We start from the raw sequence: 144,179 nt of genomic DNA, 5'->3' as shown, positions 1-144,179 counted from the left end.
CAAAAATTTGAGACCACCCAGGAGAACTCCAACACCAACCTGGGACCATAACCTTGTCTTGGAGAAACTCACTCTACCTTCTTTTGAGCCAGCTGCTACTGCAGACTTAAAATTTCTTTCTTGGAAAACAGCTTTCCATTTAGCAATCACTTCAACTACAAGGGTATCTGAACTACAGGTCATTATGGCAGTGGAGCCTTTTATCATCTTTCATGTGGGACAGAATGTCCCTCAGAACCAGTCCATTCCTCATGCCCAAGGTGGTATCCAGTGTGGCTCTTAATCAGGCCATTCATTTGCCAACCTTCTTTCCCAATCCACAGAATAAAGGGGAATGGATACTGCATTCCTTAGATGTGCACAGACAACTTAGATTCCACTTGGACAGGACTAAACCTCAAAGGAAATCTGAACTGCTGGTGGCATTTACTGCAGGGGCAGAGGGGAAGGCTGTTTCAAAGCAATCCATTTCTAAATGGATAAGCCATTGCATTCATTTCTGATAAAAGCACCATGGAAAACCTATCCCCCAGGGGATCAGACCTCACTCCACCAAGGCTGCATCTACCTCTACAGCCTTTCTCAGAGGCGTCCCTACCATGGACATCCTAGAAGCTGCTACCTGGAGTTCTGTATATACTGTCACCAAGCATCATCATTTGCCAATTTTCTCTAAATCCAGAGCTGGCTTTGCCACTGCAGTTTTGCAGGGCCTTATAGCTGGTCCTAATGCTATCTAATTTCCTCCTCCCATCCTTAGCTTTGGGAAACTACCCAAATGTGATGACTGCATCAGTGAAACACCAAGAACATAGTACAGTTGTGTACACTTACCATAAATGTAGATGTTTGAGTTTATTCACTGCTGCACCTGGTTACCCTCCCTCCAGCCCACTGACTTCTATTGAGTATACCTCTATTCTTGTTTGCTATGCTTAAAGCTTTGTGGTGTATTTTTTTTTTGGAGGTGTAACCTTGTATATAATTGCTTCCAATTATGGGGACACCTGACATCTGGGGCAAGAAAAACTGATGTAATGGCGTTGGCTGCATGCTTTATATCCCTGACTACCTGATGTCATGGAAGATGAGACTGCAACCGATGACACAGGACCCAAGACTTTGATAATCAGGCCAACTGAGGGCTACTGCAAGCAGATAACCCTAATGTGATGACTGCAACAGTGAACACACTCGAACATCTACATTTATGGTAAGTGTACACAACTGTACTTTTTTCAGCCTTAATGTGGGTTTCAGGGGCATTGGTAAGTGGAAAGTTTGTGTAGTCACTCAGCATGTTTTTGGAAGGCGGGAAGAAACTGGGGGAGTGCCTGGAGATTACCCATATAAAACATACAGGCACAAATGTTAAATAACATTGGATATGCATTGTATATGTTTTTTTCATCCATTTGATCCCATTGAGACAAAATTTGTGTATGCATTCAAGTCTGTGTGTATACAGTAAATATTTGTGTAACTTGTATTTTGGATGCAGAGTACTTCCAGTTACATATGCTACAGCAAGTTGGAAACATTAGGCAGAGGAACTTTTTTACATAATATGTAAAACAAAGCAAATAGAAATACAAAACACTTTAACAGAACTTGTTCTGTATGTGCAGTAATGCCTTCCAGGGTAAGTGTCATGGTAAATGCCTTTCCTGAGGTGATAAAGCCCGACATACCCTTGGGTGAGCGTTAATTGCCTATTAATGCCCACCCTGTCTAGCATTATTGTTTGTGCATTGTAAAGAATGTGAAAGCATTTACTATTGATTGAATTTGTACCTTTTTAAAAATCACTTACTTTTAACAAGGTATTTACTTTTACTTTTGTTTAACTTGTAACTTTTTGCACCCATTCTTATTCCCTTCATCACTTTTATGGTTTCTACCCTAGTGACACACATCTATCACCAGGTCTACCTTCCCTTCCATCTCTCTGGACCTATTCAAGTATAGATTGAAACCAGCATGGAAATTTAAGGCAACCCTTGGGCATTTTGCCATCTGACATCAGTAGGTTTTTATTTTTGCATTTATGACCTGTGTGTCAAACTAATCTACATCTATGGTCATGTCCAAAGGATGGGCACACAATGGGGATACGTGATGCACCTCCCCGCCTCCAGAGAAGCTTGGCCAAAACCACCACCCTCTCTCTCCCATTGGACCACACTCCCTACCATGAAGTCCCCAGCCTGAACCAGGGATAATCACAGGGACTGCCCCCATGCCTCTTCATTCTCCCCCCTCCTTGATGGGGGGATCTACCCATCTGCCGGACATGTGCTTTATAACTTTATTTTTCCAGAAAATGCTGTGTGGTAGACAAGGATGTGTGTAAGCTGCTTAGCGGTATTACTTTTTCATGGTTCAGAGGAGTTATTCAAGAGGTCTGAGAAGTTTAAATGTAGGGCATCCACCCCCAGCTTTCTGCAGTAGTCTGGTCTTTAGACAGTAACTATCCATGCCCACTCCTCCCTCTCCAACACTGTTCCCAGCAATGTCTCTGCTTGACTAAAGGCCTCCTTCAGAGCCTACAGCCATTTTGAGGTCAGCTGTCAGTTTTTGGAATTTCCTTTGCCAAGACAGAGGGAAACTTCCCAGAGGAGTATGGTGACCTTTCAGAGTGAGGAGGAAGCATTGGGCTACTACTTGAGTATGACAGAAATACACCATCTTTGTCACCTACTGAGGCAGTCTCATTTGAAGATGTTTTTAGTAGAGTAAAACTCTTCAGCTGGGAAGCCAGAGAGATATCAAATGCCCAGAAAAGGTATTTCAGCCTGTGGGGTCTGGATGCTCTTGAATATGTGGCAATTCTTTCAGTCTTGGAAGCTGCAGAGGATGTATGCGTTGCAGGATCTCTGGCCAGAACATATGGATGGGTCATCGTGTTTCACTGTTGCAGTCATTACTCTTGGGTTATCCTGCTGGCAGGCTACCCTCAGTCGGCCAGAATTCCAAAGTCTAGGTCCGGCGTCTGTTGCTGTCGCCTCTTCCCTGACGTCAGTGCGGCAGTGATATAAAAGATGCAGCAGATGCCATTTTCTTCAGTCTTTCTTGCCACATTGTGCCCGAAGCAAAAGCAGTTCGCAAGTGCCAGTCGGCTGACTCCTGAGATATTCAAATCCGAATTTCAGAACTGAAGTTCTTCATTAAAGCTAAGTACCCCGTTGGGGAAACTTTTTTCTTGCTCCAGACTGATGTCAGAAAATCTTAACAGTTGTATTTCTTGTGGGAAGCAAATACCTCATAAGGATTTTTACTCTTACTGTATTCGTTGCCTAGGCCCTGATCACAACGTTGCTAGCTGTCGGTTATGTGCTAGATTTAACCAACACACTATTTAGAGTCTGTTCGATTTTGCATTTCATTACTTTGGCCGAAGATTTAATTATATAATGCCATCGGACCAGCTGACAACCAGAGTTTACAAAAAATGCAAGGACAACGAAAAGGATAAACATCCGAGGTCCAAAACCGACTGAGACCTCTGCTAGGCCAGTCGCCGGTTATCAGTGAGGCACTTTCGCAATCCCTGGTGCCCGCTACCTCAGAGCCACAGGCCACTTCCGACTCCCACGTGGAGCTGACTGGGCCTCTGGATACTCAAGCTATTGGACACTCAGAAATCATTCCCTCAGATGGGTCTGGAGCTGCTGAGCAGGCATCTGCTTCTGAGGGTGTCTTCAGACCTACCCAACTATATATTAAGCCATCTTCAGCTTCAAAGACTAAAGCAGCTCTAAAGAGACAAACAAGTACAGCATTCTCCTGCTCAGACTTCCATGCCTAAAAAACAGATGCTCAAAATGGCCGAAGACTTAATTACTTTGATCAGGGACTCCCATCCCCCTGCTGATAAGAGGCCTAGGCAAGAGACAGAGTATGATTCTTCTGATCAGGTTTCTATTTCATCCGATTCCTCTTTTGAGCAGGATTACTCCATGCTTCCCTATGAGGATTCTGATGCTGAATAATCCATTCCTTCAGCCTCTCCTCCTGAGGATTATTCTTTTGAGGAAACCCTGTATACCATGAGGGAGCATTTCCACTGGGAGAGCCAAGATTATTCTGAATCTAAGAAAAGGCTCAGGGACTTTCTGCTACTTCCTCAGCACAGACCCCTTGCTATTCCACCTGTTCTAGACATTGTAGATGTATTTTCAGAGTCCGGCCTGTCCCCTGACTCTTTACCCTTTGCACCTGCTAAGCCAGACAGATACTACAGGGTCCCGGATTCTCATACATTTCTATATAAAAACCCCGCTGCTGACCCAGAAACTAAATCTCAGGGTCCCAAAGGGGTCAAAGCTTCCACTGAAAAAAAACCCTGTCCCCTTTGATAGGGATTCTAGGGCTCTAGACAAATGGAGGGGGGGGGGGTCTACACTTCTGCTACCCTGGCTGTAAGGGCTTTAAATTGTCAGTTTCATATGCTTAAATATCAGCAATATTTAATGTCACTGCTTAAACAGAAATTGTTGACAAATACTGAATGTTCAGTACAGGCATACCAGAGGCAGATCTCCACCCCAAGGCTCATACAGGCCTAAACAATGGGATGCTCCTACCCCCAAAAGTGGAGAAGACAAATCACAGCCTTACAGGAAACAGTCCCAATGACTTTCCTCTACCATATCCAAGCACTTTTCTTTTGGCAGCCCCCTTAAGGGGAAAACTAACACTTTTTTCATCAAATTGGCAAATGGTTACCCAAGACAAATGGGTCCTGAACATAGTGTCCCAAGGCTACAGGTTCCACTTTCACACTCTACCAAGGTCAAAAGGTATGCCGGACCTGCCACACAATCAATGGGCAGAGGCACAAAAACAAATTACAGCCCTCATGGACATGAGGGCCATTCAGCAAGTACCACAACAAGAGCAGGGGCAAGGATTTTACTCCAGACTTTTCCTAGTACCCAGAAAGGACAAAACCTGGAGAGCAATACTGGACCAGTCTATACTAAATACTTTTCTGGAAGTTCCAAAATTCAAGATGTTGACTCTGCAGCAGCTACTGCCCATGCTGGGCAAGAAGGCTTGGCTCGTAACTTTGGACCTAAAGGAGGCATACCTGCATGTCCCGCTCGGACAATCTTGCAGAAGATGCCTCGGATTCATAGCTGGCTCAGTGCCTTACCAATTCACTGCACTGCCCTTTGGCTTATCTACTGTGCCCAGGGTCTTCACAAAATGCCTGGCACCAGTAATTGCGTTTTGCAGACAAAAAGGAATTCAAATATATCCCTACTTGGACGACTGCTTAATTCAAGCAGAGAACAAAGATATTCTTCTACAGCATCCGGCGGTTGTAAAAAGATTACTAATTGGCCTAGGGTACACAGTAAACAAAAATAAATCAAAATTAGTGCCCTCTCAAGAGATAATATTCCTGGGTGCAAGCTTAAATACAACTGCTCAGATGGCTTATCTCATGCCACACAAAAGCATCTGACTACTTCAAGAAATTGGCAACAAAAACCCACTTATCTGCAAGGAATCCTGCAGGCCTTGGGTTTCATGGCATCCTGCATTCTAGTAATTCCATATGCCACACTGCATATGAGGAAACTACAATGGTATCTAAAAAGTGTTTGGACTCAGCATTGCCACAGCCTGGAGACAGTAATTGCACTCATTCCCTGCCTGCAGCAGGAGTTTTGATGGTGGGCAAAAGTCTGTCACCACAACAAGGGTCTGCCATTCAGTCTACCCACAGCCAGACAGACACTGACAACGGATGCATCAGATTATGCCTGGGGGGGCCCATATGGCAGGAAAATGTATTCAGGGCACATGGCCTGCAAACCAGATGCATCTTCACATCAGTCAAAAAGAGATGCTAGCTGTTCAAAATGCTCTGACAACTTTCAAGGACCTGCTTCATCCAGGACAGTTACTGATAAAGACAGACAATACTATGGTCATGTGGTACATAAACAAGCAGGGAGGTACACATTCCTACCCCCTCTGCAGACAAGCAATGGCCTTATGGGACACAGCATTGGCTTTTCAAGTTCACCTGCAAGCACAATTCCTGCCAGGAAAAACAAATACTCTGGCAGACGAACTAAGCAGAAACACCATCGACCCCCACGAATGGAAACTTGATCCACAAGTCTTCAGCATGATAAGGAAATGGGGATGCCCAGACATAGATCTATTTGCCTCCCCTCACAACTGCCAATTGCAGAGATTTTGCACAAGGAATTATCACAAGCAAGCATGGAAAGTGGACGCCCTATCCTTCAGCTGGAAAAATCTAACAGTATATGCCTTTCCTCCACTGCCTCTCCTTCCCAGGGTACTCCTAAAGGTCAGACAAAAGAAGCCAAAAATGATACTGATTGCACCAGACTGGTCACGCCAGCACTGGTACCCAATCCTAAAGAGCTTGTCTCAAGGTCCAGCATGGATTTTGCCTCAAACTTCTCACTTGCTGACCCAACAAAACAATCCGATCCTGCTTAGTCAACTCAGGACCTAAATCTGCAGCATGGCAGATAATGTAGCCATTCAGAACACCCCTCTTTCAAAAGCTGTTTTGGATGTTATCCAGGAGGCCCAGTACCAGAAAATCTTATGCAGAGAAATGGAAGAGATTCTGTGCTTGGAACCAGCAAGGCATTGACACGTGTGTACCAAATATCCCTCAGATTTTACAATACCTAAATGAGATGCTGAACAAAGGCCTTTCTTTCTCATCAATTAAGATTCATGCTTCTGCCATTACAACCCATTACAATGTGAAACCACCTATCTTTTCTCATCCTTTAATAAGGCAGTACCTCACAGGGGCCAAGAACATTAGGCCTCCAAGGAGAGCACCAATTCCGGCCTGGGACCTCAATTATGTTTTGGAAAAACTCACACGGCCTCCTTTTGAGCCAGCATCAACAGCAGATATAAAATTCTTATCCTGGAAAACAGCTCTGCTCCTAGTAATAACCTCTGCAAGGCGAGTCTCGGAGTTACAAGCACTCATGGCTGTGGAACCTTTCCTCATTTTTTCATCCAGACAGGGTTTCTCCAAGGACAAACCCTACATTTATGCCTAAGGTGGTGTCCAGTGTGGCCCTCAACCAAACCATTCATTTGCCTACCTTTTATCCAAATCCACAGAACAAGGGTGAGAAAATTCTGCATTCTTTGGACATACACAGACAGCTACGCTTCTACTTGGACAGAACTAAAGCTTTCAGAAAGACTGAGCAACTTTTAGTGTCATATGCTGTGGGATCACAAGGAAAGGCCATCTCAAAACAGACAGTTTCTAAATGGATAGGCCATTGCATCCATTTCTGCTATTCTCAACATGGCAAATCAGTGCCTAAGGGCATTAGGCCTCATTTCACCAGAGCAGCAGCCACTTCAGCAGCCTTCCTCAGAGGAGTACCAACCAAAGCTATCTTAGAGTAAAGAGGTAAGTGGTAGTGCTTTGTGAAGGTGTACACTGAACTCCAGGTTGCAGCCTCTAAGTCCAGAGCAGGCTTTGCCACTGCAGTCCTGCAGGCCCTCATAGCCTCTCCTAATCCTATTTAGCCCAGCCTCCCATACTCAGCTTTGGGATTCAACCCAAGAGTAATGACTGCAACAGTGAAACACTATGAACATAGTACAGCTGTGTACCTACCATAAATGTAGATGTTCGAGTGTATTCACTGTTGCAGTCCAGGTTACCCACCATCCCCCTTTTCTTTGCTGGGTCTATCTGCACTTCTCTATCCTATGCAACCTATTTGGTGTATTTGCTTGTAGATGAAGGAAATGCTACTTTTTTGGATGCATTTTTATTGGCATATTTTTTCAGCCTACTAATTCGGGGGCACCTGACATCTGGGGCAAGAAAAACTGAAGAAAATTGCATCTGCTGCATCTTTTATACCCCTGGCGCACTGACGTCAGGGAAGAGGTGGCAGCAACCGACGCTGGACCTAGACTTTGGAATTCTGGCCGACTGAAGGTAGCCTGCCAGCAGGATAACCCAAGAGTAATGACTGCAACAGTGAATACACTCTAACATCTACATTTATGGTAGGTACACAACTGTACTTTCCCCCTTACCCATAAAATGTTTGGGCATTTATACTTGCTGTTTTGTAAATGACAGCCTCATTCAGTTAGTGCTGCAGTTCTACCGCTGTTTTAAATGTGGTGTTTCCTTCAACATCAGCAAGTCAAATCTCACCCCATTTATCTGATGATCCTTGGGTCTGTATTAAATTCCAGCAACCAGGGGAGGTTCCTCCTTCCATACGACTTTATTTTTTTATTTTGTATTTAACCAGAGAAGAACACTAATGCACACGGACTTTTTTCAGACTAGTTCTGGGAGCTTTATCTGGTTGTGACGTGCTGATATTCACACGGTAGGCAAATATAGGTGAAAAGCAGGGGCAGCCCGTGCTATTGGACTGCAGCCCCCTCAACTATAAAATAAAGAAAACGTAAAAAAAAGAAAATGAAAAGATAAAATTTAAAAAATAGCGGACTTTTGCGCATGCTCACTAGTCCGTACTGCTGCTGAGACCGTCTGGAGCATGCGCAGAGTGTCTCAGCAGCAGTCCTGTCTGGGAAACATGAAGAAAGGAGCTCCCAGAAGTCTATGCAGTTTTAAACTGCATAGACTGTCCTGGAACTCGCTGGGAAAACGCGTCGGGGTTGGACTGCGACATCAGCAGTCTGGAGTTTGCTGCAGTCTTGTCGGGGGAAGATCTCGTGACGGGCAGGGGTCTCATCGGGGGAAGATTTCGCGACGGGTGGGATCTGGATTTGCGCGGGTTTTCGTAGCTTAGAGATTTGGATTTATGGTGGTTTGCGGACAGGGATTTGGAGTGGTTTGATACAAGATCTACTACAGGTAAGTCTGTGGACGGATTTGGATGTATGGTTTGCTACAAGGTGTGTGTGTGTGTGTGTGTGTGTGTGTGTGTGTGTGTGTGTGTGTGTGTGTGTGAGAAAATGCCCTAGGTGCAATATACTGTTGGTTAGACTCATGGTGGTGTGGTAGGGAATACCTCAGGCTTGAACCCTGTACCTTGTATGCAGGTGTTAAAGACCTGAATTCCCTACCCACCACCATTTGTAAAGAAAAATTGCAGATTTTTGCCTCATATTTGATCTGATCTGTTCCTCATATCTGTGGTTTGTAAATGTTGCAATGCTTGATATTTGATGGTGCAGTGGTAGCATTGTTGCCTCACAGCTGCAGGTTCTCATGTTTGATTATTCTAAGTGTATTAATTCTGGTTTAAGCACTTGGGCTTTCAGGACAGTTATTTTACATTAAGAGGGTTCATGGTCTGCACTCTTGTGGGAGGAGAGGCTGGACTCTGCCCTTCTGAGCTGGGAATTTCTGGTTTAAGGCTTATAGTGCATGCATATCTGAACTGCTTCTTACTGAAGTTGGTGCGCCTTGTTTGCTGTGGCATAGACTGGATTCGGGCCTGCTGGATCTAGCTTTGTTTGTGTAACTTGAGCACTAATCCAGGCATTCTCTAAAGTATTCAATTGTATTTATTACTGCTTGGTAGTAACTTGATTAAAGTGTAGCTATCCTTCTAAGTCTTTTGGATTAAGCACTTGGGCTTCAGACCAGTTGTTTTACATTAGGAAGGTTTGTGGCATGCACTGTGGTGGCAGGACAGGTAGCTTTCATCCTTCTAAGTTGAGAACTGCTTATTGAGAGCCCAGTTTCTGTTGTTCTTAAAGTGCATTAGTTCTGGTTTAAGCACTTGGGCTTCAGGCCAGTTATTTTACATTAAGAAGGTTTGTGGTCTGCACTCTTGTGGGAGAAGAGGCTGGACTCTGCCCTTCTGAGCTGGGAATTTCTGGTTAAAGGTTTATAGTGCCTGAATATTTGAACTGTATCTTACTGAAATTGGTACACCTTGTTTGCTGTAGCATAGACTAGATCCAGGCCTGCTGAATCTAGCTTTGTTTATATGCTTGTTTGTTTGCTTGTTATTTCCCTGGAACGCTAAATCCACCTAATACGTGGCTTCTCAGCGCTTCTGTGGATCACTAGTGATATCTGCATTGCTTACTGTACTTATTTCCTTGTTTCACTTGAAAGTTACTGTTTGTCGTTTTTGCATTTAAGTTACCTGCAACACATTGCACTTAAGTTACCTGACACTTGCTCACTAAAGCAATTATATAAGTCAGCACTAAAAATTAAAAGCACTACACCCTCACTCCCCACTGGCCCTGGTTTTCAATTAAGGAATTCCCAATATTATTCTAGCATGTCAAAAGGTCAGTTGTCAATCTCCTCTCTGGTCCAGCTGGTGAATCTGGGAATCTTGAGGCAATGTTACAACTGCCTCATGTACACAGACAACCCTCTCCTCCCAACAAATTCCAACACATGAGAGATGCAACAATATAGCCAAACTGGAGGCTAAGCTCTCTCAACTCAGTACTGACATAACCAGTCAGGAGGAGAAGGAAACCACACTCACTACAATTCCAGTCTCGCATAGACCTACCACGACAGCAAACCAAACACATAATCACACAAAAACATACTCGGAGGCTCTAAATAAAGATCTGCTGAAGCAGCAGAGACCTCCAAAGCAGACACCCAAGCAGCCGCTACCCCAAAACAAAACATGTGCAACACATATCTCACAAAGCCAGTGTGCCAAACAGTCACAGCCCTTAAGACTAAACAACACACCTGATACACTTGTAATTGGTGACTCTATCGTCAGGCACATTGACGTCCCGCTCACCAGGCTGAACAAGGAGAGGGTCACGGTGAGCAGCCTGTCGGGTGCTAGGATCCGCCACATAACACAAGCACTCAGGTCACTCCAAGGCAAGTACAAATATGACTCAGTCATTGTCCATGCTGGTGTGAATGACCTGAGACGTACCTCCTGGACTACATGAAAAGAGACATAAAGGAGCTCTCTGAGCATGTAGCCCAGGCCGGTATGACCCTGACCTTGAGTAGCATCTTACCCTCACCAAGAATGATGCCGCAATATGAAGACAAGATGATCAATTTCAACAATTGGCTTAAGTACTGGTGCCATTCAAAGGGGATCCAATGCCTGTCAGCTTGGGATGATATGCTCGACAAGCCACGATGCTTCGCTAGGGACGGCTTGCACCTGTCACCCCTGGGCTTTCGGATATTGGCAAAGGCTCTTGCTACCCCCATAGTGCCTTTTTTAGGCAAGGCTCAAAAGACAAACCCACCTCCATAGGTATCACAAGGGATAAGAAACTGAGTAATGCTACTCAACGCCAGAAGTCTAAACCTCAAGATGCACTTTTCGAAACTCTCCTTAGCATGGAGAACATCGATATCTGTGCAGTAACAGAAACCTGGTTCAGGGCTACCGAGAGCACCCCAGCACTACCAGGTTATACCTCATACCATGCTTTTCAGCCCCAAAACTTGGACCGAACCACAAAGGAGGGGAGTATCGATATTCATCAAAGATACCCACACCTCCAGGTTGGTGGCAAAGCACGAAGCATCAGAGACTATCCATGTGCAACTAACAGTGGGTAAAACTGCCTTCCAGTTTATAGCCTGCTACAGACCACCCTCCCAAACCCAGGAGCCCCACTCGGCCTTCCTGAGAACACTGGAAAATATGAAGGTCTCTCCAAACACCATTATATTGGGCGACTTCAACTACCCAAACAGACTGGGAGCATTACTCTAGCTCCAACACCTTAGCCCAAAGGTTCCTAGAATTTATAAACTCAAATGCTATGGAACAACTTGTTACCACTCCCACAAGAGGGGAAAACATACTGGACCTGATCATCACCAACATGGGGACTCTATGCTCCAGACCAGAAGTGTATCCCTCACTGGTAAGATCAGACCATAAACTAATCTCACTGGATATTTACATCCCGACCCCACCCCCTGCCCAGAAAACCACAGTGAAAAACTTCTCTAAAGCAAATTTCACACTCCTCAAAACTGAGGTGGAATCCTTCAAAGCCCCCGGGCCTGTGGAAAATACGGCCCAGACTGCAGAATCTTTTATAAACGCATTCTATGAACACCTTCAGGAATGCACGGATAATGCAATCCCAAATAAAACCAAGACCCAATCCTCCAAAGGCAGACTTCCTGTCTGGTGGACCCCAGCCATAAACAAACTATACAACAGAAGGAGGAAGCTACTAAATGATAGAGCAAAATCCCAAAAAGGGAAGGCATCACTGATCAGTATTAGCAAAAAAACTACGGGGGCACACAAAATTGTCTAAGGCCAGCTTCGAGAGAAAAATTGCACAGGACACTAAGGATAATCACAAGGCTTTCTTTAGTTATGTTAGGAACCTGGGTGGTAATTCCCAGATATGCTCAGAATTAGTCCAAAATGACAAAAAATACACAGAACCCACAGGCATTGCCAACATCCTAGCTGACAGGTTCAGCGCAAACTCCCCCCCCCACCAAAAGGGCAAATATCTATCCCAGCAGAGTGCTGCCCCCCTGACATCTCAGATGCTCTGGTAAGAACCGCCCTCTCCAAAGCAAAAAACACAGCATCAATGGGACCAGATGGTGTCCTGGGCTGCGTCCTTCATAAACTCCAAGAAGAGCTAAACCCAAACATAAAACTACTGTTCAGTCTCAGCCTTACTACAGGATATGTGCCCAAAGAGTGGCGTACAGCAACAGTGGTCCCTCTCCATAAAGGTGGTGCCTCAACGGATCCTGGAAACTATCGCCCCATAAGCCTGACTAGCTTGGTCTGCAAAGCTATGGAAAGGATAATCATGGACCTCATAAATAAAGATATTGGGGACCTACAAACACTGGATCCTACCCAGTTCGGCTTTGTTAAGGGCAGATCCTGCCTCTTAAACCTGGTTGATTTCTTTGAAACGGTCACCAAGGCCATTGACGAGGGGAAGGTGGTCCACACAGCCTACCTGGACCTCGCAAAAGCCTTCGATACAATACCCCACTCGGGCATTATAGATAAGCTCACCAGCTTAAATATAAACCCCTATGTCACTAGATGGATTGCAAACTGGCTCAAGGACAGAACCCACATGGTTAGAATTGCTGGAGCCATGTCAAGACTCCAAACCAGTTACAAGTGGTGTCCCACAAGGCTCAGTCCTGGGACCTCTCTTGTTTGGTATATATTTCTCGGAGGTACAGGCCAACACGGAAGGACTGTGGCTGACCAAGTTCGCAGATGACTGCAAACTGGGTGCCATAATCGACTCTCCAGCCGAAACAAGCTTCCTCCAAAAGCCTCATAGAAACAGACAACTGGTGCCAGAGCCATGGCCTCAAGCTAAATGCCAAAAAGTGTATAGTCATCCCCTTTGGCAAAAACAAAGTGCCCACAAATTACCACATAGGTGGTAATCCATTAAGTACAGAAGAAGTAATTAGGGACCTGGGGGACCCAAGTTGATAACAATCTCTCATTTGACAACCACGTGGCCAAAGTGGTTAGAAAAACATTTTATATAGCCCACCTAATCATGAAGGGATTCACATCTAGATCAGGGGAGGTCATTGTGCCTCTTTACTCATCCCTCATCAGGCCCATAATTGAGTACAATGCCCCTTTTGGGATGTACCTTACCAGACACCTGCAGCAACTGGAAAGACCCCAAAAGTACCTCACCAAGAGGATCAAAGGGCTGAAACAGATGCCATATGCTGCCCGGTTAAAGAAACTCCAGCTCTACTCAGTGGCATACCGCCTGTTCAGAGGCGATCTGTGCCTGACATATAAAGCCATGTCCAACCCGAATTAATGGACATGCTGCACCTCAGAAAATCCAAATCCCATCGAGCCACGCTCGAGAGACTTGAACCTCAGCACTGAAATAAATAGGACATGCTGGAGGGACAGATTCATAACCCAGAGGCTCCCTTCACTCTGGAATAAAATCCCAGTCCAGGTTAGGCAGAGTCCCTCATTGACTCTCTTCAAGAGGAATCTTGATGAGTGGATGGGAGATCGTAGGTTTACCCCGGGTATCACTTCTGTGTCACTGTTAGACAGAGGCACAGTATACTAACCTCGAAAAAGGGCATAGGAAAATAAATTTAAAATGGGTGGCGAAAGCCAAACACATTCTGGCTAGGCTTATAAATGCCCTAGGGCAGATAGCCTAGTATGAACCTATGATTCTTGGCTGGGGTGCCTTCTTTGTGGGGTCTGTATCTTCTCCCTGTGCTTGTGTGGGTTTGCTTTTGTGTCCTCCCATCTTACGAAGACATGTCTGCATTATTTCTTCCTGGGCCTCTGCTGAAAATTGTTTTTTGTTAAAAATCAGACTGTCCTGATTAAGAAATGCTAAATAAAATTGACAGGCATTTGAATTTCAGACTTCAGGTTTCTGAATGTTTAATTCCTTACATATTTGATGGTGCAGTCATGCAGTGGCAGTATTGTTGCCTCACAGCTATAGGTTTTCTGGTTTGATTCTTGGCTGGGTGCCTTCTGTGTGGAGTCTGCATCTTATCCCTGTGTTTGTGTGGATTTGCTGTGGTGTCCTGCCATTTTACAAAGACGTGTCTACAGTATTTCTCCCTGGGCCTCTGCTGAAAATTGTTTTTGTTCCATCAGAAGTAAAATTGACAGGCATTTGAATTTCAGACTTCATATTCTTCAGAAAATACATAATAAAACAACTTTTATTCTAGCAATAAATATATAGTAACACAACCTTTTATTATAGCAATTTTCTAAGTTTATAAAATGACCATTTGAAATTTGTCCTTATTTTTAGGACTGTATTACCCTGTTATTGGCTTTGTCCAGGTTTTTTGTGCTAAGGTTGACAGCTATGGCAAGAACTGAATTCACTGAATATGTTTGAGGGCTGTATTCAGTCATTACTGGGTTTGTCCAGGTGTTTTGTGCCAAGAGGTTGACAGCTATGGTGAGAACTGAATACATTAAATGATAGCCATTTAAGTTTCAGTCTTCCTTTCTTTCACAAAGCAGCTGATTTGGCGTAGTGGTATGATGTTCTTCGTGTTTCACTGTTGCAGTCATAACTGTAGGGTGCTCCTGCCGGTAGGCAGCCCGAGGTCGGCCAGAATCCCAAAGTCTGGGTCCGGCGTCGGCTGTACAAGCTAGTACCCTGACGTCAGTACGCTCTGGTACATAGCCCTCAGCAGACGCCATCTTCTCCAGTCTTTCTTGCGGTGCGGTGGAAAGCAGCTCGCAAGTCGTTGGTTGGCGATTTTCGAACAGCGTATTTTGTTGTTGTCGGTCCGAAGTTCTTACTTCTCTTCTCAAAGCTAAGTACCCCATTGGGGAATCTTTTTCTTGTTCCTCCGATGTCAGAAAAAGTTAATAATTGTATAACGTGTGGGAAACAAATACCTCATAAAGATTTCCACTCTTACTGTCTACCTTGCTTAGGCCCTGACCACGACGTTTCTTGTTGTCGGTTCTGTGCCAGGTTCAACTCTCGTACTATCAAGCGCAGGTACGATTGGGCTCTAAATTATTTTGGCAGACGCTTCAATTATAGAATGTCGTTGGACACTACCGGAATTCAAAAGAAGCGCAAAGACAGGCCTCCGAGGTCCAAACAGGACTCGTTGCAGCTGGAGCCAGTGTCCGGTTTGGCTGTTGTCAGTGAGGCACTTTTGCAGCCCCTGTCGTCCGCCATTTCTGAACCGATGGCCGATACGGACTCCCATGGGGGGAGCCATCAAGGCCTACTATTTTAACTGCTGCAGGACCTTCGGACGTCGCTCCCTCAGATGGGTCCGGAACCGCTGTGCAGGTACCGGCTTCTGAGGGGGTTTTCAGGCCTACTCACATCACTATTTCAAAGGCAAAGACAAAGACTCCTGTTAAGTCTAAAGTTCCTGCTCAAGCTGCTTCTGAATCTACTCCCGGGACACAGAAGCAATTATTAAAGATGGCTGAAGATTTCCTTACAATGATTAGGGGATGTCCTTCAAGGATGCATCTGCAGTCTTTACAAATGGGTTGTCCTGTCGTCAGGCAGCCCTTCGGTCGGCCGGATTCCAAAGTCTGGGTCTGGCTTCGGCTGATGTCGCACTTCACCCGACGTCATAGCTGCAGTTTTTCGGGTATAAAGGCATCAGCCGACGCCATTTTCCTCAGTCTTTCTTGCCGCGTGGCGCCCGAAGCAGAAGCTGTTCGCAAGTGCCGGTCGGTCAGATCCAGAGATTACTACTACCGAATATTACTTCGAAGACTTCTAAAAAGCTAAGTACCCCGTTGGGGACTCTTTCTTGCCTCAGCCGATGTCAGAGAAAGTGAATAACTGTTTATCTTGTGGGAAACAAATACCTCATAAAGATTTCCACTCCTACTGCATACATTGTTTAGGCCCAGACCACGATGTAGCAGCTTGTCTAGCCTGTGCTTCTTTTAACCGACGGACGCTTAGACGTCGGTCGGAGTTTGCTGAACAGATTTACGGCTCTGATTTTGCCTATATTATGCCGTCGGATCCTCCGACAACGCAAATTACCAAAAAACGCAAAGAAAAGGACCGACACTCGCGGTCCGCGGTTTCGGCTGAAACCGCGATTAAGCAAACCGCGAGTGTCTCGGTTTCGGCCGAAACCGAGCAAGCGGTTCTTCCTTCAGCCGAAACCATGCCTTCTACCGAGGCCTCCTCTAACCTGGTAGAATCGGCTTCTGAAATCCAACCTTCTGTTGTGGTTTCTCAGGAATTATCAGACACTATTCCCCTGGATATTTCGACCCCTGCATGTGGAGCTGCTAGGCCTCCTGCAGCCATGTCTATTAAGGCCTTTGCCAGGGCTAAAGCAGCCAAAGCTTCAAAAACGGTGCCTGCCAAACCCCTCTCTCACAGGCCCAGCACCAGCTCCCATATGCTTTCTTTGGCTGAGGATCTCATTTCTTTAATTCGTGGATCCCAGCCTCATCCAGACAGGGCCTCTCTCCCTCCTCCAGAAAAGAGGCCTAGAGCAGAGCCCCCTGAGCCAGTATCCACAGATGATTCCTCTGATGACTCAGAACATACAGACCCTCCTGAGGCTCCTTATTCTCCTTACGAAGACTCTGATGCTGAAGAGTCCATCCCTTCAGCCTCTCCACCTGAGGAATTTTCCTTTGGGGAAACCTTGCATGCTATGAGGGAACAATTTCAGTGGCAGGGCCAAGATTTCTCAGACTCCAGAAAAAGGCTTAGAACCTTTCTACATTTGCCACAACATAGGCCTTTAGCTATACCTCCAGTTCTTTCTGTTGTAGATGATGCATTTAATGATGCTTGCACTGCTCCTGATTCATTTTCTCCGGCTCCTGCTAAGCCCGATAGGTTCTACAGGGTCCCGGACACTCATCACCATTTATACAAGGCTCCTTTTGCAGATCCAGAGACTATCTCCCAGGGTCCTAAAGCTGTAGCAGCTACTTCTACTAAAAACCCCCTCCCCTCTGAAAGGGAATCCAGGTCCTTAGAGAGAAGGGGTAAAAAAGTTTACACCTCGGCTACTTTGTCAGCTAGGGCTTTGAACTGCCAATTTCATATGATTCAATATCCAGAGTTTATGCTTGACCAGTTAACTAAAAAGCTGTCCTCTGAAGAATCTTTAGATAAGAAATATGTTCAAGAAATGGTGCATAACATACAGCAGGTTAGTAACCTTTCTTTAAAATGAGGCTATGATGCACTGGAGGCTTCCTTTAGATCAGACATGACTGGCACAGTTATCAGGAGACATGCATGGTTGAAAGAACAGGCATTACCAGACCATGTCAAATCAAAGCTTTTGGATGCACCCATGGACAAGGTCAATTTATTTGGTTCCCCTGCACAGCAGGTACTAAAAAAGATGGAAGAGAAGGCAAAATCTGTACAAACAGTGAAAGATTTCTTACAGGTTCAACCTCCAAGGTTTAGCAGGAACTGGCCCTCCAAGAATTGGTCCTTTCCGGACTCCTCTAAGACACAAAGAGGCAGGAATAGGCGTTCTAGAGGCAGAAACCAATCCAGGGGTGCCTACAGGGGACGCCAGTGGCAAGGTAACAACCAGCGAGGCACGGATACAGCCACCACCACTACAACAACTCAATCACAGTGACTTGGCGGTGGCACCGCCTACCAGGGAACAACTAGAAGCACCCTTAGGCGGAAAGCTAACCTTATTTTCAAAGAACTGGCATTGTATCACAAGGGAAAAATGGATTTTGCAAACTATAGACCAAGGTTACAGGTTCCATTTCCATACTCTACCAGGAAAGAGAGGAATGCCAAACCTACCACCTACTCAAAGGACAGAAGCTCTAAAGCAAATATCTCAACTATTAAGAACGAGAGCTGTGGAAAAGGTACCACCTATGGAGCAAGGAAAGGGATTTTACTCCAGACTCTTCCTGGTACCAAGAAAAGAAAACAAATGGAGGCCTATTCTAGACCTGTCTGCTTTAAACACATTCCTCTTTGTTCCAAAATTCAAAATGCTGACCCTACAGCAGCTTCTTCCCATGCTGGGCAAGGAGTCTTGGCTGGTAACTCTAGATCTCAAGGAGACATACCTGCACGTCCCCATACGACCAATTTGCAGAAGATACCTCAGATTTCTTGCAGGATCAGAGCATTATCAATTCTCAGCATTGCCCTTTGGCTTATCTACTGCTCCCAGAGTGTTCACGAAATGCCTGGCATCAGTAATTGCTCATTGCAGACTTCAGTGGATCCAAATTTATCCCTACCTGCACGACTGCCTCATACAAGCGGACAACAAAAGCAAGCTAACAGAAGACTTACAAAGAGTCATTTACCTGCTGCAAGCCCTGGGATATACAGTCAATATAAAAAAGTCAAGGCTGATTCCATCCCAAAGAATAACCTTTCTGGGTGCAGAACTGGACACATCAAAACAAATGGCATTCCTAACTGCAGAAAAGAAAGAGCAACTTCCTCTACTTCTTGGCATTAACAAAGCAGAACCATCTAACTGCAAGAAAAGTACTACAAGCCCTAGGCTTCATGGCATCCTGCATAATTCTGGTCCCTCATGCCAGACTGCATATGAGAAAGCTACAGTGGTACCTAAAGAATTTGTGGTCCCAACACAAGCACAGCCTAGAAACCAAAATTCCAATAATCCCATGCCTGAAGCAAGAGTTCCTATGGTGGGCTCAGGCCTGTCAATCAAACACAGGATTGCCCTTCTGCAACAGTCAGCCAAGCCAAACCATCACGACAGATGCCTCAGACCTCGGTTGGGGGGCACACATGCTGGGCAAGTGCATACAAGGCCTATGGGCTCAAGACCAGCTGCACCTGCACATAAATCTAAAGGAAATGCTGGCAGTAAAATTGGCAATCCAGTCATTCAGACCTTTTCTCCAAGAAGGTCAGTTGATGATAAGGACAGACAACACCACAGTTATGTGGTACATCAACAAACAGGGAGGCACACATTCATATCCTCTATGCCGGCTGGCACTGGACCTATGGAATGTGGCTCTGAGCTACAACATTCAGTTACAAGCAATTTTTGTACCGGGGAAGGAAAACATTCTAGCAGACATATTAAGCAGAACTACAACAGATGCCCACGAATGGATGCTGCATCCGGACATCTTCAAAGCCATCACAAGAGAATGGGGATTACCACAAATAGACTTGTTTGCATCCCCACTCAATCACCAACTAAAGAAATTCTGCACAAGGACGTACCACCCACTTGCTTGGAAGGTGGACTCCCTATCCTTCAGTTGGAAAAACCTGACAGCATACGCATTCCCACCACTTCCTTTGATGCACAAGGTGCTTCTGAAGATCAAAGAGGAATGTCTGAGGATCATTCTGATAGCTCCAGACTGGCCAAGACAACATTGGTACCCATTGCTGAGGAGCATGTCTCGGGAACAAATATGGGCACTACCCCTGATCCCATTACTGTTAACACAGAACAACTACAACATCCTGCATCCAAACCTGAAAACTCTGCAGCTAACTGCCTGGAACATTACATAAGAGCAATTAACCCAAATTTATCCCAAAAGGTTAAAGACATAATCCTGGAGGCTCGTAGACCTTCAACAAGAAAGAATTATGCAGCAAAATGGAAAAGATATCTCATTTGGAGTACTGCAAAGGGGAAAGATGTGACACTGATGAACATAGCCAACATCCTGGAGTACTTGGCAGAGCTCTTCCATACAGGCCTGTCCTATTCTTCCATCAAGATACATGCATCAGCTATTTCAGCAGAATACAGCTTGGATCCTCCTGTCTTCTCTCATCCTCTGCTCAGACAGTTTCTGAGAGGAATTAAAAATGTAAAACCTCCCAGGAAACCTCCATTGCCAGCATGGGATTTGAACTTTGTGCTAGAAAAATTGACACTTCCCCCTTTTGAACCAGCAGCAACAGCAGAATTACAATACTTATCCTGGAAGACTGCTTTCCTACTGGCAATAACTTCAGCAAGAAGGGTCTCTGAACTACAGGCATTAATGGCAGTGCACCCCTTCCTGATCTTCCATCAAGATAGAGTGTCCATGAGAACAAATCCTACATTTATGCCTAAGGTGGTATCCAGAGTCTCTTTAAATCAGGCTATCCACCTACCTACATTCTTCCCCAACCCACAGAACAGGGGAAAAAGACTCTTGCATACCTTGGATGTACATAGACAATTACGCTACTACCTGGACAGGACCAAATCCAATAGAAAAACTGACCAGCTTCTGGTAGCATATGCAACAGGAAAGGAAGGAAAACCAATTTCAAAACAGACAATCTCCAAATGGATAGGAAATTGCATTAGATTTTGTTACTCCTACCATGGAAAGAAAACTCCAGAGAACATCAGGCCTCACTCCACAAGGGCTACAGCCACTACCACAGCTTTCTTACGAGGAGTGGCTACCAAGGACATTATAGAGGCTGCTACTTGGACCTCCGTGCATACATTTGCCAAGCATTACAATTTACCTTTATACTCTAGATCCTGAGCAGGTTTTGCCACTGCTGTTTTGCAAGGGATCCTAACTACACCATAATCTCTACTCTTTTCCTCCTCCCCTAGTTTAGCTATGGTATTCTACCCATTTGTAAAGACTGCAGATGCATCCTTGAAGGACATAGTACAGTTTTGTACCTACCATAAATGTAGATGTCCGATAGGAATGCATCTGCAGTCAGGATTACCCACCCACCTTCCCCTCTGAGGTACTCCTAGGGTATTTGCCATCCTTCAGCTAGCTTGGGGGGAATCTATTATGGTGTATTTGTTTGTATATATGTACATACATGCTTATTTTATGTGTTTGCTCTCTACTATTTGGAAACTTTGGCATTTATCCAAATTTAGCCATCCAAGAGGGCACCTGGCATCTGGGGCAAGAAACACTGAGGAAAATGGCATCGGCTGATGCCTTTATACCCGAAAAACTGCAGCTATGACGTCGGGTGAAGTGCGACACCAGCCGAAGCCAGACCCAGACTTTGGAATCCGGCCGACCGAAGGGCTGCCTGATGACAGGACAACCCATTTGTAAAGACTGCAGATGCATTCCTATCGGACATCTACATTTATGGTAGGTACAAAACTGTACTTTCTCACCCCCCTCCTGAGAAAAGGCCTCGACAGGATGTTCCTCTGGATTCCTCTGACCAGGCTTCTGTATCTTCAGTCTCTTCCTCAGATCAGGACTATTCTTTTCCTCCTTATGAGGATTCGGATGCTGAGGACTCCTTACCCTCAGCCTCTCCGCCTGAAGATTTCTCTTTTGGGGAAACCTTGCATGAGATGAGGGAACATTTTCATTGGGAAGGACAGGAGTATTCTGCTTCCAAGAAGAGGCTTAGAGAATTTCTTCTTCTTCCTCAGCATAGGCCTTTAGCCATCCCTCCTGTTTTGGACATTGTAGATGATGCTTTTTCTGAGGCTAATTTGAATCCTGATTCCATGCCTCCTGCTCCTTCTAAGCCTGATAGATTTTATAGGGTTCCTGACTCTCATTTATTCTTATTTAAGAACCCTTCTGCGGATCCTGAAACTATTTCTCAGGGCTCTAAGGCTGCTAAGGTTGCTACTTCTAAAAATCCTATTCCCTCTGAGAAGGATTCTCGTGCTTTAGACAGGTGGGGAAAAAGGTATATACTTCTGCTACCCTGTCTGTAAGGGCTTTAAATTGCCAGTTTCATATGTTTAAGTATCAGCAATTTCTTTTGTCTGTTTTAAAGCAAAAGCTTGCTTCCCTTCCTGCATGTGCAGAGGATAAGGAACTTCAGGATGTCTTGCATGCTACTGAACAAGTGAACAAACATAGTTTACATTGTGGTTTTGATGCTTTGGATGCTTCTTGCAGGGCTGCAGCCTCTGGTACTGTTATCAGGAGACATGCCTGGCTTCGTAAACAAAGTTTACCTGAACAGGTTAAGGCTAAGTTATTAGATGCCCCTGTTCAACATGATGTTCTTTTTGGATCTAAGGCTGCGGAAGTTATTAAAAAGATGGAAGAAAAGGCAAAATCTATGCAGACTGTAAAAGATTTCTTGCAAGTTCAGCCTCCTAGATTTTCCAGGAATTGGCCCTCTAAAAATTGGTCCTTTCCCACGTCTGACAGGCCTCAAAGGGGAAGATATAGACGCTCCAGAGGTCGTGGTCAAGGTCAGGCCTCTTACAGATCTAGACAATGGACTGCTTCTTCACCTAGAAGGGGAGAAGACAGATCCCAATCTCAAAGAAAGCAAACTCAATGACTCTCTCGGTTGGGCTACAGGACCCCTTCACCTGGATGCCCCTTTCGGAGGAAAACTGTCTCTTTTTTACAGAAATTGGACTCATATTACCCAGGACAGATGGGTATTGGACGTGATTTTAAAAGGTTACAAATTCCACTTTCATACTTTGCCAAGGGCTCACGGTTGGCCAGATCTGCCAAAACATCAATGGTCAGAGGCCTTAAATCAAGTGGATGCTCTTCTGGCCATGAGAGCCATAGAGCCTGTTCCACTCTCGGAGATGGGAAAAGGTTTTTATTCAAGACTGTTTCTGGTTCCAAGAAAACAAAACTCATGGAGACCTATTCTGGACCTTTCTGTGTTAAACACCTTTTTGGAAATTCCAAAATTCAAGATGCTTACTCTGCAGCAACTAATTCCAATGCTCTCTCAGGACGCCTGGATGGTGACATTGGACTTAAAGGAAGCCTACTTACACATTCCCATCAGGCAGGAACGCAGGAAATTCCTCAGGTTCAAGGCAGGTTCAAGGCACTTTCAATTCTCTGTACTGCCCTTTGGTTTATCTACTGCGCCCAGAGTCTTTACCAAGTGCCTGGCACCAGTAGTGGCTTATTGCAGACTTCAGGGGATCCAGATTTACCCCTATTTGGACGACTGCCTTATTCAGGCAGACAGCAAAGATCTTCTACTTCAACATCTGGACTTTGTTCAACGTCTTCTCCTCCTACTGGGATTCTCAGTGAACACAAAAAAGTCACATTTGATCCCTTCTCAACAAATGGTATTCTTGGGAGCCCTCTTAAATACAACCTTACAAAGGGCCTTCCTCACTCCAGAAAAACAAACACAGCTGGCTTCTATTTTCAACACCTTGGCAACTCTATCTCAGCTCACTGCAAGGAAATTCCTGCAGACTCTGGGCTACATGGCTTCCTGCATTCTGTTGATTCCAAACGCAAGGCTTCATATGAGAAAGCTTCAATGGTATCTGAAAAGTGTATGGTCACAGCATTACCACGATCTGGATATTCTGATTCCTCTGATCCCCTGCCTCCAGAGGGAGTTCCTCTGGTGGTCCAGGGTATGTGCTTTAAACGAAGGAAAGCCTTTTTGTCTACCTCAACCTACTCAAATCCTAACCACGGACGCCTCGGATTATGCTTGGGGAGCACACTTTCTAGACAATTGCCAGCAGGGAACCTGGACAAAGGACCATCTTCACTGGCACATCAATCTAAAGGAAATGTTGGCAGTTCAAAATGCTCTTCTAGCCTTCAAGAACCTTTTGCAACCAGGGCCTCTGCTAATTCGCACAGACAACACCATGGTCATGTGGTACATCAACAAGCAGGGGGGGTTCTCATTCGTACCCTTTGCAGACTAGCTATGGCTTTATGGGACACAGCTCTAAATTTGAATCTACATCTCCAGGCTCAATTCATTCCAGGGGAACAGAATCTCTTAGCAGACAGCCTGAGCAGAAACATTTCAGATCCTCACGAATGGATGCTAGACACCAACTTATTCAACAGGATTACTGCAGTTTGGGGATGTCCCCAGATAGATCTGTTTGCATCCCATCTCAATCATCAGCTGCCTCGCTTTTGCACCAGGTCCTTCCACAAAACAGCTTGGAAAGTGGATGCCCTGTCCTTCAGCTGGAGAAGCCTTTCAGGATATGCCTTCCCTCCTCTTCCTCTACTACCTTGGGTATTACTGAAGATAAAACAGGACAAGCCCAAGTTCCTCATCTTGATTGCTCCAAATTGGCCTCGACAGTTTTGGTATCCAACTTTAAAGCACCTGTTCTTGGAGCCTCCTTGGATTCTCCCTCTGAACCCTTCTCTTCTGTCCCAGCATCAGGGTCAGTTACTACATTCCAATCTCAAGACCCTTTGCCTGGCAGCTTGGCTCTTCAAGGGAATTTGATTTCCTCTAGTCTTCCCAAACAAGTTTTGGATGTTCTTCTGGAAGCTAGACGGCCTAGCACTAGGAAATCCTATGCCTCTAAATGGAAGAGGTTTTGTATTTGGATGCAGGACCGAGGCTCGGATCCTCTGGTACTTGATCTCTCTTCTATTTTGCTTTACCATTCGGATCTTTTATCTAAAGGACTTTCCTTTTCTTCCATTAAGATTCATGCTTCTGCTATTTCTGCTCATTTCAATTCTGATCCTCCTGTTTTTTCTCATCCTTTGGTGAGACAATTCTTGAGAGGGGCTAAAAATTATGCCTCCCAGGACCCCTCCTGTTCCTGCCTGGGATCTTAATTATGTTTTAGAAAAACTTACTTTGCCTCCTTTTGAGCCTGCTGCATCTTCAGATATTAAGTTTTTATCTTGGAAGACTGTTCTTTTATTAGCATTGACTTCTGCCAGAAGGGTCTCAGAGTTGCAAGCGCTCATGGCTGTGGAACCATACCTTATTTTCCATCAGGACAGAGTATCCTTGAGGACCAATCCTACTTTCATGCCTAAGGTGATTTCGAAAGTGGCTTTAAATCGGACAATTCACCTTCCTACTTTCTTTCCTACTCCTCAAAATAAAGGGGAAAGGATTTTGCATTCATTGGATGTACACAGACAGTTACGATTTTACCTGGACAAGACTAAAGAGTTCAGAAAGTCTAATCAATTGTTTGTTTCTTTTGCCTCCAGTTCTCTTGGAAAACCTATTTCTAAACAAACTATTTCCAAATGGATTGCTTATGGAATCAGATTTTGTTGCACTCATCATGGGAAACAGTTTCCAGGTACCATTAGAAGTCATTCTACTAGAGCAGCTGCCACTTCTACAGCTTTCCTCAGAGGAGTTCCTACCAAGGATATCTTGGAAGCTGCCACTTGGAGTTCTGTGCATACTTTTTCCAAGCACTACAATCTCCCACTGTATTCTAAGACCAGGGCAGGCTTTGCCTCTGCTGTTTTGCAGGGTATTCTTGCCTCCCCTTCTTCTATCTAAAGCCTCCTCCCCTTTTTCACTACTTTGGGATTCCACCCTACAGTTATGACTGCAACAGTGAAACACAAAGAACATAGTACAGTTGTGTACACCTACCATAAATGTAGATGTTCGAGTGTCTTCACTGTTGCAGTCGGTGTTTCCCTCCCTCCTATCCCCTCTTTTTTTCTCTTTGTGGTGTATTTGTGTTTCCTTGTTGGATTCATTTTTGTTTTATTGGGGACTTCTGACATCTAGGGCAAGAAAGGCTGGAGAAGATGGCGTCGGCTGAGGGCTATGTACCAGAGCGTACTGACGTCAGGGTACTAGCTTGTACAGCCGACGCCGGACCCAGACTTTGGGATTCTGGCCGACCTCGGGCTGCCTGCCGGCAGGAGCACCCTACAGTTATGACTGCAACAGTGAAGACACTCGAACATCTACATTTATGGTAGGTGTACACAACTGTACTTTGTTCTGACTCTCTTGCACAGGGACCTTGGCAGTAAAATGTATGGTGGTAACACAGCATTTTATTCTAGCAGCTTTCCAAGATTATACAAGTAGTGTTTAATGCGTCCCTGTTTTTTTCCCTTTTGACCGACCCCAATAAATTTGGCTTTTTCCAGATTTCTTGTGCTGCAAAGTTGAGATGCAGTTGAGTATTGAGTAGATTTTACAAGGAGCTGAGAGCTGCAGGGGAAGAGAAGTTTGCTGATTATGCCAAGTCAGCTGACATTGCTAATAGCACAACAGGTTGTGTACTTGCTTTTGATGCAGAAGGTTATTGGTTCTACTCCCATAAGGGGTGAATGCTGCCGTATTGAAAGTTAAGATACTAACTATGAGCCTGTTATCAGTTTGCTGTCCATTTCCTATTGCAATATTACTAGCTTCTTTTTAATGTAATTTAGGCAATTTATTCCTCAGGGGCATCAGACACAATATAAAGGCGATTGCTAGCAGCAACCTCTTCATTACAGATTTATTTAACATGGAATTATTTAGATGACTTTTTACTACTTCAGAGATTGTGCATATTTACTGATAATAGTGGACTGTAGAAGTTTGAGTAGACTTTTATGATGGAAATGTTCTGAATTGGGCAGTTTTGTCATTGGTGCATGCATTTTGTTTCATTGTTTACTGGAAAAATGTTCAAAGCAATAGGAAGGTGTATCAAAGAGCACATGCATGTTTCATATGCAAGGGGCCTATGATTTGAAAACAGCCCAGAATTAATCTTTATCTGCCACGGGTAAAATGTATTTTCTTTGAATGTGGGTTTCAATGTTGTTTCAATGAATGTGAGTTTCGATGGCAGAGAAGTTTTAATGCCAAGTTTGTTTAGCAGATGTCTTAGTGTTTGTGCTGTAAAATGCAAAATAAAACTTTCAAATGAAGTTCAAATCATCATAGAAGTAAATCAGTATGCACATTAGTGTTTATGGTAAAAGGAGTGAAATAGCCAAGTAATGGATCATTGGAATGGCTGCAGGGGGAGGCTCCATTCGACCATGGTTTTGTGAGGGGGAAGGGTGGCAAACTTAGGCAGTCCCAGCTGAACCATACCTCCCAACTGTCCAGATTTTCAAAGAATGAATAGATTTTTTACTTCTTATTTTTGGTTTGTTCCTCATAAAATTTGTGGTTTTCTGGGAAATCATTTAGGAATTAAGTCACTAAATAATGACACACTGAGTTTCAGACTTCCTAACCTTCAGAAAAATGCATGCTAAAGTAAGACCTGTTCTGTCAACTGTCTCAGTTTATACAAGAGCAATTTTTAGTACTGTTTATATGTTCCCCCAATATATTTGACCTTGTCCAGATTTATTGCATTAACAGGTTGAGAGGTACATGCAAATTGCTTTATAGAATTAGGCATAGCCAAACCTCTCAACTGTCCCTGATTTTGGCTCAAAATATTGCTCTTCTCCTAATGATCCCTCCGTAAAATAGCAATTTTGGAAGAAAACGTGGAGGGTTTATAATTAAGAAATAACTGTAATAATCAGTTAGATTACTTTTATTTCAGAAATGCATGTAGATTCTTTTGTCAGCTGTTCAAGTTAGCAGTACTAATATTAAAGTGTCCTTTCTTTGACAGGTTCCCAGCTGTATTGTGTTGCTATTTTATATTTTTACATCACATTTTTGGTCCATTTTTCATAAAATTGTTTTTTTTTGTCAAATTGGTGACAAATCATTAAAGACTGAAGTTAGAAAATAATGACAGACATTTGAGTTTCAGATTTCATACCATTCAGAAAATTCATACTAATGCAGGACCTCTGTTATCTTTCTAAGTTTATAAGAGCAATATTTTAAAAAAATGCCCTTATTTTTGGGCCTTTGTCCCATTTGTTTGTGTGGCTTTGTCCAGATTTCTTGCTCTGAGGTTGAGAGGTATGACAAATGTGTCAGGGCCATCACAAGTCAGCCAGAGATATTTCAAACTGTGACATACTACTCCCCCATGTAGTGACTGTGGATGTGACAAAGCAAGGCAAGGAGTAGTTATGCAGTGTAAATGTGCAGAGTATCCCCCCATCCAAGGTAGACACAAGTACTAGAGTGGCTTTATATCTGTCCTTGATTTTTACAGAATGGTCTGGTTTCTGTCATATTTTTTGTACTGTTGATTTATGCTTATTACTCAAAGTGCCTGTTGCTCTGTGTTTAAGTAACAATACTTTAATGACCATCAGGTAAGCTTGGCTGAGATTGCAAGATGCAAGTAAGCTTTAATAAGCATACTGTTAAATAATTGCCAACATTGAAAGCCTTTTTGTTGCCATGTAGAGAATACTTAACTAGATAATGTATAAGCCTTGGGTATTAAAATGCATATGCCAGTATTTGTAATAAAGGACAGGATTACATTATTTTAAGTCTCATTACACTTGGAGACTTCCAGTCATCTCTGCAGGCTTTACCCGTAAACAGAATGCCAATCGTGTGGTCCATAACCTGTACAGTAATCCTTTTAAGCAATGTACCTTGAGCTTATTTCTTGTTTGCTTTTCATTTTTTACTTTGATCATGTTTTCCCCATGAAACAAGTAGATGTCAGGCAGCAGGTCTTTTTTTGGATAAGGAACATTTTTACAAGTGGGGGCATCAGAGATTTCTACTTTCAGCATGTTACTTGGTACTTTAATAAAGCTGAATATAAATTATAATTAGAACTGCAGTGCAAGAAGTGGTTTGAGTTGAGTGCTGCTCGTTTTTCTTATACTTGATTTTCACTGGCATTCCATTAATGTATTTAAAAAAAATAATTGATTTTTTTCATGCCTCACAACCTTTTTTGTTTCAATCTAGATATTAAGCTGTCATGCAGTCAATGCATTGAAATATTTTTATTCTTCTACGCCGCACCCCTTCCCATTGACCACACCCATTCAGCTGTCTCCTGCAGCCCCCCCTTTGATTTGAAGTCACCAGCCGCCACTGGTGAAAAGGTACTGTACTTTTGGTTACAGTAAGACATCACTGTACTTTTTGGTTACTGTAGGCAGCTTATTAACAGCTCATATCCTTAGTACTTTGTGCTAACTGCCATATGTATCCAGCAGATGTTTTGAGAAGCAGTGAGTTTTGGATGGTGCTGGAATTCATGGCTTCCATAATTCTTATGGTGTTCTTGACAAAATTGCACATTAAACTCCAGTGGCAGTTAGGAAGTGCTTGAAGCTGAGTTAGGAAGTGCTTGAAGCTGTCATTCATAGTCTGTGAAAATGCACTATATGCTGTCTTGAAGCAACTAGAATGGTCGTCCCCTTAGGTCAAGACATAACTAAGGAGTGCCCTTCACACTAGAATCCCACAGTTAGACCCCAGCCATAGATGCATTGGACCTAACTTGGGGAAAGATTTCAGACCCCAAAGTGCAAGGGGTTTGCAGTGCAACTCGAAGATGCAAGATCTTGATTATGGATGTGGATAGTAAACTTCAAGCAGTAAAAATGTTTTAGTTCCTCTCATTTTATATACAGCATAAGCTTATTTTTGTCGAGAAGAGAAGTTGTGACAGAGTTGAAGTAATTTATTTTAAGGAAGGAATGTGGAAGGGGAAACAGGGTGTGAGCTAAGTGTAATATGCTGATTCTTTCCATAGAATAAGATAGTAGGAGTACCTGATTTAAAGGGAGACTTTTGAACTTCTCTCATATATACATAACTCTAGCAGAAAGTTATAAATCAAAGTGGAATTGGAGATATGATGGGGAAGTTCAAGAAATGAGAACTGGGTTTTTGATTAGTTTTGTAAGAGTAATGGCCACCATGCAGAAAATTATATCCATAAGGTAGAAAGTAAAAACTGTGCCTACATAGGAATGGAGAAATGAGATTTTACGAAGAGGGATGACGGCAAGTAGGGGTATGGAATGGCATGAGGTCTGGAATTTACTGGAAGAAATTGGCAAAAGAACCAAAGTATTTGGAGCAAATAAGTTGGGATGAGGCCAAGCCGAAGGTTGGACTGCAGGCTGACAGTCTTCCTTAGCAGGGATTAAAAACAGACTATAGGCGAAGAGAAAGGGATAGAGAAGTACTAAGTGAAAGAACATCTCTTTTGTAGTTTGTTTTGCTTGAGACTAGATCAGTAGGTGCTCTTTAAAAAGGAGATAATTAGTAAAGCATATAAAATAATGCATGATGACTATAAATCAGTTTGAGGCTAGAAAAATTGTGAAGATTGCAAAGGTAATTTACAAAGGGATAGTGGGAGGATATATGCATGGCTCCCAAATGTTCAAAGTCCAAAAAGTTTGCAGTTTTTGCATAGAAGTGTGTGCTTGGGGTATAAAATACATATTCATATTTCAGAGAATCTTTTTTCTCATGTATACAGCAATTGCTGGAGGTGTGATGGGGAAAGAGAGCTATTGGGAACGTGTTTTTAGGAATGTAACTGTTTGGCAGATTGTAAAAAAAATCCTCAGTGCTTTTTCACAGATGTTGGTAGATCAAATACTTGTCACTAAGGAAATTATTCTTTTAGCTATGATTTAGGATCTGAATTGCCTAGCCATAATAGGGCCTTACAAAGTTTAATACTGTTGGCTATCTAAAAAAGCACTTGCTAGAAAATGAAAATGTAAACTTTACTAGTCAATATGTCAGTATTAGAAGTGGAAGCTAAATGAGAAAACCGTCAGCAAACTATTAAAACTTTTAACTTCCTTCTCAAAATGTCAACACCCAGCACTAGCAACTCAAGCATATTTTGAATCTCTCCTTAACCTCTGCAACATTACCCACTGCCTTAAGACACTTCAAAAAAAAAAAAGAAACTTAAGTATGGCAAAGACTATAGACCAACAGCAAGCTTTTGCCCTACAACAAAAATCTTTGAAAAAGTGATCCGCAAACAGCCTTTGTAGAGCTCAAATAAGAGTGGGCTCTTTACAGTTCAGTTTGTCCAAATGCTTACGTTTTTGTACATTGATGGGAGTGGGCCTAATTCCTTAGTTGGGAATAATTTGAATTCATGAAAATAGTATTGTTTCAGTCTTTAGTGTTAGCCAAAAGTGCTCTTCTCAGAACCCAAAATGTACCCAGAATTGCCGCATTCTGCAGTTCATACAGGATTACATGCATTCGTAACATACAAGTACAATTGTAAATTTTTTTGTTTTGTTGCTCTTACTGGTATTGGAACTGTCTGAGTATCTTTCACATTGCTCTTATTTCTGCTGATAATCCTGATATTTTAGTACTTTCTATCTGACTACATAAAACACTTATCAGCTGGTGTAGCAGTTTTAATAAAACTTGTCTTTTGGGATTGTCTTGTTTTCTTACATATATTTTCTGAAATGTCTGTGATGGTGATCCCATGTGATGTAAACTTTATTGTTTATAATACTTTGTGGTTCATGTTTCTTAGGCTTATTACCTACTTCTCTATTGTAGTATTTGCACAGTCTCCAATTCTCCATTGTAACAGTCTTACCACGTCATTGTGCCTTTCAGTGTACAGATCCGCACGATTGTAACTGTTTTCAGTTTTGTTTTACAGAACGTGCAAAAGTTTCAGTGGATTTTGTAAACCAATGTGTGTATAGCCCACTATCTTTGGCCACCATTATTAGCCTTTCATCTATTAGTATCTGGATTCTCCTCGCCGTGGCTGTCTCTGCATCAACGTTTGTTCCAGAATTTTTCTATACTTGCAACAGGTGGACTTTCAATTTTCATTCCTTCTCTTCCAAACATTTATTTCTTTTGTTTTTGGCAGTTTCAGTTGCGGTCTGATTTTTGTATACTTGTGATTTGATTCCATTCCTTTGTTTCAAAATGCTTCTGCTAAACTAAGCAAATGTGTCATCTTAGACTTCATGTTCTAGAACTTGCAGTATGTTTCTGTTTGAGGTCTAGTATGCATGCAGTCTCATGATTGCAGATCTATATATGTAGTCTATTAGGAGGCTCATACCCATCCTTCCTGAGCGAGGGAGATGTATACATTTTCTTGGTATGCACTTTTTTTTATATAACATTTGGTAAGCATGAAGCACTTTACATGTTTTCTTGTCCAACTGACAATACATTTTGGAGTCAAACCAAAGCTGTAAGTCAGGGCAGGAAGAGCAAATGTGTTTATAGGGTGGACTTTATTCATAGAAGTCAAGGCTGTTTGTAATATTGGCTTTAGTCTTCTGAGGTATTCTTTGCTATTTTTTTAAACAAGAAACATTATTAAATTATTTAATGACATAGGCAATCATACAGTTATATAACTGAAAGCAAACCATATTGATATAATTATACTTGCAAACCTTGTACATCACATTTATCTAGTTACTGTTAGTCATTGCCTAGCTCATTCAATCCCTCCTCTTTTTGAACTTTATCCTTCTGTCCATGTATTTTTCCCACAATTCCCATTTTTTCTTAATTTGATCTTACCCTTTTCTAAAGATCCCATTTCCAGTTTTCTCTCTTACAATATTCACTACTTTAGGAAACCAAAACGCAATTTAAGACCAAAAACCCAGTAAAATGAAACACAACCAAGGCAAAGCTTTAATTTCTTGTCTGGAACCTTGCCTTGGTTGTTTAGTTTTACTGGGTTTTTGTTTTTTTAATATTCACTATTATACAGTTGGTTTTAGACTTTATTTCCATTTTCTAGTAATTGACTTTTTGGCAGCCACCATAATTAGCAAGGCATTAGTATGGCTAGGCAATTCTGATTCCGTCATAGCTCAAAAAATCATTTCCTTAGTTATACCAATTTGCTTATCCAGTATTTCTGATAGAGTAGTCTGCAAGAAATTTTTAGTCTGCCAGCATATTACATTCCCAGAAAATGTTCCTAATTACCCATTTCTTCATTACACCGCCAATAGTTGCTATCTACCCAAGGAAAAATTCTTTGGAGTCGACTTGGGGTATAAAAATACCTATGTAAACACTTCCAAGCAAAGATCCTAAATCTTCTAGACTTTGTTGCATGTTTGGGAGAACTGCATATATCCCCCATTGTTTCTTTGAGTTACTTATCCATTCTCTCTAACCAATTCTTTCTAACCTCCTCTGATTTTTAGTTATCATGCAATATTTTATGCTCTAATTATTCCTTTTTAACAGCAGCTTTTGTTCTAGATTTTACTAAAACTGTACCTGTCTTTCACTTAGGATCTCCCTATTTCTGTGCCTATAATCTGATATCAATTCTTGATAAAGGAAGGCAATCTCTGGCCTGCAGTCCCAATAAATTCTTTGCCTCTTCCCATTCTGTTACATTTTCCTCTAATTATTTGCTCCCAATACCTTGGTTCTTTGGCCAGTTTTCTCCAATAAATTCCAGGCCCCTCTTGCGTATTGTCTGTACCCCTAATTGCAGTCAGAATATCCTTTCTCCATTCCCGTATTGGCTTAGTTCTTGGAGTACTTTCTGCTGCTTTATGAATGTATATATGGTTATATTCCTTAAGGATGTTCTTTGTGTTTCACTGTTGCAGTCATTACATTTGGGTAATCTGCTGGCAGGTTGCCCTCATTCGGTCTGAATTCCAAAGTCTTGGGTCCTGTATCGGTGCTGTCTTATCCCATGATGCACTGCTGGAATTACCTCAGATCTAGTTTGCCGCGGCACAGATCTCGGTGTTCCAGATAGCTTGGACCAATATTATTCGATAGATTCATCTGTTTGCAAGTTTAAAAACTTTTTTTCTTGACTTTCTTGTTAGGATAGTTTATACATATACATATACATATACATATATATATATATAATCTCTATAGTTTTAGACTTAGATTTAGTTTTTGATAAATGCCCTGTGTTGGCTTGTTTTTTCTATAGTGTTGGGCCTAGTAGTTGGCCTTGTATTTAACCACATTCTAGGAGTACTTTGCTAGATAATTTCTTGTTTTTCAATTGTTTAAAACTGTTTAAATTTATAATAGAGATGTCTGAGAAAGAGAAGCCACATCCCAAATCTGGCCTCAAAAAATGTCCGGATTGTGGGCAAAAAGTGTCAGTCACTGACTGGCATGTTCAGTGTGTTTATTGTCTGGGGCCATTACACTTCCAAGACTCTTGTAGCATCTGTCACTCCTTCTCTTCCAAGGTACTTTTAGAAAGGAGGAGGAAATTAGTGGATAGGGGGTTTACTTCAGCACCCTTTCTCGGAAGCACTGGGTGACCAGGATGGTGCTAGTAGATCCTCAGTCATCCAAGTCTTCAGGTGACTCGAAATCATCGAAAAAGGCTAAAAATAAATGGAGGGTGTAGGGTCATTGGTTCCACTGTCCTTGGAACTGAGTGTCCCTTCTGTTCGGAGCCAGCTCACAGCTTTGGAGCCGGTATCTCCTCTGCTCTAATCAGCACCCTCTGTGCACTCCTCGAAGTCTTCTGTCAGCCTCTCAGATCTGGATATGGACCGGTTGGTGCAGAATCTTTTACGGGCACCAGGCCTTGCCAAATTGTTGGCTCCAACGACTTCGTCGAAGCCAAAGACCATTAACCCAGACTTGACTACTCCTCTGCACCATACTGGACTTTAGGAGCAGAAGGAGTCTGACCTGATGGTTGTTGAGCCTGTGGCGCCGAGACCTGCGGTGTTATCGGTTCCATCTACTCAGACGTCCTCTGCTGTGACCGGGGACACTAGGAGCAGACACTCTCCTGTCAGGTCCGGAGAGGATAGTCGTACTGATTTGTCAGTGCCAACTCTTCCTCTCGGGGCTTTGTCTCAGATGAGCTTGGCTCCTATATCAGGCTTGGAGCCCATGGCCACGGTGCGGGAGGATCAGATGGTCCCTTTGGATCTGTTTACCCCTTCTCGTCAGAGCCATGGTGTGTTCGATGCATGAGGAGAGTCCGGTCTCCAAAGACATCAGCATCAGGTCTGGCTTCCTCCTCCCCTCAAGTGCCTGTGTCCGCTCCTGCTTCTACCGGTCCATACCTAGCATAGAGACCCTGAGCTTCAAGTAGCCCCACAGGGTGCCCCCTGCTCTTCTGAGACCTCCCCAGATCCCCCACTGAGGAGGTACCCAGGAAGAGACTGTGCAAGAGGAGGCACTTGGACTCCCCACAGGAGTCTGACATCTGACACTGACTTGGATGAGTCAGAAGGGTCCCCTCGATCCCCCTCTGAGGATATCTCCTTTGCAGAGATATTAGAGATCCTTAATCAGAGGGGTGGTTGGCAGTCCAAAACCTCTACTGAAGACGAGTCTGTGCTTTTGAAGGCTTTCTGGTCTCAACCTTCCACTTCTTGGGTGTCTCTGCCTTACGATGAGCTCATGGAGCTGATCTCTCGTAAGGCGTGGGAGTCTCCGGAGGCCATGGAACCTGTCCCTCGGAAGCCAAATAAGTTCATCTCTGCCCCAGTGGGCAAAGCTTTTTTGACTAAGGGAGTGCCTGTTGATGCCATGGTGGTGGCGGCAGCCACCAAAAAGGAAACATCTGAGACGTCCTCATCTATCCATTCTCCTAAGAGATTCTAGGATCATGGATAGATATGGGAAATGCATGTTTAGTTCCACAACCTTTTCCCTTCGATCACTGAACTATTTAACCCATTTTACAAGACTACGAAGAGATTTCCTGAAAGAGCTAGCTAGGAGATGCTCTCCAGGGTACGGTAGCTGCAGGGGTTGTTGACGAAGTTAACACACAGCTCGCTACCCTAAACTCTATTGTGAACTCGTCCATGCGTCTCATATCTTATGCAGCTGATGGTTCGCATAGAGCCACTAGTTCAGGCATTGCCCTGCATAGACAAGCCTGGATGCATCTCTGTTCCTTTGAGGAGCCTTTCAAGTCTTACTTTATCAACACCCCATTTGATGGCTAATCCCTGTTTGGGCCCAAGGTAAAGGAAGCTCTAACCAGGTGTGAGCAGAAAGGCAAGACTCTATCTGCTGTTGAGTCCATTTTTCTACCCCTACTCGGCCCTATCCCAAGGGCCCTAAGGGCAGAAAGATGTGGTTCCAAAAAGCACAGGGAGCCTTTCAGGACACATGGAGAAACCCCCTCTAGAGGCAGAGAAGGGGGTTATAATGGAAAACGCCGCCTGCATGGCAGAGGGGATTCGCAACAGCAGGGTGACAGAGGCCAGTTCTCTGGTCAGCCCTACCAGCACTCCTAAAAGGAGACCCGGCTGTCTGGCTCTGGAGGCAGTCGGGGGTCGCTTATCTTTGTACCCAGAAGCCTGGCTAAGCATAACGTCTGATACCTGGGTACAAAGCATAATTTCCAGAGGGTATTTCATACCATTCTCTTCCCCTCCTGTAAACAGAATCCCAGATGTTCCACCCAGTCTCAGGGAACAAGCGACTATAGAGGCCCGCAAGTTGCTAAAGAGTCATCCAGGCAGTCCCAGCAGACCAAATTGGATTCAGAACTTACTCAAGATTCTTTTTGGCTCCAAAGAAAACAGGGGACTGGAGACCTATCTTGGACCTCAGCAGACTCAACCAATTTGTAAAAAAAAGAGAAGTTCCGAATGGTCACACTTCAGGCCATTCTTCCCTTTCTAGGGAAAGGCGACTGGATGTGCTCCATCAATCTCAAGTACGCGTACTACCACATAAAGATGGACAGATGCTCCAGAGATCACCTGCATTTCTGGATGGGAACCAATCACTACCAGTTTCGAGCTCTGCCCTTTGGTCTCACTACAGCCCCCAGAGTATTCACCAAATGCATGGCAGTGGTCACGGCTCACCTGAGGCATCTAGGATTCCAGGTGTTTCCATATCTAGACGATTGGCTCCTCACCGCTATCACCAGGCATCAATTGATTCTGGCAATGCAATCTACTCTGACACTCTACCACCACCTAGGCATTACAGTTAACTTCGAAGTCTGCCTTGTCACCATTGCAGCATACTGTCTTTATAGGAGCAGAGTTAGATACCTCAACCACCACTCTACATCTTCCAGTCGAAAGGGTCTCACTTTGCCAACACGTCCACTCATTGATGTCAAAGAACAGAGCTACAGCCACAGAGGTCTTGAAGGTACTAGGTTTGATGGCAGCAGCAATTCTAGCCATTCCACTCGCAAGGATGCATATGCAAATTCTTCAATGGCTCCTGTTCGCTCAATGGTCTTACCAGAAATTGCCAATGAACCATATGATTCTCATCACAAATTCTTGCAAGAGAGACCTTTGGCGGTGGTTGACGTCTCTTCATGTCACAATAGGAAGACTCTTTGTGCCCCCCCCCCCCCAGTAGCCACTGTGACCACGGATGCTTCCCTGTTAGGGTGGGGTGGGAGGGCATTTTCAGAGAGACTGCCCAAGGCACATGGATGGATCAGGAATCACATCTGCATATCAATGTTCTGGAGTTGAGAGCAGTAATTCTGGCATTGCAGTACTTCCAGGACACTCTTCCTCTAGGGCCAATTGCAATTCAGACAGACATGTCAGTGGTCTGATACTTCAACAAACAGGGCGGAACCAAGTCTTATACCCTTTGTTGAGAAGCCCTCAGGGTATGGCAATGGGCTGTCATCCCAGCATTTTCTGTAGGCAATGCACATCCTGGGGAAATCCAACGTGATAGCGGACAAGCTGAGCAGGGTAATCCTGTTGCCTCATGAGTGGTGTCTCAACCAACACGTTGCGGGCATGATTTTCCACAAATGTGGCCAGCATTGCTGCGACCTCTTTGCCAGTCACGTCAATACCAAATGCAGAAGCTACTTTGCCCTAATACCACCTCCAGGACATCCCCCGAGAGACGCACTTGTACACGATTGGCCTCCGGGTCTCCTATATGCATTCCCACCAATTTCATTGATACCCAGGTTTTTACAGAAAGCAAAATCGCTGGGAAAGGACAGTTATCCTTATAGCCCCCCCCCCCCATTAGCCTTGACAGATTTGGTTCCCTTTTCACCATCTGGTGGAGGATCCATGGATCCTGGACCCAGTTTCAGACCTGACACACCTGTCAGGGGACCTCCATCCTTCATTGCAGTCTCTAAAGCTGACTGCTTGGCTGATCCACTTCCCCAAATAGCCAGGCTTCATTCACTCTCAGATGACACAAGACAAATTCTATTATCTTCTCATAAGCCATAAACCAGAAAACTATATCGCAGTAAGTGGAAAAGGTTCGACATTTGGGCCAGTATACAGAAAATTGACCCATTCTGAGCTCCTTTGTCGTCCCATTTTAGAGTTTTTGACAATGATTTTTAAGGAAGGAGCAGCAGCTGCCACAGTTCGGGTTCAGTTAGCTGCCATATCTAATTTCCACCTTGGATTCAATGGGTTAAATATTATGGGCCCATAAGTTATCTAAGGTTTTTCTCAAAGGTGTTTTTCACATGAGACCTCCTGTCAAAATCTCTTATTCTCCCTGGAATTTGAATTTTATGTCATCTGAAATAACCCCCCCCCCCCCCTTCGAACCTGAATCATCTTGTGATCTCACATTTTTGTCCTGGAAAACTATTTTTCTAGTGGTCATTACTTCTGCCCGCAGGGTGTCAGAACTTCAAGCATTATCTATCAGACCTTATATGATTTTCCATGCTGATAGAGTATCTCTCAGAACAAACCCTTCCTTTTGCCTAAAGTGTTTTCTGAGTCTAATATCAATCAGTTCATTGAGTTGCCAGTCTTTTTTCCCATCCATTCCAACAAATTAGAATACATGCTGCACAAACTTGACGTACACAGACAGCTCAGATTTTATTTTGATAGAACTAAGGATATTATAAAATCAGATCAACTTTGTATCCTTTTCGGGGGCCAGAAAAGGTAGACCAGTGGCTAAAATAACCCTTTCAAAATGGTTATCGGATTGTATCTCATTTGTTCATGCAAATGCTAACATACCTTTGCCACACACAGCAAAGGCTCATTCAACCAGAGCCGTTTCTACATCATCTGCCTTTCAAGCTAAATTGCCCCTTGATAACATTTGTGCTGCAGCCGCTTGGTCTAAGCCTCATACCTTTATCACTCCTTACAAAGTAGATGAGGCTTCCAGGGTCTTCTTTTGGTTCTACAGTCCTGAAAAATGTACTCCCGTGAGCCACCCAGGATTGCAGGTGGTAGGGACGCTACCCATCAGTGAGAATAAACGTCGAGATTTAGCAACTTCACAAAGAAGTTATGTACTCACCAAAATGTTCCATGTGAGTTGTTTATCTCACCTTTATTCTCACGTCACTCCCTCCATGCCCCTCCTGGCTGACAGTTGACCTAGAGTCTAGTATCATCCTGGTTGTTCAATACTTCCTTCTGGTGGAGTGCACCCCTTACAGGTGTATATATACATGCAGCAAACAAGATCGGAGATAATTCCAGCAGTGCATCATTGGATAAGAGGCTTGGTCTCGAGCTACTTGCAAACTTTGAGCTTTGCTATCGGCCATGTCGGAGCAGAGGATCGGCTCCGAACCCATCAGTGAGAATAAAGGCAAGATAAACAACTCACATGGAACTTTATGGTAAGTACACAACTTCTTTTTTTCTCTCTCTCGAGTCTTTTCCCACATATTTGTAGCTGCCACATCAGGACGATGGTTAATCTACAGTTCTAAGTACTTCATTTTATACTGTTGCCATAAATATGGGTATTGCTGAACCAATTTGCATGTGGGAATACAATTTACAGCTATTGCCTTTCTTTTAGCTTCATTGATTTTGTATCCTGAAAAAGATTTGAAACTGTCCCAAAACGTTTCACAGGACTGAAATATCCTGGTTTGGTTTTGTCAGATATGAAATATCTGCAAGTAGAGCCAACTTTTCATGACTACCATACTAACTCTATCCTTGAATTTCCGAGTCCCTTATCTTCACCAGTGGTTCTAAATATAATGCAAATAACTGAGGGGAAAGAGGACACCCCTGCCTGGTTCCTTTGCTCAAACAGATTAGAGAGGAACCCACCCACTTATTTTTGCCTCCGATCCAGCATATATTCTCATAATCAGCATTATAATTTTATAAGGGAGTACAAATGCTTCCATTGCTTGCTCATAAACTCCCACCTTACTCTATCAGATGCTTTCTCTGCATCAAGACCCACCAACAACAGTGGTATTTTCTTATAATCTTCCCTCTGGATCATCAGTGTTCTGTTAATGTTAGATGTGTGCTTCCCCTTCACAAAACCACATATATATCAATTTGGTGTCACCCTTTGCCATTCATTTAGACAAAAGTACTTTGAAGTCATGGTTTAGGATTGAAATAGGCCTGTGTGAAGCTGGATTTGATGGGTCTTTATCCCCTTTAGGTATTACAGCCACCACCTCTTTCTTCCAGGATGGTGCTTCTCTTCCTCTTAAAATACTGTTAACTTTCCAGATCTTTCAGTTTTTTTCTCTTCTAGCTTCAAAACTTCCATAGGAATACCATCTGTTCTTTGGGACTTTCTGTGGATTGGTATACATTACAATTTTTCTTATCTCTTACTATCCTGTTAGTAATTGAGCCTCATCTGCCTCCAATTCTTTAGCATTTCCATTTTACCTTATTTCTAACTAACCTTTGTTCTCATTTGTTGAATGAAATGTCAGCAATAAAATATTACCAAATACTTAACTCCCACTTGCTCAAGTTCTTTTATATCACATTCCTGTCATAGGTTAAAATTTCCGTAGTGTTGCAGCTTTCCTTTTATAAATGTTGCTTTTACACAGTTAATATTACTTGTATCATGTTTAGAAAGTTTTAAGTATTTGTAGTTTTGCTTTCAGAACATTTATTTGATGAAATAAACAGATCTTCTTCGTGTTTCACTGTTGCAGTCATTACATTCGGGTAATCTGCTGGCAGGTTGCCCTCGGTCGGCCTGATTAACAAAGTCTTGTTGCTGTCCCTTCTTCCATGACGTCAGGTCATCAGGGGTATAAAATAGCAGATGACGCCATTACATCAGTCTTTCTTGCCGTGCAGTGCCCAAAGCAGAAGCAGTTCACAAGTGCCGGTCGGCCGACTCCTGAAATTTTCATTTTCGAGTTTCAGAACCGAAGTTTTCAACTAAAAGCTAAGTACCCTGTTGGGGAAACTTTTTCTTGCTCCTTACCGATGTCAGTAAAGGTTAATAATTGTATTTGTGGGAAACAAATACCTCGTAAGGATTTCCATTTGTACTGTATTCCTTGCCTAGGCCCTGACCCCGATGTACCTTGCTGTCGTTTTTGTGCTTTATTTAATCAGCGCACTATCCGTCTGTACATTTTTGCTTCTAAATATTTCTGTTCTTGGTTTATCCAGGAATGACGTTTGTTAGCCATCCGACTACTGGAATACCGAAAAAACTCAGAGACAGGCCGTTGAGGTCAAAAACTGCTGATGACGCTTCTCCTAGGATAGTCGCCAGTTCGCCGGTACTCAGTGAGGCGCTTTCACAGCCCCTGATACTCGCTACGTCTGATGCAAAGGCCTCTACTGAGACCCATTCGGAGTCCGGTATGTCACGAGATGCTTCACCTATGGAAACCGTGGATATCTCTACCTTGGATGGGTCCAGAGCCACTGTGCAGGCACCAGCTTCCAAGGGTGTATTCAGGCCTACAGATTTGTGTATTAAACAGATACCACTTTCAATATTAAGGCCAAAATCAAAATGCCCAGACCACATGTTCAGGCCCCTATGCCTAAAAAACAAATGATCAAAATGGCTGAAGATTTAATTACTCTAATCAGGGGTAGTCAACCCCCCCCCCCTTCTAAGAGGCCTAGGGCTGAACTTGACTATGAATCTTCTGAACTGGACTCTGTTTCTTCTGACTCTTCTAATGAACAGAATTTGAACATTACCTACTTATGAGGACTCTACAGAGGATTCCATTCCTTCTTCTTCTCCCCCTGAGAATTTTTCTTTTGGGGAAACTTTACATACCTTAAGGGAGCATTTCCACTGGGAAAGTCAGGATTTTTCTGAATCCAAAAAGAGGCTTAGGGATTTCCTTCTTCCTCAGCATAGGCCTTTGGCTATACCTCCTGTACTAGACGTTTTCTCAGAGTCCAGTATGGCTCCTGATTCCCTGCCTCCGGCTCCTAGTAAGCCAGACAGATATTACAGGGTTCCTGACTCCCACAAATTCATAGGTTGGTACTAGGCTATCAGCCCTAGGGGCCTATGCAAGCCTAGCCATAACAATTCCCTGGATATTTCTTCCCACGATATTTACTTCTCTGGACCCCTGTCTAGCAGGGCGACTGATATGATCCCCGAGGTGAATTTCCTATCTCCCATCCAATCATCAAGGTTCCTTTTGAAGAGGGCCAATGAGGCGCTCTGCTTGATATGTATGGGCAGTCTATTCCAGAGTATGGGTCAGGAACCTATCCGTCCAGCATGTTTTGTTCATTGTGATGACAAGGTTTAGATCCCTGAAGCGTGTGGCTCTGAGGGATTGGGATTTCTTTAAGTGGAGCATGTCCAACAGCTCAGGGTTTGACATGGCCTTGTATCTTAAGCAGAGATCACCTCTGAGTAGACGATATGCCACAGAGTATAGCTGGAGTTTTTTTTAGATGGTCAGTGTATGGCATCTGCTTTAGGCCTGTGATTCTTTTAGTGAGGTATTTCTGTGACCTTTCCAGCTGTTGCAGATGCCTTGTGAGGTACATAACAAACGGGGCATTATACTCTATAATTGGTCTGAGGGATGAGTACAGTGGGGCAATGACCTCCTTTTTTCTGGATGAGAAGCCTTTCGTGATGGTGTACCACATAGAAGGATTTCCTGACTGTTGTGGCGATGTGGTTATTGAAAGTGAGACCACTGTCCACCTGTGTCCCTTATCACACTTTCAGTGTTTAGTGTCCTGCCACCCATGTGGTAATTCATGGGTACATGTTTTTTTCCAAAGGGGATAACTATACATTTCTTGGTATTAAGCTTGAGCCCATGGCTCTAGCACCAGACATCTGTTTCTGTAAGGCCCTTATGTAGAATAGCCACATCATTTGGGGATTCAGTAATGGCTCCCAGTTTGCAGTCATCTGCGAACTTTGTTAGCCAGAGTCCCTTAGTGTTGGCCTGTACTTCAGAGAAGTAGATGCCAAATAAGAGTGGTCCCAGGACTGAACCCTGAGGTACTCCACTTGTCTGGAGCTGGATTTGGAGTTGGCTACTTTTACAGTCTGGGTTCTGTCAGTAAGCCAGTTGGCAACCCATCGAGTGATGTAGGGATTTATGCCCAGCTTAGTAAGTTTATCTATAATTCCAGAGTGGGGGATGGTGTTGAAGGCCTTGGCGAGGTCCAGATAGGCTGTGTGGACCGCCTTACCCTCATCCACAGCTCTGGAGACTGATTTGAAGAAGGCAATCAGATTCAGGAGACAAGATCGGCCCTTCACAAACCCAAACTGGGTGGGGTCCAGTGTTTGAAGGTTGCCAATGTCTGTTTATAAGTTCCATGATAATGCATTCCATGCCCTTGCCGATCAGGCTTGTCAGACTGATGGGACGGTAGTTCCCAGGATCCAAGGCGGATCCTCCCTTGTGGAGTGGGATAACTGTAGCTGTGCACCACTTAGTGGGCACGAAGCCTGAGGTGAGGCTATGATTAAGCATGTCACTTAGGTGAGGTGCCAGTTCATTTTGTAGTTCATGTAGTACACAGCCTGGAATGTCATCTGGTCCCATGGATGCTGTATTCTTAGCTTTGGAGAGTTTGTTTCTACCTGTGTGGCCGTGATTATTGGAATTTGCAATCTTTTGGTATTGAGATGGGCCCTTTAGGGGGTAAGGGGGGGTGAAGTTGGCACTAAATCGATCTGCCAGGATATTGGCAATATCCTTGATCAGTATATTTAATGCCATTGTGTTGTAGCTCAGAGCAGATCTGAGCATTGCTATTTAGATTCTTGACATAACTATAGAATGCCTTGTGGTTGTCTTTGGAATCTTTGGCAATTTTATTTTCGTATCTAACTTTTGAGGATTTTATGAGGGATCTCAGCTTCTTACTGAGGCTGGTGAGGGAGTTTTTTGCATCCTGGGATTTTCCTCTGCAACAGTTTCTTCCTTCTGTTGTATAGTTTGTTTATAGCAGGGGACCCACCAGAATGGCTTACTTTTTTTGGAGAAGAGAATCATGGTTCTATTTGGGATGGCACGATTCAAGCACGAGTGGATGTTCTCGTGCAGTGCCTTAGTGTAGGATTCTGCAGTCAAACTTCCAGATCCCGTCTGCATGGGTGTTATGACATTTGTCACTTCTGACTTCAGTAGCATGAAGTTGGCTTTGGAGAAGTTTTTTAAGGTGGTTTCCTTACTGGGGGGGTGGGGGTGGGATGTGGATGTCGAGGGTGATTTGCTTGTGGTCAGACCTGACCAATGGGGTGACCACTGGTGTGGAGCATCTATCTCCCATGTTGGTAATGACCAGGTCTAGGATATTGGAGCCCTTGCTGGAACAATGGATTAGTTGATCCAAGGCATTGGAATTTATGAATTCCAAGAACCGTTGGGAAAAGAAGTTGATACCCGAGTAGTTTTCCCAGTTAATGGCAAGGTAGTTGAAATCACCCAGTATTAGGGTGTTTGGTTGTATCTTAATATTTTCCAGTATGTTTATAAAGGTGTAGTGAGAATCATGGGGCATGGTGGGGGGATCTGTAGCAAGCTACAATTTGGATTGCAGTCTTACCTAGTATTAATTGCACCTGGAGAATTTCAGATGCATTGTGTTGGGCAACTAGCCTGGAGGTGTGAATATGGACACTCCTCCACCTTTAATGTTTCAGTCTTGGTTTTGTGACCGAAAAGTGTGGTAAGAATTGTAGTCTGGTATTGCAGTGGTGCTCTCTGGAGCCTTGAACCAGGTCTCAGTTACTGCACAGATATCGATGTTCTCCATTTTTAGGAGTGCCTTGAGAGAGTGCATTTTGAGGTTTAGACTTCTAGCATTGAGTAGCATTACCTTCAGATTTTGCATGCTTATATCTGTTACAGTGGTGGTTTTATTCTTTGAACCTTGCCTAAAAAAGGCGCTATAGGGGTGGCAAGAGATTTAGCCAGTAACCTGAATCCCAGGGGTGATGGGTGCAGACCATCTCTTGCAAAGCATCGTGGTTTGTCGATCATGTCTTCCCAGGCAGACATACTGGATCCCCTTTTTAAAAACCTTACTGCTGACCCTGACACCATTTCTCAGGGTCCCAAGGGTGTAAAGGCTTCTACTGCTAAAAATCCTACTACTCCTGATAGAGATTCCAGGGCGCTGGATAGATGGAGTAAGAAGGTTTACACGTCTGCAACCTTGGTAATCAGGGCTTCAAACTGTCAGTTTCATATGCTTAAATATCAACAGCATGTCATAGGTTTACTTAAACAGAAAATTATGTTGATTTCTGACTGTGTGGAAAATAGAGTTGCATGAGTTATTGCATTCAGCTGAACAAGTTAGAAAACATACTTTGCAATGTGGTTTTGATTCCTTGGATGCCTCTTGCAGGGCTGCTGTAACTGGATCTGTGATAAGAAGGCATGCTTGGCTCAAGGAGCAAAATCTGCCTGACCATGTTAAAGCAAAATTGTTGGATGCTCCTTTGCAACAGGACAATTTGTGTGGTAATAAGACTGAAGAAATTTTGAAAAAGATGGAAGATAAAGCTAAATCTATGCAAACTGTGAAAGATTTCCTACAAGTGCAGCCACCCAGGTTCAGTAGGCAATGGCCTATTAAGAACTGGTCCTTTCCAGTACACACTAGAGTCACTCGGGTTAAACCCAGACATTTCAAAGGCTCCAGGTTTCAGTTGCAAAGAACTTATAGAACAAAGCAATGGGGTGCCTCCACCTCCAAATCTGGAAGTACCAAGGCACCTTCCTATGGTAAACAGTCTCAATGACTTTCCACTGCAATCACCAAGCACTTATCTTTTGGCCGCCACTTTGGGGGGAAAACTGGCACTTCATGCATGAAACTAGCAACTGATTACCCAGGACAAATGGGTTTTAAATATAGTATCCCAGGGATTCAGATTTCATTTCTACACGTTGTCAATCCCAAATGGATGGCCAGATCTGCCCCCAAATCTGTGAGCAGAGGCCCAGAAACAAGTTGTCCCTCATGAATATGGGGGCTATTCAACCAGTACCAGAAAAGGGACAAGGTTTTTATTCAAGACTTTTCCTGGTACCCAGAAAAGACAAATCATGGCATCCAATTCTGGACTTATGCAATACATTTCTGGACATTCCAAAATTCAAGATGCTGACTCTCCAACACTTACTACCTATGCTAGGCAAGGATGCCTGGTTGGTAACTCTTGACATAAAGGTGGCTTACCTGCATATCCCAATCAGGGAATCTTGCAGAAGATACCTCCGCTTCAAAGCAGGCTACTTGCATTATCAGTTCTCTGCACTGCCCTTTGGCTTATCTACTGTGCCCAGGGTATTTACAAAGTGCCTGGCTCCAGTAATTGCATTTTGCAGGCAAAGAAATACTCAAATGTATCCATACCTGGACTATTGTCTAATTCAGGCAGAAAACAAGGCCATTCTTCTAAAACATCTGGCATTTGTAAAAAGGGTTCTAACTTGTCTAGGGTACACCATAAACGAAAAGAAATCACAACTGGTACCCTCTCAAAAAATTACATTCCTGGGTGCAAGCTTGAATACAACTGCCCAGATGGCTTACCTTACGCCAGAACAGCAAATTCATTTGGTGACTTACTTCAAACAGGTGGCCACAAAAACCCTGCTATCTGCAAGACAAATACTGCAAGCCTTGGGGTTCATGGCCTCTTGCATTCTTCGAATTCTATATGCAAGGCTGCATATGAGGAAACTTCAGTGGTACTTAAAAAGTTTATGGAGTCAACATTTTCACAGCCTGGAAACAATTCCTATCATTATCTTGCCTGCAACTAGAGTTCCTGTGGCGGGCAGAGGCCTGCCACCAAAACAAGGGACTGCCATTCACACCACCCCCTGCTTACCCAAACCCTAACTACAGACGCATCAGACTATGCATGGGGGGCTCATCTGGCAGGGAAGTGCATTCAGGGCAAATTGAGCCCAAATCAAATGCACCTTCTTATCAATCAAAAAGAAATGCTAGCTGTACAGAATGCACTGACAGCTTTCAAGGACTACCTTCATCCAGGACAACTAATGGTAAAGATGGACAACACCACAGTTATGTGGTACATAAACGAGCAGGGGGGTACACATTCCTACCCCCTCTGCAGACTAGCCATGGCATTGTGGAACATGGCCTTGAGCTATCAAGTACAACTACAAACTCAATTCCTGCCAGGAAGGCTGAATATTTTGGCAGACTAAGCAGAAATCTCATGGACCCACATGAATGGAAACTGGAACTGTGGATTTTCAACATGTTGATACGCAAATGGGGAAGCCCAGACATGGATCTTTTTGTCTCACCCCAGACCTACCAGTTGGACAAATTTTGCACAAGAACTCCTCACAAAAAAGCCTGGAAAGTGGATGCTCTGTCCTTCAGCTGGGAAAACCTATCAGTCTATGGTTTTCCCCCTCTGCCTGTGCACTCCAAACTTCTATTAAATGTCAAACAGGACAAACCAAAAATTATTTTGATTGCTCCTCGCCAACACTGGTACCCACTCCTATGCAGCCTGTTACAAATTTCTCCATGGCATCTGCCTCAAACACCTTCCTTATTGTCTCAGCAGAACAACCAAATTCTGCACCCTCAGCTCCAAACATTGAATCTTGTAGCTTGGCTAATCACTTAAATTCCCCCTTAACATCCCTCAACAAACCTGTGATGGATGTCATTTTGGAGGCGAGAAGACCTAGTACAAGAAAATGTTATGTTTACAAATGGAAATGATTCTGTGCCTGGAATCGATCTCAAGGGATGAGCACAGCAGTGCCCAATTTACCTCAGATTTTGCGATACTTAACTGAGATGCTTCACAAGGGCCTGTCTTTCTTCAATAAAAATCCATGTCTCAGCCATTTCAGCTCATTACAACACAGAACCCCCCCCCCTTTTCTCATCCTGTGCTAAAGCAGTATCTCAGAGGGGCTCAAAAACTTGAGGCCTCCCAGGAGAGCTCCAACCCCTGCCTGGGACCTTAACTTTTGTATTGGAGAAACTCTCTCTACCTCCTTTCGAGCCAGCTGCTACTGCAGACTTAAAAATGTCTTTCCTGGAAAACAGCCTTTATTTTAGCAATCACTTCGGCTAGAAGGATTTCTGAATTCCAGTCCCTTATGGCAGTGGAGCCTTTCATCATCTTTCATGCGGACAGGGTGTCACTCAGGACCGATCCATCCTTCATGCCCAAAGGTGGTATCCAGTGTGGCTCTTAATCAGTCCATTCATTTGCCAACTTTCTTTCCCAATCCACAGAACAAGGGGGAGCGGGTTCTGCATTCATTGGATGTACACAGACAACTTTGATTTTACTTGGACAGGACTAAATCTCGAAGAAAATCTGAACAACTGCTGGTAGCATTTGCTGCAGGGTCAGAGGGAAAGGCTATTTCAAAGCAAACCATTTCCAAATGGATAAGCCATTGTATTAATTTCTGCTATAAACACCATGGAAAACCTATCCCCAGGGGATCAGATCCCATTCCACCAGGGCTGCATCTACTTCTTCAGCCTTTCTCAGGTGTTCCTACCAGGGATATTCTAGAAGCTGCTACCTTGAGTTCAGTTCATACTTTCACCAAGCACCATCATTTACCAATTTTCTCTAAATCCATAGCTGGCATTGCCACTGCTGTTTAGCAGGGCCTTATAGCCAGTCCTAATGCTGTATAAATCCATCCTCCCAACCATAGCTTTGGGAATCTACCCAAATGTAATGATTGCAACAGTAAAACATGAAGAACATAGTACAGTTGTGTACACTTACCATAAATGTAGATGTTCAAGTGTATTCATTTTTGCAGTCCTGGTTACCCTCCCTCCAGCCCTCTGTTTTTTTCTCTTACTATGCCTCTCCTTTCTTTTACTACACTTAAAAGCCTTTTTGGTGTATTTGCTTTTGTTTGGAGGTATATTTTTGTTTTAAATTATTTATATATTTTGCTCCCCATTTGGGGGGCACCTGACATCTGTGGCAAGAAAAACTGATGTAATGGCATCGGCTGCATGTTTTTATACCCTTGACGACCTGACGTCATGAAATAAGGGACAGCAACTGACGCAGGATGCAAGGCTTTGTTAATCAGGCCGACTGAGGGCTACCTGCCAGCAGATTACCCAAATGTAATGACTGCAACAGTGAATACACTCCATCTACATTTATGGTAAGTGTACACAACTGTACTTTTTAAATTCTCCTCAAAAAATAAATGACATGTCTTTAAACCAGGTTGGTTTCTGTGAGTTAAACTGTAACCATAGCCTAATCTATTAATAGTAAACTGTTCAATAGATTAAAGGCAAGACAAAGCAGCAACAGTAACCGAATCATTGTAGAATATCCCCTTTTTAATTTTTTCGTGGGATAACCGACCCTCTATTGTGGTATAGCTGCAATGTCATGCAATTGATCACTGTATTGTATCTGTAAGCATACCATTATCCATGAATTTAGGATACTGTTAAATCCTGTTTTGTTTTTAATCCATGCCATTGTTAGATTCTTTCCCTTTTTATAGCTCTGTGTTATGGCTTTAACAGTAAATGATTATTTGTGCAATATGCCATTTTTATTGCATTTTAAGTATTTATTTTTCTAGGTGGGTATAAGCAGTATGCATCAGTCCCATTATATAATTATAATTTTTGGAAGGCAGGTTGCTCTGAGGATGGCTTGCAGGTTCACTGTTGAGGAGTATCGTTTTCCTTATGTTATAGGTTGTCTGTTCAGGTTTGCATAGAGGTAATTCTTTAACCAAAAGTTGGGTATTGCATGTGGACCCAGGGTTTTCCATTTTAGGAGCTCTTAATTTTGACTCATTTTTTTTCTGACTGCTGTTTTATCTAATTTCATATTCTCTGCATTAGATCTCCCTAGTGTTTAAATTCTTCTCTCCATTTGGCATCTTTATGTTTAACAGACTTCACAAATATACGTATTCTTATATTGGTAGTGTTTCTATTCATTTTGCTTTGTTTCCCAATTTTCTGTAAAACCTTTTTAGATCAGTTAATTGCTTCTTTTGTACTATTCTAAGTGTTTCTGCTTTGTACTATTTTTAGTTTATTGTTGGAAATGGTGTACAAGTCCTCGCTTGTATTAATGCTTTTATCATATCTAGCTTTCTAATGATTTTTTGTTCTGTTCCCTTTTCTGTGTTCTAACACACACACCACAAGCAGGAGACTGATAAAAACGTAATAAAACAACAAAAAGGCTACCGAACAAGAATTTATTGCATAAAACCACTGTAGCACTTCGGCAAACAGCCTTCTAGGAGTAGTACAAAATAACCCTACATAGACACCTTACATAGTCACTGCTATTCAATTAATTATAGAATTAAATATTTCCAGTTTACCTCAAGAGTTTAAACCTAAAGGCAACAATGTATTAAATTTTAAAATATAGATTCTTTACATAAAAGTTCATCTTTTAAAACAGTTCTTCCCACGTCTTACACCTTTGTTCAAGAATACAACCCTGCAACAAAGAAAAATTGCTATCATGCTTATCCCTAAAATGCATGGCAATAGTGCTCTTTTAATGTCCCTGATATGTTGTAGTCTAGCTCTAAATTTTCTTACTTTCCCCTATGTAATATAGATCACAGGGACACCTTAGAGCATAAATGATGCCCTCAGGAACAGAAGAATATGTACCAATGGATGGGAGATCGCAGACCAATGGATGGGAGATCGCAGATATACCCCAGGGATTACCTCAGTGTCACTGCTCAACAGAGGCACAGCAAAATAATGGGTATAGTTCCCCATACTAAAGGGGTGGCGTAAGCCACAAAACTATGGGCTAGGCTTGTAAATGCCCTCGGGCAGATAGCCTAGTATGAACCTATGAACCTATGAACCCAAAGGGGAAACTCAAACATTTATTTTCCCAAAAGAAGTTACTATATTGTAATAAACTGCAATTATTGCAGGGAAAAGTACCTAATAGTAAGCGATTCCTGATAAATGATCTATGATCCTGATCTATTTATATTTTAAAATTTAATACATTGTTGCCTTTAGGTTTAAACTCTGAGGTGAATTGGAAATATTTAATTTATATAATTGTTTAATAGTAGTGACTATAAGGTGTCTGTGTGTGGTTATTTTGTACTACTCCTGGAAGTCTGTTTGCCAAAGTGCTAGAGTTTTTTTATGCTGTAAATTCTTGTCTGGTAGCCTTTTTGTTTTATCAGTTTTCTGCTTGTGGTGTTGGATTTTTCATGGCTACGGACCCTTTGTGTAATATTCCCCATATATTTTGGGAAGAGTCTGGTTTACCTCACAGTTCACAGAGGACTATGGACAATTATCTCACAAGGATCCAATGGCATTTCTTCAAATGGTGACAGTTTCAGTAATACAGGTGACATTCCTTTAAGAATTTTGGGAAAATATATGCGATTGTAGGATTGATAATCCTTTCATTGGTGGGACAGTCTGCCTCTATGTCTCTAAAAAAGTTCAAGATTTGTGTGACAATTTGGAGAAGGTATTAACTAGTGAAACAAAGTTCATCTCAATATATTAGGTCTGCAGTATTATTTAGACCTAGATAATCTTGCCTAGAGACTTGCGGGAGTTTGAGTCCCACAACAACTTTCATTGTAACTAAAGATGCTGATAATATTTTTTGAGATTGCTGGGTGGCAGCAGGTCATTGCTGTGCTATGGAATGGGTTTCCATTCTCATAGAGAGGGATACTATTGAGCAAAGTAAACTCAAAGAAGAAATCAAATGTACTTGTTCAGAATTGTCTCCCCAAATTTTCTGCAGTACGGCTGGAACACTTATTGGGGGAATTCAATGACAGAAAATCTTTGAATCTCAATTAATAGAAAAGTAGTATAAGATCAAACGTGATGTCTGCGATTATGAAAATAGGCAGACATTTTTGTGGAAGTCTAATCAGAAGAAAGAGAAACAGGACTTCCACAAACGTCAGAACGGAGGATGTTCTGTAGTCCTATCTTGCCTTCATTCTTACACTTGGGTTCGGAGCCAAACCTCTGCTCCGACTCTGCAGTTCTCTAGCTCAAAGTCTTCTGGTTGTCTCGTGGCTAGGAGGTATCCCATCATGCACCACTGACATATCCTAGATCTCGTTTGTCACTCGAGTTCAGAAGTGCTTATTGGCTGTGGCTAAGTGGAATATTTTTTTCTTATTACTCAATTTATACTGTTTAAAAAAGTTGTATTCAGCTTATTTAGTATTCGTTTATAGTCTGGTGTCTGTTGAAGACCTTGTGTGGCATTGTTTGCTGTGATGATCTTTGTGTTTCACTATTGCAGTCATCACTTTTGGATTATCTGCTTGCAGTAGCCCTCAGTCGGCCTGATTAACAAAGTATTGGGTCCTGCGTCAGTTGCTGTCCCTTCTTCCATGATTCAGGTCGTCGGGTATAAAACATGCAGCTGACACCATTACATCAGTTTTTCTTGCCGTGCGGTGCCAGATGCAGTTCGCAAGTGCCAGTCGGCCGACTCCTGAAATTTTCGTATTCGTGTTTCAGAACCGAAGTCTTCAACTAAAGCAAAGTACTCGGTTGGGGAAAATTTTTTTTCTTGCTCCTTACCGATGTCAGTAAAAGTTAATAATTGCATTACTTGTGGAAAGCAAATAGCTCAAATATTTTCATTTGTACTGTATTCCTTGCCTAGGCCCTGACCACAACGTACCGTGCTGTCGGTTTTGTGCTTTATTTAATCAGCGTACTATCCATCTGTATATTTCCGCCTCAAAATGTTTCGGTTCTCGGTTTAATTATCCAGAAATTTTGTCGGTTAGCCATACGACTACCAGGATTCCGAAAAAATGCAAGGATAAAGAAAGGCCACCGAGGTCAAAAACTCCTGATGACGCTTCTCCTAAGCCAGTCGCCAGTACTCAGTGAGGTGTTTTCATAACCCCTGATACCAGTTACTTCTGATTCGCAGGCCTCTGCTGAGACCCATTTAGAGTCCGGTATGCCACAAGATACTTCAACTGTGGAACCTGTGGATGTCTCTACCTTGGATGAGTCCGGAGCCGCTGTAAAGGCACTGGCTTCTGAGGATGTATTCAGGCCTACGGACTTGCATATTAAGCAGACGCCTCCTCCTTTTAGGCCTAAATCTCGAACCATGCGTAAAAAAACGATGCCCAGGCTGCATGTTCAGGCCTCTATGGCTTAAAAACAAATAAGAATGGCTGAAGATCTTATAACTCTAATCAGGGGAAGCCAGCCTCCCCCTTCTAAGAGACTTAGGACTGAAGTTGTTTATGAATCTTGTGACCAAGATTCTGATTTTTCTGATTGTGGAGGGGGTTGGCATAATGGTTAAGGTGTTCACCTTATAGACACAAGGTGCAGGGTTCAAGCCTCACATGGGGTAATTGGCTAGGCTTAAAAAATGCCCACAAGGGCAGTTAGCCTAGTACTAATCTATGAATCTGGATTTGCCCTAATCTACTTATGAGGATTCTGATGCAGATTACTCTCTTCCCTCTGCTTCCACTCCAGAGGATTTTTCTTTTGGTGAAACCTTGCATACTCTAAGGGAGCATTTCCACTGGGAAAGCCAGGATTTTTCTGATTCAAAAAAGAGGCTTAGGGATTTCTTACTCTTGCCTCAGCGTAGGCCTTTAGCTATTCCTCCAGTACTAGACATTGTTGGTTATGCTTTTTTGGAATCTAGTTTCACCCCTGATTTCTTGCCTCTTGCTCCCAGAAAGCCTGACAGATATTACAGGGTTCCTGATTCACACAAGTTCCTTTTTAAAAATCCTATTGCGGATCCAAGGACTATTTCACAGAGACCCAAGGGCATTAAGGTTTCTACTGCTTAAAATCCTACCCCTTCTGATAGACTCCAGGGCACTGGATAGGTGGGGTAAGAAGGTTTACACTTCCTGCAACCTTGGCCATTAGGGCTTTAAACTGCCAGTTTCATATGTTAAAGTATCAACAGCATGTTACTGGATTGCTTAAAGAGAAAATTATGTTGATTCCTGACTGTGCTGAAAATAATTACAGGATTTAATGCATTCTGCTGAACAGGTTGGAAAACATACTTTGCAATGTGGATTTCATTCTTTAGAGGCCTCTTGCAGGGCTGCTGTTACTGGTTCTGTGCTCAGAAGGCATGCTTGGCTTAAGGAGCAATCTTTACATGATCATGTTAAAGCTAAATTGTTGGAATCTCCCTTAAATCAGGACCGCCTGTTTGGCAACAAGGCTGAGGAAGTTCTTAAAAAGATGGAAGATAAAGCTAAATCTATGCAAATTGTTAAAAGATTTCTTACAAGTTCAGCCTCCTAGATTTAGTAGGCACTGGCCCTCTAAGAATTGATCCTTTCCAGCCTCTTCAAGGTGTTCTCAAGCCAAACCCAGACCTAGCAGAAACCCCAGGTTTCAGTCCCAGGGGACACGCAAGACTAAGCAGTGGTGGGGTTTCTGCACCCAAGTCAGGGAGTAGTAAGAGACCCCCCTATTTATTTATTTATATTTGTTGACCAGGAGTGTCCGACTGGACGTAGGTCCATTTTCAGTGGAGGCCTGAGGAGAAAAGCTCCACAGTTAAAATAAACAGACAGTTGCATTGGATTACATAGCCATTAACGGTTTAATTTTCCAGAAATGTCGTCGGTTAGCCATACGACTACCGGGATTCCAAAAAAATGCAAGGATAAAGACAGGCCACCGAGGTCAAAAACTGCCGACGACGCTTCTCCTAAGCCAGTCGCCAGTACTCAGTGGGGTGTAGGAGGTATCCCAAAACAGTCTCAATGACTTGCTTCTAAAACTTCCAAGCACTTCCCAACTGAATGCTCCTTAAGGCGGAAAGATTGGTCTGCAGGCCAAAAACTGGGAACTCATTTCCCAGGACAAATGGGTTTTAAATAGTGTCCCAAGGATACAGATTTCACTTCCACACCTTTCCAACACCAAGTGGGTGGCCAGATCTACCCCCAAATCAGTGGGCAGATGCCCCAAATCAAGTACTCTCTCTCTTAAGCATGGGGGGTATTCAATTGGTACCAGAAGAGGAAAAAGGACCAAGGGTTCTATTCGAGACTTTTCCTGGTACCCAGAAAAGGCAATACATGGCATCCTATCCTGGACCTTTCTACTCAATACCTTTCTGGTGATTCCAAAATTCAAGATGCTGACTCTTCACCAACTGCTTCCTATGCGAGGCAAAGATGCATGGTTGTCAACACTAAACTTAAAAGAAGCATACCTGCACATCCCTGTCAGGGAGTCTTGCAGAAAATACCTGTGCTTCAAAGCAGGCTACATGCACTATCAGTTTTCTGCACTGCACTTTGGCTTATCTACTGCACCCAGAGTATTCACAAAGTGCCTAGCTCCAGTCATTGTATTCTGCAGGCAAATAAATATTCAAATATACCCATATCTGGACTATTGTCTAATTCAGGCAAAAAGCCAGGACATACTTTTGGATCATCTGGCCTTTGTTTAAAGATTACTGACTTGTCTAGGGTACACCATAAATGAAAAGAAATCACAACTGGTACCCTGTCAACAAATTATATTCCTGGGAGCAAGCCTGAATACAACTTCCCAGATGGCTTTCCTCACGCCAGAGAAACGGATTCATTTGACAACCTACTTCAAACAAGTGGCCGCAAAAACCCAGTTATCTGCAAGGCAAATACTGCAAGCCTTGGGGTTCATGGCCTCCTGCATTTTTCTAATTCCATATGCAAGGCTGCATATGAGGAAATGGCAATGGTATCCCAAAAGCCTATGGTGTCAACATTCACAGGATCTAGAGGCAATAATTCCTATCATACCTTGCCTACGCCTAGGGTTCCTTTGGTGGGCAGAGGCCTGCCACCAAAACAGAGGACTACCATTCACACTACCCCCTGCCACCCAAACCTTAACAGACACATCAGGCTATGCATAGGGGGGGCCCACCTGGCAGGGAAGTGTATTCAGGGCAAATGGAACCCAAGTCAAATGCACCTGCGTATCAATCAAAAAGAAATGTTAGCTATACAGAATGCTCTGACAGCCTTCAAGGACAATTAATGATAGACAGACAAACACCACTGTTATGTGGTACGTAAATAAGCAGGGGGTACACATTCTTACCCCCTCTGCAGACTAGCCATGGCATTGTGGAACACAGCCCTGAGCTATCAGGTACATTTACATTCTCAATTCCTGCCAGGAAAACTAAATACACTGGCAGACGAACTAAGCAGAAATCTCATGGACCCACATGAATGGATACTGGAACCAAGCATTTTCAACATGTTGACAAGCAAATGGGGGAGCCCAGGTATAGACCTGTTTGCCTCCCCGAAAACTATCAGTTGGACAAATTCTGCACAAGGACTCCCCACAAACAAGCTTGAAAAGTGGATGGCTCTGTCCTTCGGCTGGAAAAACCTATCAGTTTATGCCTTTCCTCCTCTGCTCTCCAAAGTACTACTAAAGATCAAATAAGACAAACCAAGGATGATTTTAATTGCACCAGACTGGCTACGCTAACACTGGTACCCCCTGTTGCGCAGTGTGTCACTGTGGGCCCCATGGCACCTGCCTCAGACTCCTACTCTTTTTGTCTCAGCAGGAAAACCAAATTCTACATCCACAACTTCAAACACTGAATCTAGCAGCCTGGCTAATTACATAATTTTCCCTTTACCATCCCTCAGTAAACCAGTGATGGATATTTTAGAGGCAAGGAGGCCTAGTACCAGAAAGTCTTGCCCTGAAAAATGGAAAATATTCTGTGCCTGAAACCAGTCTCGAGGGATGAGCACAACAGTGCCCAGTTTACCTCTGATTTTACACTACTTAACTGAGATGCTTCATAAGGGCCTGTCTTTCTCCTCTATTAAAATTCATGCCTCAGCCATCTCAGCTCATTATAATACAGAACCCACCCCTCTTCTCTCATCCACTGCTTAAGCAGTTTCTCAGAGGGGCCAAAAATCTGCGACCACCCAGGAGAGCAACTCCAGCCTGGGACCTCAACTTTGTATTGGAAAAGCTCACCCTTCCTCCTTTCGAGCCAGTTGCCACTGTGGATTTAAAATTCCTTTCTTGGAAAACAGTTACCCTTCTTGCTGAAGTGATTGCTAAAAGGAAATCTGAATTACAAGCCCTCATGGCAGTGGAGCCTTTCATCATCTTTCATGTGGACAGGGTGTCCCTCAGGACCAATCCCTCCTCCATGCCCAAGGTGGTATCCAGTTTTGCCCTTAATTAGTCCATACATTTGCCAACCTTGTTTCCTAATTCACAGAACAAAGGGGAATAGATTCTGCACTCCTTAGGCATGCACAGACAACTTAGATTCTACTTGGACAGAACAAAGGAAATCTGATTAACTGCTGGTGGCATTTGCTGCAGGGTCAGAGGGGAAGGCTATTTCAAAGCAAACCATTTCCAAATGGATAGGCCATTGCATTCTTTTTTGCTACAAACACCATGGAAAACCTATCCCACTCTACCAGAGCTTCATCTACCTCTACAGCCTTTCTCAGAGGCGTCCCTACCAGAGACATCCTAGAAGTTGCTACCTGGAGTTCTGTACATACTTTCACCAAGCATTACCATCTGCCAATTTTCTCTAAATCCAGAGCTGGCTTTGCCACTGCAGTCTTGCAGGGCCTTTTAGCTGGTCCTAATTCTATTTAAATTCCTCCTCCCATCCTTAGCTTTGGGAATCTACTCAAAAGTGATGACTTCAACAGTGAAACACGAAGAACATAGTACAGTTGTGTACACTTACCATAAATGTAGATGTTCGAGTGTATTCACTGTTGCAGTCCTTGTTACCCTCCCTCCAGCCCCCTTCTTTTTTGCATATACCTCTATTTTCCTTTACTATCTTCAAAACGCTTTTTGGTGTATTAGCTTTTTTGTTGGAGGTATAACCTTGTATATTTATAGATTTAATTGTTTCCCATTAAGGGGGTGCCTGACATCTGGGGCAAGAAAAACTGATGTAATGGTTTGGCTGCATGTTTTATACCCCTGACGACCTGATGTCATGGAAGAAGGGACAGCAACTGATGCAGGAACCAAGACTTTGTTAATCAGGCTGACTGAGGGCTACTGCAAGCAGATAACCCAAAAATGCTGACTGCAACAATGAATACACTCTAACATCTACATTTATGGTAAGTGTACACAACTGTACTTTTCTGGTGTTCTTTATTGGATATTCTTCCGCAGGCCTGTTTTTTGTGTATCCCTGCTCTCGCTGTTGGTTTTGTTTTCTATTTAGGCTTTGCCTAATTGTTTTCTCTCTTCAAAGCTATATTTCACCAAGGGCTAGGCCAGTTTAAGTTAGAGGGCCTAGTCCTTGGTCTGTCCATGTTCTTTCCTTCCCAGGACTAGGCCCGCTTAAGTTAGAGGACCTAGTCCTCTGTCGTGTTTCTTCCTCTAGGACTAGGCCCATTTAAGTTAGAGGGCCTAGTCCTCTGTCTAACTTTGTTTCCTCAGGGCTAACCGTTTAATTTAGAGAGAGTTCCTGTTTCTGGCACTAGTAACTGTGACTTGATTTTTTTCTGTCTGTCTTAGATATCAGTTTTGGTTTCGTATATGTCTAAAGACTTGAAAGACCTCAAATCTTCTGTGTTTAAAAAATATACCAAGTGCGCCCAAAACATGTCCCTGACAGATGGGCATACTATTTGCGTAGACTGCATAGGTGCTATTCACCTTCAAGAGTCTTGCTCCTTTTGCCATTCTTTTAGCCCTTGAGTCCTTCAAGAGAGAAAGAACAAACTTGTATTGAAAGGTCTCTTAAAGCATTCTTTTGAGGAAGAATTGGCTTCTTCCTCCTCTAGTTCCAAGTCACCAAAGTTAAACCTACAAAAAGGTGGTCTCCCACTCTGTGTCCGCGGAACCACCGGAGAAATTTTCAAAATCGACTACTTCCTCTTCGGCTCCACTGGTTTCAGTGCCGACAGAGGTTATTGATGTGGAGCGATCAGTTTCAGTTCCAAAGATTACGGAGCCGATAACTGAATCTGTCTCCGAGCTGGTTAGCTGACCTTCATCTGATTTCTCCGACACTCAGATCGCCAATTTTTTACCGATCTAGGTCCCCCACTTTATCTTCTAGGTCCTCTAGGAGCCTTTCTGATGACATTGAGAGAGTGGTGTGCAGAGTCCTGGAGACATCGGCACTGGCAAATTTACTTTCGGCTCCATCGCCTACTGAGCCCCATACACCCTATCACCATTCCTCCAAGCCACTCCGTCCCTTCAGAGCCAGTGATGTCTGTGCCACCTGCTGTGGAAAGGTCAGTTCCAGCTACCTTGGTGGGTCTCTCGGTTCCGATATTCACTCTGACTCCTTCAATACCATCCGTGGGGTGTAGGGTCCTAAGCTCTCCGGTTGGGCCCGAGGGGGATGTTTAGACCTGAACTTCGTTCCGAGCTTAACTCTCGGTGCTTTGGCTCGGGTGAGTTTGGACCCCATGTCTGTCTTGGAGCCCATCTCCTTTGTACCGAGGACTACCTCTGCTCCTTCAGAACAAGGGGTGTCCTTGGTGCCAATGGGGTCGGCCGTTGAGCTGATCTGTCCAAGTCTTCAGTTCCAACTAGGGGCACTGACACTGTTCCCCCTAAAGTGCCGACCTCAGTCTCAGCACCTTTTCTCATCCAACATATCTGAGACTCGCAGCCTCAGGAACCCTCCATGAGTGGTCCCCAGTCTTTCGAGACCTCCCCAGAATATCCTTCTGAGGAGCCCCCTCAGAAGAAAATTTGTAAGAGGAAGCATGTTGACTCCCCCGATGAGTCTGTTACATCACACACTAACCTCGAGGAGTCAGAAGGGTCCCCCAAGTCATCATCTGATCTCTCTTTCGCAGATATCCTTGAGATCCTGAAACAGAGAGGTGGCTGGCCCACCACCTCCCCTTCTGATGAGGAGTCAATGTACCTGAAGGCTTTCAGTCTCAACCCTCTGCCTCTTGGGTATTTCCACCTTTTGACGAACTTTTGGTTCTAGTGAGTTGAAAGGTGTGGGAATCTCCTGATACTGTGGAACCAGTTCCTAGAAGACTAAAATTCTTAGCACCTCAGGACAAACATTTTCTCACCAAAGGCGTGCCAGTAGATGCCATGGTGGTGGCAGCAGCCACCAAAAAGGAACTTGCTGAAACCTCCTCCACCGTCCATCCACCAAACAATGAGTCTAGAATGATGGATAGGTACGGGAAGCGTGTCTTTTCTTCAGTGGCTTTTACACTCAGATCGCAGAACTACCTTTCTCATTTCACTAGGCTCTAGAGAGATGATCTGAAAGAGCTGGGAGATGCTCTTCAAGGTAACATATCTGAAGCAGTATCTGATGAGCTTAACGCACAGATGTGTACCTTAAATTCTATTAACTCCTCCATGCGGCTGATATCTTTTATATTAGAAGGCACTCCTGGATGCACTTGTGTAATTTTGCGGAGGCCTTTAAGTCTACATTTACCAATGCCCCCTTTGATGGATCCTTGTTGTTTGGACCAAAGGTAAAGGACACACTCACCAGGTGCGAACAGGAAAGGAAAACCCTGTCTGCATTGGGAGTCCGTTTTTCTGTTCCTTCTAGATCCTATCCCGAAGAGCAGATGGGCGGAAAGATGTGGTTCAAGAAGTCTCAGAGGTTTTTCCAGGACGCACAGGGTGATTCCTTCTCCAGAGGCAGAGGAGGAGGAAATAATGGCAGAAGTCACCCTAGAGGCAGGGGAAGCCTGCAGAATCAGGGAGACCGTGATTCCTTTTGTGGTCATCCCTACCAGCGCTCCTGAAAGGAGGCCTGACTGTGCATCTCTGGAGCCAGTTGGGGGACGTATATCTTTGTACCCAGAAGCCTGGCATGACATCACACAAGACAAGTGGGTGCAAAGGATAATTACCAGAGGCTACTGTAATTCCCTTCTTTCACTCCTCCTCGGACCAGAAGAATCCCAGATGTTCCACCCAATTACAGGGATTCAGCAACTGTAGAAATCCAAAAGTTGCTCAAAGAGTCATCCTACCCATCCCCGCAGATCAAGTAGGATTAGGGACTTATTCCAGATTCTTTTTGGTGCCCAAACAAACAGGGGATTTGAAACCCATTTTGGATCTCAGCAAGTTGAACAAATCAATAAAGAAGTCCAAGTTCCGAATGGTCACATTGCAGTCGATACTCCCACTGTTGGGGAAAGACGTTTGGATGTGCTCCATAGATCTCCAAGATGTGTACTACCACATCAAAATGGACAGAGCATCAAGGAGTCACGCATGTTCATTGTGTTTCACTGTTGCAGTCATTACATTTGGGGTAATCTGCTGGCAGGTTGCCCTGATCAACAAAGTCTTGGGTCCTGCGTCAGTTGCTGTTCCTTTTTCCATGATGTCAGGTCGTCAGGGGTATAAAACATGCAGCCAACGCCATTACATCAGTCTTTCTTGATGCTTGGTGCCCGAAGCAGAAGCAGTTCACAAGTGCCAGTCAGCCGACCTCTGAAATTTTCGTTTTCGAGTTTTAGAACCGAAGTCTTCAACTAAAAGCTAAGTACCCTGTTGGGGAAACAACTTCTTGCTCCTTACCGATGTCAGTAAAAGTTAATTGCATTACTTGTGGGAAGCAAATACCTCATAAAGATTTTAATTTGTACTGCATTCCTTGCCTAGGCCCTGATCATAACGTGCTGTCAGTTTTGTGCTAGATTTAATCAACGCACTATTAAACGTCTGTATATTTTTGCTTCTAAATATTTTGGCTCATGATTTAACTGTCCAGAAATCATGTCTGTTAGCAATCCGACTACCGGAATACCTAAAAAACGCAAAGAAAAAGACAGACCGTCGAGGTTCAAAACTGACGATGGCGCTTCTCCTAAGCCAGTCGCTAGTTCTCTGGTACTCAGTGAGGCACTTTCACAGCCCCTGATATCTGCTACTTTTGATTCACAGGCCTCTGCTGAGACCCATTTGGAGTCCAGTAAGCCGCAAAATGCTTTAAATATTGAACCCGCAGATGTCGCTACCTTAGATGGGTCCGGAGCCGCTGTGCAGGCACCGGCTTCTGAGGGTGTTTTCAGGCCTAAAGATTTGTATATTAAACCAACGCCATCTTCAAAACTAAGGTCAAAATCATCTTCTATGTCTAAAAACCTGATGCTTGGGCCACGTGTTCAGGCCCCTATGCCTAACAAACAAATGATCATGGCTGTAGATTTAATTACCTTGATCAGGGGCAGCCAACCCCCTCCTGCTAAGAGACCTAGGCAAGGCACTGACTGAATGTTCAGATCAGGATTCTATTTCTTCTGATTCTTCTACTGAACAGGATTTATCTATACCTACTTATGAGGACTCTGATGCAGAAGATGCCATCCCTTCTGCTTCTCCCCCTGAGAATTTCTCTTTTGGAGAAACTTTACATACTTTAAGGGAACATTTCCACTGGGAAAGTCAGGATTTTTCTGAATCTAAAGAGACTTAGGGATTTTCTTCTTCTTCCTCAGCATAGGCCTTTGGCTATACCTCCTGTTCTAGACATTGTTGATGTTTTTTCAGAATCCACTATGACTCCTGATTCTCTGCCTCCAGCTCCTAGTAAGCCAGACATATACTACAGGGTTCCTGACTCCCACAAATTCCTTTTCAAAAACCCTACTGCTGATTCTGAAACCATTTCTCAGGGTCCCAAGGGCGTTAAGGCCTCTACTGCTAAAAATCCTACCCCTTCAGATAGAGATTCCAGGGCACTGGACAGATGGGGTAAGAAGGTTTACACGTCTGCAACCTTGGCAATCCAGGCTTTAAACTGTCAATTTCATATGCTTAAATATCAACAGCATATCATGGGACTACTGAAACAGAAAATGATAATCTCTGACTGTGTGGAAAATAAAGATTTGCAGGATTTATTACATTCAGCTGAACAAGTTAGAAAACATACTTTGTAATGTGGTTTTGATTCCTTGGAAGCCTTTTGCAGGGCTGCTGTAACGATCTGTGCTAAGAAGGCATGCTTGGCTCAAAGAGCAAACTCTGCCTGACCATTTTAAAGCAAAATTGTTGGATACTCCTTTACAACAGGACCGTCTCTTTGGTAATAAGGCTGAAGAAGTGTTAAAGATGGAAGATAAAGCTAAATCTATGCAGACTGTGAAAGATTTCCTACAAGTGCAGCCTCCAAGATTTAGCAGGCACTGGCCTACTAAGAACTGGTCCTTTCCAGTTCCCTCGAGAGCCGCTCAAGTCAAATCCAGACATTCCAAAGGCTCCAGGTTTCAGTCGCAAGGAAGTTTTAGAACAAAACAATGGGGTGCCTCCACTTCCAAATCTGGAAACAACAAGGCACCTCCCTGTGGTAAACACTCTCAATGACTTTCCTCTACAATCACCAAGCACTTACCTTTTAGCCGCCCCTTTGGGGGGAAAACTGGCACTTCATGTACGAAACTGGCAACTTATTACCCTGGACAAATGGGTTTTAAATATAGTATCCCAGGGATACAGATTTCATTTCCACATGTTGCCAATCCCAAACAGATGGCCAGATCTGCCCCCAAATCACTGGGCAGAGGCCCAGAAACAAGTTCTGTCCCTCCCAGGAGAGCACCAACTCCTGCATGGGACCTCAATTTTGTATTGGAAAAACTCACTCTCCCTCCTTTTGAGCCAGCTGCTACTGCAGACCTAAAATTTCTCTCTTAGAAAACAGCTTTCCTTTTAGCAGTCACTTCAGCTAGAAGGATTTCAGAATTACAGGTTCTTTTGTCAGTGGAGCCTTTTTTTCATCCGGACAGAGTGGCTCTCCGGACCAAATCCATCTTTTATGCCTAAGGTGGTATCCAGTGTGGCTCTTAATCAGACCATTCATCTGCCAACTTTCTTTCCCAATCCATAGAACAAGGTTGAGCAGATTCTGCATTCATTGGATGTACACAGACAACTCAGATTCTACTTAAACAGGACAAAATATCTAAGAAAATATGAACAACTATTGGTGGCATTTGCTGCAGGGGCAGAGGGAAAGGCTATTTCAAAGCAGCCTATTTCCAAATGGATAAGCCATTGTATTTGTTTCTGCTGTATGCACCATGGTAAAAGCCATTGTATTTGTTTCTGCTGTATGCACCATGGTAAACCTATCCCCAAGAGGATCAGATCTCATTTCACCAGGGCTTCATCTACTTCTGCAGCCTTTCTTAGAGGGGTTCCTACCAGAGACATTCTAGAAGCTGATACCTGGAGCTCAGTTCATATGTTCACCAAACATTACCATTTACCTCTCTTCTCTAACTCCAGAGCTGGCTTTGCCACTGCTGTCCTGCAGGGCCTTATAGCTGCTCCTAATGCTGTATAAATCCATCCACCCTACCATAGCTTTGGGATTCTACCCAAATGTAATGACTGCAACAGTTACTCACAAAGAACATAGTACACTTGTGTACACTTACCATAAATGTAGATGTTCGAGTGTATTCACTGTTGCAGTCCTGGTTACCCACCCTCCAGCCCCCTGCTTTTCTCTTACTATACCTCTCCTTTCTTTTACTATGCTTAAAAGCCTTTTTGCTGCATGTTTTATACTCCTGATGACCTGACGTCATAGAAGAAGGGACAGCAACAGACGCAGGACCCAAGACTTTGTTAATCAGGCCGACTGAGGGCAACCTGCCAGCAGATTATCCCAAATGTAATGACTGCAACAGTGAATACACTCGAACATCTACATTTATGGTAAGTGTACACAACTGTACTTTCCGGCTGGGGGCCAGTCATTACCAATTTCGCACCCTGCCTTTGGTCTCACCACAGCCCCCAAGGTGTTCAAATGCATGGCAGTGGTAACGGCTCACTTGAAACGCCTTGAATTCCAAGTGTTTCCATACCTGGACGACTGGCTCCTGACTGCCACCATGAGGCATCTACTATTACAGGCCAGGGACGCCACCATTATGTCTTGCTTGCAGCTAGAAATTACAATAAACTGGCAAAAATCTGCATTGTCGCCCTCTCAGCATGTGAATTTCATTGGCGCAGAAATAAATAGAAAGAGTCCAGAATCTCAGGCAACAAATTTGGAGTCTACTTCCACAGCGAAAAGCAGAGACTGTCCTCAAATTGTTAGGGACGATGGCCTCCATGGTAACATTAGTCCCATTAGCCAGACTGCACATGAGGGTTCTGCAGTGGTTACTTTTCACCCAGTGGTCTCTGCAGCAACTACCTTTTTCTCACCCTATCCTGATAACTGAATCATGCAAACAGGATCTTCGCTGGTGGACCCAGTCCAGCCATCTGACCACAGGCAGGTCATTTGTTCCATCTCCCCCTGTCACCACAGTGACCGCGGATGCCTCCCAGATAGGGTGGCGGGTGCATTATCTAGGGTGAACAGTCCAAGGCATGTGGCAGGAACACTAGGCTCATTTGCATATCAATGTCCAGGAGATGAGAGCAGTGCTTCTGGTATTGCAAGCACTTCACAGCTTTCTTCCTCTAGGGGCGATTGTGATTCACTTGGACAATATGTCAGTGGTATGGTACATAAACAAGGAGGGACCAAATCTTACCCTCTATGCAGAGGAAGCCCTTCGAGTGTGGGAGTGGGCAGTGTCTTCCCAACATTTTCTGGTTGCAACGCACATTCCGGGAAAAAACAATGTGGTAGCCAACAGGCTTAGCAGGGAGATTCTTATGCCTCATGAGTGGTCTCTGAATCCACACATTGTGGAACAGATTTTTCACAGATGGGATCAGCCTTTCTGTGATCTCTTCGCCACCCCTCTAAATACCAAATGCAGAAATTACTTCACCCTGATCCCCCTGAAGGGGGAGACACCCAGAGATGCACTCATTCACAATTGGCCCTCGGGACTTCTCTATGCCTTCTCACCTTTTCCTCTGATATCAAAGGTCATTCAGAAAGCAAAATCCTTGGGAAGCAAGATGATCCTCATTGCTCTTTACTGGTCTTGTCAGATTTGGTTACCCTTCCTCAGGCTTCACCTAATGGACGAACCTTGGATTCTGGACCCAGTTCCAGATTTACTGATGCACATGTCAGGGGTGTTCCATCCCTCTCTCCACACCCTCAGTTTGACAGTGTGGCTGCTCCGATTCCATCCTTAGTCAGGCTTCATGATTTTTCTCCTGATGTTGTACATATTCTGACATCTTCTTACAAACCTTCAACTAGAAAGATTTACGCCAGTAAGTGGAAAAGGTTTTCCTTTTGGGCTCTCAATAGAAGCCTCGATCCTTATACAGCCCCCATCTCTGCGATTTTGGAGTTTCTTACACAACTGTTCCATCAAGGTTCAGCCACTACCACTATTAAAGTTCAGCTGGCAGCTATTTCTATCTTCCATTTAGCCAATGATCCTAACCTTATGACGCATAAATTGTGCAGAGCTTTTCTTAAGGAGACCACATTATTGAGGCCCCCCGTCATGGACCCTATGGCACCCTGGGATTTGAATTTTGTCCTTCAAAAACTTACTTTGCCTCCCTTTGAACCATCAGCAACTTACAATCTCAAATTCCTTTCATGGAACACCATATTTTTAGTGGCCATTACATCTGCAAGGAGGGCCTCAGAACTTCAAGCCGTCTCTATTAGGCCGCCTTATTTGTTATTTCACAGAGACGGTTTCTTTACAGACCAACCCTTCATTTGTTCCTAAGGTCTCTTCTCAGGCTAATATTAATCAATCCATTGAACTACCTGTCTTTTTCTCAAATTTTTCTAATAAGGCAGAGTACATATTTCACCAGCTTGACGTTCATAGACAACTGCAATTCTATCTTCATAGAACCAAGAGTTTCAGAAGGTCAGACCAATTGTTTATTTCCTTTTCAGATTCAAGAAAGGGTTTACCAGTCTCAAAACCTACTTTATCACACTGGATTTCAAGCTGCATTTCATTCATTTTATACGTCCAGTGGCAAAGATCTCTCTCTTAAGGTGAAAGCCCACTACCAGATCAGTTTCTACATCAGTGGCCTTCCAAGCAAAAATTCCCATGGATAACATTCGTGCAGCAGCAAAATGGGCTACACCTCGTACATTCATAACTCATTACAAGCTGGACGTGGCTTCCAGGAACAGATCTTCCTTTGGTTCCACAGTACTGAGAAGTATTTTCCTGTGAGCCCCCCAAGATAAAGGTGCTAGGGACTCTTTTCCAAGAGTAAGAATGAAGGCGAGATAGGACTACAGAACATAAAGAAGTTGTGTACTCACTATAACGTTCCATGTTTATAGTCTCTCGTCCTTCATTCTTACTATCCTACCCTCCTGCCCCCTCCTTTGAAGACCTGGGGGAATTTAAACAACAACGTTCTATACTTAAGACCTGTCTCCATGGTTTGTTCTTTTTTCTCTGTAGTTCTACTAGCAGCAAACAAGATCTGGGATATGTCAGTGGTGCATGATGGGATACCTCCTTGCCACAAGCCAACCAGAAGACTTTGAACTAGAGAATTGCCAAGTCGGAGCCGAGGTTTGGCTCCGAACCCAAGTGTAAGAATGAAGGACGATATGGACTAAAAACATGGAATGTTATGGTGAGTACATAACTTCTTTTTTTAATAGGCAACCACCAGTGTCGTTAGCATTGTCAGAATGTACTGGCTACACTACAGGGATATAGAGCGAGTCTGCATATCCCTCCCTGCCTCACACACAGCAGCCTGAATTACATGAACATCTGTTTCGGAGACAGGGAGGAGAACAAAACGACAACCAGAATCAAAAAAGAGGTTGGAATCATCCGGGACAATGCAACTACTCTTGTGAGGGATATGCCTGCTCACCATCCAAATGAGGTAGATGGAAGTAAAGTGACTTAAACTGCAATTGATGCGTCTAGTTGTATTGGATCATTTTGTTGTAAATTTGTCCAATTGTGAACTTTGGCTCAGTGTAATATTTTAAATTCAGGTTTAAAATTTGTGCGAACAATTGTTCCACTATTGTATATTTTAAAAGCGGAGATATTTGGTTTAATACGAAAACTGCATTTGAAATATTTTTTTAGCAATAAGTTTAATGGTGAGGTGAATGAATGTATATCAGAAGATGAAACTTTTGATCAAAGTTTTATTTCCTGTATTTCTGCGATTGTTAATTTAAATGTTTGTTGCTTATTAGATACTCTAGCAATTCAGGCTAAATTTTTTTTATTCCACCTTTTGTTAATGAAACTATTAAATAGTTTTCTGCTATGTTGAATTTTCAGGTTGAACAATAATGACTTTAAGATTAAGCATAGGACTGTTTATAATTTAAATCTGAATGGGATGCATTAATGCAGCTTAGTAAGAGGATATTGTAATAAAGCTCTCAGATAAAGGAAAATTGTGATATGCATCATACACAATATATTCGTATGTGTTATGAACATTTAGAAAATTAACTGGTTTATAAGAAGAGTAACATTGAGGCTTATTATGATGCAATGTCAAAGTATAAGTTAATGTTACAGAAAGATTACAGATTGGGCTATCTAACCAAGGAAGATATTGATAAGAAATTTAATGTGGAAAGCTGTAAAATTGCATCCTTTTATTGTTTGCCAAAAATACACGAGTTTTGATCCACCTGGTTGTCCTACTGATTCTGCCTGTAAGTAGTTTTTGAGTAGTAGTGTTTTTTGATACATAATTATTTGGTGCTGTTTTTAGTCAAGTTGAAGTCTTAGATTCTTTTGATTTTTTTTTAGGTAAACTAATTTAGTATGGGACAAGGATATGTATTTGGCTCACTATTGATGTTGAGTCTTTACACAAGTATTAGGCATGAATATGGTATTAGAGCTTTATATTTTTTGGGTGACCATCCTTTGTCCCATTATATTGTTGACCTTCATTTTTGTTAAATAATTTTCTGTTTCATAAGGTAATATACCATCAATTGCAGGGCACAGCAGTGTAGGCTTCATTTGACCCCATGTATGCTAATTTAATGATGACCCTTTTTGAGATAGAATATATAAGCATAAGTTTGTGTGATCATGTCATTAGTTATTAGATATATAGATTTAATTTTTGTATGTAAGGGTGGTAAAGATGAAATTGAAAGATTTTATATGGATTTGTAACAGAATGAATACGGTTTAAGTTTTGATGGTTTACAATATGGTAAACGGGTTATATTTTTAGATTTGGTTTTGAAAGGTTTAGATAATGGTGGAGTAAATACAGTTCATAGAAAATTTACAGATGGTAATCCGTATTTACATGGGGGTAGCTTTCATCCACGCCATCTTATAGAATCCTTATCTTATGGTGAATTTTTACGCCTTTATAGAATTTGTAATTGGACAGATTTTTTGGAGGAATCTGGTCAAACTTTTGATATGTTTATAGAGGATACGACTGAAATATAGTTGATAAACCTTTGCAAAGAGTAATTTCTCAACAGAATAAGGATATGTATCCCTGGGTATACAACACATTTTTACCGTAAGAAAAATCTGAGTGGTAAAGTATTTTGTATCAACATGTAATATTCTTAGTGATGAAATAAGTGCATTATTTAAGAACTGTTGGAAGTTCTTATTGAGAGACAGTAATTTAATGCATATTTTAGACTATTGTCCATCTATTTCCTATAGGCGTGGTAGAAATTAAAGACTCTTTAGTATCTAGTTTTTTGTTCCCCCTGAGGATGTAATTATCAGGAATCCCTTACTATTGGGTACTTTTCTCTGCAATAATTGCAATGTTTATTGCAATATAGTAACTTCTTTTGGGAAAATAAATGTTCGATTTTCCCCTGTGGGTACATATTCTTGTGTTACTGAGGGCATCATTTATGCTCTAAGGTGTCCTTGTTATCTATATTACATAGGGGAAAGTAGGAGAATTTAGAGCTAGACTACAAGAACATATCAGGGACATTAAAAAAAAAACTAAAAGTAGAGCATTATTGCCATGCATTTTGAGGATAAACATAATTTTTCTTCGTTGCAGCGTTGTATTCTTGAACAAATTTGTGTAAGACTTGGGGAGAATTGTTTTAAAAGACACTTATGTAAAGAATCTGTTTTATATTTTAAAATGTAATACATTGTTGCCTTTAGGTTTAAACTCTGAGGTGAATTGCAAATATTTAATTGTATAATTGATTGTTTAATAGTAGTGACTATATAAGGTGTCTATGTATGGTTATTTTGTACTACTGCTGGAAGGCTGTTTGGCGAAGCACTAGAGTGTTTTTTTATGCAATAAATTCTTGTCCAGTAGGCCTTTTGTTGTTTTAATACTTCTGATTTTAGTTGCTTTGTAATTTTCTCTCTTTGATGCTTTCATTGTTGCACTCTACTTGTTCCCTTCCTTTTCTTTGTTACTATACATCTTTGTAATAGTATCTTAGCTGTGCAGTAATACACCCTATTTATGTTTGTCACATGAATTTTTCTTAACAGTCCAAATTACTTTATCCTTTTTACCAGTCTTCAATCATCAAGTCTTATTTATTTATATAATCTATTTTTCATTTGTCTTATCGCTGTCAAACCAAGCAGATATTTTAGATAATTTTGTTCTCGACTGAGAAAATTTTTTTGCTGAAGGTTTCAGAACATTGTCCTGTGACATATCCATTCCACACGCATTATGCTTCATCTGTTGCTCCACCATGTGGAGATTCATTAGCCCATCATACCACAGCATTACCTGTGTTGCCACTGTTTCCTGCCCCTTCACTTGCTATGTAACCTCAACTAGATTTTCATGAGTCTTCTACTGGAGGCTCCAGAACATCACCTTATGGCATATTCTCTTCAGATGCATCCTGCTTCAACCACTGCTGCATCAGGTGGATCCACTGGTGCATCATGTTGCAACACTGCTTGCATCCAAGATTTAACAGTAAACCCTTCACTTCACAGCTGGTCTATCATTTCTGTTTCCATTTGTTCACTTTCTGCCCCTCTAATCTTTCTTTTTTGTGACAACCAACATGGTTTCAGAAATTCTTTTAGTATCATGACTGTCAGTTATACTGCAACGAACATCATTTTTCAGCAATATGAGCAATTTTAAGTTAACAGATGGCTTTTTGTAGACATGACAAGATCCTTCGAAACAGAATCACAAACTAATAATGTGCAAACTTGGATACAGTTTTAGCACCTAATTTGTAAATAACTCTCTCAACATAGGTGGTCACTAGGGTTTTGGACTGGGATCCCCTTTTATTTTCTCTCTACTATTAATCTACCCACGGACTTACCCCAACTAAAAATAATCATGTACAATGATCTTTTACAATCAGTTAACCAAACTGATGCCTTACAGGAAAAATTAAAGTCCATTCAATGTTATGTCAATGTAACATGCCCGTAATCAGTCCTCAAAAATAGTGTTCTAATCTTTAGTATTCATCGGAGACTCTTGGGGGGGGGGGGGCACTCACAATAACTGAGGTACTAGTTGTGACCACGCAAAAATATATGGGTCAAACTCTAGATCCGTCTCGCTCCCTTGCTTGCTCTCTAAATAGTCATATTGACACTTAACAAAACTCTTTCCCAACAGAATCTTTCTCACAACTTCTTACTCCCCATAGCCTGTACAGCTGTAGCTTGAAATGTTCTTATTCCAAAAGTAGATATTTCTCTCCCATTAGTAACACTGTATTCAAGCAATAATTTACACAAATTTTGAACAGCTATAAAAAAATGTAGATTTAACTTTACCAGACACTCATTTCTCCACTACCCACAGTTGGAGCACTTCATCTGGTTGCTTGCCACTTGAAAGAGCTTCCCCATTCCTTACCTCTCAGATTTACAAAATATTAGGCATGGGGCATTGTCATCCTGCTCTGAAATCAAACCTAGATATAAAGCAAAATTCATCAGTGCTGTCTGATAGAACCTTGCTAGTTGAGCAAACTGCAGAGGTAGGAAAGAGGGCAGGATCCTCGGTGCTACTGGTGTAAAATCTGAGCCGAGGCTCAACACACTTTGTTATGGGCTGCACTGAATTCATGAAAGTTACGATGTGATGCCCTGTCTCACCTTCATTCTTACTTGGTTGGGTTTGGATCTGATCTTCTGATCCATCTTTGCCTTTGTTTTCAAGTTAAAGGTCCTCTGCCAGCTCGTGGCTAACTCCCTATCCCAGCATGCACTTGAACCATCCCCAGATCTCGTTTGCCATTAAGCAGATTGAGCATTCTTCTGCTAGCTCTGGCTAAGTACAACTTTTTTTCGATAATTTTTAGTCACTAATCTTCAGATTACTATAGATTTATAGGTTCGTACTGTTACTTGTGGTGTAGGTTTTCATCTTTAGGCTGTTTTGTGATATTTGGCCGTCATTTTTCCCTAGGCCTTGTGCTTTTCTTTATTCCCTTTCTCAGCTTGTTTTTAAGTATAGTTGGTGTGTAATTGGTACAGTTCATTTAAATTACAGAACTGTACCAGTGCCCTTTAAGTTAGAGGGCTGTGTCCTTGGTTATTCTCTGTAGAGCTTGTCGTTTTTTCTGTGTTGTGGTGTCCTTAGTAGCTTGATCTGTTTGTTAGAGGGTTGAGCCAAAAAAAAAAAGTTAGTTTGGTCGGTGTTGTAAAGTTTCTCATTTCTCTTTGTTGTGTAGTTCTTAGTAGCCAAAAAAAGTCTGTATCCCTTTTTCTGTTTTTCATTTTAACTTAAGATGTCTGGTAAGGATTCCAAACCAATGGGATTTAAGAAGTGAGAGATGCAGCAAAAAGATGCCCCTCAGTGATAAACACACCCTTCGTGTTTATTGCCTCTGGGCCGTCAGTCTCCAGGAGTTATGCTCTGTCACTCCTTTAATCATGGAGCCCTCCTGGAGAGGAAAAATAAACTAATCTTAAAAGGCCTACTTAAAACCCCCTTCTTGGAGGCACTGGAAGAAGGTCCGGGTTCTTCTAGGTCAGATAAGTCCCCTTCTGCAAAGTATGACAAGTTAGACAAATCTTCAGAATCTGGAAAAAGACCTTCCTCCTCTCCGTCCTTGGATCAGACAGGGCTCCATCAGCACTGGCACCTTGTTCAATGCCACTGGAGTTTGATCTTAGGAGCCGGTTTCTCCTATTTTGAGATAGCCTGTATTACAAAGGGCTAAATCTCCCACTCCCTCGACCCAATCTTCTAGGAGTCTTTCTGATGATGTTGTGGATCGTGTGGTACAGAGGCTGTTAGAGACACCAGCGATTAGCCAAATTATTGTTGGATCCAACCTCCAGGGCTTTGGAGCTGACAAAGTCCACTTCCTCTGCTCCAAGTCCTCCTCTGATCCAACCACTGGCTTCAAAGTCAGAAGGTCTTGAGTTGGTACTAGTGGAAGTGTCTGATCCGAGACCCACCATGGGTTCCACGGATCCGACCATGGCTTGGGTGTCCTCAGCTCCATCTGAGCTGGAGGGGTCTAGGAGCTGACACTCTCCAGTTGAGTCCAGGGAGGTGAGTCTGATAGGACAGCTGTCAGATCTGACTTTACCTCAGCTCGGGTGAGTTTGGCATCTACCTCAGCCTCGAGTCCATTGTCTTTGGCTCTGGGGGACCTTCAGCTTCTTAGGATCTGCGGATATCCTCTGAACAGGGACAGAGAGGGGGCCTTTTGAGGTCATGTGGAGGGTGCTGTCTCCACAGATGGGTCCACAGTCCTCTTCAGATGTTCCTTTAGAGCATTGATGCCTGCCTCTTTACCCCTGCATCCACAGAGTTGCAGAGACTGTAGGCCTCAGGATGCCCCACAGAGTACGCCCACTCTTCCAAAATTTCCTTAGAATACCCTTCTGAAGTGGTCCCTCAGTAGAAAATGTGCAAGAGGAAGCACTTAAGACTCCCCAAAGGAGTTCATCACTTCTGATACAGACCTTGATGAGACAGAAGGGGGTCCCCACTGTCACTACCCAATGATGTTTCCTTTGGAGACGTTCTGGAAATGTTAAACTAGAGAGGTAGCTGGAAGTCCTCTAATCCTTGGGGGGCAGAGTCCATATACCTGAAGGCCTTTGGGTCTCCCCCTTTCACCTCTTGGGTGACTCCTCAATTTGATGAGTGCCTTGACCTGGTTTCTCAAAAGGCGTGGGAGTTCCCAGATTCTGTGGAGCCTACTCCTAGGAGGCCAAATAAATTTATTATATCCCTTCCTGACATATTTTTTGGTGAACGGAGTCCCAGTCGATGCCATGGTCGTGGTGGCAGTCACTAAGAAGGAACTCTCGGAGACATCTTCTGTCCATCCCCTGAACAAGGAATCCAGGACTATGGACAGGTATGGCAAGTGCATTTTTTCACAAAGCTTTGTCTTGTATTGCTGAACTATCTCACCCATTTTGAGACTGCAGAGGGATCTCTTGAAAAGAACTAGGAGATACCCTCCAAGGTTCAGTAGCTGAAAAAGTTGCCGACAAAGTAGCTTCTCGGCTTGCTACCTTAAACTCAGTTGTTAATGTGTCATGAGACTCGTCTCCTATGCAGCTGATGGAGCAAGTAGAGCAGCGGGTTCAGGAATTTCCTTAAGGAGCCATTCTTGAATGCACTTATGTGACTTTGCAGAACCCTTTAAGTCTTCCTTTAACGTCCTGTTTTTGATGGCTCATCTTTGTTCGGGCCTAAGGTGAAGGACACACTGTGACCAGGTGTGAACAGGAAGAAGACTGTCTGCCATAAGAATCCATTTTACCATGCCTAATAAAACTTATCTCAGAGGTAGTGGTAAGATGTGGTTCTGAAAATCACAGATCTTTTCAGGATACACGTGGTGAAAATTCTGTCAGAGGCAGAGGAGGAAGTAATAATGGAAGACACAAACTTCGTGGCAGAGGGGAATCCGCAAAATCAGGGTGACAGAGAATCCTTCTTTGGTAGGCCCTTTAAGCGCTCCTGAAAGGATGCCCAATTGTCCAGCTCTGGATGCAGATGGGGGTCACCTATCTTTGTACCCAGAAGCCTGGTGACAACTAACAAAAGACAGATGGGTACAAAGCATCATATCCAGAGGTTATGTCATTGCATTTTCCCTTCCCGCTCCAAAGATGAAAAAAGTTCCTGACATTCCACCCAGTCAGAAGAAACAGGCAACTCTAGAGATTAAAAAGATGTTAGATGAATCATCCAAGAAGTCCCCGCAGACCACGTAGGGTTCAGAACATACTCAAGATTCTTTTTAGTTCCAAAGAAAACAGGGGACTGGAGACCCATTCTGGATCTTGACATTCTAAACAAATCAGTAAAGAAGAGCAAGATGTTCTTCATGTTTCACTGTTGGTCATTACATTTGGGGTTATCTGCTTGCAGTAGCCCTCGGTCGGCCTGATTAACAAAGTCTTGGGTCCTGTGTTGGTTGCTGTCCCTTCTTCCATGATGTCAGGTCATCAGGGGTATAAAACATGCAGCCGACACCATTATATCAGTCTTTCTTGCCGTGCAGTGCCCGAAGCAGTAGTAGTTCACAAGTGCTGGTTGGCCGACTCCTGAAGTTTTCATTTTCGAGTTTCAGAACCAAAGTCTTCAACTAAAGCTAAGTACTCCGTTGGGGGAACTTTTTCTTGCTCCTTACCGATATCAGTAAAAGTTAATTGCATTACTTGTTTAAAGCAAATACCTCATAAAGATTTTAATTCTTACTGTATTCCTTGCCTAGGCCCTGACCACGACATACCTTGCTGTCAGTTTTGTGCTTTATTTAATCAGCGCACTATCCATCGTCTGTATATTTTTGCCTCTAAATATTTCGGTTCTCGGTTTAATTATCCAGAAATGTCATTGGTTAGCCATCCGACTACCAGGATTTTGAAAAAAATGCAAAGATAAAGACAGAGACAGGCCGCCGAGGTCCAAAACTGCCAACGACGCTTCTCCTAAGCCAGTCGCCAGTTCGCCGGTAGTCAGTGAGGCGCTTTTGCAGCCCCTGATGCCTGCTACTAGGGGCATCCTTGAAGCTGCTACCTGGAGTTATGTACATACTTTCACCTAGCATTATCATTTGCCAATTTTCTCTAAATCCAGATCTGGTTTTGCCACTGCAGTCTTGCAGGGCCTTATAGCTGGTCCTAATTCTATTTAAAGTCCTTCTCCCAACCTTAGCTTTGGGAATCTACCCAAATGTAATGACTGCAACAGTGAAACATGAAGAACATAGTACAGTTGTGAACATTTACCTTAAATGTAGATGTTTGAGTGTATTCACTGTTGCAGTCCTGGTTACCCTCCCTCCAGCCCCCTTTCTTCTTTTGGCTATACCTCTACTCTCACTATGCTCAAAAAGCTTTTTGGTTTATTTGCTTTTTTGTTGGAGGTATATCCTTGTATTATAATTTTAATTGCTTCCCATTAAGGGGGTACCTGACATCTGGGGCAAGAAAAACTGATGTACTGGTGTTGGCTGCATGTTTGATACCCCTGACGTCATGGAAGAAGAGACGGCAATGGACACAGGACCCGAGACTTTAATCAGGCCGACTGAGTGCTACTGCAAGCAGATAACCCCAAATGTAATGACTGCAATAGTGAATACACTCGAACATCTACATTTATGGTAAGTGTACACAACTGTACTTTCTGGATGGTGACACTGCAGTCGATACTCCTATTCCTGGGAAAAAATGATTGGATGTGCTCTATAGATCTCCAGGATGTATACTACCACATCAAAATGGACAGACGATCCAGGAGACACTTGTGCTTTCGACTGGGAACCAGTCACTACCAGTTTCGAGCTCTGCCCTTTGGCCTCACTTCAGCCCCCAGAGTATTCACCAAATGTATGGCAGTAGTAGCAGCTCACTTGAAACATTTAGAATTCCGGGTGTTTTCATACTTAGACGACTGGCTCTTAACCGCCACGACCAGGCATCTTCTAATCAAGGCCAGAAATACAACTTTGCAACTCATACTCCTGCCTAAGGATTACCACAAACTATGAAAAATCTGCCTTGCTGCCTTCTAAGCATGTGGTATTCTTAGGGGCAGAATTAGGCTCCACATAAATACTGGTGAGACTCCCACCAGAAAGGGTCCAATCTCTAAGGTACCAGGTGAGATATCTTTTGAGAAGAAAGCCCCTGCGAGGATAGTTCTCAAACTCTAGGGATCGTGGCAGCAGCAATAGTTTTTGTTCCTCTACATCTACATATGATGATTCTTCAGTGGTTGCTATCCACTCAGTGGTCAATGTAAGAACTACCAATGTCTCACAAGATAATCATAACAGAAACTTGCAAAAAGGATCTTCAGTGGTGGCTACACTTCATTCAGGTGACTCTAGAGCAACCGTTTGTTCAGTCTCAACCAGTGACCATGGGTGCCTCCAAGATTGGGTGGGGGGGCATTATCTGGGCAGGACAGTCCAAGGCACCTTGCATAGCCACAATCTCCACATGCACATCAATGTCCTAGAGATGAGAGCAGTGCTTTTAGCATTGCAAGCATTCGAGGACTCTCCCCCTGGGAACCATTGCAGTCCAGACGAACATGTCAGTCATATGGCATATAAGCAAACAAGGAGGGACCAGATCTTACCCCCTATGTCGAGAGGCCCTGAGAGTATGACAATGGGCAACCTCCTCCCAATGCTTTCTGATAGCAATGCACATCCCAGGAAAATCCAACATAATAGTGGACAGACTCAGCAGTTATTTATTCCTCACGTTTGGTCCCTGAAACAGACAGCAGCAGAAAAGATTTTCCAAAAATGGGGACAGCATTACTGCGATCTGTTTGCAACATCCATGAATACCAAGTGCAACAGTTACTTTGCCCTCATCCCCCCCGTGGGAGTCACCAAGGGATGCACTTGTACACGAGTGGCCCCTGGGTCTCTATGCCTTCCCCCCCTTCCACTAATTCCCAAAGCCCTTCACAAAACCAGTTGTTTGGGAAGGGACTTGATGCTCATTGCTCCATACTGGCCTTGCCAAATCTGGTTCCCCTTTCCTCTGTGGCTTCATCTTTGGGGGAGGATCCATGGGTTCTGGGCCCGGTTCCGGACCTTCTGACTTGTGCGTCAGGAACATTCCACCCATCCCTTCCGATCCTCAAACTGACAGCGTGGGTGCTCCAATTCCAGTGATAGTCAGGCTTCCAACCCTCTCCTCTCAGGTTAAACACGTTCTAATTTCCTCTCATAAGGCTTCAATGAGGTAGATTTACAAAAGAAAATGGAAAAGATTCTGTTCATGGGCTGCCTGTAACCATATTGACCCTTTTTCTGCTCCTATTAGTTTCATCCTAGACTTCCTAGATAAACTATTCAGTGAAGGTGCAGCTGCTATTAGGGCTCAGCTAGCAGTGATCTCAAACTTCCATTTGGGAGACAATGCCACCAATATAATGTCTCATAAGCTATATAAGGCTTTTCTTAAGGGTACTATTTTAAGACCACCTGTTAGGGGCCCTCCAGCACCTTGGGATGTAAATTTTGTTCTATCTTGTATAGTTTTTCCTCTCTTTGAACCAGCATCCTCTTGTGAATTAGTTTTTGACCTGAAAAACCATTTTCCTGGTGGGTATCACCTCTGCTAGAAGAGTGTCAGAGCTGCAAGCATTGTCCATAAAGCCCCCCATGTTTGCTTTTCCATAGAAACAGGGTGTCTTTGCGAACAAACCCCTCTTTTCTACTTAAAGTGGTTTCAGAAACAAATTTGAACCAATGTATTGTGTTATCAGTTTTCTTCCCAAATTATGAAAACAAAGCAAAGTATATGTTACATCAATTGGATGTACATAGTTAAGTTTTTACCTACACAGAACTGCAGAATTCTGAAATCTGATCAACTGTTTGTTTCCTTTTCAGATTCTAAGAAAGGACCCTCTGTCTAAAGTTATGCTTTCCAAATGGCTGTCTGATTGTATAGCCTTTGTTTACAAGTCTCAAAATAAAGAACTTCCAAAAAAAGTTAAGGCTCATTCTACAAGAGCCATTGCTGCTACTTCAGCCTTTCTGGCTAAGGTGCCTATTGACACTATTTGTGGTGCAGCAACATGGGCTGGCACCCATACCTTTATCACTCATTACAAAGTCGATTTGGCTTCCAAGGAGTAAGGTCTCCTTTGGATCCATGGTTCTGAGGAATATTCTCCCATGAATCAGGTTGCTAGGGATGTTGTCCCAACCAAGTAAGAATGAAGGAAAGATGGGACAACATCACATGAAGTTATGTACTCACCATAACGTTCCATGTGTGTTGTCCATCATTGCCTTCATTCTTGCATCCTACCCACCCTCCTTCCCCCCTTCCTTTTCTGTTACTCCTAGAAAACCAGGTCCAGTTAAATTGGATCCCCTTGACCTCTGCCCTTCTTCATCAGCTTCTGAGTCCTTCCTTGGGGTTAGGCAATACCATTATAAATTTAGGGCAAACAAGATCTGGGGATGATTCCAGTACATGCTGGGAATAGGGAGTTAGCCATGCGCTGGCAGAGGACCTTGAGCTTGAAGATAAAGGCCAAGATGTATCCAAGCCCAACCAAGTAAGAATGAAGATGAAGATGGATAGCACACATGGAAAGTTATAGTGAGTACATAGCTTCTTTTTTCAATCATGGTCAGCAATAATACAGTAACAAAGGGTGTCCTAACTGAAATCAGTGTGGCAATATTTATAATAAATGGGTTCATCACCCATGACATCTGACCAGGGTAACAAAGATTCATCTTCCCAGTGATTGTATGCCTGACATATGACCTCAACTCATGGGGTGTTTAGGCAGATGTACAAACAGAATTTCTTATGACTGTCTTGCCACTAGCCTGAACACAGATAATGTATTCCTCTGACAGCTATTTGGTTTTGGTCCCTTTACTTTGAATAAACAGATAAGTACCCAACTGGAGAACCATCCTTTGCTTTCCTAAAGTATTTTTGTTTACTTGTATTAGATGTCATCTAGGAGGGGTAAGTGCAAGTGCAACATGCACATTTCATAAAACGACTTGCATACCCAATGTCTTTTCTGCTTAGGAGTAGAACTTGTTCATTTTTGCCACTCATTTGTACCCAAGGTAGTGTGATCCCATTTGTCCTCTTTCAATACCTTGAGTCCACTTCCCCATACATACTGCTGCCACTTGAGAAATTAAAAAGATGTAGGCTGGAAACTGATGCTTTCTGACTCGGATATATTGCCGAGGTTTCAGAACTTGTGGAACGTCTGGTTCCTTCCCAGATGCCCTCTACTAAGACCCTGTCAGAGGAATCTTATAACTGAGGTGCCTGTGGATAAAACTGAGCCATGTATCATTAATTTGAATGGCCCAGAGGGTATTCCCCAGACACCAGTTAGGGAGGAGCTCCCAGATATTTGAACCACCACTTTGGTTCAGGCAGATGTCGCACATAAACTCCAAAAAACTTAAACATATTGTGATGTCACCACACTGGGCCAGTAATCAAGGAGCCTAAATCCTCACCACTGACAGTGGAGAGGGATGTTCACTTGGAATACAAATGAGTAAAAACAGTATTTCCAGATGCAGCTCTCTGCACAAAGTACAGTTTCCCTTAAGAGCACACAGGGAACACAGTCAGCCCAGGGTGTGGATTTCTTTATATCTGTCCCCCTCCATGGCCCCAATAAGGGCCCCAACTAGTACAGCTGTAGGATTACATCCTCAGTGAAGTGTCCAAGCCAAGTCCCCCAGCACCCTCTCTTTGAAACCAGTGCTTTGTATCGCTGTTCCAAATTGCTGACACACAACACACACACACACACACCTGGGAAAGGCTGGCACAGATTTATCCATTGTGCCCCCTTCTGCCCAGACTATAAAGTAGTTATCACTGCCACCAGACACTCCACAGTCAGTTACTCCAAGGCCCTTAAGAAAGGGTGTCCAATTGTACTGTGTAGTATTAATATTAATACAAATGGTGGTAGTTGACCAAGACCGCTAGGCCTGATGGAGTGACCTGCTCAGTGTCACCAAATAAATATAAGCTCTGTCAAAGGTTAAATGCTTTCTAAAAGGACCAGCCACAGTAAAAGTTTTAAATTTATTTAATAAAAGAACATGAAAACACTGAATATATATTTACAGTAAACCACAGAGTTTGAATCACAGGAAATGTTGAAAATAACTTTAGACAGACTCAAAGAAAAACAGTATTGAAACTAACCTTCACTATACTTTCCCGATTGAATCTAGGAGAATTACTGTTCCCTACTTAATAGAGCAAGGCAGATGTGGTGAAGGGTCCTCCTTGTTGTCAGGTCCAAGACAAGAGTACTCAGTACTGAGAGACTTCTCTTTGTAATATCTAAAATTTCCAAGATGGTTGGCAGAATGACCTCATCTGGTCACCTGACTCTAGGCTCTTACACTATTCCCCTTTGAAGCTTGAGACAGGATGTTAGCATAGATGTGATAAGATGCATATCTAAAGTTTTGCTAATGTTTATGGCAGTGCTTGGGACTTCCCCATTTTTGTACTGAGCTAATGAACGATGGCATCTTCCAGAGATGCAGTCTATGGTCATTCAGAACTGTAGAGAAGCACTTCCATGGCCCAATTAACAAAAATTTTCTTAAAATAAGAAGCTAGCTGTGTGTATAAACCCCTTCTATTCCAGTGTCCTTTGCTAACCTATATACATACAGTCTCACATGTATATTCCTTCTTTCCAGCTGGACCCACTGTTGATGCATTTTTTAACACTAGCAATTTTACAAATACATTTTGATTTTCAAATGCCATACACTTCCAATACATTTGTAACACAAGCATCTGTATAAATAAGTTTGATATTCAAAGAACATATTCTTTACAGAACTCCAGCTGGCAATGCTGGTACTAGCCCATATCACACGCACATAAAGGCCTGTACAAGCCCATTATGGCCTGGAGGCATCTTCTGAAGATGAGGAGGCTTCTGATGCAGATAATTCCTTGGCATATTCATCTGAAATCCACTACCCCAATCAGCTCCATTCAGAGGATGAAGAGACTTTCACCTGATTCTCCTTTGGAAGAAGCTCCTTTTGGAGAGAATATTAAACCTAATGAAACATTTTGAAGGGGAGTCTATGCAGATTACAGAGGTTCAGAAAAGATGCTACAACCGCTTGGAAATAGGCACTCCTTTCCATTTCCAGAGCCCTCCCTGTTCTTGAAGCCTTCTTGGGTGCCTTTCAAGCCACCTCTACTGCTCCTGACTCACAGCCTCATGCCCCCAAAAGACCAAACAGATTTTATAAAGTCCCTGATCTTAAATTCTTGTTTAAAAATGCTTTGCCAGACCCCTCTGCAGTATATGTCTCTCCTGCTAAACCGAAGCTACTACCCAATACCAATGCCCACCCTTCAGAGAAGGATAGTAGAGTTATGGATAGGAGAGGTAAAAAGGTTTATACCTCCTCTGCTTTGGCACCCACAGCTATAAGTTACTAAACACAAATGACCAAGTATTTGATATCCATCCTCAGTTCCTTACAAAATGCAGTAGTGGACCCACAAGTGACTGATTCTAAACAACAAGCGTCTTTACTTAATCAAGCTATACAAGTAGCCAGACACAGCACTAAATGTAGCTATGATGCTGCAGAAGTCTCATCTAGAGCTACTGTCACTGTTTTTTTCCTCTGCAGGTGTGCATGGTTACACAAGTAACCTATATCTGAGGACTGTAGATTCCCCTTTAGACAAAAACCTTCTATTTGGACCTCAAGCAGCTAGTATTTTCAAAACCCATCAAGAACAGGGAAAAACATGAAGGACTGCAGAGAGCTTATATTAACCTCTATACCCAGGTAACAGAGGCATTACCTAACAATACCCACCTATTTTGTTAGAGATCCTAGGCATAGCCAGCAACAGAAAGGTCCGGAGAAAGAGATCCCCCTTCTGGGAAGCCAACCTTTGGAGAAAAGTCTGACAATAAAATCTCGCATCCCCCCCACCCCCCATTTCCACTCTTAAAAAGGCTCACTCAGTCAATCTCCACCTGGGAAAAGATTGCCACAGACCAGTGGGTGCTTTTGATTATAAAAAAAGTGGTATGCTACATTTTGGATGGAAATCCTTTCTCTAAATGGCATGCCACGCCCTCTCCACAACCAGATGTACCTGCTTTCACCCATTTTATGGGAATTGCAGGTGCAAGGCACAATAGAACCAGTACCCCAGAAATTTATGGGGAAGGCTTTTCCTACACACTTTTCTTAATACCAAGGAAAAGGGCAATGGATACCCATATTTGATCTCTCGGTCTGTCTGCTGAACACTTTTCTGAAAATGATAACTTTCATAGATTAGATTAGTGCATAGATTAGTATTGGGCTAATGGCCCCTGTTGGCCATTTTAAGCCTAGCGAATTACCTCATGTGAGTATCATACCTTGAATCCTTTGTAAGGTAAACACCTTAACCATTATGCCAGCCTCCCACAAATGCTTTCTGTACACACACTGTATTCATTCATTATAACTCTGGCTTTTCTAGTATCTCTAGATCTGAAAGATGCCTGTATCCATATTCCAGTTTACCCCCACTTTTAGGAGATTCTTAGGTTTTATGTTGGGTCATTTCACTTTCAGTTTGCAGTGTTGTCTTTTGGGCTTTTAAGAGCCCCAAGAGTTTTCTCAGTGTCTGGCAGTAGTTATCTACTTCAAACACAGGGAGTTGATTTTTGTCTTATTTTAGGATGACTTGTTAATCCAAGCCTTTTCTCACGAGCTACCCATGCACCATCTCTTACTAATCCTCAACCTTCTGTCACAGTTGGGGTTCACTATCAACTATGAATTTCTTGCTGCAGCCAATGGAGAACTTTTTTTTTTTGCGTTGCAGACTGGACACTATGAAGATGCAGGCCTGTCTGCCTCAGGAAAAAAGTGCAGAACCTTGCAGATTACTTTCACAACCTGACTTCCTGTAGCCAGTGCTATGCAAGAGAAATACTAAGGGCCTTGCGATTCATGACAACAACTATTCCAATGCCCTCTTGCCAGACTGTATATGAGGAAAATCCAGTGGTACCTGAAAAGAGTTTGGTCCCAGCACTTGCCCGCTAGACACAGTAATCCTGCTATTACAATGTCTCTGGAGAGAGTCCTCATAGTGGAGGGACCTGGTGATGCTCAATCCAGGACTTCCCTTTACTTTACTACTTCCAGTTCAAGAAATGCATGCAGATGCCACAGATGAGGCAAGGAGAGCCTGGACAGGGGTGCACTGGGTTCAGGGCAGATGGCAACCAAAACTACTGAAGGGCATATCAGCATGAAGGAGATGAGGGCTGTCCTCCCAGTTCTTTAAGTCTTTTCCCATGGCTGGAGGCCAGGTCTCCTAAGAGTGTTCACAGACACCACCACCACAGATGTGTGGTACATAAGCAAAGAACTGGGTCTTGGCAACTGTGCAGATTATACAGGCTGCCTGGGAGATTGCCACCCAGAAAAGCATATCTTTAGTAGCAACATACATTCCCCTCACATGACAGTGTGTTGGTAGATGCACTAAGCAGAACCTTGGAGGAGCCTCGCAAACAGTCAACATACAGGGCTTCCTGGACAATTCTCTACTGTTTAGGGACACCTCTCTTAGACCTCTTTGCTTTAGAGACAAACAGCTCCCCCTGTTTTGCACCAAGGGCCCTTGCCCCTCGTCCTGGAGGATGGATGCTTTCAGTGGACAGGGAGATTACTCTGCACCTTTCCTCCTCTAACTCTCATCCCAAGGGTTCTTCTGAATGCTCAAAAAGAAAAGCCAAAATTCTTGCTAGTGATCTCCTCTGCCCAAGATGAGATTGTTTTCCTCAACTTTTCTGTTCTCTTTCATCTCTCCAGGGACAGCTATTACAAACTGCCACTAGAAGCAGATCTCATCATGCAGCAGCAGGAGTCACTCAGCCTGTCATCCCTGAACCTAACTCTGGATGGTAAGGTTTTAATTTCTTACAGGTGCCACTTCTCAAAGGACATAACAAGGGCTCTTCAAGAAGCCAGGATAACCACCACTCAAAAATGCTACATAGCCAAGTGGAAGAGATTTTCCTTTTGGTGCCACAGGATTTTACAGGACTCCAAAAAGTCACAAGAACCTTCCATACTAAAGTATCTGTGTGAGTTCATGCATACAGGTTTTGTCTGCTGTTCAAACAAAGCCCACCTACCAGCCATCTCTGTGTTCTACTCAATCTTCCTCTTATGTCCAAACCTGAGGTCAAGTTATTCCGTAAAGAGGTCCTGCATTTTAGACCACCAAGGAAGCCTGTACTTCCTCCTTGGGATCTCAATTTTGTTAGAAACTTACTTTTCCCTCCTTTTGAACTATCAGTATCAGCAAACCTCACATTCTGCACCTGGAAAACTATTCTATTTATGGCTGTTAATTCAGCTAGGGAGTCTTAGAACTTCAGGTTGTCATGGCCATCCTGCACTTTATTTTTTACAAGGAGAATGTAACCTAGCCAAACTTTCATTTATGCCTAAAGTAGTGAACAAACTGTCACTTTACCTACCTTCTTTCCCAATCCACAGAATTGGGTGGTGGGATTTCCTATACTCTAGACATTAACAGACAGTTAAGATTCTATCTGAACAAAACCAAATCCAGTATAAAATCTGACCAACTGTTTATCTCCTTTATACACTCAAAATTGAACTAACCAGTGTCTAAATAAACTATTGCAAACTGAATCTGTAAGGCCATCTCCTCTTGTTGTTGTCTACATGGTAAGTCCTTGTCCCCTCACCCTTCAAGGCATTCTACTATTGCAGTAACATCATCTGAGACCTTATGGGTGGATGCTAGGACCATACTAGAAGCTGCCACCTAGTGATTTGTAAACACCTTCACTAAACGCAACAGAATTGATGTATTCTCAATTTTTAGGGCTGCCTTCACAAGGTAAGTACTTTGGTCTCTTGGACAGTTCTGCGGCTCAATAATCAGTCAGCATTATTCCCTTCCAACCCTTGGAATCATCCATTCATTTTGAATACTGCAACAGTAATTTCAGTCAGGACATAGTTCAGTTGTGTAAGAACTTACCATAACAGCAGATGCCCTGCTGATCATACCATAACAGCAGATGCCCTGCTGATCATACCATAACAGCAGATGCCCTGCTGATCACTGTTGCAATATTCCTTCCCACCCTGTTGCCCTTGTACATTCTTTTTCTATAATCTCATGGCCACTCTCTATATCTTTTCTTTGTCCCTAAACTAGGGACGGGATCTTAGAACAAGAGTCCTCCATACTACATGCTTCGCCCCTCCTAGATGACCAGTCTGTCACTGTCAGGGGTTTTCAAGTTGTTGGCTTGGAGATGGTCTGAGGAATTACACTTGTATGTCCACCTTTATACCCCTATGCTTATGAGTTTAGGTCTCATATCCAATGTATGATCCTGGGAAGTTAAAGCTTTGGTACCCTGGTTGGACATTAGTGGTGATGACCCATTCATTATTAATACTGCAACAGTGATCTGTAGGACATATACTGTTATGGTTAGTTTTTACACAGCTGTACTCTATTGGAGGAGTTGCAATGGTTGTGGCAATTTCCAGAGTGGCTGACTGCCCAAAGGCATTAAGAATCAAGAGAACATATCAAAATTCAGTTATGACTCTACCGCCTCTGATCTTGGTAGAGAAGCGTTAAGGAATTCTACACCCATTTAGAAATGTGCATAGAGCCAGCAGTCCCCAGTCAGTCTCATTGATTCAAAAGTAAATTAGTGGTTCTGCACTGAAATAAACTCAGAAATGAAAGAAACTCCTTAAATTATGTAGCAGACCCAAAATCCCTGTTCTCAAGTGGGGGGTATGAAAAACATTATCCAGTCCACTAAAGGAGCACCTGAACTTAGCCTAACCTTTGTTGCGAAATTGTAGGTGTTAAAAGATGAAAAAAAAAAAATGCCCTACATTGCTCAAAGTTTATTCAAAATGATGTCTCATATTCTAATGTTCATAGGTATATACTAAGTAATGACTGCTGTGGTCTTAAGCCTGGCCATGCAACCCAAATGTATCCAGTGAGTTATTGAGCTTTAGAGATTATTTGAAAGGGATGCATGCTCATTAAGGCATGATTTAGGAGCTGCCTATGTCCATCAGAGATGTAGGTGTTAGACCAAGGTTGAATTTCCAGTTCCCCATCCACTGATCCAGGGTGAGCATGAATAGGGTTATAGAGGGACTCTGCTTCACGTGGATGGGAAGCCTTTTCCAGAAATAGTGGATTCTGTGAGATGCATACCTCTCCATCCAACATGTCCAGTTTAAGTTGCAAGCAAAATTTAAATCCTTTGATCTAGTAGTTCAGGTGTTATTCATTTTGCAGATATGCAAAATGTCCATAGACTGCGGTGGTGATGCTGTGGTAGCGTTGTCGCCTCACAGTAAGACGTCCTGTTCGATTCTCAGCTAAAGCGGCTTCTGTGTGGAGACGTGCGTGAATGGGTGTACCTTCGTTGAAGGTTGTGCGTCAGGGCTGGCAACTCGGTACGTAAAAATCTACTGCCAATCATTAGCGGACCGGAGTTCCGCTGTGGCGACCCCTAACTGGGAAAAGCCAAAAGATACAACAAAAAAGTGTGAGATCCAAGGATGCCTTTTATTCCAGGTATAAATCACATCTCAACAGTCTGTAGGAATATATATATATGTATATATGTATATATATATATATATATATATATATATATATATATATATATATAAATGTATGTGTGTAAATGTATATTGGGGGATATAGATATGTATGCGTGTGTATATATATCTCAAGGGGGGGTCTTTGAGACCATCTGCATAGGATATTGGGTTTATGTCCTGTATTCTTTTTGTGAGGAACCTCAGCCCCCTATTTATAAGCTGAGTGACAAGGAATGATTTTCTTACAACCTAAGACATGGTTGAAAGCCAGGTTATTACTATCTATATATCCCCAAATTCCTGACTACTATGTATTTTAGGGGTATTTTAACAAGGTATTTTACCCTAGGTGGCTGACTTTACAAAAGGTACTATATTATTATTATAATCATTTCTTGGTATTGAGTTGTAAGCTATGGCTTTGGCACCAGTCACTTGTCTGTGTAAGACCTTCTTGTAAGATGTTCGTGTCTTGGGGGTGGGCTTTCTATAATTACTCCTAGCTTACAGTCATCCACAAAATTGGTAGAAGAAAGGCCATTGACATTGGCCCTGACTTTTGAAAAATAGATGCCAGAAAGGAGCAGACCTATAACAGAGCCCTGGGGAACTCCACTGGTGAGATGCCTCTGTGGAAGTGGGATTTCCAGTCCTAAATTATTGGGTCCTGTCTATGAGCCAGCTGGCTATCCAGCAAGTTACAAAGGAGTTTATGCCTAATTCCATGAGTTTGTTTACAGTGCCTGTGTTGAGGGTGTTGTATCATAGGTTTGTATTAAGCTATTGACCACCAGGGTCTTTAAGCCTAGCTGTGCAGCTCAACCAAGCTTTGTCCTCAAGTACATTGGACTCCTATATGTTGGGGGGTATGTTAGTAAGGAGGTAGCTAAGGGCTGTGTGTGTGTGGGTGGGTGTGTTTGGGATTAGTTAACTTGCTTGTCAGCCTTTTTCCATCAGAGACATAGTCAGACTGGGGTTGAATTTATAATTTCTGTCAAGTGTTCAAGGTTTTGCTTGAAAAGGGCCTCGGATGAAATCCACTTCACGTGGATAGGGAGCCTGCTCAACATTGCGGGGATCTTTTGAGAGACATATCAGTCTCTCTGGCATGTTTTATTTATTTATGTTGCAGGGAAAGTTCAGGTCCATGGATCTAGTGTTCCTGGTGCTGTTTGTTTTGTGGATGTGCAGGAGGTCCATCACAGTGATGTCCAAGGATGACTAACTTGTACACCAGGCAAAGATCACCTCACAGTAACCTTTAGGAGACTGAGTAAAGAGAGAGTCTTAAGGCAATAATTGTAGAACACAATATTCATACCCTGGATTCTCCTGGGGAGAAACCTTTGAGGCAATTACAACTGTTGCTGGTGCCTGTTCAGATGTATGCCAAAGGGGACATTGTATTTGATGATGTGTCTGATAAGGGCTGAGTAGTGTGGTACTATAACTTCCTTAGACCTGGATGTCATACACTTGCTTATGAGTTGGGTGGCATGGAATGATTTTCTGTCTTGGCTACGGTTTGGTTGAAGGCCAAATTAGTGTTAGCATATGTTCCCAAATATTTAACAACTGTGTCAACTTTTAGGGATGTTGAATCAATGGAGTAATTAGCTTGGGTGGACAACTTCCCTTGGGGCACTTTAATGCATTTCTTCAGATTTAATTTTAATCTCTGGCACCAATCATTTATTTGTGTCAGACCGTGTTATAAGATGTTTGAAGGGGAGGGAAATCTTTGATAGCTCCCAGTATAGTCATCTGCAAACTTGGTGAAACAGAAGCCATCAACATTAACCTTAACATCTGAGAAGTAGATGCCAAAAAGGAGTGGGCCAGCGCAGAGCCCTGGGGTTCTGCACTGGTGGCTGATGATCTGCTGGAAGCTGTCATTCCAGTACTGACTTATTGTGTCTTATCTTTGAGCCAAACAGCAATCCAGCAAGTCATGTAGGGATTTATGCCTAGTTCTGACAGTTTAACAATACCTGAGTGGGACATTGTATCAAATGCCTTGGCCAGGTCAAGGTAGGCAGTGTGCACCTTTTTTCCTTCATCCATAGCCATGGTGACACACTTGAAGTCTACTGGGTTAAGTTCTGGTACAGTTTGCTTTTGGTAGGTATGGCAGCCTCAATGCAGCCATTTACATGTTTGTACAGGGATTCTGTGAACAAAATGCCTTAGCTAGGGCAAGGAGGCAGTAATCAGAATTTTGCCCTCATCCATTGACTTGGTGACCTTGTCAAAAAGTCCACCGGGTTCAGTAGGCATGACTTGCCATTGGCGAAACCAAATTAGGTCGGGTCCAGTGTCTGAAAGTTTAATAAATTAATCCAACTCTTCCAGTAACAAAGGACTACTGAACCTGTTGAGTCCCAATAGACATTGCCAATCTTCTTACAAAATTAATTCTGTGCCAACTTCACCACTGAGACTTCTTGCCAAAGCCCCAAGAAATCTGAATCACTTATTTCCCTGGTTGTCTGTAAAGATCATTTACAGAAAGAGCTGATCAAGTCCAAATATACTTCCTCTGTGGGATTTTATAATATACCTCGTTGCTTAATTGACAATGTTAAACATGCTCTTGCAGACACATTCCTTAAACTGTGTAACCTATGTTTAGCTACTGGTTTCATCCCTGATGATTGGTGTACTGCCATCATGATGCACCTTGATAGGAGTGGCCTTATAACCAGACACAGTAATTACAGATCTGTCAGACTTACAAGCCTCATCTGGAAAGCCATGGAATGTATAAGTGACCTCATAACTATGATATCAAGAATATTCAACTTGGTCCCCAATAGTTTGGCTTTGCAAAGGATAGATCTTGACTGCTAAATTTGGTAAACTTCTTCAAAAGGTTTACAGACGATGTAGACATTGGCCATGTGGTGCACATGGTGTGTCTTGACCTGGCAAAGGTCAACACCGTTCCCCATGCTGGCTTTTCAATCCTGTTTGGTAACATAGACAGCAAACTGACTGAAAGAACCCAATACAATGTGAGTTGCAGGCACCTCATCAGAAAACATGAAAGTGATCAAAAGTGTTCTTCAGGACTTTGTGCTGGGATCTCTCCTTTTTGACTTTATCAATGCTCCAAGTATTTGGCTATCAGGGTTTGCAGATGACTGCATCACTGGGGATCGTCCTCTGAGACACAAATGCTCCGCAATAATGTCTCTTTAGTAACCTCTTAGTGTACTCAAACTGGGCTTAAAATAAATGCTAAAATGTATAGTATCTTCACTTTTAGCAGACAACGAAAATGGTATTCCCCTCTTGGAGAAAGATGATATGGCCTGAGGGAGGGTTCTGGAAAGCTGCGATTGGAGGTAAGATTTGATGATCTTGAAATATGTATCAATTTTAAATCTAAACAATAATTGTTGTCAGGACCAGGGTCAAATCCAGTAATAGGTGACATAGCCAGCTGGCTGGGGGCTCCATAAAAGTAAAAAAAAAAAATAAAATCCCCAATTGCCCCCTTTCAGCTGCTGCTCTGATTATCCAGTTTAGATGCTGCTGTTTTGCCGAGCTCATAAATGTTAAAGGGAAAAAGTTTCATATTTCCTGAGAGAAGACTTATAGCTAAATAACAGTAAAAGTAAGAGTTTAAATAGAGAATTTTGAAACAGAACAGTACACGCGACAGTTGCTAATACAGGGTACTTGACCGTTTGTAGTTTGAAAAGTGGTTGAGGTGTTGAGGATTGGATTGCTACCAAACATCACTAAGATGTGGACATTTTTAAAGAGAGCAGCCTCACTAAGGAGGGGGCATCTCTAATGACAGGACATTTGAAACAGCACACCCTCGCTAATAGGTAGTGAAAACTCACTTTAAGTTGAATCACAGGGACATCACTAATGCCTGGCCATTTGAAACAGAGCAGTCACACTAATGAGGGGGACAGAAAAAACGCTTGAAGATGAATCATAGGAATGTCAGTGTTATATGATGCAGGTGTGTAATTTTCAACTATCCCTGATTTTTTTCCCATAAGACTTGCTGTCTGTTACTCACTAAATGATAAACATGATTTTCAGACTTCATACCCTTCAGAAAATGCCTGCTAACAACTTCAAGGATGAAAAAGCAATATTTAAAACCTATTGTTGATTTTGGCTGCTTGTCTCAGATTCTTGAGGTAAGAGATGGGGCTTGAATACATTGTATCGTATGGTTCTGACAGCAGTATAAATCATATGTGTATTTGTTCATTCGTTTGATCACAAGCAAACATCTGATTTGTAAGCAGTCATATGTGTACATATGAATATTTGGTTCCTGCATACATGAGTAGTTATAGTGTAAAGGAAGGACCTGATTTTGACAAGCAGGAGCATCATGGTATGAACCGTGTCCCTTAGGTGTGATTCTTGATTTCCTTGTTTTGTTGACTTACAACAGTGTGTTTATTATTTGACTATGAATAAACTGGACATAATTAAGTCTACACATTTAATGTAATATTTAAACTATGAATACATTTTAATGTAGCATTTTTTAGGCATGTGGGTGTGAAATGCACTGTGTTTGGGCTGCAGCAGTTTGGCACAGTGCAGATGAGTGAGTCATAAATTGTTAATGAGTTGCTTACATAGTATGGGGTTTGATTCCATACACCTTAATGTGCCTTCTGTGTGAAGTCCCTTCACCAGACAGTGCTCTTGCACTGCTCCTGAAAAGGGACACATGGTCCATTGGCTGTCCCAGCCTGTTAGCAAATGAGTTACTCATTTGTCTTTTGAATTCTTGCACCTATCACAGCTTCTGATTAGTGCTTCAGTACATGCTATTGAACTATGAATCCCAGCATGTCTGCAGTAGTTTAATGGTTTGCAACATGTATTTTCAGTTCGAGTGTCAAGTGAAGAGTAGTTTGTTACTCATGCTAAATCTGCTTTAAATGCAATAACTTTTTTTTGTTTGGTTTAGCAAATACCTGCCAAAATTTTTGCTATAAAATATGAAAAGTTTTAAATTAAATCCAAATATCTGTGATCAGTGTAAAAGTAAAAATGAAAACAGCATTCACATTGATAGGTTTGAATAGTGGTTTATGGTGCAGTATCTTTCACTTCCAGACACCCCACTCTGTTAGAAGGCCATGGTGATGAAACAAGTACAGAATTTTGCAGAAAAAAAGAGCAATCTAAGAGGTCTCAGCAGATTTGGAAGGGCTAAGCCTTTCCTCAAGGATCTTTTTGGTACAAAAAAAAACACATAAATGATCTCATGCTTATCATAGACTTGAGCATCCTAAACTAACTTGTTTTGAGAGAGATTGATTTTTTGCATTGTCATAGTGTTGTCAATCTTTCTCTATATATGTGAAGTAGACTGAGTATGCTTTTGGAACTCCAGGATAGTTGACTACACATGAAAGTGACCAAGAAGTTCAGGAGGCTTCCTTGTTTCAAGGAAGATTGTCCCATTTGTGCTCTCTCTCTCCAAGATGTTCATTAAGGATGTGGTAGTAGTTGCAGCACATCTCTGTCAGCAGTGTGCCAGAGTCTTTCCATACCTGGACAACTGAGTCCCTGTAACTACAATGATGGGAAATTTTATAGCCGTATGGGTGTACCTTCTGCTTCTATTCCAGTCCTTGGGAAATAGACTGAACACAGCATAATTTCATTTGGTACCAACTCAGTCAATCACATTCATCAGCTGCACCTTGAACATGCTGTCTTAGCTAACACTACTCCCATTAAATAGAATTCTTGTTCTTCAATGCACAGTACCTCAGATTCTTAGAAATAAAATGATTTTAGCAGCAACTTGTCTCCAGGCACTTGGACTCATGACATCATTGACATGCATGACCCTGAATGCCTGGTATCCACATGAAAGTGTTAAAGTGGATTTTAGAGTCCAGTAGAGCCTTGGACTCTGGACAAGATGGCAGAATAGTGCAGCAAAACTTAGGGGGGACAGACTAGAGATGGTTTGGGAAATGTGAGAAAAAGTCTTCAGCATACAGTGAGAGATGTCATTAGAATTAGTGATAGACTCCTGGCAGACAGATAAGAACTGAAAAAATGCTATGCCTTACACCAGTCATGTAAACTTCCCAGCACGTGCTTACTTACCTAATTGACTGCAGTTGCACACACCTCTAATTTTAGCTGAAGACTTAGCTATTCTTTGTTTGTAACTTGTAGTCTGTAAACAGTAGTAACTTTCTGCAAGAATTTGTAATAAGTCATGGCTGCAAGCCAGAATAAAGTTAAATGCAAAGTTGATGTAGAAAACAGGAAATTTCATGACTGCTGTCTTAAGTAAAAATGCCAGTCACCCGTACCTATTGTTAACTCGTAACAACTTACTATGTTTTGAGGTGGCCCCCGCAGATGCATTAAGGAATTCATGTGGTGGCCCTCCCCACAAAAAGGTTGTGCACCACTGCACTAGTGTGATAACAGGGCAATATTTATAATCTCAGCCTAGACACAACAGCAGGCAGCATTTTTCAGGACATACTAGATAAACCATGACACATGAATTGGTGTTGATAATGGGGAACCTGAATGCGCATATTGGAATGGACAGAACAAGATATGAGGACTTCATGGGTGGGACAACAGGTGTAAAGAAGGAGAACCATTTTATATTTCTGTCTGTGAAATGGAATGATGGTGACCAACACATGGTTCAGCAAGAGAAACCATCACAAGATTGCATACAAGTGTGGCCAACATGCAACTCGGGTAGACTTCCTCACAGTAAGGAAAGGACATTGAGTTACAATCAGATATTGCAAAATCATCATTAGGGAAAAAGTTGGCCAGCAGCATAAACCACTGGTGACCATGATTATCTGCAGGTAGTGGTCAGAAGGCAGTGAGATCAATAGAAACAATAGAAGTTGACTGGAGCAAAAGCACAAGAGTTAAGGTGAGATCTGACCACAGATCAGTCTTGCTAGAAGTAACTAACACAAGACCACCCCTTAGCAAGAACCAGATAAAAAACCTTCTCCAAGGCCAATTATAGCCTCATATGTGATGGTATAAATAGCTTCATAGTCCCTCCCTCAGTGATGGAACAGACACCTATACTGAGTTATACAACAATGTTTTATACAAGCACCCATACAATTGTATTGACTCTGCTGTACTTGACAGAACCAAGGCAAGATTTTCAAGGAAAAACAAACCTGCCTGGTGGACAACTGCTAAACAACAGGAGAAAGAAATGTCTAAGAGTAGGAAGGAACAGTCTCAAAACTGGAAACACTCCCTCCTCAACGTCAACAAGCAAGACCCCTAGTGAAATCCTCCAAAACTAACTAAGAATCGAGTTAGCTTCCCTAATTGAGGATACCCACAAATCATTCTTTAGTTACATCTGTAACCTCAAAGGTAAGGTCCAGATTTGAGCTGAACTTGTAGTTAATATATATAGAACCTGTGGATATAGCAAACCGGCTGGCTGACAGGTTCAGTGAAAACTTCACTCCCCTGTTCCCACCACATATACCCCAAAGCATCCCTACCACCTATCCCCTGCCTAGTATCTCCAAGGAGCAGGTCTTAAATGCCCTCTTCAAGGCCAAACACAGCTTCTCGGGGACCAGACAACATCCCAGACTGTGTTCTACATGGGTTAAAACACGAATTAGCATCACCATTGAGCATGCTTTTCAGTCACAGCCTAAGCACTGGCTTTGTACCAGCAGAATGGAAAACTGCTACTGCCATCCCTTTGCACAAAGGGGATGCATCCACAGATCCCAGGAACTATAGACGTATTAGCCTGACCAGTGTTATCTGCAAGGCCATGGAATGAATCATCATGGACCTTAGTAACAAAGATATAAGAAATCTCCAAATGTTTGACCCCACCCAGTTTGGCTTTGTCAAGGGGAGATCATGCCCGATAAACTTGGTAGACTACTTCGAGACAGTCACCAAAGCCCTAGCAAATCTATGCATACAGCCTACCTAGATTTAGCCAAGGCCTTTGACACAACCACCCCACTCAGGCATCATTGATAAACTCACCCAGCTTGGTATCGACCCATATATTGTCAGGTGGGCTGCAAACTGGTTCACTGATAGAACTCATACGGTCAAAATAGGGTACTCCACCAGCAGACCTGGGAATTGGTTCTGGGACCCCTACTGTTTAGTTTTAGCCTGTACTTTGGAGAAGTAGATTCCAAAGGGCTGTGGCTGACAAAGTTTGCTGATGACTGCAAACTGGGAGCAATCATTGAAACCCCTAGCAATGTCAACATCCTGCAAGGTCATCTCAGATTAATGACTGGTGCCAAAGTCATGGTCTTAAACTTAATGTAAAAAAATGCATCATCTTCCCCCTTCAGCAGGGGTGATGTGCCTGAAAACTACCACATCAACAGCATTATCCTAAGCACACAGTCAGTGGTGAGAGATCTGGGCGCACAGGTTGACAACAACCTTAACTTTGATCACCATGTCTCCACAGTGTTAAGAAGGTCATTTTATATTTCTTATCTCATAAGGGCATTGCCTCCAGAAAGAGGTTATAACCCCGCCCCCTGCACTCTTCCCTCATCAGGCTAATAATAAAGTACAATGCTTCCTTTGGTATGTTCCTTTCCAAACAGGTTCCTTAGAAAGAAAATTCAGGGTCTTCAAGATCTGTCTGATGTGGACAGACTGAAATCATTGTCACTTTAACCTGTGTTGTACAGACTGCTTAGAGGCGACCTGTGTCTTGCATATAGAGTAATCTCTGACCCAGCTTTAATGGAAATGTTGCACATTCACAAGGCACAGGGGTCACTTGCACAAAGGACCTTAACCTGGTAAGTGACATCAACAGAACTTGCTGGAGGGATGTATTTGTCTCACAGGGGTTGCACCACCTTTGGAACAAGCTTCCTATTCATGTTAAAGCCCACCGTTGACCCTATTTAAGTGCAATTTGGATGATTGGATGGGTAACCAGAAATTTACTCTGGTGGTTCCACCTGTGTCCCTCTTGGATAGGGATAATTAGGTGCTGAGTTTATTGTCTGCTTGAACCAGACACCCTTGGGAACACGGGTTGAACTTGGCTAGGCTTGTAAGGGCCCTGGGGCTGTTTTGCCTAGTAATCTCCTAAGATCCTTCATAAGCGATGCCAGCAAGAGTTTGCTTACCAGATGACAAGCCATTAAAGACCGATGGCAGGAGTGCTTCCACCTGTTTCTGAATGAAGAAAACCCTAAAGAAGCTCTGCTGTCTATGAAGAAAGAGGAAGAAGAGCACACAGTAGAAGTCAAAACAGCACTAAGGAAAAAAGTCAAGAAAAGCAGCAGGGTGTGCTGAATTCACATCAGACATGATCAATATTCTGGAACAGTTAGGGGAGAAATAGCACCAGAGATTACTTACACCAGTATGGATAGAAAGTTACACCTCAAATGACTAGATAATTAACATTGTAGTGCCACTGTCCAAGAACAGAGGGTACATTCACAACTGCGGGCAGCATAGAGGTACAGTAGAGTTGATTATCCAAACTAAGTGGGACCTAGGGTAGTTCGGATAATCAAACTGTTTGGATAATCAAACATACAATGAACTGGATAAAAAACTTCTAAAAGTTTTTGCATGCAGGGAATACTCTCTTCAACCATTCAGTGATTCCAGTGGACAATAAGGAATATTTTTCACACACGAATGGGCTACAAGCTCAAAAGTCACAATTGAATACATCTAATGTTTACACAGTCAGGCTTTATGATTTTTCCTACCCCAAACTTTGGAAGGCTGAGTTTGGATAATCGACTGTCTACTGTATCAGACTCCTGTCACACTGCATGGCAGTGTTGGAGAAGGTGATTTAGTAGAAAGTAAGATGGGAGATGAGCATTTCAGATCAGGATACAGAACAGTAGACACAGTGTTTGCAGTGAGACAGATAGTCAAGAAGAAGCTAGAGATGTGGAAAGAGTCCAACTGGGCATTCCTAGACTTGGAAAATGCCTATGATAAGGTCCCAAGACAACTAATTTGGGTGGTCCTGTGGTGGTCTGAAGTCCCAGAAACATCCATAGGAAAGTGTATTAAAAAGTATTTAAGTTATTTATGCTATTTTTGTCTGTCTGACTTTTTTTTTCTCTTTTTGATAGTTGACTTTCCTAATTGGAAAGCAAGTAGATAAAATATGCATATTTCCTAAAGAATAGGTTGATTAGCTGGGGAGAATAGGCATAGTTTCAGTTGGAGGTAGAGACACCGTTTGGAGTGTGGGTTCAAAATCTAGAATTTATACTTACATCTCTAAAATTTCTTATATGGTGTGCTTGTCTCAGGTAAGCCAAGATGTGCCCTCTACCTGAAATCAGAGACATGCAAGACGTAATATGAACTAGCATGTGATATCTGTTCCATTTGATGATGGTTACTACTTGATCATGGCTCAACACACTGAATGAGAAGACTAACAGCATCCTTTGTCTCTTTTTGTTTCCATCATGGGAAAACTTAACAGTAATTTATTTACCAATGCTTTTTCTAGGAGATATGTGCAAGCTGGTATGGGTGAGCAATACAAATATTAGCTGTAAGCATTAAAATATATAGAAGAGATTTAAAATGAGCACTTAAGAATTAATTGTACAATTGCTGTAAATCAAGATGTGCTTTTTATCACAGTATCCGTTTGCCTTGGTGCTTAAAGTTTGCATTTTAGTAATGTGAACTACTGCACTTGATCTTAGCCGGAGTACATGTGTAGCTTAGTGTGATGTTAAATACAATAGTTGCTGACATGTAATTGATGATTATAACCACACTTGTATAATTGAATTCTCTACTTAAAAGTGTTGCTTTCAGGTACATTTTTGAGTGTAAGCAAAATGCATTCTGTCCTTCATCTAACCTCCTCAGCCTTTCTTGCACCTTTTATTTCTGTTAAGGGGAAAAAGTAGGTCATCCTATTAAAAATGCATCAGAGCTGAAACTAAATATAGGTACAGATATGCAGTACAGATAAAAGATGTGGTTGTCCCTCGAAGGGAAGAACACTTTTTTCCTCAGCTGCCATTGCATCCCTGGAAGCATTTTTCTTCTTGACACAAATTCAATAATTCACAGGGTACAATGGATGCTGTTGTGAATCATGGCCCTTTAACAAGTTAGTGCTTCCGTCTTCTCCCTTTAGAAAAGAAGGACAAACATCAGTGTCAGCTTTTTGAAGAATAAAAATCAATCTATTAACATGTACATGACAGCTTGCTAGTACTGGGTCTAGAGACTTCATTCAGATAATAGTGACAGAATAGAATACCTTAACTCAATGCTGGAAATCAGTAATGTAATTCAAGTTATGAAAATAAAGTTGGAAAAAATGCAGTATTTGCTGAGGGGTACACAGCTGATCAGTAAAACTCCTATAAGCATTATGTCATTTGTGTGAGAAATGTGGGAAAGGGTTAGTGCTGTTTCAACTATTTTGTACTGGTCTTCATTACGTCAGCATCACCTATAAGAGAAGTTAATTAATAAAACATTGAATTTAAAACATGAATAACAGCAAGTGACCTTGACCTGGTTATATTTTATCTGTTGCTGGTGACCAGGAGATAGGTAAAACATCCTAATAAAGACCATAACTGAAGTACCAGGTATTATGAGGAAGTGCTAATAGTGTACTCATGGGATATCTGCTGGATCAGCAGAAAGTTAATGATTTGGAAACTGAAATTATGCCTCCCAAAGTACTTAACCTATAAGTTGGTAAATAACTGCCTATTGCATAGTAAATGAGGAGAGCCCAGTTACACTTTCTGAAATGTAATTGCAGTGGGGCAAACTTGTAGCCTTAACATGAGCATTTTTAGTATACTTTAAACCTAAAAATCAAGCCAAAAGTTGTTTTTCTTATTGATTCTCCTTAATTATCAGCATAGAAATGAATGCATATTAATTCAAGAACATTTAATGTAACCAATTAATTTATGGTGTAATCAAGAAACTTAACACATGACATATGGTAGCCATAGGAATATTGCATGTCTTGCCCACCAGTGATGTTTATTTCTAAGAAGGGACTGAAGTAACAATTGCTGCAGTGAGAACACATTTACCCAACATTGAAAAAGTACTGAGGTATTAATCAGTCAACACCAACATTTGTCATTTATTTGCACAGCCTTTTCAATTTTAATTGAATTGTGGCTATTTCCTGTTTGCATAACTTTTTTCAGGCATTTTGCCAATGATATCTGGTATTTTGGAAAGTCAAGAACACCACAGCACAGGAGAGGAAGAGACAAACACATGAATGATCCTTATTTACCTATTTGTTTGCTTCTTTTAACAGGGTAAGTGAACTATTCACAATTGCAGGACCATTTTAGTCATCATCTGGACCATTGGGCAAATGACAACCTTACATAGTAAATATAGAGTTGCAATCAGTTATGCATATAATGCAATATATAACCAAGGCATGCTATAGCTTACATAATGTAATATATAAATAGGGTTGGGTAGACTATAGTTAAAAGAGGCATAATATAAAGTATTGTACAGTAAGTGTTTTGTAAAAATAATAAAGCGGGGCTATTTTCATGGTACCATGGTAAATGTATATATTTATTTCCATTTGTTAACTGGGTTAAGTACACTGGTTCAAAGCTTCTTTTTAGGCATTACCTGGGAGTTAAACAACAGTACAAAGCATAAGGATAATAAACGTTAATGACAACAAATGTAAGTATAAAATTAAATATACAGTGACTGCCATAAAATTGATTTTAACAATACTGAAACATAGGGCAACGATATAGATTTTTACAGTAAACATTCAAGAATAAGAAGTTCTTTCAAAGATGAATATGTACTCACTATTCTATTAACACTTGCAAAAGATAGCACTATTTACAAATGTACATAGCAGTTTTGACAATTTTGTTTAGAAAAAAATATGTGAAAACCTATAGGTAATTCAATAATCGACCAGGGTCCTGAAAGTGTGCGCACACATTTTATTTAGATAAGCACTTTCCTACCCATGTCTTACAGTTTTCAAGGATCATTATCTCTCTTATTTTTCTGTAGGTGGTTTCTTTAAAGCTGGAACTGTTTTTGCGAAAGATTTTTTTTTTTTATGCAGTAACCAGGAAAAAAATCTGGTGATATGAAAAGTGGTACTGGCTAGTTTTCTAAGGGAGTATAAAATATGTAACTGGTTCTTTAGGGGAGGGTCATTTGTTTTAATTAATAAGCTTGATAACCATTTTGATGTTCAGCTGATGGATTTAAATGTGTGAATGTGAGTTTTTTTTTGTTTTCTGAGGTATGTTGGTGTTTTGTGCTGAGTAGTGTGATTTAAACATTTTATATCCTATTTTAGCAGAGTTATAACTTTCTGCACTTGAGATTTGATATGTGATCTCTAAGCCCTAGATATTTATTCCAAGTTACATTATTTAGCTTCAGTCTTTCAGAATCAGTTAACATGATAAGTGGTGATTTATAGAATTATTGTGGGGGTTCCTAAAAGCCCTACTGTCAATTCAGATATACTTTTATATAACTGTAGGTCTCAAAAGTTTCAAGCTGAAATATAGTTTGAGTGGCCGGTATTTTCAGAAATGGCCATTAAATAGCTGTACTTATGTTTAACTCCCAGGAATATTTTTAGTAAGTTGTGAAAAATCAAGTTTCTTGTTTGTATTTTGTATTTTTGAGATGAGGCATTCCAGGTGGTAGGGGCTATTTTACTAAATGCTTTCTTAGCTGCTGCTAGTGTGTAAACATGCCTTTGTAGTTGAAAGCCATCACAAGGTCTTAGATTGTAGATGTGTCTTATAAACAGTGTGTTCCTGAGTGATGGGCAATAGTTATAATTTAGTAGTCTGAACATTAAATTGCAAAGCAGTGGCTTAGCTAGGATATTTTCACAAACTTGCACCCCAACCCTTCAGTTCTTCGAGTGAAGAGCATTAAAAAAAGTGTTTGGGTTACTGTAGGAAACCAATCCACTTTCTGCAGTAATTCAACCAATTCACAACTTCATCTCTTACAGTGAAGAACCCCCCCCCCCCCAAAAAAATAAATAAATAAAAACAACTCCGGTGTCTTTCTATACTGGCATTTTGGTACAGAAAAAAATTTCAGAGCTAGCTTCTCGATCATGACTACTAACACTTTGCACCTGGGGCAATTGCTCCCTTCACCCCACCTGCTACGTTACTGTTGTCAAGCAAAAAGGTGGCTCTGACTTCAACAGGCAATCATTTATCTTGTTTATGTGATGACACAATGATGTTGTCTTTTATTAGTTATGCAGATAAACCTTAACATCTTATTTTTTTTGCAGTTTGTAGGAAACCTGTATTATGTGGTGACTGCAATGGTATAACTGGCAGAGCAGACAAAAGTGTAGGCAGCAGCATATGTAATGCAATTGCATGCCTTGCCTTCATTGTCAGTCATTGTGATATTTCACATGAAACTCAGTTGTTTCAGTACCTTACTAATTTGCAGTTCTATGAGCTGCTAAAGGAAATACGTTGGTCCAGTGTTAGGCCATGGTATTTATGATGGCTAATAAATGAAATTTCTGTGTTTTCTGAATCCTTAATTGATATCCAGTTAGCACTGTCAAGTGTTTCTGGGTCCCAAACATAAGTGTAGAGTTCTGAATATTTATGGAAACGTTACTGACCCAGTTCCACACTGTACTGAAGTCATTTTGTAGGGCTAGGTCTCATTGTGTAGAGGATGTGTGTGTCTTTATAAACTCAAAGGCATCTGTATATAGAATGTATTCTGAATTGAGAATATATTAACAAACAACGATAATAACAATGCCCCCTGTACTGATGCTTGTTGGTAATAAAAATCAGGTCAGAAAGAAAGGATTTTAAACCCCTGTGATACATCTATAAAAAATAGTATTGTTTAGGTTTTCTAGAAATAAGCTATGATCTTTATCTTTGGACTTTTGAGGCCTGTAAATATAGCTCCTGCTAAGTCATTTTTTTTTTCTATCTTGGCTGATTTGGTCTGTCTTGGATCTAAAATCATATTGCCCATCAGAAGGTATGTCATATTTTGTGATACAGTCCAGACTTTGCTCATAAACTACTACTGCAAGAACCATAACAAGTGTAAAGTCATTTGCATTGGGTCTATAATCAGTTGTGGACTTAAGGGGGGTGAGGAACTTTTGGTAGTGGTATAATAAATGCTTATACCAAGTGAGTGGGTATGATTTTGTGTAATAATTATATGTGTAAGGGGTCCTGATAAGATGGACTGACCAACACACAGTAATTTAGGTGAAGGTAGTGAAAATGTAGGTTATAGTTGTAATGTATATCACTAAATAACTTTCCATCAAAATGCTGTAAAGGACGATATTGATATTCTATATATTGATAAAGGGGCTCAGTGGTTGTAGCTGGGTCAGTACATACATACATACAAATATTTCATGCACGGGCATTAATGCCCTTCTAGCTTGCCAATATACCAAAACACTTGTTCCCATAATAAGTGTCCAGGCTGTTCTTATAAATATCTAAACTAGTGCTTGCTTTAATGTAATTTGGTGGTCTGTTCCATGCATCGGCTCCTCTCTCAGAGAACTAATTAGTACACTTCTCATTCCTATAGAATCTTCTACATAGGTTGTCTGATGACTCTCTAGTACTTTTTCTTAACCCCAAACATTCCCAGACCAGAGGTAGCTGTCTCTAAATGCCCTATGTAGGTTCATAGGTAGGTACTAGACTATTGGCCCCAGGGCCTATATAACCCTAGCCAAAAAATGTACCCTGGCTTTCGCCACCCAAGAAAATTATTTTCCTGTGCCCGTTGAGCAGAGCCACAGAAGTGATCCCAGGGGTGAATTTCCCATTTCCCATCCAATCATCAAGATTTTTCTTGAAGAGTGCTAATGAGGAGCTCTGTTTGACATATATAGGTAGTCTGTTCCAGAGTATGGGAAGTCTCTGGGACAGGAATTTATCCCTCCAGCATGTTCTGTTTATTGTGGTGACAAGGTTTAGGTCCCTAGAGTGTGTAGCTCAGAGGGATTGGGATTTCTTTAAGTGGAGCATGTCCAACAGCTCTGGGTTTGACATAGCTTTGTATGTTAGGCAGAGATTACCCCTGAGTAGGCGATATGCGATGGAGTAGAGCTGTAGTTTTTTGAGATGGTCTGCGTAGGGCAACTGTTTGAGGCCAGTAATCCTCTTGTGAGGTATTTCTGTGGTCTTTCCAGTTGTTGTAGATGTCTTGTGAGGTACATACCAAAAGGGGCGTTGTACTGTATAATGGGTCTAATGAGTGATGAGTAGAGGGAAACAATGACCTCTTTTTTTCTGGATGAGAATCCTTTTGTGATGAGATGAGCCATGTAGAAGGATTTCCTGACCACTGTGGCAATGTGATTATCAAAGGAGAGACTACTGTCCACCTGTGTCCCAAGGTCTCATCACATTTTTGGCATTAAGTAGACTACCAGCTATGTGGTAGTTCATGGGTACAGAGTTTTTACCAAAGGGGATGACAATACACTTTTTAGCATTGAGCTTCAGGCCATGGCTTTGACACCAGGTATCTGTCTCAGTGAGGCCCTTTTGTAGTTTGTCCACATCGTTAGGAGTTTTGATTATGGCTCCTAGTTTGCAGTCATCTGCAAACTTTGTTAGCCAAAGACCTTCTGTGTTAGCCTGCACTTCAGAGAAGTAGATACCAAACAGGAGAGGACCTAGGACTGAACCCTGTGGTACTCCACTTGTCACTAGTCTGAAGTCTATTTGGAATCTGCTACTTTCACAGTGTGGGTTCTGTCCATGAGCCAGTTGGCAACCCATCTTGTGACATAGGGATTTATACCTAGTTTAGTGAGCTTATCTATAATTCCAGAGTGGGGGATGGTGTCAAAAGCCTTGGCGAGATCCAAATAAGCTGTGTGAACCATTTTATCCTCATCTATGGCTTTGGTGACTGCTTCAAAGAAGTCAATCAGGTTTAGGAGACATGATCTGTCTTTTACAAATCCAAACTGGGTAGGGTCCAGAGTTTGGAGATTACCAATGTCTTTGTTTGAGTTCCACGATGATACATTCCATGGCCTTGCAGACCAGGCTCGTCAGGCTAATGGGGCGGTAGTTCCCGGGGTCCGTCGTGGCTCCCCCTTTGTGGAGTGGGATAACCGTTGTGGTGCACCATTCAGTGGGTACAAAGCCTGAGGTGAGGCTATGATTGAACATGGTACTTAGGTAGGGTGCCAGTTCATTCTGTAGTTCATGTAGAACGCAGCCTGGGATATTGTCAGGTCCCATGGATGCTGTGTTCTTGGCTTTGGAGAGTGCGTTTTTTTACCTGTGCAGCCATGATTATAGGAACTTTGCATTCTTCCGGTATAGAGATGGGCCCTCTAGGGGGTGAGAGGGGGGTAAAGTTAGCACTGAACCTATCTGCTAGGATGTTGGCAATATCAGTTGGTTCTGCATATTTAGTGCCATTGTGCTGTAACTCAGAGCAGATCTGAGTGTTCCCATTGAGATTCTTGACATAGCTATAGAATGGTTTGTGGTTGTCTTTAGACTCAGTGGCAATTTTGTTTTCGTAACTAGCTTTGGAGGATTTTATGAGGGATTTTGGCTTCTTACTGAGGTTGACCAACGTACCAAAAACACACGCGTGAGACTGTGGTGCACGGTCCTGAGTAAATGAACGATTAAACCAAACGGACCAGCACTCCAGCAGAAGAGATGTAGTATATAACTTTTATTAGGTAGCAAAAAAACTACCTAAACAAACTATTACATACAGACCGGTTTCGGCATAAAAAGCCTTTATCAATGTCAATATTTCTTTACTTAATATAAATCTGTTAACCAGCTTCCCATTTTGAGACCCCTTAAATACCTTATTCAAAATGGTATAGTCCAACCATTGGTTCATTCATCAAATGTGATTTAAAGGTACCATTGCACAGAAATAGAAGAATGTATAGAGAAACACACTTAAAGGAAAAATAAAAATAAAAACACCCATACTCTACAGTTATTATAATAATTCATCCACACTATCATCCATGCCAAACCATATGCTAATTTGATTTTTTGAGGCTAATACATATTGTTTCTTTTGATTGAAATACAAACCATTAATGATATGTATGTGCATTAACACATCATTATAAAATTATAGCCCAAAAATATCATCATGTACCTCATATTCATTTAACCCAGGTTTGAAAAATGCCCCCAGTTTGGTAATCCATTTGCTCTCCATATTGTTCAACTTGGTATGCCATCCCATTTTTAATTTTCTTGGTAATTGAATTTTGTCAATAATGACAAACTTAAAGCATGCTTCCTTATGCTGTTTAGTGTGTTTATATAGGGCACTTGTGACTCGTCTATTCCTAATGGCACTTAGGTGTTCACTAATCCTAATCCTTAAGGGTCGAGAAGTCTGTCCCACATAAAATGCCGAACAATGACAAAAGGCCAAATAAATGACCCAATCTGACCCACAATTTCCAAAGATGTTAATGTCATAAACCTTAGAGGTGTTTTTACTACTAAATTCTTTGGTTTTGTTAATATGCTGACAGGCCCCACAATGTCCACATGGATAACATCCCACTAGGGGCTCTCCAGAAAGTGTAGTCTGTATAACCGAGGGTGGGTTGAATCTCTTATAATGTGTCAGCTGTGATTGAATAGACCTCCCCCTCCTATACGAAAAGGCACATTTATCTGGGAGAACCCTATCAAAAATAGGGTTAGATTTTAAAATATCCCAGTGTGTGTTTATAATGTCCCTAAAGTGAGATGTATTGCTCCCATAGGTAGTTACCAGTTTGATTGGTTGTTGGTCCTTGTTACTATCATTTATCAATTGATGGTTATACTGCAATAATTCAGTTCTAGTTTTCTGTCCTGCTAGTTCAACAGTCCTATTAAGATGTTGCATATTATAACCCCTGACCCTAAATCTAGATTTCAAATCCTCCGTGTGTTTAAAATATTCACTTTCTGTTGAGCAAATCCTTTTAAGGCGCCAAAATTGTGATTTTGGGATATTTCTAATAATGTGGCGGGGATGAGAACTTTGGGCATGCAATAAAGTGTTATATTGAGGAAATTTCCTATGGATGGTTGTGCCCAAAGTATGATCAGGTAGTCTTTGCACCACTACATCCAAAAACACCATTTCCTGATACCCAATATTAACTGTAAAATGTATATCATAAGGATTATTAATGAGATATTCCACAAACTCAGATAACTCATCCTTCTCTCCCCGCCACACCAACCAGCAGTTGTCAAGAAATCTGCGCCAAATATCCAGTTTCTCCATATAGATGTTATTACCTGCATCATATATAAATTGTAATTCGAAAAAACCCATAAACAAATCTGCATATATGGGGGCAAAGGATGCCCCCATAGCTGTACCTTTGATTTGCCAGTATGGGCCCCCCTCAAAATAAAAGATGTTTTTTTGTAGGACCATTTCAGTTAGTCTAGTTAAAAAACCATTAAACTCCGGAGTGTATAAATTGGCCTTGTCCAACCAATAAGAGACTGCCTTAACCCCCGCTTTGTGGGGTATGCTGGTATATAGGGCTGAAACATCCATGGTACATAATAGCCAACCTTCCTCCAATTGTGATTCATTAACAATATTTAGAAATTCGGTAGTATCCTTAAGCCGTGATCTCACCTGACTCAGTAAAGGCTTAAGATGTTCAGTAAGAAAGGCTGATATTGGTTCCGTTAAAGACCCCCTACCCGAAACAATTGGGCGACCTGGAGGATTATTTAAATCTTTGTGTATTTTGGGGATCAAATATAAATATTGTGGCATGGGCTCCTTAACCTTCAACTGTCTAGCAGTTTGTAATGAAATTATGCCCCCCTCCACCACCTGATCCAGAAAAACATCAATTTCTGTTTTCAATTTGGTGGTCGGGTCAATGGCCATATGTATATAGAACTCTGATTTAGACAGTTGTTTACATGCTTCTTCCCTATATTTCAAATAATCCATCACAACAATGCCACCACCCTTGTCCGCCATACTAATGACAATGTCCTTATTGGCTTTCAATTGTGAAAGGGCAATTCTTTCATGTTGGGTAAGGTTACTATTAGTTGTTACAACCTGATTAGAAAAGTGTAGATCTTTCATAACACATTTCTTAAAAATCGCCACATGTTTGTCCACAGGAGGTACAAAATTAGATTTACCAAAACGGAAACCAATAGATCTTTGAGAGTCTGTTGAGTCTGAAAAAAAGGCTTTTAAATTAAGTGTTCTACAAAAATTATTAACATCCTCTGTTAATAAATGCTCAGGTACTGAAGATGTGGGTATAAAATTGAGCCCTTTATTTAACACTTTAAATTGTGCCTCCGTAAGTGCATATGAAGAGATGTTCAAAACATTGTTTACTGTGCTATCATTTGTTTCAAAAGCACCTGAAGGTTGGTCGGGCCTGTATTTGGTCTTATGTTTTCTTCCTGCCCTACGTTTATGGGGCCTAAAGGGATGGCCTGTTTCTTTTTCGCCACCGGGGACACTTGGCAAGAGGAAGTTTCAAAATCTGTTGTGGATGAATAATCATCATCCGTTGTAACACTATGTGTAGGTTCATTTCTCTTTAATATGGACCTAGGTCTCTTTCTACTCTTTTGTGTTTTATTAACTCCTTCATTGAACCTAACATTTTTTTGGGTAATAAATGGCCTACCCTTCCCATAATCGGTTACATCCCTTTGAAACTTGTTCATTTTCTTCTTCTTTAACTGCTCTTCCATGCTATTTAAATCCCTAGCTAAATCTGACAAGTAACGTGGGTAAAAATCTTCATTAGAAAAAGTTTCTGCTTCTAAACAAATGCCTTGTATATCTATAGTCATTGTTTCAATATTTCTTATATAATACTTGGAAAGACAGTCCACAAACAACATGGACGCTTGATGTTGGGCTGTAGCCCATTCCTCTGTTAGTTGGCTGTCAATATTAGCCACTAGTGGCTGTAACCTAATCCTAAGCCCCCTAGGTGTGATGTCTTTAACTTTGTATGCTTTTAACAGCTTTAAATGCCAAATATTACTCCTAAGAACTTTCATTTGTCTATTTAACCTAGTAAAAACAGACCCACATCTATCTTGAGTGTTAATATTAGCATTGTCCGACATGGAAACCTGACCATTGTCAAGCCCAAATGCCTCTAAATTATCCATATCAGCTGATAACCCCTTTAAAATATCATTTAGATCCATATTTAATCCTTCAAAATTAAACCTCCAACCAATTGGGATATTCCAATATTACCCTAAAAAGTTATTTGAAAACAATTTTTTATTTGAAAAAAACTTTTTATTATTATTGGAAAAACCCTGTATTGACCCTTATTATAATAAAACAATTTTGTATTCAACATTAATAGAACTGTTGTCCTTAAGCCAATTTTAATATACTAATTATTGGGACTTTTCAAAACCTGGTCCGGTCAAGTCTGTGTCCATCAGCACCAACTGAGGAAACCAAATTTACCACCAACCTTAACAAATCATCACACTTTGTTTGGAAAATTCACTCCAAAGGTGTATTATAGATGTAAATAAGAACCTTTACAATAAGTGGACCTGAACAACAAACCATAAATGTCTGTTTGTTGGTTCTTTGTTCTTTAATGATGTACATAAGTCACCGCAAGGGGATTTTAATGATCAATGACTTCCACCCCCTTACCATAAGTGCACTTATTGACTTATTGAACCAACTAATATATAAACAAAATCACATATATTCAGGCCACCGTAAGGCTCAAAAAATATATGTTTTGTAATACCCACAATGGGTTTCTCCTTACAGTTGAAATCCTTAGTACACCTGAAAAAAATGTGTATTTTTCGTTATATACACCTATTTTTGAATGAAAAATTTTCCAATATGAATTATTAACCAAAGCATGTTCTAAACATCTTGATGTCAATAACCCCAGCTCCTGTTGATGCCACAGGCCAGAATTCCCACTACCAAGGTCAAGTACACTAAACTTTTAAAGATTTTACTATGTTATACTACTGAACATTATTTTGAATAATCCCCTTATCCAATCAATATTATTTACTAGCCCTATGGACAAAAGTTATTTTTGAGCTTTAGGTAAGTTCCCCAAACTTATTTTAAATACCAATTAATGAGGACAAACTACAGCTACAAGATTGTAAATGAAATTAAACTACATAAATTCTTTAACCCAAGAACATGTAAGGTCCGAATATAAGTACAGGTCCAACCTTCATACATTCAAAGCAGATAAACTGTATTCAACATATATTGTTTTACCAAAAATACAAAACAATGACCATATGGGTTATTAAACATCACTTTGTCCCAATAACACCCTGATTTACAAAACACTTGTATTTAAATCAGACTTGGCTTTTCTATTACACCAGCCTAATATAAAATGACATTTAATCCCAAATGATAATCAAAATTGTATATTACCAGCCAGTAAGGGCTTATATATCATTTATTCACACCATAGTCCAAAGTTCTTATTGTCCAAAATGTCCCTTTAGACTTTTGCTGATTAAATATTTAAGCGGCCAATTATAACTGGTATGGCTCACAATGCAAAAGATCATAACAACCACATTGTTGCTAAGACCTAAATACCCGAAGAAGTCATTAGACAAACCTTTCTTACATGTATTAATGTCCCAACTTCATATATTGATATCCGAATAGTATGTTGTCATCTCACTAGCCACCAAAATTATCGCTTGCCCAATTGTTCAACACATTGTCCCATGAATCGACATCATAACTGCTTGAAACATATGCTTGCAAATTCCGCTTTATGAAGAGCGTTAGTACCCCTCAAGACCATGACTGATACATAAACTGTAATGGCCCAAACTGGATTTGTTATCCCAAAAGTTCTTAAACAGTCACTGTATATCCGAAACCATTTAAGTTGTAAATCCTGTAACTAAAAAACCGCCAAACTGCCAGTCATAGTAGATGGTTAAATAAACATCTGTTCCAAACGGTTAGCCCCAAATATCCATGGATTCCTAATGTAATCAAACACGCTAAAATTTAGAATGGCCCCATAATGCTGCAATAGTTAAACTGTTCAAGATCCAATTTATAAAAAGCAAACCTCGGATGAAGCGTGAACTGTGGTAGGCCCAAGACAAGTTCGTTGAACCAAAAGTTCCTCTACAATAGCAATATTCCCAAACCACTGCAATGGTAATTCTTAAGAGTGGACCAAAACGCCAACCTGCTGATACCCGTGGATGGACAATTGACCATCTTTTCCAAATTATAAGTCCAAAATGGTCGCCGATTCCTCCTGCCAAGCATCCCCAGCGTGAAAAAGCAGACAAACCAACGTACCAAAAACACGCGCGTGAGACTGTGGTGCACGGTCCTGAGTAAATGAACGATTAAACCAAACGGACCAGCACTCCAGCAGAAGAGATGTAGTATATTACTTTTATTAGGTAGCAAAAAAACTACCTAAACAAACTATTACATACAGACCAGTTTCGGCATAAAAAGCCTTTATCAATGTCAATATTTCTTTACTTAATATAAATCTGTTAACCAGCTTCCCATTTTGAGACCCCTTAAATACCTTATTCAAAATGGTATAGTCCAACCATTGGTTCATTCATCAAATGTGATTTTAAAGGCACCATTGCACAGAAATAGAAGAATGTATAGAGAAACACACTTAAAGGAAAAATAAAAATAAAAACACCCATACTCTACAGATATTATAATAATTCATCCACACTATCATCCATGCCAAACCATATGCTAATTTGATTTTTTGAGGCTAATACATATTGTTTCTTTTGATTGAAATACAAACCATTAATGATATGTATGTGTATTAACACATCATTATAAAATTATAAAATTATAGCCCAAAAATATCATGTACCTCATATTCATTTAACCCAGGTTTGAAAAATGCCCCCAGTTTGGTAATCCATTTGCTCTCCATATTGTTCAACTTGGTATGCCATCCCATTTTTAATTTTCTTGGTAATTGAATTTTGTCAATAATGACAAACTTAAAGCATGCTTCCTTATGCTGTTTAGTGTGTTTATATAGGGCACTTGTGACTCGTCTATTCCTGGATTGGATGTAGTGGTGCAAAGACTACCTGATCATACTTTGGGCACAACCATCCATAGGAAATTTCCTCAATATAACACTTTATTGCATGCCCAAAGTTCTCATCCCTGCCACATTATTAGAAATATCCCAAAATCACAATTTTGGTGCCTTAAAAGGATTTGCTCAACAGAAAGTGAATATTTTAAACACACGGAGGATTTGAAATCTAGATTTAGGGTCAGGGGTTATAATATGCAACATCTTAATAGGACTGTTGAACTAGCAGGACAGAAAACTAGAACTGAATTATTGCAGTATAACCATCAATTGATAAATGATAGTAACAAGGACCAACAACCAATCAGACTGGTAACTACCTATGGGAGCAATACATCTCACTTTAGGGACATTATAAACACACACTGGGATATTTTAAAATCTAACCCTATTTTTGATAGGGTTCTCCCAGATAAATGTGCCTTTTCGTATAGGAGGGGGAGGTCTATTCAATCACAGCTGACACATTATAAGAGATTCAACCCACCCTCGGTTATACAGACTACACTTTCTGTAGAGCCCCTAGTGGGATGTTATCCGTGTGGACATTGTGGGGCCTGTCAGCATATTAACAAAACCAAAGAATTTAGTAGTAAAAACACCTCTAAGGTTTATGACATTAACATCTTTGGAAATTGTGGGTCAGATTGGGTCATTTATTTGGCCTTTTGTCATTGTTCGACATTTTATGTGGGACAGACTTCTCGACCCTTAAGGATTAGGATTAGTGAACACCTAAGTGCCATTAGGAATAGACGAGTCACAAGTGCCCTATATAAACACACTAAACAGCATAAGGAAGCATGCTTTAAGTTTGTCATTATTGACAAAATTCAATTACCAAGAAAATTAAAAATGGGATGGCATACCAAGTTGAACAATATGGAGAGCAAATGGATTACCAAACTGGGGGCATTTTTTAAACCTGGGTTAAATGAATATGAGGTACATGATATTTTTGGGCTATAATTTTATAATGATGTGTTAATACACATACATATCATTAATGGTTTGTGTTTCAATCAAAAGAAACAATATGTATTAGCCTCAAAAAATCAAATTAGCATATGGTTTGGCATGGATGATAGTGTGGATGAATTATTATAATAACTGTAGAGTATGGGTGTTTTTATTTTTATTTTTCCTTTAAGTGTGTTTCTCTATACATTCTTCTATTTCTGTGCAATGGTGCCTTTAAATCACATTTGATGAATGAACCAATGGTTGGACTATACCATTTTGAATAAGGTATTTAAGGGGTCTCAAAATGGGAAGCTGGTTAACAGATTTATATTAAGTAAAGAAATATTGACATTGATAAAGGCTTTTTATGCCGAAACCGGTCTGTATGTAATAGTTTGTTTAGGTAGTTTTTTTGCTACCTAATAAAAGTTATATACTACATCTCTTCTGCTGGAGTGCTGGTCTGTTTGGTTTAATCGTTCTTACTGAGGTTGACCAGGGAGTTCCTCCAGTCATGGGATTTTACTCTTTTTTTGCAACAGTTTCTTTCTTCTGTTGCAGAGTTTGTTTATGGCAGAGGTCCACCAGATTGGCTTCCTTTTTTTGGAAGATAACATCTTGGTTCTATTAGGGATAGCATGATCCAGGCATTCGTGTAAGTGCTTATAAAGTGCATTTGTGTAGGATTCAGCAGTCATACCTCTATTGTCCATCTGCATGGGTGTCATGAAGTTTGCCACTGCTGTCTTAAGAAGTGTGAAGTTGGCTTTGGAGAAGTTTTTTACGATGGTTTCCCTAATTGGAGGTGGGGTTGGGATGTGGATGTCTAGGCTGATTAGCTTGTGGTCGGATCTGACCAACGAGGAATTGACCTCTGGTGTGGAACACCGGTTTCCCATGTTGGTAATGACCAGGTCTAGGATATTGCTGCCCTTGGTGGGGATATGAATAAGTTGATCCAAAGCGTTGGAATTTATGAATTCTAGAAAACGTTGAGCAAAAGAGTTGGTACATGAGTAGTTTTCCCAGTTAATGGTGGGGTAGTTGAAATCACCCATTATTAGGGTTGAATAAGATCTCTTCTTAGATATCTGTAAGAGACATTGTAAACGTTCGGGTATTTTAGTTTCTCATAATAACTTACATTTTCACATCCATGGATGCCCTTGGTATATTTCCGCTGTACTCTTTCCAGTTTACACATGCTTATTTTCTTATGTTTTCATATTGTTATTCCATACTCAAGTTGGGTCTAATGTAATTATCAAACAATGACTTTATCGTTTTTGATTTCCTAGACTTTATACATCTTTTTATACAGCTTATAGCTATCTATAACTGTCATTAACCAATTGGTTGATATGATCAGAAAAACTCATAGCTGATAGTTTTTGATGTATTTATCAGCATATTATTCTCCTGTGCCCAAATGGTCAATTTAGTCAAGTTATTTTGCAGACATGCCTTATCTGTAATGCATGTAATCAGTTCACCCAATTTCAGGTCATCTGCATATAAACAGTAGAACACCGCTGATGAAAATGTTAGGTCTGAAAGATACAGTCTAAACAAGTAAGGGCCTAGGACAGAGCCGTGTGGGACACCCTGACTGTAACCAAGGATTTCACCTGTCCAGTTGCTGTATGATATTTGCCATGTCCTATTTGTAAACCATGCAGCTAGCCATCTTATCAAGAGTACATCAATCCCTAGTTTAGCTGTTGTTATAGTGTTATAGAACATAGGTGACTTTGCTCACCATTGGTACATGGAATATGCGCACCCTCATGGACAGTTCCAAAACAGGCAGGCCTGAGAGATGGACAGTACTTGTCACAAGATAACTTGGCTGGTACAACATCCAGATAGCAGCCCTCAGCGAGACCAGGTTCGCAGATGAAGACCAGCTGACAGAAGTCAAAGCCGGTTATACCTTTTTCTGGAGTGGCCACAGCAGCAATGAACATCATGAAGCAGGAGTGGGTTTTGCCATTAGATCTAATTTGATCAGCAAGTTAGCCAGCCTCCCAAAAGGATTCAACGACCGACTCATGTCTCTGTGGCTCCCCCTCAAAGGAAAATGTCATGCCACCTTCATCAGTGCATATGACTCCACCATGATAAACACACAGAAGATCAAAGACATGTTTTATGAAGACTTGGAGCCCCTCACAGCAGCTGTACCCAAAGCAGACAAGCTTGTAATTTTAGGTGACTTTAATGCCAGAGTCAGTGCAGACTACCAGACATGGGAGGGAGTTATTGGGAGGAATGGAGTTGGCAAAAGCAGCAGCAATGGTCATCTATTTCTGAAGACCTGTGCAGCTCTTGACCTGTTGATCACAAACACAGTCTTCCACCTACCTAACCATAACAAAATGTCCTGGATGCACCCATGCAGCAAGCACTGACATCTCATTGATTACGTCATAGTAAGGAGAAGAGACGGGCAGGATGTTAGAGTGACTAAGGCCATGTGTGGTGCAGACTGCTGGACAGACCACAGATTCATCCTGTCAAATCTCAACATGCACATCCAGCCCAGGCGGCGCCTGCAGGGGAAAAAGACCAATAGGAGCTTGAATGTCAGCAAGTTAGAATGGCACTCTGTGTGCCAGAATCTCAGTGAGGACCTTGACAGTAAGCTTGACTAACTCAGCTTTGGCACCAATGGTGAAGAAGAGGACTGGGCAGCTTTTAGGGATGTGGTATACAATACTGCTCTTGCTCACTTTGACCTGAGCACACGCAAACCCCAGGACTGGATCGATGACAATGATGAAGACATTCAGAAGCTGCTGGATAAGAAGCATAAAGCCTTCAGATCCCTCCAGCAAGACACTACATCTGCCTCCAAGAAAGCAGCCTATAACTCCATCAAACGCAAGGCCTCAATGAAACGTGTTCCATCAAATGCCTTTTAAAATTAAAAGCTTTAGAAAGATAATTTCTTTATGTATACATATGCACTTTCTGAATATATATTGATATATTTTTAGCACTGTAATAAGCTTGATCTTTATAGTTTGTATTTTATTCATATTCATACAATGGTTATTGGGTATGTAACATTTTTTATAGGCTCTTATAGTAATTGACTCTGGTATATTTCTTTAAGCATCAATCAATTTGATTCATTAATTGATTTATCTTAATTAACATGCTTTTAAAATGATTGCATTCTGGGAGAAAGATGTCTGAAGAAGTACATGAATTTGTCTGTATGAAAGTGCTGACCAAAATAAATTTGTGTGGATTTTACCAGTATCGCCATTTTTTGGAGTTTAAAAGTTCAGAGAGATGCAAGACCCCTGGCTCAGCAGGAAGGCAGATGAGATCCACAAGTACACTGATAGCAACAACTTCAAGTGTTTCTACAATGCTCTGAAGACCACAGTCTTCTGGAACATCACCACTACTCAGTGCCGATGGGTCCACCATGCTCACTGACAAGAATGCCATCCTGGAAAGATGGGCTGAGCACTTCAACAATGTCCTGAACAGGCCTTCCTCCATCAATGCCAAAGTCTATTGCTATATGCCGCAAGTCACCAGTAACACCTCCCTGGCAGAACCTCCAGAGGAATCAGAAGTTAAGGAAGCAATTAAGCTTCTCTCCAATGGTAAAGCACCAGGCTCTGACTCCATCCCAGCCAAAATCTACAAGACAGGGGGACCAGTCTTGTTACAGAAGCTCACCAAGCTCTTCCAGACCATGTGGCAACAGGAAGATAGCCCTCAAGAGCTTAAGGATGCCTCCATCATACATCTCTATAAGAGAAAGGGAAACAGGCAGTCTTGTGACAAACACATAGGAATGTGTCTCCTGGTCATTGCCAGCAAAATCCTTGCCAGAATCCTCCTCAACTACCTTATTCAACACATGGAAGATGGACACCTGCCAGGGAGTCTGTGCACCTTTACAGAGGGCCGAGGGACAGTGGACATGATAGTTACAGCGTGTCAACCACAGGAGAAGTGCCAAGAACAAAACAGGGACCTTTATACAAAATTTGTGGACCTGACCAAAGCCTTTGACACTGTTAGTTGTGAGGGGCTATGGTGGATCATGGAAAAGTTTGTCTGCCCAGGCAAATTCATCAGTATGGTGCTCCAGTTCCATGATGGCATGCTAGCTTGAGTATTGGATGATGGACACTCCTCCGATGCCTTCCTAGTCACCAACAGAGTCAAGCAAGGCTGTGCAGTGGCACCTATGCTGTTCAGCATGATGTTCTTGGCCATGTTGTCAGATGGCTCCGGCGATGCCGAAAAAAACAGCATTAAGATCAGGCACAGGATTGATGGTAGGCTGTTCAAGCTGTGGAGGCTACAGCCAAGACAAAGAGTGAAGAGGATTTTGTGCATGATTTCCTGTTTGCAGATGACTGTGCACTCAGTGCTGTCTCAGAGACCCAGATGCAGCAAAGCATGAACCTCATCATCAGTACCAAAAGGACTGAGGTTTTGCATCAGCCCACACCACAGAAGATGTATGCAGAACCAACTATCACCACTGAAGGTGAGATCCTGAAGGCTTTTGACAAGTTCACATACCTCAGCAACACACACACTCCAGATTTGTGAACATTGGTGATGAGGCAGATACACGCATTGCCAAAGCAAGCTCTGCTTTTGGATGGCTGCAGGAGTCAGTCTGGGAGATGAGAGGCATCAAACTGTCCACAAAGCTGAAGGTGTACAAGGCAGTCGTACTGTCCACACTAATGTATGCCTGAGAGACATGGACTGTGTATGAGCATCATGCCAAAAAGCTGAATCGCTTTCATATGCACTGCTTAAGAAGGCTGCTGAAAATTACCTGGCAGGACAAAGTTCCAGATGCAGTTGTGCTCTTTCAATCTGGACTGCCAAGTATCTACACCCTGCTGAGGAGAGTCCAAGTCAGGTGGGCAGGCCACCTTGTACGTATGCCAGACACATGCCTCCCCAAGAGACTGTTCTATGGTGAACTTGCGGGAGTCAAATGGATACAAGGTGGGCAGAAAAAGCACTTCAAGAACATGCTGAAAGTCTCTCTGAAGAACTTTGGCATTGATCCAGACTCCTGGGAAACTCTAGTGTAAGACTGTCCCGGCTGGTGAAGCTGCATCAGCAAAGGAGCTACTTCCTATGAGCAGAGCAGGACTGCAGAGGCACAGAGGAAATGTGAGTTGTGTAAATCCCTAGCCAACTCTTTGCCAACCAACTCAACAGACCATTTCTCCCCGACATGCTGCAGAGCTTTCCAAGCTCACATCAGACTGATCAGCCATAGCTGGACACACTGTACTCAGTCATCCTCCTTGATGTGATGTCCTTGGTCATCATCTATGACAGATGAATAGCAATAAACATAGAACTTCATGTTACAGGTGGTAATAGATCTGTTTTCAATATATGCATGCTGATATACGGTTTGAAGTCCCAACCTATCCAGTTCTGACTAACTTATCCAATATTACCTTCTCCATTATTTTTCCACAACATGAAAGTAGACAAGGGTCTATATGACTCTGGATTTGTCCTACTCCCCTTTCCTTTGAAAACAGGTTTAATAAGCACATGTCTCTAATTTTGAGTAATCTCCCCATTTTTATATGATCTAGTGAATAATAAATATAATGGTACCGTAAGTTTTAATGCTGAAGTGTTCTCCGGTCATTGTTACTAATTCCATCTCCTCTCTGTGCTTTGTTTGGATCCAGTTTGCTCAGTTCTTTTTCAATATGATCGAATTTGATTCCAGTATTTGGGGTTACCCAGATGTCACTAGGACAACTTATCACCAATTGTGTGGAGCCAAACTGTTTTGCATAAGATTTTGCAAATATATCTATAATCTGTTGTGTCTGTGAATAAATTTTAGCATCTGCACAGAGTTTATCAATTTGTGTTTCTTTACTCCTTCCACATCTTATGTATCTATAAAAAGGTTTCCTATTATGCTTTTCTTTAAAATTTTCTTGATCTTGTCTCACACTATGCTTAATCTGTTTGTCCAGCTTATTTATTTCAGTTTTCAAAGTTGTAGTTCGACATCTCTTCCATTTCTTATATTTTTTGTCTTTCCCCTTAATCACGTATCTTATTCTTATGGAAATATATCTCCCTGATGTTTTATGCCTAGATCCCGATGTTAAACATTTTTTGATTTTTTTTTTTTTTGCACTCAATTTCTCTTTCAAAACTTTCCACATTCCATCTGTAGTTTTTCCACTGAACACCTCACTCCAGTTAGTTTTATATAGTGACTGTTTTTGCTTCATATAATCTGTATTTAAACTTCTGTGCATTGGTTTAGATTTCAGTTTGGCAGAATTATCTAGCAACAAATGAACCTTTATAACCCCATGATCACTGCACAGCAATGGTGGTAAAACTTGACTTGAAGTAACAGCAGTGGTGGCTGGTGACTTCAAATTAAAGGGGGGCTGCTGGAAACAGCTGAATGGGTGGGGCCAATGGGAATGGGTATGGCCAACTAGAAAGGGGTGGAGCTATGCTCAAAACCACTACAACTGGAACTTTAATTTAATATGCTGCCCTGGGTGCCAAAACATCATTACGCGAGTCCAATCAAAACAAAATGAAGTGTAGAAGAACAAAAATATTTTAATGCATTGGCTACATGACAGCTTGCTTAATATCTAGATGGAAACAAAAAAGTTGTGAGGGATGAAAAAATAAATTACTTTTTAAATACATTACTGGAATGCCAGTCAAAATCAAGTATAAAAAAACAAGCAGCACTCAACTCAAACCACTTCTCTTTGCATTGCAGTTCTAATTATAATTTATATTCAGCTTTATAAAAGTACCAAGTAACATGCTGAAAGTAGCCATCTCTGTGATACCTCCACTTGTAAAAATGTTTCTTATCCAAAAACACCTGCTGCCTGACAAACTATCTACTTGTTTCATGGGGAAGACATGATCAAAGTAAAAAATGAACCGAAAACAAGAAACAAGCTCAAGATAAAGTGCTTAAAGGATTACTGCACAGATTATGGACCACAAATGAGATAGATTGGCATTCTGTTTAGTTTATGGGTAAAGTCTGCAAAGATAACTGCAAGTCTCCAACACATATAATGAGCTTCTGAAAATACTGTAATCATGTCTTTTATTACAAATACTGTCATATGCATTTCAGTACCTAAGGCTTATACTTTATCTAGTTATGTAAATATTCTCTGCATGGCAAAAACAAAAAGGCTTTCAATGTTGGTAATTCTTTAACAGTATGCTTATTAAAGTGTACTTGCTACAATCTCTGACAAGCTTACCTGATGGTCATTAAAGCATTACTAATTAAACACAGAGCAACAGGGAACTGTGACAGCATGCATTTTCTGAATAATAAGCATAAATCAACAGTATAAAAATATGACAGAAAGCCAGAACATTCTGCAAAATCAAGGACAGATGAAAAGCCACTGTTGTACTTGTGCCCAACTTGGATGGGGGGAGTACTCTGCATGTTTACACTGCATAATTGCTCCTTGCCTTGCTTGGATACATCCAGAGTCACTACATGGGGGAGTGGGGTGCAAAAAGTATGTCACAATTTAATATGTCTCTGGCTGATGGTGATGACTCTGACACTCACACCTCTCAACCTCTGAGCAAGAAATCTGGACAAAGCCATACATAGAAGTGGGCCAAAGACCCCAAAATAAGGACAATTTTAAATATTGCTCTTATAAACTTAGAAAGATAATAGAATAAGTAGTAGGTCTTGCATTAGTATGAATTTTTGAAGGGTATGAAATCTGAAACTCAAATGTCTGCCATTAGTTTATAACTTCAATCTTTAATGATTTGCCACTAATTTGCCAGAAAACCATACTTTTATAAAAAATTGCCACATAATACAGCTGGGAATCTGTCAAAGAAGGGACACATTTTTAATATTAGTACTGTTAACCTGAACCTGAGTAGTTGACAACATAAGAGAATCTGCATGCATTTCTGAAATAAAAGTAATCTATAACTGATCATTACAGTTATTTACAATTGTAAATCCACCACATTTTCTTCCAAAATTGCCATTTTGTGGAGGGATTATTAGGGGGAGAGCAACATTTTGAGCCAAAATTGGGGACAGTTGAGAATTTTGGGTATTCCTAATTCTATAAAGTGATTTTATTTGGACATATACCTCTCAACCTCTTAATGCAGGAAATCTGGACAAGGCCAAATATATTGGGGAACATACAAACAGTACTAAAAATGCTCTTGTATAAACTTAGTTGATAGAATAACAGGTTTTGCTTTAGCATGCATTTTTCTGAAGGGTATAAAGTCTGAAACTCAATGCCTGTCATTATTTAGTGACTTTATTACTAAATGATTTTCCAGAAAACCACAAATTTTATGAGGAACAAACCAAAATAAAAAGCAAAAATCTGGACAGTTGAGAGGTATAGATCAGTCAGGGCTGTCTTTGAGTTTGCTGCCCTTCCCCCTCACAAAATCATGGTCAAATGGAGCCTCCCCCCGCAGCCGTTCCAATGTCCCATTTCTTGGTTATTTTGACCCACTTACCATAAACATTGTAATGTGCATACTGCTTGACTTCTGTAATTATTTGGATTTCATCTGAAAGTTTTATTTTGCATTGTACAGCACAAACACTAATAGATATCTGCTAAACAAAGCAATGCAGTCTCACAATGAAAATAGACAGCATTAAAATGTCTCTGCTCTTGAAACTCACATTCATGGAAACAGCATTGAAACCTACATTCAAAGAAAATACATTTTGCCAGTGGCAGATAAAGATTAACTTTAGGCTGCTTTCAAATCACAGGTCCCTTGCACATGAAACCTACACGTGCTCTTTGATACACCTTCTTGATTGTATTAAATTATATTCCTTGTACAATACACTACAGCTTTAGAGGGCATTTTAAATTTATTGTTTTGAACATTTTTCTAGTAAACAATTAAACAAAACTGCCCAATTCAGAACATTTCCATCATAAAAATCTACTCAAACTTCTACAGTCCACCAGTATCAGTAAATATGCACAATCTCTGAAGAAGTAAAAGTCATCTAAATAATTCTACATTAACGAGATCAGTAACTAATGAAGAGGTTGCTGTTAGTAAACAACTTTATATTTCATTGTTTCCTCTACAAATAAAGTGCTTGTTGCCCTTGAGGAATAAATTGCCTATGTTACATTAAAAAAATGATAAGCTAGTAATATTGCAATAGGGAATTGATGGCAAACTGATAACAGGTTCATAGTTACTAGGTATCTTTGCCAAAAAGGGCTGCAGTATCCACCCTGTTTACAACACAACACAGTACAGTATCAGCAATGCATCTACCTACTGTGGGAGTAGAACCCACAGCCTTCTGCATCAAAAGCAAGTACATGTAAGCAGCCTCTGCATAAGCAGCACTAAACTTTTGTTCCCCTGTAGCTCTCAGCTCCTTGTAAAAATCTACTCGACACTCCGCTGTATCTCTGAACTTTGCAGTACAAGAAATCTGAAAAAAGCCAAAATGTATTGGGGGGGGGGACAAAAGCCCAAAAACCAGGGACACATTTTAAACATTGCTTGTATAATGTTGGATAGTTGCTAGAATAAAATGCTGTGTTACCACCATACATTTCACTGCCAAGTCTTGAACCCAGGACTCTGTTCAAAACAGTCAGAGCAACATACCACTATGCCAACTCAGCTGTTTTGTGAAAGATGTGATGACTTGAAACTTAAATGGCTACCATTTAGTGAATTCAGTTCTCACCATAGTTGTCAACCTCTTAGCACAAAACACCTGAACAAAGCCAATAATGGGGGAATATAGCCCCCAAACATATTCAGTTCTCACCATAGCTCTCAACCTCAGCACAAAAAACCTGGACAAAGCCAATAATGGGGGAATAAAGTCCCAAAAATAGGGACAATTTTCAAATATCCATCTTCTAAACTTAGAAAATTGCTAGAATAAAAGGTTTTGTGTTACCATGTACTTTCTGAAGAATATGAAGTCTGAAATTCAAATGCCTGTCATTTTTATTTATTTAACATTTGTTAACCAGGAAAGTCTGACTTGGAACAAAAGCCAATTTTCAGCAGAGGCCCAGGGAGAAACACTCCAGACACATGTCTTTGTAAGATGGGAGGACACCAGAGCACCCAGGGAAAACCCACACAAACACAGGGAGGACATGCAGACTCCACACAGGAGACATCCCAGCCAAGGATCAAATGAGAACCTGGGACATTTTACACATACATACACACACACCTGCTCTTGAGTCCTTCTGCAGCACCTGAATTCACACACACACACCTGTTCCCGAGTCCATCTGCAACACCTGAATTCACACGCACACACTTGTTCCCGAGTCCATCTGCAGCACCTGAATTCACACACACATACCTGTTCCTGAGTCCATCTGCAGCACCTGAATTCCCACACACACACACCTGATGTTCTTCATGTTTCACTGTTGCAGTCATTACATTTGGGTAATCTGCTGGCAGGTTGCCCTCAGTCAGCCTGAATTCCAAAGTCTTGGGTTCTGTATCGGTTGCTGGCTTCTCTTCCATGATGTCAGGGATATAAAACATGCAGCCGATGCCACTTTCTTGCCGCGCGGTGCCCGAAGCAGAAGCATTTCGCAAGTGCCGGTCGGCCGACTACTGAAATATTCACGTTTGAGTTTCAGAACCAAAGTCTTCAATAAAGCTAAGTACTCCATTGGGGAAACGCTTTTCTTGCTTTTTACCAATGTCAGAAAAAGTTAATAATTGTATTACTTGTGGGAAGTAAATACCTCATAAGGATTTCCATTTATACTGTATTCCTTGCCTAGGCCCTGAACACAACGTGCCTGGCTATCGGTTTTGTGCTAGATTTAACCAACGCACTATTATGCGTCAGTATATTTTTGCATCTAAGTATTTTGGAAACGGATTTAAATATCCAGAGATGTTGCCTGATAGCAATCCGACTACCGGAGTACATAAAAAATGCAAAGAAAAGTACAGAGAAAAGCAGTCGAGATCCAAAACTGACAATGAAACTTCTAAGCCAGTCACTGGTTCGCCGGTACTCAGTGAGGTGCTTTCGCAGCCCCTGATACCCGCTACCTTCGAGCCGCAGGCTTCTACCGACACCCATGTGGAGTCTGGCATGCCACAAGATACTCATGGTATTGGACCGACGGATGTATCTCCCTCCGATGGGTCCAGCGCCGCTGAGCAGGCACTGGCTTCTGAGGGTGTATTCAAACCTCAACATTTTTATATCCAACTGATGAAAGCTGCAAAACCAAAGGCAAAGACACCTTCTAAAACTAAAAAAACGATGCCTGAGCCACGTGCACAGGCCTCTATGCCTAAAAAACAGATGATCAAAATGGCTAAAGACCTTATTACCTTGGTCATGTGTACCCATCCCCCTCCAGATAAGAGGCCTAGGCAAGACACTGACTATGAATCTTCAGATCAGGTTTCTATTCATTCTGATTCCTCTTCTGATTAGAAATTATCTATACCTCCTTATGAGGATTCTGATGCTGAGGAGTCTATTCCATCTGCATCTCCTCCTGAGGATTATTCGTTTGGAGAGACCTTGCATACTTTGAGGGAGCATTTTCACTGGGAGAGTCAAGCCTTCTCAGAATCAAAAAAAGAGGCTCAGGGATTTCCTCATTCTCCCTCAGCACAAGCCTTTAGCCATTCCCCTGTGTTAGACATTGTGGATGATGTTTTTTCGGAGTCAAGCCTGACCCCTGACTCTTTACCTCCGGCTCCCAGTAAGCCTGACTGGTATTACAGGGTCCCTGACTCAAATAAAATTTTATTTAGAAACCCTACTGCTGATCCTGAAACTATTTCACAGGGTCCAAAGGGAGTTAAGGCCTCAACAACAAAAAACCCTACCACCTCCGACAGAGATTCAAGGGTGCTGAACAGATGGGGAAAAAAGGTTTATACATCTGCAACCTTGGCAATCAGGGCCTTGAACTGTCAATTTCATATGCTTAATTACCAATAACATGTTATGGGATTGCTGAAACAGAAAATGATGTTGATTTCAGAATGTGCAGAAAATAAGGAATTGCAGGAATTATTGCATGCAGCTGAACAAGTTGGAAAGCATACTTTGCAATGAGGTTTTGATTCTTTAGAGGCCTCCTGCAGGGCCGCAGGTACTGGATCTGTGATTAGGAGGCATGCCTGGTTAAAGGAACAAAATTTGCCTGATCATGTTAAAGCTAAATTGCTAGATGCATCTTTACAGCTTGATTCTCTGTTTGGTATTAAGGCAGAAGAGGTTTTAAAGAAAATGGAAGACAAAGCTAGGTCTATGCAAACTGTTAAAGATTTCTTACAAGTGCAGCCACCTAGATTCAGTAGACACTGGCCTACAAAAAATTGGTCCTTTTCTCTGTCAAGAAAAAACACTAGCTGCAAAAGACTGATATAACAAAGACACTTGGTAGAGAAAACCACTTTATGAAGCAAAGCTTTCGGGTAGAACCCTTCTTCAATACTAAAACATAACATCAAAAAACTCTAACTCACTATTTAAATACAGGTAATCAGTCACATGATCAGCAGCCAAATGAAATCATGTGACAACACAAATACAAAATAAATCAAGTAGATGAGATACAAAGTATACAATGTAAAACATAATATAAAACTTTAAAACATAGAAATTCATTCTATATAACATACATAATTCAAGAACAATTACATCACAATCTGGTATTTTGTAATTTAACTAATATCGGTTTAAGGCTAACCATGCTGTTCAAACCTGGGGGTGAATCAGCAGCAAATCTCAATATCCATTCATATTCCTTAATCTCTAGTTGGTTATTAATGTCACTACCCATTAATGTAGGATATACGATGTCAATCACCCTAAACATAAACTTATGCTCATTGCCAAAAATAGATATATGTTTATACAAAGCATTCTTATCATAGAATCTCCTAATCTCCGACTTATGTTCAGTAATACGCTCCTTCAATTTACGGGTAGTCTTACCTACATAAAATGAAGGACAGGAGACACATGTAGCCAAATAGACCACAGAAGCTGTAGTGCAAGTAGCTGATACTTTAAACTTAAAAACATTACCATGAATGGGATGTACAAAAGTCCCACTATCATTATTAAGAATATCAACACAACACACACAATTAAAACACTTAAAGGTACCACAGTTCACTGAAAGGGGTACATGCATGGATCTACTGAAGTCCTTATAACATAACATGCTCTTTAGAGTCTTCATATTTCTATACGCAAAGCGTGGCTTATCACCTAGGATAGCCTTCAGTTCATCAGAGGCCATAAGAATAGCCCAATTGTTAAATACAATTTGTTTGATGGAACATGACTTTACATTAAACGAAGTAACATATCTAATGGCTGTCTCAGGTTTATTCCTTACAGTATCATTATTACTCGTATCAACCAAACCTTCTAAAAAGGTTGGTTTCAAGGATGTCTCTCTATCACCACATTGTGTTTCAAACCAGATAAAAGATACTCATCATATCCACTAGATATAAAATCTTCTATCATCTCATCCAGTTGCCAGGAGAAAACAGTTTCATCAGTGTTTAATCTGCTTACTCTACTAAACTGAGACTTAACAATGCTTTTAAATGTATGGATGCTACCAAAATGGGTATATCTACTGGAATAAACATCCTTTCTATGTAAACTGGTATGTATAACGCCTTTATGCATCTGTAACCTAACATCTAAGAAGACTATAGCGTTGTCAGATGTTTCCATTTTAAACAACTTGTAGTTGAATTCAAATAATTCAAAAATTAATTTAACTCATCCAACGTACCACCTCATATCATAAAGCAATCATCCACGAAACGTTGGTAAAAACAAATTTTATCAATGAAATGATTACTATCATTGTATATACAATTCTTCTCCCATTGATAAAGAACCAAGTTAGCATATGTGTTAGCTACCAAGGTACCCATAGCTACCCCAGTAAGCTGAAGGAACAGAGAGTCATTAAACAAAAATATATTATTTTTCCTCTGTCAGACAGAGCTCAAAGGGGCAAATCCAGACGCCCCAAGGGTTCCAGGTACCAGGCTCAAGATTCATACAGGTCAAAGCAATGGGGCGCATCCACCTCCAAATCTGGAGGAGATAAAGTGCAAACCTACAGAAAGCAATCCCAATGACTTCCCTCTGCCTACACCAAGCACTTATCTTTTAGCAGCACCCATAGGGGGAAAATTAGCACTTTTTGCCCAAAATTGGCAGTTAATCCAGGACAAGTGGGTACTGAACATCGTATCACAGGGTTACAGATTCCATTTTCACACTCTGCCAATGACAACTGGTTGGTCAGATCTACCGAAAAACCAATGGGCAGAGGCACAGAAACAGGTTACATCCCTCATGGATATGGGGGCCATTCAGACAGTACCAGAACAGGAAAAAGGACAAGGTTTTTACCCAAGACTGTTCTTGGTACCCAGAAAGGCAGCTAATACTGGATTTATCAATTTTGAACATATAACTTGACATTCCAAAATTCAAAATGCTCACTTTGCAACAGCTTCTGCCCATGCTGGGCAAGAATGCTTGACTGGTGACTTTAGACTTAAAAGAGGCAGACCTGCATGTCCCAATAAGACAGTCATGCAGAAGATACCTCAGATTCAAGGCTGGCTTAATGTATTACCAATTCTCTGCGCTGCCCTTTGGCTTATCTACTGCGCCCAGTGTCTTTACAAAGTGCCTGGCACCAGTAATTACATTTTGCAGACAAAGAAGTATTCAAATATATCCTTACTTGGACGACTGTCTCATTCAAGCAGAGAACAAGGACACTCTTCTACGACACCTGGCTTTTGTGAAAAGGCTTTTAGCATGCCTTGGGTACACAATAAATGAAAAGAAATTACAACTGGTACCCTCTCAAGAGATAACATTCCTGGGTGCAAGCTTGCATACAACTGCCCAGGTGGCTTACCTCATAACAGACAAAGGCAACTGACTACTTACTTCAAACTGATGGCAACAAAAACCCAGTCTTCTGCAAGACAAATTCTGCAGGCTCTGGGCTTCATGACATCCTGCATCCTACTAATTCCATATGCAAGACTGTATATGAGGAAACTTCAGTGGTACCTAAAAAGTTTATGGAGTCAACATTCACAGTCTGGAAACAATGATTCCTCTCATCCCCTGCCTGCAACAGGAGTTTCTATGGTGGGCAAAGGCCTGCCACCAAAACATGGGATGGCCCTTCACTCTGCTCCCTGCCAGCCAAACCTTAACAACAGACGCATCAGATTATGTCTGGGGGGCCCACATGGCAGGAAGATGCATTCAGGGCATATGGGAACCAAATCAAATGCATCTATATATAAACCAGAAAGAAATGCTAGCTGTTCAAAATGCCCTAACAGCCTTCAAGAACTTGCTTCATCCAGGGCAACTACTGATAAAGACGGATAACACCACAGTCATGTGGTCTATAAACAAGCAAGGGGGCACGCACTCATACCCCCTTTGCAGATTAGCCATGGCACTGTGGGACACAGCTTCGACCTACCAAATAAATCTTCAAGCTCAATTCCTGCCAGGAAAACAGAACACTTATATAGCCAAACTGGAAGCAAAGCTCTCTTCACCAAAGATTGGCCTAGACAGTCAAGAGGAGAAGGTAAACACTTGCACCTCACCACACTCATCACATAGTCCCTCAAAACCTACACCACCAAAACACACACACACACAGAAGCACAAAACACACACCTACATTCATGGAGGCTCTCAGTACTAATCTGCCCAAACAGAGTCCTCCAAAGCAGAAGTGCAAGCAACCTCCACCCCCCCCCCAACACAACCCAAATGACACACAGCCCACATACTCAGTGTGCCACTCAACTACAGCCCATAAGGCATAACGTACCCCACACTCTGGTCATAGGTGACTCGATAGTCAGGCACACTGATGTTCCACTCACCAGGCTAAACAAGGAAAAAGTTACTGTCAGGTGCCAGGATCTACCACATAATGCATGGACTCAGGTCACTCCACAACAAGTACAAATATGACTCTGTCATTGTCCATGTTGGTGTGAATGTCCTGAGACATACCTCCCTGGACTACATGAAAAGAGACATGGAGGAGCTCTCCAATCTTGTAGCCCAGGCCGGTATGACCCTAGCCCTGAGAAGCATCCTGCCATCACCCAGAATGACACCACAGTACAAGGATAAAATGATTGACTTTAACAACTGGCTAAGCTTGTGGTGTCATTCTAAGGGAATCCAGTATCTGTCTGCCTGGGATGACATGAATGACAGACCACGCTGTTTTGCCAGAGATGGCCTGCACCTGTCACCCTTGGGATTCCGGATACTGGCAAAGGTTCTTGCCATCCCTATTGTGCCTTTTTTTAGGCAAGGCTCAAATGACAAATTCACCACCATAACAGGTACAAGCAAGCAAAATCTGAGGGTAATGCTACTCAATGCTAGAAGTCTAAACCTCAAAAAGCACTCACTCGAGGCACTCCTTAAAATGGAGAACATTGACATCTGTGCAGTAACAGAGACCTGGTTCAAAGCTCCAGAGAGCACCCCTGCATTACCAGGCTATAATTCATACCACACCTTTCGGCCACCAAACCCGGACCGAAACACTAAAGGTGGAGGCGTGTCCGTATTCATTAAGGATATCCAAACCTCCAAGCTAGTTGCTCGGCATAATGCATCCGAGATTACCCAAGTTCAACTAACTCTGGGCAAAACTGCAATCCAGATTGTAGCTTGCTACAGACCCCCACCATGCCCCAGGATTCCCACTCCTCTTTTCTTGATACACTGGAAAATATTAAGGTACAACTCAACACTCTAATAATGGGTGATTTCAACTACCCTAACATTAACTGGGAAAACTACTCATGTACCAACTCTTTTGCTCAACGTTTTCTGGAAATCATCAATTCCAATGCCTTGGATCAAAGTATCCACACCCCCACCAGGGGCAGCAATATCCTAGACCTGGTCATCACCAACATGGGTGACCAGTGTTCCACACCAGAGGTCAGCTCCTCGTTGGTCAGATCCGACCACAAGCTAATGACCCTAGACATCCACATCCCGCTCCCACCCCCCATTAGGAAAACTGCCAAAAATTTCTCCAAAGCCAACTTCATGCTTCTTAAGACAGAAGTGGCAAACTTCACGACCCCCATGCAGATGGACAATAGTGGTACGACTGCTGAATCCTACACAAATGCAATTTATAAGCACTTACATGAGTGCATGGATCATGCTATTCCTTATAGAACCAAGATGCTATCCTCCAAAAAAAGGAAGCCAATCTGGTGGTCTTCTGTCATAAACAAACTCTACAACGGAAGAAATAAACTGTTGCAAAAAAGAGTAAAATCCCATGATTGGAGGAACTCCCTGGTCAGCCTCAGTAAGAAGCTGAGATCCCTCATAAAATCCTCCAAAGCTAGTTATGAAAACAAAATTGCCACTGATTCTAAAGACAACCACAAAGCATTCTATAGCTATGTAAAAAATCTCAATGGCAACACTCAGATCTGCTCTGAGTTACAGCACAATGACACTAAATATACAGAACCAACTGATATTGCCAACATCCTGGCAGATAGGTTCAGTGCTAACTTTACCCCCTTTCACCCCCTAAATGGCCCATCTTTATACCAGAAGAATGCAAACTTCCTGTAATCATGGCTGCACAGGTAAAAACCTCACTCTCCAAAGCAAACAACACAGCATCCATGGGACCTGACAACATCCCAGGCTGCCTTCTACATGAACTACAGAATGAATTGGCACCCCACCTAAGTACCATGTTCAGTCATAGCCTCACCTCAGGCTTTGTGCCCATTGAATGGTGTACCACGACAGTTATCCCACTCCACAAAGGGGGGGCCACAACAGACCCTGGGAACTACCACCCCATTAGCCTGACGAGCCTCATCTGCAAGGCCATGGAACGTATCATCATGGAACTCATAAACAATGACATTGGAGATCTCCAAGCTCTGGACCTCACACAGTTTGGGTTTGTAAAAGGCAGATCATGTCTCCTAAACCTGATAGACTTTGAAGTAGTCACCAAAGCCATAGATGAGGGCAAGGTGGTTCACACAGCCTATCTAGATCTTGCCAAGGTGTTCGACACCATCCCCCACTCTGGAATTATAAATAAACTCATTAAACTAGGTATAAATCCCTATGTCACAAGATAGGTTGCCAACTGGCTTACTGACAGAACTCACACCGTGAAAGTTGCAGACTCCAAATCAGACTTCAGACCAGTGACAAGTGGAGTACCACAGGGTAAAGTCCTGGGTCCACTCCTGTTTGGTATCTACTTCTCTGAAGTACAGGCTAACACAGAAGGTCTTTGGCTAACTAAATTCGCAGATGACTGCAAACTAGGAGCCATAATCGAAACTCCTAACAATATGGACATCCTACAAAAGGGCCTCACTGAGACAGATGCCTGGTGTCAAAGACATGGTCTCAAGCTCAATGCCAAAAAGTGTATTGCCACTTAACACCGAAAGTGTGATAAGAGACCTTGGGACATAGGTGGACAGTAGTCTCTCCTTTGATAATCACATCGCTACAGTGGTCAGGAAATCCTTCTACGTGGCACACCTCATCACAAAAGGTTTCTCATCCAGAAAAAAAGAGGTCACTGTTCCCCTCTACTCATCACTCATTAGACCCATTATAGAGTACAACACCCCTTTTGGTATGTACCTCACAAGACATCTACAACAACTGGAAAGGCCACAAAAATACCTCATAAAGAGGATTACTGGCCTCAAATAGATGCCTTATGCAGACCGTCTTAAAAAAACTCCAGCTTTACTTTGTTGCATATCGCCTACTCAGAGGCAATCTCTGCCTAACATATAAAGCTATGTCAAACCCAGAGCTGTTGGACATGCTCCACTTAAAGAAATCCCAATCCCTCCGAGCTACATGCTCTAGGGACCTAAACCTTGTCACCACAATAAACAGAAAATGCTGGAGGGATAGATTCCTGTCCCAGAGACTTCCCATACTCTGGAACTGACTACCTATTTATGTCAAACAGAGCTCCTCATTAGCACTCTTCAAGAAAAATCTTGATGATTGGATGGGTAATAGGAAATTCACCCCGGGGATCACTTCTGTGGTTTTGCTTGACAGGGCCACAGGAAAATAATTTTATTGGCTGGCGAAAGCCACTGTACCTTTTTGGCTAGGCTTGTATAGGCCCTAGGGCCAATAGCCTAGTACCTACCTATGAACACTCTGGCAGACGATTTAAGCAGAAACCTTATGGATCCTCATGAGTGGAAACTAAATCCACAAGTATTCAGCATGATAACAGAGAAATGGGGGAGCCCAGACAATTATCTATTAGCCTCCCCTCAAAATTATCAATTGAAAAGATTCTGCACAAGGACTTATCACAGACAAGCATGGAAAGTGGACGCTCTATCTTTCAGTTGAAAAAACCTGTCAGTTTCTGCCTTTCCACCTCTGCATCTTCCTCCTAAAAGTCCGACTAGAGAAGCCAAAGATGATATTAATTGTCACGGAATGGCCCCGCTAATACTGGTACCCAGTCCTAAGGAACTTGTCTCAATACCCAGCTTGGACCTTGCCTCAAAGACCACAACTACTGTCCCAGCAAAACAATCAGATCCTGCACAGTCAACTACAGACTCTGAACCTGGAAGCATGGCTAATCATGTAATCATACAAACGACACCTCTCAGTAAAGCTGTGATGGATGTCATTTTGGAAGCCAGAAGGCCTAGTACTAGAAAATCTTATGCTGACAAATGGAAGAGATTCTGTGCTTGGAATCAAGCACAAGGAACTGACATAGCAGAACCACACATTCCTCAGATATTACAATACTTAACTGATATGCTTGACAAAGGCTTATCTTTCTCATCAATCAAAATCCATGCCTCTGCCTTTTCGGCTCATTACAATATAGAGCCACCAATCTTTTCTCATCCTTTACTAAAGCAATATCTTTGAGGAGCCAAAAACCTAAGACCTCTTAGAAGATCACCATTACCTGCATGGGACCTCAATTATGTGTTGGAAAAGCTCACCCTGCCTCCATTTGAACCAGCTGCTACCACTGATAAAGTTCTTATCATGGAAGACAGCTCTGCTACTAGCAATTACTTCAGCAAGAAGAGTTTCAGAGCTACAGGCCCTCATGGCTGCAGAACCTTTTATTATATTTTACCCAGACAGGGTGTCTCTGAGGACAAATCCTACTTTTATGCCTAAGGTGGTTTCCAGTGTGGCTCTTAACCAAGCAATTCATCTACCAACTTTTTATCCAAATCTGCAGAACAAAGGGGAGAGAATTCTGCATTCCTTGGATGTACACAAACAGCTAAAATTCTATTTGAGCAGGACAAAAGCTCTAAGAAAAACTGAACAATTACTAGTGTCATATGCTGCAGGATCAGAAGGAAAGGCTATCTCAAAGCAGACAATTTCAAAGTGGATAAGCCACTATATCCGTTTCTCCTACTTACACCATGGTAAACCTGTGCCCAAGGACATTAGGTCTCATTCCACCAGAGCTGCAGCTACTTCAGCAGCCTTTCTCAGAGGAGTACCAACCAAAGACATTCTAGAGGCTGCTACTTGGAGTTCTGTTCACATCTTTACAAAGCATTACCCTTTGCCTCTCTACTCTAAGTCCAGGGCAGGCTTTGCCACTGAAGTGCTGCAGGGCCTTATAGCGGCACCTAATGCTGTTTAGCTCCAGCCTCCCAACCATAGCTTTGGGATTCTACCCAAATGTAATGACTGCAACAGTGAAACACGAAGAACATAGTACAGTTACCATAAATGTAGATGTTCGAGTGTATTCACTGTTGCAGTCCAGGTTACCCTCCCGCCATCCCCCTGTCATGTTTACATTGATTCATGGGGGCACCTGACATTGGGGGCAAGAAAAACTAAAGAAAATGGCGTCAGCTGCATGTTTTATACCCCTGACGACCTGATGTCATGGAAGAGGAGACAGCAACTGACGCAGGACCCAAGACTTTGGAATTCAGGCCAACTGAGGGCAACCTGCCAGCAGATCACCCAAATGTAATGACTACAACAGTGAATACACTCTAACATCTACATTTATGGCAAGTGTACACAACTGTACTTTTCTGAGTCCATCTGCAGCACCTGAATTCACACACACACACCTGTTCCCGAGTCCATCTGCAGCACCTGAATTCACATACACACACACCTGTTCCCGAGTCAATCTGCAGCACCTGAATTCACACACACACCTGCTCCTGAGTCCATCTGCAGCACCTGAATTCACACACACCTGTTCCCGAGTCCATTTGCAGCACCTAAATTCAGTGTTCTTAGTTCCTGAGTCCATTTGCAGCTACACCATATCCTCAGTCCCGTGCAAGCTAACTGTCCTCCTGACTGGTTTCCCTGTGAGAGTAGGCTCCAGCCTACAGACACAGTCCAGAGTTCTTCCATTCTGTGCGGTCATCACTGTCTAGACTTCTGGGCATCTGCAGGGCAGAGATGCCTTCCACCTATCCGGATTGCTGATACAGCAGTCTGGAGTTCTCTGAGTTCCAGGAACTCCAAGCACGCATGCGCGCGGAGTTCAGGGACTTTTTGTTTTTCATCTTCTTTCCACAGCTGGGGGGGCTGCAGTCCTATAACGCGAGCCTCCCCTGAGTAACAGTAATTTAGGTGAAGATAGTGAAAATGTCAGTTATAGTTGTAATGTATATCACTAATAACTTTCCAACAAAATGGTGTAAAGGAAGATATTGATATTCTATATATTGATAAAAGGGCTCAGTGGATGTAGGTGGGCCGGTATTAAATAATTAGTTATTTGTCTGCAGTGGGAAAGAAATGAGATCCTTTAGCTTGCCACCTTTGGAAATACATTTTAAATACTGAGTTGCTTTAATATTCTAAAATAGTTTTGGATCGATCCAATGTTGTTCCTCACACTACCTAATGTGTGAAACTTTGCCAGAGTTAGTAGCTGTCCCTCTCTTTTCTTAGATACTTCAGTAGAATATGTTTGATTTTATCTGCTGGATTGGCTTTCCATTCAGCCCATGATTGGTTTCTGCCCTTAATGTTTTGCTTGAGTTCTTGAGTAAACCATAATAACTCTTTACCTGACATACGTCTCAGTCTGAGAGGGTAAAGTCTGTTTTATAGTGGTATGTAGGAGATTGCAGAAGGTAGTGATGGCCACTTTGAGGTTGTGTGGATGACAGACTGATATCCAGTCCATTTGTTCAGAAGTGTGTACTAGGCTAACAGCCACTAGGGCCCTTATGAGCCTAGCCGTGCAACCCAATTGTGACCCAAAAAATGGATTTATATAGGGAAGATTTACTGACTCCCTCATGCAAGACCAGGGGTGAATTTCTGATTACCCATCCATGACCACTGGTCCAAGTTGCACTTAAATAGGGATAAGGAGGAACTCTCCTTCACTTGGATGGGGAGCCTGTTCCAGGGAATGGGGATTCTCTGTGAAACATATCTGTCTATCCAACATGTCCTGTTTATATCCCAAGCAAAATTTAGGTCTTTTGATCTAGTTGTTCTGATGCTGTTTGCTTTGTGGATGTGCAAAAGGTTCATCAAAACAGGGTAAAGGGATACCTTGTATGTCAGGCAAAGATTACCTCTCAGTAGTTTGTATGATATGGAGTAAAGAGACAGGGCTTTGAGGTGATCAGCATAGGACATTTTGTTTACTCCCTTTACTCTTTTTTGTGAGGAACCTTTGCGGATGTTCCATTTGCTGCATGTATCTGGTCAGGTACACACCAAAGGCGGTATTATACTCTACGAATGGTCTGATGAATGCTGAGTACAGTGGTACAATGACATCCCTGGACTTAGATGATGTGACCTTAGTTATAAGTTGAAGACTAGGTTACTATCTACATAAGATCCCAGATTACTGATTAGTGAATCAACTTTGAAAGTGTTTCATTCAGTGGCCTTATTGAATAAGTCAAGCAGATTCAGTAACCATGACCTTCTTTGACAACAAACTGGGATGGATCCAGTGTTTGGAGGTCTCCTATGTCCTTGATGATAAATTCCATGATAATTCTTTCCATGGCTTTGCAAATAACACTAATCAGACTAATGGGTTTGTAGTTTTGAGGATCTGTTGAATGTCCTCCCCCGTGAAGGAGGAGGACCACCACAATCCTTCATTCTGGTGGCACAAACCCTATTTTAAGAGTGAAGTTGAACACTGACTCCAGGGGTCCTGATAGGTCATATTTTAGACTGCTCAGGAGGCATCCTGGGATGTTATCAGGGCTCAGTGAGTTTGTGTTCTTGGCTTGAATGCAGCCAGTACATGTGCCCTTGTTATAGTTGGAGGAGTTATATTTGAGGGTATTTCTTGAGGTGTGGTTGAGGGTGGGTGGGGTGGGGTGGGGGGGGGGTAAAATTGGAATTTAATTTGTCTGCTAACAGGTTTGCTGTATTGTCAGGATCATTGAACGTGGCACCACTAATCACCAGTTCATCACATTGCTGTGTACTGCCCTTGAGATTCCCGACATAGCTGAAGAAGGCCTTATGATTATCTTTTACCTGGTAGGCTATCTTAACCTGAAAATTGGCTTTGTTTGACCTCATTTGCCCTCTTAGTTGCCTACTTAATTTGATGGGAGAATTTGTATCTTCATGGGAGTTACTCTTCCCAATTTCTGCCATCATTTTTTTTCCTTTTGTTGTATATCCTTTTTAATGGTTTGTTTCTGGGCTAGTTCTGGTAGGTACAGCAACCTCCATACAGCCATTGACATGGTTGTACAAGGTTTCTGAGAGCAATTTAGCATAGACTGCTGTGTTATCAGGGTTTGGAAGGGCAATGAAGTTTGACAAACCATCACTTAATGAAAAGTGGTTTGCCTTGTAATTGTTCCTAACTGTTACTGTTTTTTTACTGGGGTTACAGTGTTGATTTTGATTTCAAAGCAGACCAGTTTATGGTTGGATCTTACTAGGGAGGTTGAGTCACTGGGGAAGAGTGCAGCATTTTCCCATATTTGTGAGTACAAGGTCCAGTATAGTGGAGCCTCTAGTGGGCATTTTCACTATTTGGGCAAGGGTGTTTATATTTACAAAGTTCAAGAATGTCCACAGCTGCAGATTTGAGGCTGTGTGGGATTCCCAGTCTACAGACAGGTAATTAAAGTCTCCCACAGGTAGCGTGTTAATTTGGATGGTAAGTGTCTCCAGTGGGTCCCAGCATGCATTGTGAGCTTCTTGGGATATCGTGGGTAACCTATAACTGGCTAGGATATTATATGGGATTTTGATTATGGTGATCCACATGTGGAGGAACTCCAGTTCATCATCCTGTTTGACCAACCTAGAGGTATGCTTGTTATTCTTGTATATTGAAACACCTCCACCTTTAGTCCTTGTATGTGCAGCTACTGGTCTGTAAGTGTGGAAGCTACTGAAATCTTGCTCTTTAGGGGTACTCTCTGCCACTTACAGAATTTCATCTGCAGTATTGCATACAGTTCTGATAAGGATGATTTTTCATAAAGCCTCAAGAATTTTTAGTTTTCATGTAGATAATAAAAGGCAATAGTCACTAAGAGAAGAGGGAAAGAGATGGAAGAACTGCAGTTTTTCTGCAATATTAGTAATAAGAAAAACAATATCTGAGTTTTTACCGTTATTTCATTTAGATCTACTTCTGATGTATCATTTGGGTCAAACTGTTGAGTTGCAGGAATCTGTTAATGGTAGACTTATGTGGGTCTTTCCAATTGCCATTAAAGTCTCCCAGTATTAAATCTATTATTCCTAGTTTGTGTCAGTAATGTTGTAAGGGTATCTTGTACAAGTTTTGGAAAACAAAATGGAGAACATGCACACACATGCCAGTAATAGCTTGATATGGTTCTTATCATAATTTGTAAAATTATCCATTTAGGGTGGTTGTCTGTGGTGGAATTAGTGTTGTGGAGAGATTTGTGTGTTTATGAACTAGTGTTGTAAGTCCACCTCCTACACTAGGTGTCAGAATATGTGATAGTTGTATTCAATGAAAAGGGAAATCTTGCTATTTTATTTTAGCTATGACTCAGCAAATGATATTATTTTGCTATTATGTGCTATCCAGACTTCAAAATAAGGTCTCTTACTATTTATATTGTCAGTGTTTATATGTACCACGTCTTTGGTTATTGAATGTGATTGGAGTAGCACTAGCAGGGGTAGGAGTCATGGACTGAATTTACTGTCACCAGATAGTAGAATTACTATTGTTGGATACAGTTGCTTTGTAGACCAGGAAGAGAACATTTTGCTGTGCATCCATTTAATAATTTTACCATCATATGTACTCAACAAAAGGATCCTGCACCAAAGTTACTTGTAAAAAATCGAATAAGTGCAGAAATATGAAGAGGTAAACCACTAAAATATATCCAAAGCGTTTATTGTAGCCACAAACGGAAAAAAATACACGTAACTGCCAGACATGAATGCTTTTAAAATCCTTCCATGCGTTTTCGTCTATTCATTGACTTCATCAGATAAATACAAATACAAACTTCATCTACTCCACATATATATAGTTTAAATCATTATTATTGCAGCCAATAAAAATCATTATCTGATCAATTTCCCGCTAATTTGTTTAAAACAATTAATTTAATACATAAAAATATTGTGTTGAAACTTAAAGTATTGTATTTTATAACTTATGATGATTTAAAAAAATCTTTGTAGTTAAAAACAGTTAAAAAACACTTATAAAAGACCTTTATTTGTATAAAACATTCATTTTCCTAAATATATAAAAATCTGCCTTAAATGAATTTCAAATGCCACCTAGAGGCTAGTTATATTATAGTTTTTATACCTCTTTCAAAGCTTTGCTGACCTTAGTTTTAACAAAGGTAAAATGGAAATAAACTCATTTAAACCAGGAAATTTCCCTGCTTCCAGGGTCACTTGCCGCCATAGTTCTCTAAACTCAATTCTTTCTTCCCAAGGACCACCTCTAATATCCTGTTGAATTTGTTCTAATACCATGAATTTATATTTATATTCTGAGCATATTTTACTGTGTTTATATAAGGCATTGCACTCTTTCTCCGTTGTTATTTCATATATGTGCTCATAGATCCTTCTCTTTAGCATTCTCTCAGTTTTTCCTATGTAGAAGGATCCACATTTTTCACAAATTACCATATAAACTATTCCCTTGGATTCACAGTTATAATATTCCAAACTGTGAATCCATCTTTTTCTACTTTCCAAATAAAAAGAATTATTATTTATTATATATGTACACTGACTACAATGCCCACATTTGTATGTACCTATTCCTTTTCTATTATTATTAAGTTTCTTTTTATTTTCTATAATGTTTCTAATACTTTGTGAATTCTTATATATTATTTTGCTAGGTATTTTGGATACACTGTCAATATCTGTAAAGGTTATAAATTTCTCCCAGTCTGCCTTGAATATTTTTTTAATATAATTGTTTACTCCATTGTATTCCAATACTAAAGCTTGTTGGAATTCTTCCCCATGATCCTGATTATTGTTAATGCTTTCCTTTTTGTTATCACTTGTTTTTTATTATTATTTTTATAAATAGGTGCAAATTTAGTTTCTCTTCCATCTTCAACTTCCTTCCTAATTTGTTTAATGAAGTCTAATGGATATCCCCTTTCTCCAAACATTTTCTCTAGTAATTCACATTCATCCTTAAAATCATTTTCTGAACTAGTCATGCGACTACCCCTGAAGAATTGCCCTTTGACAATATTTCTTTTGCAATGAAGGGGATGTGCACTCTCAAAATGTAAGAATGAGTTACAAAATGTCTTTTTTCTATATATTTTTGTTTCCAATTCTTGCCCTACTTTGTATACTTGTAAATCTAAATATTGCAATTCATTTTCTGAGATTTTATGGGTGAATTTAAAAAATTTTGTAGTATTACTCATATATGTCAGGAATTCATAGAATCTATCTCTTCCTGCTGTCCATAGAATTACTATATCATCTAAAAATCTACGGTACAAGATCCAGCATGTCTTATATTCAGAGTCCAGGATGTATTTTTCTTCCCAATTTGCTAGTATTAAATTGGCGTATGTTGGGGCACATGCTGCTCCCATTGCTACTCCTTGTATTTGTTGAAAAAATTCACCTTTGAAGTGAATAAAGTTATTTTTCAATATTAGACTCATCAACCAGATATTTTTGGCTACAATAAACGCTTTGGATATATTCTAGTGGTTTACCTCTTCGTATTTCTGCACTTATTCGATTTTTTACCATTATATGTATTACAGTTCTACTGTGATATTTTATTAATTTTTCTCAATGTGCAACTGTTTCCTGCACTGAGAACGAAGCATTGTAATTTTGTTCAGCTACACCGCTGTGTAGTTCTGAATGAAAATAGTTTCCTTTGACTTTTATTTTTTTTGACATTTTTGAAAAGTGGGGCATATAGTAAGAACTTATGCCCCATCTAGGTCCTTGAATTATGTTGTTGTGACAGAATAATGAGTTTTTTTGTGGCAGACGTTTACTGGTGAAACCTGGATAAAAACGGTTGCGGAGTGTCAGTTCATTTGTAGAAACAGTGTAATGAGTAATGGGATTGATGCTAGCCTACATGATACACTGAAAGAAACCAAACAGTGGGAAAATTTAACTGAGGGTGTCATGCCACAAGGTGAAAAGGGGGGGGGGTCACATAGCCTAAGAAGTGATTTTGTACTCTGAATAACTTATTAGTAATGGAGCCATAGCAAAGACATAAACATTGAAACTAGTACATTGTGTAAACAGCTGCAAATAATTTATTTTTAAATCATTTCATCTCTTCTGGCTATGCATACTGCACAACTTTTTGTCCTAGTCACAGTAAAGTTGGAGTCACAGAAATGACCAGATTCCACACTAGACTATAGCTGGTGGCAGTCAGAGAAATATAGAAAAAAAACTCCACTCTAGCCACCCCCTCCCCTTAATGGCCAGTTAAGAACTTGGGCATTGTCTTAGTAGAAATGCTTATTTGTGTATGGCTCCCTGCAATGATGTAATGTGGGAAGTAATGACATCAAAACATCTTCCATGTCTCCTTTACTTGTTACACTTGTAAATAAAGAGGAGGGGGATAGAGAATGAGAGAGGTAATGGGGTAGAAAGAGATCCTGTGTACACAATTGCAATCTATCTAGCTACTGCTGGGCTTTAGGACGCCATAGGCAAAAGGGTCCACTTGCCTGGAGATGCCAGAAACCAAATGCTGTCTGTCTGTCTATCTATCTACATTTGATTACCAGAAATTTCCTAGTGGCAGTAACTATTTTCAGCAAAGTCCTGGGTAGCAGAATTCCACAAACTATTGCCATACAAACATAAATATAATATACATTAAGCTTAGTTATTAACCAGTTAATGAACATAGTTTCATAGTTTGGTACTAGGCTATCTGCCCTGGGGCATTTATAAGCCTAGCCATAGTGATGTGGCTTTCGCCACCCCATGTAATGGTACAAAAGTGTACAGAATAGATTTAGAATAGTGTGCCTCTGTCTAGTAGTGACACAGTGAAGACCCCCTTACATAATAGAATTAGTTTACTGTGCCTCTGTCTAGTAGTGACACAGAGATGACCCCTGGGGTAAACCTACAATCTCCCATCCACTCGTCAAGATTTCTCTTGAAGAGAGTCAGTGAGGGGCTCTGCCCAACATAAACTGGGATTCTGTTCCAGAGTATGGGAAGCCTCTGAGTTATGAATCTGTCCCTCCAGCATGTCCTATTCATATTTGTGCTGAGGTTCAAATCTTTAGCTCTCGTGGTTCTGATGGATTTGGATTTTTTGAGGTGGAGCATGTCCATTAATTCCTGATTGGACATGGCCTTGTATGTCAGGCACAGATCACCTCTGAGTAGGCGGTATGCTACTGAATAGAGTTGGAGTTTCTTTAGTCTGGCAGCATATGACATATGTTGGAGACCCTTGATCCTTTTGGTGAGGTACTTTTGGGGTATCTCTAGCTGTTGCAAGTGCCGGGTGAGGTACATACCAAATGGGGCATTGTACTCAATCATGGGCCTGATAAGGGAGGAGTACAGGGGCACAATGACCTCCTTTGATCTGGATGTGAATCCCTTCATGATAAGGTGGGCAAGGTAGAAAGTCTTTCTAACCACTTTGGCAACGTGGGTGTCAAATGAGAGGTCACTATCGACTTGGGTCCCCAGGTCTCGGATTACTTTTTCTGTACTCTGTGGGTTACCGCCTATATGATAATTTGTGGGCACTTTGTTTTTCCCAAAGGGGATGACTATACATTTTGTGGCATTTAGTTTAAGGCCATGACTGCGGCACCAGTTGTCCATTTCAGTGAGGCCTTTCTGTAGGATGTATGTGTCAGCTGGTGTATCGACTATGGCGCCTAGTTTGCAGTCATCTGCGAACTTTGTCAGCCACAACCCACCCGTGTTTGCTTTCACATCTGAGAAATAAATGCCGAACAAGAGGGGTCCCAGGACAGAGCCCTGTGGGACACCACTTGTCACTGGCTTTGAGTCTGACATGGCTCCAGCGATTTTGACTATATGGGTTCTATCCTTTAGCCAGTTTGCCACCCATCTTGTGACATATGGATTTACATTTAAGCTGTTGAGCTTGTCTATGATGCCAGAGTAGGGTATTGTGTCGAAAGCTTTAGCCAAGTCCGGGTAGGCTGTATGGACTGCTTTGCCCTCGTCAATGGCTCTAGTGACTGTTTCGAAAAAGTCAACCAGGTTTAAAAGGCAGGGTCTGCCTTTTACAAAGCTGAACTGGGTGGGATCAAGTGTTTGTAAGTCCCCATGTCTCTGTTTATTAGCTCCATAATGATTCTTTCCATAGCTTTGCAGACCAGGCTGGTTAAGCTTATGGGGCGGTAGTTACCAGGGTCAGTAGAGGTGCCTCCTTTGTGGAGTGGGACTACTGTTGCTGTACGCCAGTTTTCAGGTACATATCCTGTAGTAAGGCTAAGGTTAAATAGCATTTTTATGTGCGGGTTTAGCTCCTCTTGGAGTTCACGTAGCATGCAACCCGGGATACCGTCGGGTCCCATTGATGCTGTGTTTTTAGCTTTGCTGAGGGCGGCTCTCACCTGGACATCTGAGATGACAGGGCAGTTACAGTCAGCTGGGATGAGTATTTCTTCTTTTGGGGGTGAATGAGGGGAGAAATTTGCACTGAACCTGTCTGCCAGAGTGTTGGCAATATCTGTGGGTTCTGTGCATTTTTTGTCATTGTGAACTAACTCTGAACATATCTGAGGGTTTCCGCCCAGGTTTCTAACATAGCTGAAGAAGGCCTTGTGGTTATCTTTAGTGTCCAAAGCGATTTTTCTCTCAAAGTTGGCCTTGGATGTTTTTATGAGAGAATGTAGCTTTCTACTAGTGCTGATCAGAGATGCCTTCTCTTTATGGGATTTTGCTCTGTTGTGCAGTAGCTTCCTTCTTTTGTTATACAATTTGTTTATGGCTGTGGTCCACCAGACAGGATGCCTGCCCTTGGTGGAGAGGGACTTGGTTTTATTTGGGATTGCATGATCCATGCATTCTTGGAGATGTCCGTAGAAAGCATTTGTGAAGGATTCTGCATTGTGGGGTGTGGTTTCCACTGTCCCAGTGGGCTTAAAGGATACCATCTCAGTTTTAAGAAGTGTAAAGTCGGCTTTTGAGAAGTTTTTCACTGTAGTCTTTTGTGTTGGGGGTGGAGGTGGGATATGTATATCCAGGGTGATTAGTTTGTGGTCACACCTCACTAGTGAAGGGTATACTTCCGGTGTGGAGCACTTTGTCCCCATGTTTGTGATGATCAGGTCTAGTATATTATCTCCCCTTGTGGGAGAGGGGACTAGCTGTTCCACTGCATTTGAATTTATGAATTCCAGGAACCTTTGGGCTAGGGTGTTTGGGCTAGAATAATGCACCCAGTCTATGTTAGGGTAGTTGAAGTCTCCCAATATGATGGTGTTTGGTGAGACATTCATATCCTCCAATGTCTTCAGGAAGGCTGAGTGGGGTTCCTGAGATTGGGAGGGTGGTCTGTAACATGCTACCAGTTGTATAGCAGTTTTGCCTACGGTTAGTTGCACCTGGATGGTCTCTGATGCTTCA

This window comes from Protopterus annectens, chromosome 8.part0 (genome assembly GCF_019279795.1).
Source record: "Protopterus annectens isolate FY-2018-M chromosome 8.part0, PAN1.0, whole genome shotgun sequence".
NCBI classification, from domain to species: domain Eukaryota; kingdom Metazoa; phylum Chordata; order Ceratodontiformes; family Protopteridae; genus Protopterus; species Protopterus annectens.
Note: the sequence above shows the minus strand (reverse complement) of the source record.